This window comes from Phasianus colchicus, chromosome 1, assembly GCF_987193195.1.
Source record: "Phasianus colchicus chromosome 1, bPhaCol1.hap1.1, whole genome shotgun sequence".
Taxonomy (NCBI): domain Eukaryota; kingdom Metazoa; phylum Chordata; class Aves; order Galliformes; family Phasianidae; genus Phasianus; species Phasianus colchicus.
In genome coordinates, this window is record NC_143436.1 from 38,735,808 (window position 1) to 38,879,986 (window position 144,179).

The following is a 144,179-nucleotide window of genomic DNA, read 5'->3' on the forward strand; positions in this document are numbered from 1 at the left end:
TCCCTGCAATTTGAGGAGGAAGCAACTATCTTGCCTTCACATGCTTAAATATCTTTGCCTCCAGGGTACTGGCAGTGCCTGTTGGATGATTCTTAAATTCGGTTCTTAAATTGCTTTCAGGAAGTACATAGGTAGAGTTCAAATTGCAGAACGAAGTGTTTGCTTTGTAATGCAAATACTCAGATTAGAACAGACAGAAGCAAGAAGATACTTGGAAGCTTCTTTACACCTTTGTACATGCTTCATTGGAGACTGTGAGGGTTAACCTGATGTGAGGCTGCCAGGCAGGAGAAGACAAACGGGCCCCAGAAACACGCTGTTCTTCTCTTTCACTGCTGAGTCTCATTTCCTTGTGCCAGTTTCTCCTTGTCAGCAGCTAACTTCTCTTCCAGATTCTTCTAATGTTTCTCTAGCAAGAGAACCACCGGCTCCTGACAGAGGTCACTGGAAAGCTCACTGCAAGTGCAGCCTCCTATCCTTTCCATGCAGAAACTTAACTGGGTGTGGATCTACTCCCTTCAGCTAACAGTGGTGTTTTGTAAAGCTGTATAAAATATCTCAGTGTGAGGCACAGGATGCCATCCAGAGAGAACTAGACAGGCTTGAGCAGCAAGACCATGAGAATCTCATGAGGTTCAACAAATCCAAGTGTAAAGTATTGCACTTGTGTTATGACAACGCCTACTATTGCTACAAGCTGAGGGATGTAAGGATAGAGCACAGCTCTGCTGAAATGGACTTGGGGGTACTGGTGGATGGGAATCTAGACATGAGCCTGCAATGTGCCCTCACAGCCCAGAAAGCCAGCTGTATCCTGGGCTGCATCAAAAGCAGCGTGGCCAGCAGGTTGAGGGAGGTGACCCTGTCCCTCTGCTCTGTGCTGGTGAGACCTCACCTGGAGCACTGTGTCCAGATGTGGAGTCCTTGGTACAGGAGGGATGTGGACCTGTTGGAGTGCCTCCAGAGAAAGGCCACAAAAATGATGATGAAAAGGGGTGGAAGATCTCTCTACAAGGACAGGCTGAGAGAGCTGGGTCTGCTCAATCTGGAGAAGAGAAGGCTCTGGGAGACCTGAGAGCAGCCTTTCAGTATCTAAAGAGGGGCTATAAGAGAGAGGGGTACAGACCCTTTATCAGGGTCTGTTGTGATTGGACAAGGGGAAATAGTTTCAAACAAAAGGAGTGGAGATGTAGACAGCATATAAGGAAAAAGGTTTTTATGATAAGGGTGGTGAGGCACTGGAACAGGTCACGCAGAGAAGTGGTGGGTGCCCCTTGGAGACACTGAACAACTTGATCTAGCTGTAGGTGTCCCTGTTCATTGCAGGGAAGTTGGAATAGGCATTTAAGGGGCCCTTCCATCTCAAACAATTCTATGATTGTGTGATGCTTTTAGCTAAGTGCCATGGGCTGTGCTAGTTCCTCTGCAGCACTGCCTCCGCTGCAGGGCAGGGGTCAGCCATGCAGGTGTGTCTGGACAGGCATCCTGCAACATGCTGCTGGGGTTAGCAATGATACTCTTGGACCAAAAAATAAGTACAGTGGAAAGGCAGAGATTGATGCAATTACCCTGCCCCGCAGCACATCTAGGTGAGTAAGAAGAGCACAAAAAGCTGACCAGTAACATGGACTTTTTCCAAAAGACAAAGGCCCCTTTCTTTAATGCAGTATTCCAAGTTGTCACTCACTTTTTTCAGCCAGCCAAACACAATAGCAGATGGAGTCCCTGTTTCTTCTCTCAGTATGTTCACAGCTGGAATGTGCAAATCCTTCATCTCTATTTACAACGTTAGTAAATGTGTTTACATTCAGTGATGCAATGGAGTCTGAATGGTAAGTAATAATGATCTCAATATATTAAGGTTGTTGACACAGTGTTAGTAATCTGGGTTCCAGTACCTTTCTGTAATGCTGTAATGGAGGAAGATTTCTTTAGGAAAATACCTGTTTGGTGCATTAATAACTATGACAAAATATAGAATTTTACCAGTATCATCCTGCTATACAATCCTGAGTTCTTTTAAACAAGAACAGTTCATGACATGATCCTTTCAGCATCACAGGGTATGATTTGCCAGTGGCCATTTAAAGACTTTTAACAATTTAATGATATTTAAGAATACTTTTAAAGTCAGTTTGGAATGGGGAAGGAACAACAACAACAAATTAAAAAAACCCAAAACACAAAAACCAACCTCAACTTTGTCATACATTTTATTGCACTGGATTTAGAGAAAGCATCTATTATGGGAGCACCCCAGCATGGTACATGAACATGCCTACTAGGTGTGGTGCTGACCCAAACACTGAGGGTTTGGTGGTTCAGAGAGAGATCAGGAGTGATGGGATGAACTGGAGGATGGAAGCAGCAGGGACCAACCCACATGCAGCAGCCAAACCCACGTTGAATACGTGCTGACAGTGTGATCCCTCCACTGGTACCATGGGTGGTATTTCAGGAAGGGGCAGGGAAATGTGAGACAGTCACCAGGTACCATAATTAGCTTGGAGAAGAAAAGGCTCCAGGGAGACCTCATTGTGGCCTTCCAGTACTTGAAGGGAGCATATAAGCAGGAGGGGGAGTGGCTGTTTATGAGGGTGGATAGTGATAGGACAAGGGGGAATGGTTTTAAACTGAGACAGGAGAGGTTTAGGTTAGATATTAGGAGGAAGTTTTTCACACAGAGGGTGGTGACACACCAGAACAGGTTGCCCAAGGAGGCTGTGGATGCCCCATCCCTGGAGGCATTCAAGGCCAGGCTGGATGTGGCTCTGGGCAGCCTGGTCTGGTGGTTGGTGACCCTGCACATAGCAGGGGGTTGGAACTAGGTGATCATTGTGGTCCTTTTCAACCCAGGCCATTCTATGATTCTTTGATAATTGCTCAATACAAGCAGTTATGAATATAATAAATATTGCAGATTATCAGTATGTCAAGGTTGAATGTTGCCTTTGGAGTGTTGCTCCTGGCATGGCCACCACCACAGTGGAGCACTGAGGTCAAAGCTTCACCTATTCCCATCCAGACTATGCCTCACATGCCCTCACAGACAGCCATGCACCATCACAGCCTGTCCCCACTAGTGGAAAGGAGCAGGTATTCCAAGAGCTGCAGTCCATCTGATCCATTTCAGCCATCTGCTCTGGGAGGAGACACAGCATGACCTGGAAGTGCCTGTTTCACACCAGCACCAGCCAGCCACATCTGCTGGGGCGGCTCCCAGCCTGCAGCCCCCAGCTCAGCCGTGTAAATGTCACTCTGCTGACTGCAGGAAGATTTTGCTCAACAAGCACATTCCTCTGCATGGATAACAGTTGGTATTCAATATAAAGAAGTATTTCAAAAATTCTATTTACTCTTTTGGGAGGGAGGTATTATTTGCTTAGTTATATTTTTGTTCAGTGTTCCTTAGTAGGTTTGAAGGGTGGATTTACAATGATTGAATCTTTGAACTGCAAGTATCAATTGAAATGCTTCCCCATTTAAACATTTTGCAGGAAAATATTTGGGAACTGCATTTCTTTCAAAACAAACAAACAAAACTAGAGCAACGTTTTTCATTGTTTGGTCAGTTTTTACACTTGTTTATAGAAAACTGAGAGTTAATAATAATAATAATAATAATAATAATAATAATAATAATAATAATAATAATAATAGATATTTCTAGCTTTGACCCAAGTTAGCAAGCTGGATTGAAGTTTATGAGAATCTCAGACTCAGATTTTGGATCTCACTGGATTGAAAAGGACCACAATGATCACCTAAGCCTCCCCTGTCTCAGTTTAAAACCATTCCCCCTTGTCCTATCACTATCCACCCTCGTAAATAGCCATTCCCCTTCCTATTTATATGTTCCCTTCAAGTACTGGAAGGCCACAATAAGGTCTCCTTGGACCCTTCTCTTCTCCAAGCTAAACAAGCCCCGTTCCGTCAACCTCTCTTCATAGAAGAGGTGCTCCAGCCAGATCATCTTAGTGGCCCTCCTCTGGACCTGTTCCAAGAGCTCTCTGTCTTTCTTGGCTGACATACCCTCTCTGTCAGTATGGGCAAGACTGGAGAAAAGACAGATTTTTATATCAGGATTGGATTTACATCAGTCTAGGATCTACACGACCTACAGAAAATCCAGTTGCTGTTTCACCTGTCTCATGAGGGATGAAAATTCTGATTTTGACAGAAGCTGATGTGCAGTCCTGAAGTGATTTTCCCCCGTCAGTGCACTGGAAGCCAGGTTCTCACCTACAGATAAATTCCCCACAGTAAGCAAATTTGGGAATGTCCAGCCAGCCTACTGGAGACCAGATACAGATTGAAGATGTGCCTGTACTAGTTTTTATTGGAAAACAGAAGAGTGTGTTTGTGGCAGATTCCACATTTCTGGCTGTGAGCACGCCCCTTCATCTATCTGGGCTGAAATGCCAGTTTTGTCTCAAAATTAGCAAGGCAGTGCTGAAGCATCATGGTTTGTACATCAGCTTTGACTCCCAGGAGGCTGTTTCTCCTGGAGACTTGCCATTGCTTTGAGGTTTCACCACTGTTTCAGTTATACTCTCACTTGATGCAAACGGGTGTTCAGGCACGGCCTCTGTGGGCAAAACAGACCTGGTACCTCCTGTGGCTGCAGACACCACATGGGCTGGTGGCGGTGCCCTCCTTTCTCTCCCCATTACAGAGCAGGTAAGTCCCCTTTGGGCACAGGTAGTCACCAGGTGCTGAAGAAGTCCTGCTGACATGCATGGGTGTGAGTTTGTGCAATTGGGCCGATCGCTCTGGAAAATTTTGTTATCAAAAGAAAGGCAGCTCTCTGGATTCTTGTTTTTCTTATTCATGAAAGACAGCAGAGCTGCAGAAGAATGAAAGTAAACACCATGCATAATTTAACAAATATTCACTGCAGAAATATTTCTAAGATTACCTGAAGTAGTCCCAGAAAAACATAAATAATGAATGTCACGAAGTGTGAAAACCAATGGAGCCCCTCACAACGTTTTTTTTTTTGTGCTGCCTGCCCAACAGCCCTGTTCTCATATCACTACAGTGGACACGGCTACAGTGGTGATCTCAGTGCGATCGCAGTGATCTCAGTGTGATTATGGTGACCAGGCTCACCAGCTGGCCTGCAGCAGAATTTCCACGGGCAGCCAGGTATCTACCTTCCTGTCCTGAAGCCCAGCTGATGTTTATTGACAGCCAAGTTGAAGCTGGGTTATGTGGGGTCTGCCTCAGTATTATCACTGGGAAGCCGCTGCACAGCACAAATGGGATAGGATAGAATGGGATGGGGTGGGATGGATCTTTCTATGGTTTGAGACTTGTGGTGAAGGATGGATGGAAAAAGAGACCAAAAGACCTAGTGAGAAAAAGCATCTACCATACATGCTTGCTTTGTCATAAAAAGGAAGTTATCAGAATGCAGAATATAAAGCACCAAATAGTAGCAGGAAGCAGAGAATTAGTGACAGTTGTCGGAACTGCTATTCCCTCAGAAGCAGTGTCCTCTCTCTAGGCCAGCTGCTTCTAATAAAGCACAAGGAACCTTGCTGCTGTTACTGGGAGGGAGCTTCCTCCAAGTAAAGCTTCTCCCATTTCTGTGTTAAATGAAGGGGCACCCTGGGAAATGAGGGTCTACACCTAACTCGAAACTCATGTTTTTTAATGTTTAGCAATTAATTGCTTCCAACAAGATGAACAGAATTAGGAATCTTTTCACAGACAGACACCAGGATGCTGGCATTTCAGTCTGGGTATGTCACTCATTTGATGCTCCTAGACTTTCAGGTTGGTGAAAACACTTGCTTGTTGTGAAATGAAGGCAAAGAAAAGCACGAAAACCAGGATTTAACAGTGGGAGCACCTCTCCATGCTGCAAGGGGAAGCTGTGCTGGGTGGCCATGGCAAGGCTGGGGAGCACAGGGCAGGCCTGGGGCCTGCTCCCCTCCTGCAGCCCTGAACCACCTCAGTGCGGTGGGAAGATGTCAGAAGATGGAGCTGAACTGGTTATGCTGGGAAGAGTCATTGAGCCACAGCAAATAAAAGGTCACTGTCTTTCTGACAGGATTGAAGAACGTCCCTCTGATGACACGGGTGGTGAAAGAACAGAGCTGCTGTACTCCTGGAGAGGTGCAGCGGTCCTGGGGTGATTCTCTCTTCCAAGAGACATTAGAAAAATTGGTTGCATTTCTTACATGCTGGGGAGACCAGGCTTTTCTGTTTGCTTTATTGAAGCACAGGCAGTCCAGTTGTTAGAAGAATGTGGAAGTCGCCCTGAGATTTGCAGGAAATTTGATCTTACAAGGCACCTCTTTCAGTAATGCTGATGGCAAATCCTCCTGAGCACCTTTAATGAAATTATCATAGCCATGAATTATTTTTCACTGGATGCCAGATGCATTTAAAAGAGAGATGCCGAATCGTGAGTGCTCCACAAAACGGTGAATGAAAACTCCCTGATTACTTGAAAATTGCTTTGAGTTACACAGATGCAATTAAAACTTCATTTTAGTTAAAAAAAAAAAAAAAAATCGTTCTTCATTTACAAAGAGCTATTTTGCTATTTTTTAATTAGAAAATCCAGTTTCTGTTTAACACATTTAAGATCTGGGCTGAGTAGAATGAAGCGTGACAGATTCTGAACATGAAATCTCTCCCTCTGGTGTTTCCTGGCTGTGTGGGCTCTGGATACAGAAGATAATGCCACACCTCCATGCACCTTCCTTCCGGGAGCTTGCAAGCCCTTTGCAGATGCAACTTGTTATCTGGGAGCAAGATCCTCAGGTACTGTTAGTGCTGCTGGCTTGCAAGTAGCACAGAGGACATAGGGGTTAAGGGTTGAGTCCCACACCCCCTCTATGCTGTGCATCAGGGTGAGATGAGCACCAGCAGCACATCTTGCTCAGCCAAAGACAGTAGTTAGCCCCTCTTTCTTGTCCAGAGCCTGGGTATGGGAACCAGGACTATGGCAAGGGCTGGGCAGTGACAAAAGCTATGAACCAGATGCCCCACAGCTAAGTGCACAGCCACGGTCACCCCAGCCACAAAGTGCACAGCCCTTTTTTGTCTCATTGAGGGACACAGCTGGGTGAGAAAACCTTTTCACACAGAAAAAAGGCCTTTTTTTTTTCAAAGCATGTCAGTTTTTGTGGTTGAGTGCAGCACAGACTAGTGGTTCAGGCCACATTAAGCTCAAATGTCTTCTCTGTGCCCTTGAGGGGGCTTCAGGTCACCATTTCCCCCTGCAGTGAAGGTATTCCCTCTGCAATACATCCCAGGTGTATTATCAGGCTAAGGGCACAGATACCCAGCAGCCAGCCAAAACACAGGCCATTACCCTCTCAAATCAGAATGGCAAAGTAGGACTCTCCCTCCTAAAAATCTTCTGCTATGAAGAAGTTATTCCTGCTGCAAGTTTCTGCTGGGGAGATACACCTGAGCTCCCCATGGTGATGAGCAGAGCCCCTCTGGGAAAAGATATTTTCTGTAATTCCCACATCATCCTTGTTTTTCTTCCAGCCTCTATTCACAGTTAATTATTGTTTCAGGCTCTACCCAGCTCTCCTGTCTTTTTCCCCAAGCAATTGCTGCAAGGCACTTGAAGGTTAATGGGCTGTGTGCTTATTTTTAGCTCCGCATCTCTTTAACACAGGAGAACCTGGTTGTTGGCAAAATAAGTTTCTCTAGCCAACAAGAGCAATTTCTGCCCCCAGTGCCCTTCTAGATATTATTTCATGATTTTTTTTCATTGAAGTGATGGCAAATACCCAGTGACCTGCTGCAGGAGGCAAAACATATGGGCTCTTGCATGTCTCTGGCAGGAACTTCCAGGTACAGACTTCCTGTGAGGGCAGAGGTGCTTCCAGCAGATCCTGGTGCTCTGGGTTTGCCCCTGCTGCAGGTATGCAGAAACAGAGGAAACGGGGGTTTCTCAAGGGAAAAATATTCCAAAAAAGAAACTATTCCACTGTAGAAACTGATTCATATTTAATCTATTGCTCTTCTGCCCACAGTGGGCTCTCTCATAAAGAGAAAGCAGCTCTAGTTAAGCTATCAAGAAAAATACATGGAGTAGAGAGAGAGAGAGAGAGAGAGGGCTGGGAGAGCAAGGATGGCAGAGATGCCACATATGGGGAGCTGTGCCTTGGTTGGTGCAGGGAGAGACCCTGTTGTGCTGTACAACTGAACTTCAACCATGGATCAAAACATGCCTTTTGCAAATTCTTTGAGTGGCTTTTAAATATCCTGTGATATCAAGAGAAAAAGCAGCCTCCCAATACTCCAGCTGGGGAGACAGGGCACTTTGAGAAGGCTACATCAGAGCCAAAGTACCCCAGAAGTGTAAAACTGCACACAGGGTTTAACTGTACTTCATGAAGAAGGGTCACAGGATGGCCAGGAGCAGCTTTTCTGAAGCAGCTTCCAAGCTTCCATGTTACACTCTATTTGATTTCTCAGAACGTCCTTGTAGCACAAAATTGTGGGGAATCCTGCATTTTATGTTAAGGTGAAAGAAAAAATTATTTAAACAAACACTGCAAAAAGAAGGCCAGCAAGCTCTGGTGAGACAACAAGTGATGATGGAGGCTGTGACACTGTTGTTTTCTTTATAGAATTTGCCAGACAGGCAAACCAGGGGTGAAAATCATCTGAAGCAGTGCAGATCTTCTTAGGGTATGATTCATCTCTCCCCAGAGGGGATGCCAACATTCCATCAAGGGAATTGCACTTCAGGAGGGCCTACATATGAAGGACCAGCCCTTCTGGGAGGTGCAAGCTGCCAGGTCTGCTCTGCTGCGTCACATAACCCCAGGGCCAGATGTGTCCTATCCCAAATGGCTCATGAGGGTGCCTGTGCCATGTATGACCTAAAGGTTTAAAGCAGGCAGAGAAAACATCCAGCCATGAGGACAAAATCATAGAATGGCTTGGGTTGGAAGGGACCCTGAGAACCATCAAGTTTCAACCCCCCTACCACAGGCAGGGCCACCAACCTTCAAATGTCCCCGAGAGTTCATGGACTTCAGCACCTCCCTCCTCCAGAGGCACAGGCTGTGAGGGTACATGCTTTAGTGTCACTGGGGACGGTAGGAAAAGGAGATAAAATGTGTTGCTGAAGGGTATCTTTTCACTTCCAGAAGAACAGCAGTCTTGTGTGGATGGCTCACTGCACATCTCTGTGTATGGACAGCTTTGCCATGGGAGACAACATTTCTCCAAATTGACTTTTATGTTGTGTTCAGCAGCCAATAAACTATTTTTATGCTTTAATTTTTATATGATGCATGACTGTTTGAGGGCAGTTATGATAATGTTGGCAGCATTTTGAAAAGGGGAGCACAATTAGGGGCTGCATGCTGATAGAGAGATCTGGTGGGCTGCAGTAATGCCAGGAATGTAATGTTGTATGATGAGACATGGGTCTGCAAAAAACTGTTGCAGCGGTTACCAGTGAGTGGCTGAGATGGCACATTCCTTCTCCTGCTGTGTATGGAAAGCTGTCAGTGCTAAACAGGACGTTTTTTGGAGGTATTTAGTTGTTTGTTCAAAGGGGCTACAAGAAAATAAGTTACAGAGGTTGAATCCGTGCCTTTCCATTAAACACGTGTTGTGGGAAAGGCTGCACCAGCTGCTTGTTTTCCCTCAGCTGATAAAGGCAAGGTGTTTTGGCTGGGGCCACGATGGGGATGCCGCAGCCATGTTCTACACCTGTCCCTTCTGCTGGGGAGGGCTCCTGGCCACTCGCTTCAGTGTGAGCTGGCCAATGCCAGCTGGATGGCTCCTTCACTGTGGCTGGATTTCCAGCCCTGGCACCTTGCTGACAGCAGGGGTGAAGCCTGGAGGCAGGAGCAGTTGCTGCACACCCCTCTGTAGCTGTGAGACTGTGGCTCTCTGTGGCTGGACATGGCGCAGAGATGGATGCTCTGGGTTGCTCAGGCAGCAGGTCTCAACTTGTGCTCTGTAGTCCTGAGCACTGGCCACAAGAAAAGGACTTTCTGGTGAGCTGCCACTTTGCTCAGCTGCTCCACAGCCTTATCTTCTGTTTTGAAGGACTCTGACAAAGGAAAAACACCATCTGTGGCTGCAGTAGTGCTGGCTCCCTGTTAGACTCCCTCAGTCTCAGCCAGACATCAGAGGCAGAGAAGGCAACGACTGCCTCCCCTCTTTGATACGTGTCAGTAATGAGGCAGAGAGGATCAGGAGGCAGAGGATGGAGTCCAGGACAAACTTCTCTGATCTCCAGAGGGCCCTTCCAACCTCAGCCGTAGTGTGATCCTGTGATAAGAGAATGAACCCAGCCTTGCTGGAACTGGTTTTGTTCACAACAAGGGAGCTGCTTGGGCTTTGCCCAGTGCTAGATCATGCTCCGTGTGCCCTTCTCACTTCACGTTTTGTCATGTGGCTGTGCAGGTTCTCTCTGTGCAGGAATAAGCAGGACAGGCAGCATGGGTTTGTGCCATCATGGGTTCAGGCTTAGGCTCAGCTGGCACCTCTGGAGCCAGGTGGGTGGGAGGAACCAGGGCAGAGTGCTAGGAACTTAGGTTGGGGTAGAGCTGCTGAGATGCACAAATGTGGAGATGCCGAGATGTGTGGTGTTGTTGATATGCAGTGATACAGAGATGCAGAGATGTGAAGATGAAGAGGTCCTGCCCTGGAGCTGAAAGAGGAGATGTGAACAAGTCCCATCCATTTTGTTCCTTCAGATTTGGGGTTTTAATAATGTATGATGCAGGAGAGTGCTGCAATGCATACAGTTATTACTCATAAACTCTGTCCAACTCACGGGCAAATGAAGACCTAAATATTAAGTTTGCCCTTAGCCCTTAATAAGGAGCGAGTTAAGTCCCATTTGGATCAATGATTTCAAGTGAAAATTCAATAACAAAATGCTTTTGACATATTTGCCAGCTCTGTTATCTCAGCAGAAGTTATCTGCTGCCACTGCATTTTCAGTTTATCTTCTGACTCCAAGGGCAGAGTTGACAGGCGTGATCTCCAGGAGGGGACATCTCAGGAGGGGCAGCTGGCCATTGAGGCAGGCCTCTGGGATGGCCCGGTCACACGCCAGCCCCAGAAAACCCAGGGACTTGCAGGAGAGGGCAGGGATTCATCCACTCCTGTCAGCTCCACTCCATTTTGCCTTTCAGGCTAGGAGACCTGAGTGTTAAGACTGCAGCTACACTGAGAGAATGTGAGGTTGAATACAAAGCCTTTCTCTGCTGGGGGAGATATTTCACAGAACTAGAAGGCTTTTGATCACAATTTGGTCCATATATCCCCTTTAGCTTGTGAGTCCTGAGCCCTTTATAAGCTGGAAGCTCTTTCCTGGTGGAGCCCAGTTCACTCTATGAAAGCTGCTTTGCAAATTTTCCAGTGTTTTATTTCTTTTTGCATTTTTTTGAAGCAGGAGAGCTCCGCCACAGATGCTCCCCCATTTTATTGTTTCCTTTCCCTGCTGCTGACAGTGATTCAGGTCAACTGAGGTCAGAAAAACCACACGAGAATGTAGATTTTGAAACGTCATGCTTGGTAATTAAATAAAAGTTGAATGGATATTAGACAATTTCCTGTGATTAATACTGCACTATAAGCTTTATTCATGAGCATTTTAACCAAGGAATGTATTTCCTAAATCTCCCTGCTTTTAGTCCCTTGTTCTGTCCCCATCTGTGCATGTAAAAAGTCAGACTCCCTCCTCTGTATAAGCTTCCTTTAAGCACTGGAAGGCCGCAGTGAGGTCATCCCAGAGCCTTCTACTTTCCAGACTGAACAGTCTATCCCCCCACTGGCCTTTCTTCCTTTTTTCTCCTCCTTTTCCAAGGAAGCTGATTTTGCTGGTATTTTCACTTCATGAATAGAGAGAAATGGAAAATGAGGAATAAGTGCCTGACAAGAGGAGTCTCATGGAGATTTCTGCTGGGGCAGGCTGGCTGAAGGCAACCAGGTACAGCGCAGCCTCAGAAGCAAGGGAAGTGAAGGAGGATGCTCATGGCTGAGGGATTGCCAGGGATGTCAGCAAGCCCAGGGCTCTCCCACGAGGGCCATAAGGTGGGTTGTTCCTGGGAGACGTCATCCTGCAGTGGCAGCAGCACTGGGAGGGATGTGCCTGTGGAGATGGATGGTGCTGAGCAGGAGCAGCATGGCGGGGGACAGCGTGAGCCTTCCCCACAGCCACCTTTCTGGTGGAAACAAGTGTTACTTAAGCAGTCCGGAGGTGCTATAAGGTAATTCCCACAAAGCTAGGAGGCAGATGCTGAACAGCACTTACTGATGAATAAATGATGTGACAAAAAGGAGCAGAGTGCGTGTGCTGGCGCTTCCCCATCTCACATGCACGGCACGCTTGCCTGCACAGCACAGCTTTTCCATGCCAGCTCCTCACAGCCTCGTTCTTCTTTACCCATTCTACTTTACGCTCATGCAATCCTCACAGCTACCCCTTCTGTTCTCCTACAGCCCTTTACCAAAACACGTTGTGCAGGCTAACTCACCTTCCAGACAATTCTTCGAGTGCTGGTCTTAGCACAAATTGCTCAGTGCCTGCTTTTCCACCGCTGCCGCAACAGGAGGGGCCCAGCACTGCTCTGACAGCCCTCAGACACGCAACTAATCCTGCTGCCTTTGTGTAAGTGAAAGCGGCAGGAGCAGGCTTTTAAGGGCTAGAAAGTATTCCACTCAGGGTAACATTTATTCATTCTCATTTGGCAGCTGAGCTTGCCTGCTGAGAAATAACTGCTGAGGAAGAGCATAGGGGGAGCAGAGCATTCTGCCTATGTCAGTGTCAGTGTCAGTGTGCAGACACTTTGAGAAAACAGCCATGTGGACATCTCCGTCCCCATCTGATTTTCCTGCTCAGCTCGCAGACTGCTTGGGGTCATTGCCTGAACACACCTCTGTTATGGGCCTGGAGATAGCCCAGTAACAACCAGAGATGTTCGCTGTCATCAAAGCTTGTTGCTGGATGCTCACTCCCTGGGTGAATCATTGCTCATGGTCTCAGTTTGGCTTTTTTTACAGCAGTCCTTCTTAAGTTCAGTCATACTTTTTTTTTTTTTTTTTTTTTTTTTTTGAGACAATTTGTAGAGAAAGAATAGCTGAATGAACGTGTCACCCACTTGTCACTTTCCCATTTCTCTCCCTGTCTTTGCCCTTCCTTTAATAGTCTGAACCAATTTTAGAAGAGTCTCTGATGCCCCTGATGATACATCGCCTTGGAGTCCCAGAAGCAGCCCACGTGGGCACGCTGCTCACTGCAGGCACTGCCGATGGAAGACTGGTGCCAGCACGGGCAGCACCAGCGAGGGGCTGGGTCTGTGTTGTACAGCTGGTCAAGAAATCCCACGCTTAGCCCTTTTATCTTTAACCAAAATAAACTGACACCCTGATGACAGATCCCACGCCTTTAAAAAGACATTTCAGGCTACACTAAATGCAGTTCCCATGTACAGAAGTGTGGAACACACGATGGAAGAAGGAGGGTGCATTTCTTCGAATCCCCAGTGCTTGGAAGGAGAGCTGTGGGAAGTCCTCACCCAACCCCTGCTGTGGCAGTATCAGTGCTGATGGGAGGTCAGGTCAGTACTTCCATCAGCTTCCATGAGAGCACGGGAACACAAGGGCAAATCTGCAAAATCCCAGGATTCAGTTTTCTGTGGATTACAGCCACAGAGAAGTCAAGAGAAAAAAGCAGTACATTAAATTTAACAAGGACTGAAAGCTTGACACAAGCCCACAGTGTGTTATTGCAGCCCAGAAAGCCAACTGTGTCCTGAGATGCATCAAAATAGGAGAGGCCAGCAGGAGGTGGAGGGAATTGTCCCCATCTGCTCTGCCCTCTGAGGCCCCATCTGGAGTACTGTGTCCAGACCTGGGACCCCCAGCACAGGTAGGGCACGGAGCTGTTGGAAGGGATCTAGAGGAGGGGCATAACCATGATCTAGAGGGTTGGAGCACCTCTCCTGTGCTGACAGGCCAAGGGAGCTGGGCTTGTTCAGCCTGCAGGGCTCCAGGGAGAATTCTTTGCGGCCCTCCAGTACCCAAAGAGAGCTAAAGGAAAGATGATGATGGACTTTGCCAGAGGGTGTAGTGATAGGGGAAGGAGTAATGGCTTTAAACTAAAAGAAGATGGGTTTAGATTAGATATTATAAAGAAAATCTTTACTGTGAGTGTGGTGAGGCACTGGAACAGGCTGCCCAGATGAGCTGTGAATGCCCTATCTCTGGAGGTGTTCAAGACCAGGTTTGATGACACTTTGGGAATCTGATCTGCTAAGAGCAGGTCCTGGAATTGGATGGTATTTATGGTCCCTTCCAACCCAAACCATTCCATGATTCTCTGATTCCTCCCCGTTGCAAAACCATAACCACGGCAGGAGAGAGGCTTCACTTGGCTGCAGGCTGCTTTAGCACCACGCTGAACACTATCTGCTGTAAGCAGCTCATTTTCAAGACACACACTGAGAGGTGTTTCTCGGGCCTCATTGCTGCAGGCTGCTATCAGGCTGCAGCAGGAGAACCATGCAATGCAAACCTTGCAGTAATCTCACACCCTTTCTGGGGCATTTCCACTAGAGCACCCACACACAGCAACTCTGGCACATGGGGCATGAGCCACTACTAGTGAAACTTTATTTTTATATAAGAGGTAAAATAGATTGGCAGTGGCTAATAGACAACACTGAGAAAATAGAGAGATGCTGTCAGGAGCTTGCTCCCCTTCTGGCCCCCATTTCCTACCCTTGTGCATCCCCAGCACTGCTGCTCAACACCAGCACGTGGTGCTGAGGTACTGTGACAGCTCGTGCCAGCCAAAATTGTCCTGCTGTTACCAGACACTGCATGCCCCATGCACAGGGAAACAGCAGCACCGTGCTCTGGCACCTGTCAGCTGGTGACAGCTCTGCAGTGCTTTAATTGGAGGTTTGCTAATGCAGCTTCTGCAGCTTCTGCTGCTTGGTCTTTGCTCAGTGTGTTTTCTGAATGTCACATCAGTGATGTTCCTGCTGGTTTGTCAGGTCATTGATCCTCTGTATAACACTTCTGCTTAGCACTTGCTTGTTGTGTCAGGACAAAACACTGCAAACCAAGCACTTCTGCTGGAGGTTAGTGTGATCTGAACATGATCAAACCCACCTTGTATAAGTATTTTAAGAGAATAGCCCCAACGTTGTGCAAAAATGATGTAGAGAGACTTCTGGCAGCCATCAAGCTCTGTGAAATAAATCTTAATTTATTCCATTTGGGGAATTTCACTGGCAGGATGACACAGCCCGATGCACTTCGTTCAAGTGTCCTTGAAAATGCATTCTTTTTGCATCTCTTTCATGTCAGCAAAATGCTGAGAGCGCTGCTGGAACAATTCCAGCATTCAACCTGCTTTCCAGCGAGCGTACAGGAGTGCGGCAGAAGCTTTGATTGTTGTTTTAGTATTTGCATACAGATCCTCATTGGAAACCCTTAAAGACATGCTCAGACACACCAGTGAGATCTGCAAGGGCTGTGGCCAGCCAGCAATTGTACAAACATTTCTTGGTGCAAAAAGATTCAGAGTGAGCCATGTCCCAGCCTGGCTCAGGATTTGATATTAGCAGTGTTTTCCTACAGAAACATGCATCTCACGGCAGCTTGCAAACACAACACTGTACCTCCAAGCAACAACAGCGTCTGCCGGGCATGGGGTGACTGTGGGTCTGTGCTGGTCCAAGAGAACAAAACAGGCTTGGATGGGGATGCCCCCGTTGTTCAAACTTAACACTGCTCATTTCAGAGCAGGAACAGAGCCACTATCAGGGACAAAAATAAACACCAGTTGTTGTTCAAAGCCTTCAAAACAAGAACAGGAGCAGAGCACAGTGAATGCCCTTCCCTTTTGATTGCCATCTCTACCAAGAAGCAGGGGGAAGGCACAGGCATATGGGGTTTTATTCTTCTTTAATTTCTTACAGTGGCATTCCCCTGTCCCAGCCAGTCCTCTCCAGTGGGTGTTTGCCCACATTTTTGCTTCTCACTACAATTTCTGTGATGCAATGCCAAGTACAGATTTGCTGCCGCCAGTCTAGGGACATGGATGTGTAGTCTATAGGAGAGCTCATCTCTTTTATTAGACTAAATGATGAACTTGGAAAGAACAGAGAAGCTTTGGTGCCCCAGAACTTGCCTGCCTGTTTCCCCATGCCCAGGGCTCCACTGCAGGGACCTTCCCCTGCAGCCCTGGGCCGCTTCCTGCCTTCTCAGTGGGCACAGCATGGGGTTCCCAGGGGTGGGAGGGGGAAGGGAGCTTTGAGCTCAGGTGCACTGAGCTAACTGCTTGTCCAAATGCCTCCTAGATGACTTCACACCAGCTCCAGAGCGCTGCCAGAGGTCCCTGTGCTGCACACCCAGCCCCACGACAGACAGAATGGCTGCTGCTTCTGCTCAGCTGTGGCTGTCCCAGGCAGCCTCTGAGCCCAGACAAACCCAGTGGAGGCTGCAGGTCTCAGCTGCCAAGGCCGACAAGCCCTGCTCAGAGGACAACCTGGCAGCAGAAAGTGGAGACTGAAAGCCCATGGGACAAGGAGGCTGGGAGGCTGCCCATAGGCCATCATGGACACATTGGCAATGCACGAGAGGCAGCACTGGTGTTCAGGGAAAAGTGGTGTTTCCCTGAATCATCCTCCCAGATGGGTGGTGAGCTGCCCAGGTACAGAGCTGTCCAGAGGTTCACTCACATCTGTTCTGTGATTGCTCAGGGCCAGCTGAAGTCCATCTTGGAGTCCAAGCTGCTGGTGAACAGCTTCTGGGCTGCAGGCAGCTAGGCTGAATCTCTGCTGAGGTTTCACATCTAAAGTGGTGCAGCAACATCCTCAGCTAGCAAGGCAAGAAAGGAGTTAGGAAACCTGACGCCACCCTCCTTGCATACCTGTGTCTCTATCACCCAAAGAGGATGCAGGATGACAGCTCCCCACACAGAACACCTTGCCCTGCCAGTCTGCAGCACCCACCTGCCCAGCACTAAAGCCACAAGACTGTCAGTCTCTCTGTGACCGTGCAGCCCTCCTCCCAGCGCTTAGCTCCTCAGCTTTGTTTCCTGCCTGAAACAAGCCTTTGCACTAACACAGGCCTCACACTGCTTGTGTGCCTCATGAAGAACACCTTTCCCTGGTGACCTTCCATGCTTACATCTCCTCTGTGCCACCAGGGACCAGACTTCTCCCAGACCCTGGCCCTGTGGCTGCTCATCAGACCAAGGACACAGAGTGCAGGAGCCCATCAGCCAGCTGTCACACACAGGTAGGTGTGTTTGCACACCACGCCCTTGTGTCACTGCTGTTGTACCAGTGAGAAATGGCTGCTGTGAGGCCATTCCTAGGGGATTTGGAGCAGGTGGTCCTGCTGGCTCTGCTCTCCCACAGCTTTATTCCAGATTCACTTTCATAAGATGAAAAAATCATTATTGTGGATGAGTTCCCAGAGCATAACATCTGCTCGTCATCCAAGGCCAAGAGAGATAAGGAGAAGAAAAGAGAGAAAAGGAGAGCCATGCATACACAAGGCAGAAAATAAAAGGAAAAGAGGAGAAAAAGCAAAAAACTAAAAACAATGAAGCCAACACAGCTCTTCTTCCCCAGCTGCCTCTGCCCACCCGGTGCTCCCGCAGGACCCACTGGGCAATGCAGTCAGGCCCCTGAGCAGCACTGCCCAGGGCTGCCTTGCTGCCAGCCTCAGGGTAATCCTGTGCGACACGGCCCACAGCCACCCCACGGCACACAGAGCAGCCCAAATTGATCCCTCTGACCCCACAAAGAGATCCCAGTCCCTCGACCTGTTATGGGGAAAGGCTGCCTGCATACAGGTGGGTACCCACAGCCTGCAGCAGGGGGAAGCCACACATGTGGGATAGCTTCCTAAAGTTGCTTCAGCCAGAAATGGGTCGTAAAATCCACACATCTCACTTTCTTTTCTTACTTTCTTTTTATTCAAGTTGCTCATCCTAAAATATTTCTTAAAGATGAGGGGAAAAAGGCATGACAGTGATTCATTCACACAGAGCCAGTTTTACCCGGAAGTCTCCATTTATTTGCCACAAAAATAATTAATTTAAAATCAAATGGGAACCACTCAAAACAAAGAAAAAAATCTCCAGAGCTTTTCCCCTCCCTCGGATCAAGACAACTGCCCATCCTTTCAGATTGCTGCTCCGCTCTAATGGCTGCAGCAGATTCATGCCTGTGTAAGGGAGCTATTAATTAGCCTCAAAGATTTATTTTTCCCTGGAAGAAGCCACTGTCTGGCCCTGCTCCAAAGGGACAATCCTCCTTGCTGGTAACCAGAGGCTAATTCCTGAGGGGTGAAATCAAGTGCTGCCTGGAGGAGGGGCAGGCCTGGGACACCATGCTTTTACATCAGGGTTTTGTAAGGCTTCCTTACTGCAGCAAAGTAAATGAGCCAGCCCAGGAGTGTGCGACAGTCAGGAAGAAACCAGTGTTAGAGAAAAGGAGAAAAGGGTTTTGCATGAGAAAGATTAGGCTCTCCTGCCAGGGAATGAGAATTCAGGGTCTACAAAATCCCTGAAGGATAGAGGGTACAGTGAGGGGCCTGGCAATGGAGTGAAGATGAAATGGAGGAGCTGTGCCTTGACTCAGCTGATGACTTGTTACCTCAGGGAACTGTGGAGGTGCAGAAGGAAAACGGATCAGAAGCCACGTGGACAGATTGATCCAGTATAAGGCCAGGATAAAGCCAGTGATAGTGATTAAAAAATAATTAATGAAAGATAAACCCTTCTTTAGACATGGTGAGAGAGTGGCTGTACAGATATCTTTAATTAAAAGTTGGGGAAGAGAAGAAGTGGCTGAAAATACCTGCTCAAGACAAGACAGTTAGGAGTTGACTAAAAGCCTGGAATAAATGAGTAACTGTGGTTTAAAAAATAAGAGTTTGATTACTAACAAGAAGCTCTCTGCCATGTGCTGGGTTACAGAGCCATGGCAGAGAAACGGGAGCCTGCGGGGCTAGCAGAGACTCCAGCAAAAGAGCTTGATGAGGAAGGGCATCAGCACTCACCTCCATCTGTTAAATGGCTCCAATACATGGCAAGCATATGGAGCCTGCTGTGCTGCAGGCTCCATGGGTGCTGCCCCAGGCTCAAATCTAGCTCCCCCTGTACTCAGCCCTGGTGAGGCCACACCTGAAGTACTGAGTTCAGTTTTGGATTCCTCACTACAAGAAAGACATGGAGGCCCTGGAGTGTACCCAGGGAAGGGCAATGAATTTGGTGAAGGGTGTGGAGCACAGATCTTATGGGGTGTGGCTGAGGGAACTGGGATTATTCATTCTGGAGGAGGCACTCAGAGGAGACCTTGTTGCCTGAGGTTGTGGCGAGGTGTGGGTTGGCCTCCTCTCCTGGGTAACAATGATAGGATGAGAGGGAATGGCCTCAAGTTGCACCAAGGGAGGTTCAGGTTGAATATTAGAAATAATTTCTTCTCAGAAAGAGTGGTAATGCATTGGAAGAGGCTGCCAAGGGAGGTGGAAGAGTCACCATCCCTGGAGGTGTTTACGGAAAGAGTAGATGTGGTACTTAGGGACATGGTTTATGGGTTCTTTTCCAACCTTAATGAATCTATGGTTCTATGAACAAAAAGATTCTTCCCAAATAGCTGGAAAAGAAAGGATGGGTTTTGGTTTTTCCAAAGTTTATGCTTCTGTGCTTGAAACACAGACTGCTCTAGTACAGCTGCCTTTTTAATTTACCTTAACATTGCAAGATACAACAGATTAAAATGCTACAATCAACAAGGCAAATATACTGTACTACATTTGTGGTTTGGATGGCTAACTGCTATTAAGAACATCTCTCCTTTTGCAGTGAAGAAAAAACCAGAGAGAGAAATACTTCCAGCCAGAAGTGGCTGCGTGTGACTCAGCGAACTGAAGAAGAGCCCGATGTATGCCCTGCTGCTCAGTACCAGCTCGCTCTGAGCACACAGCAGAGAGGGCTACTTACCGTACTGCTGCCAAATCCTGCGCCTGCAGTTCGTACCTGGGGTCTGGGAATGCAGCAGGCAGCAAATGGCTGCTGTGGCTGATGTATACCTGGAGCAAAGCAGAGGCACGCAACAAAGCTTGCAGCCACTGTTGCAAATCTGCGCCAGCAGTGAGTGGGGTTTCTTCTGTGAGAGAACAGAAAGCAGCAAATGCCTCCTACTCACAGCTATGGAGCGCACAGCCAGAGCAGCTTTGCCTTTCCCGGAGCATTAGAAAAAGGCTAGAATGAACAAATGCACAGAGGCAGGCTTACATATCAGGCTGGGCTCTAAGAGATGAAGAGAACAAAAAGAGGCTACAATTAACAGAAGGGCCACTTTCTCCTTTCCAATTAAAGATATAACAGGCAATATTTTAAGACCATGAGTAGGAGTCCTTTTCTTGGTTAATTCACAGGGACTGCTCATTACCTCTGCTGGAAAGCACAGCAAGTCTTAGGCAAGCAACTGAGTTACGGTAGGACAACACAGAAAAAAAAACCAAACCAAACCAAACCAAACAACAACAACAAAAAAATCACAAAAAAACAACAACAAAAGCCAGGCTTGTGATGTGCATCTCACGAATTGGAACTACATCCGTCATCTGAAGCTTACTCGATAATGTGGGGACATTTGAAGCTCGCCATTCCTTTGCTGGTGCTGCAGGAGGGCTGCACGGACAGCACTGCACAGAGCTGCAGCATGGTCACCTCACTCAGGGCACTGCTCTGCTCCCCTGCACACCCCTTTCAGGGGCCCAGCTTATAGCACAGGGGCATCCCTCCCTTTGGGAGATCAAGCACTGAGGTCTATCTCACCTAAAAGAGAAGGGTGTGAAAACAATCAGCTATTGATAAATAACGCAGACTCAAAGCACTTGCTCATGGTGACCACCTATTACCTCTACTACCTCTCAAAAAGGGACTAAAAACACAGCAATCAGAAACAACCATGGGTTTGGGTTTTCTTCTTTCATCAGACGACAACTTTTATTACGTAATACAAATTCATTTAGAGCCCCAACTTCTAATACTTTGGAGCTTTTATTCATTACCCTTTTGCCTTTTAAAATTCACTTTACAGCTTAATTCTTAGCCATTATTCACTATTTTTATCAGTGTTAACTAAACGGGGGGAGCATTTGCGGTTCTAGCCCAGATTAAGCCTTTATTCCTCATTGTTTTAAATGCATGAAAGTCAACGGAGTTGTTTTGTTTGATCCTCTCCATGCCACAATGAGCTCTGTGCTGTTAAGGCTGTAAATGGGCCACATCACTCATGAATTACTAATCCCCATCACTCACATTTTCTGGGGAGTGTACACTATATTTAGTCCTTAGACTTGGAAAAACAAAGCTGAAGAACTTTGAGGCTCTTTTTTCTCATGAAGAGTCTTTAAAATATTCCCTAAAAACTGGCAAGATAATTTAGCCACCATGTATAAGTGCAATTCATTAACCATGGTGGAAATTAGACCCTTGAATTGAGAGGCTAATTAAGACATTTAGATATAGAGCCTGAAAGGAAACTATGCAGACATTTCTTAAAATCTCATTTACAGCTCTGTAAATCTGGCCCAACTCCACTGTCATTTTTTGGATTTATACCCAAGTAATTGAAATCACTACTGAGCTCTTCTAAGCTCTCCATGTCAGCAAAAGGCATTGAAGTAAAACAATTAGCGGATAGGTTGTGCTTTTCACTGTTGCTTCTAGAGGAACTCAGTAGCACAATGCTGAGACTTCAGGGGTAATTTGCCATTCTGATGGATTGTTTGTCTAAAAAAAAAAGCGTGATGAATTTAGTGGGCCACCATCAATACAAGGAGCTGCCAACTCTACAGCATTAGCAAATGAAGAGAGCTGGAAAGCTTTAGCTTCTACTAGTGTCCCTTCCAGGATGACCATTACTTTTAATTAGTGGCCTCTGCCACCTTTTTTTCCACCACCAGCTGCACCAGGACTCCAGCTTGGAGCAAGTAAAAACACTGAATGAAAGCTCTATACAACCCATGCAGAGAAGCAGACAAGTTCAGATGGGGAGACACAGCATATTTACACACTATGGATTACAGCAGTGTGCCTCTTCTGCACTGCTGGCTGCTGTGCAGTCCCCAGTGCATGGAGCCTCTCCTCGCTTGTGCTCTGCAGGGAGAAGTGGGCAGATCTCTGTGCGTGAGCTGCTCCCTCATCCCACCCCATCCCATCCCATCCCATCCCATCCCATCCCATCCCATCCCATCCCATCCCATCCCATCCCATCCACTCTCAGCCTAGCTCATGCTTTGGAGCTGGTTCTTCTATGAACGAACAGAAACAGCAGATGCCAAAACCTGAAGGAACCCAGAACAGCCTGGGAGGGACCAGCTTCTTTGCTGAGTACTGCTGGCAACAGGGCTATGAAAAATATCAACAACCACAGAGGAAGGGGATAAAAAGAAGGAACCTGAGCAGTAGGACAGTTGGCTCAATCCTGAGTGCTCTTCAGCCTGTTGGTTTGTGCCCCAGGCCAGTGCCTGCAAAACCTTTGGGAACTGGATATGGTGCTGCCCACTGCAAGCTGCCTCTGGGATCCTGCCAGCTCTGGCTGCCACAGCCCCAGCAGTACAGCAGAACTGGGCCTCACTGCCTGCATCACCAGAGAGCACCCTGCCCTTTGTGGGATAAGACTGACGCCAATGGCCCCCTGTCAGCCCCATCCCACCTCCCATAGCTCATCTCTGACTGTTGAGTCAATGCGGCATTTGGTCAGCTCTAACAAGTCTAGGAGCAGCCCTTTCCAATTGCAAATAAATAAACAGAACGTGAAAACTAAAAGAGGTCTCCTTTTCACAAAATGCACATGGGAGCTTAGGCTCCAGGACTGTAATCTCTTCCACTTGAGCTCTGGTGTTTGATTTCTATCTGTGAGGATGATCCAGTGAGTGACCCCTTTCAGCACAGTAAGGCCAGACAGCTTTCCATCCACACACTGCCAGGGCAGGAGACCTCTCTGTCCCTCCTGGGCCTGGCAAAGCAACCAATCCCTTCCGTTTCCTTCCCTCCCAGTTCTATCAGCACTCTGACACTGAATGTCACCTGCTGACATACTGGTGTGGTCATGTTTCTCCAGGAAACCTCCTTTGCAACAGCAGACTTTTAAACACAATCTGTTGATTGCTCTACGAGCAGTAATGTACATCAGCCTTTTTTAATAGAACACTGGGGTTTTGATTGCTAATGGCAGATGATTCAGTTCCTTCTGACTTTCCCACATTACCTTTGGGGTAACTAGTCAGCTTTTCAATTCAGTCATAGCTCTCTGTCCTTTCACTTGCTGTGAGGATGCTCTGGCAAAACACCTACAGAAATCAAAGTTCAAAGTCAGAGCATCATGGCAGTACAACTGCATCTAAAATATTCCTTCCCATGAGTGGATAGACTGGATATAGGGAAGAAGATTTTTACAGTAAGGGTGGTGAAGCCCTGGAACAGGTCACCCAGAGAGGTGGTGGAAGCCCTGTCGCTGGAGACACTCAAGGTCAGGCTGGAGGGGCTCTACGCAACCTGATCTAGCTGTAAGCGTCCTTGTTCACTGCAGGGGAGTTGGACTAGATGGCCTTTAAGTGTTCCTTGCAACTAAAATGATTCTATGGTGCTATGACTCTGTGATTCTATGAGTCTATGAATGAGCACACAGGATTGCTATTGAAGTGGCAGTGTGTGAAGTAGGGATCAGTCAACACTAATCATCTTTGATACAAAAAAAACTCCAAACCAGCAAAACAAAACAATCCTGAATATTGAACCTGAAGGTTGATTTTGGCCCAGTGGAACAAAATCTGAATAAAATTGCTTCTTTCTCTTGTATATGTTAGTACTAATGCATTGAAATTGAAAAACTGCAGATGACAATCCCAGATAAGTATCTGGTATTACTCTGAACCAGAGGTATGGGTCAGACCTGTTGTCAGTAAAAACAGTTTCTTGTTTTCTCAATAAATAAGATCTCCAAGAGGAGATTAAAAGAAAGAAGCAGAATTCCATCGATAAATGAGAAATCTGTAGATGTTAGACTCATTCTGATGGCAGCTACATTCTCCAAAATGTAGGCTGCTTCATGAGGATTATCAAAGTCTCAAAGTGTTTTTACATTTGTCGATGATTAACACGAGCAGATCTAGGAATTACATGGCACGTACAATACAATAGAAGGTTCCTGACTCTGAGTGCTCAGTTCCCACAGCCGTGTTGCACAGACACAGCTGAACATGCAGTGCCCTCTGACAGGCCCAGAGACACACACACAGTGACAGCCAAACCTGCTCAGTATGGCAGTCTGGGCCCAGAGTGGCTCTCCCTGCAGGCATAGCGCAGTGCCAGCTGCCAGCCATCAGACGGGCTCCTGGAGCAGTGTGATAGGAATGTGCTGAGTGGCTCAGGCCCTCCCTGCAGCTGGCAGGGACACCTTTTTGTGAGCCCAGCTGATGAGGAACAGAAGACAAATAATTCAGCAGAGACAGGAACCCACAAACCACATCTGGAGCCATAAAAATAGGCCTACAGATATGCTTCCTGACAGTCCCAGGCACCGAGGTGTGGGTGCCAAGGCAGAGCTCTGGGTGCTGAAGCCCCTCTGTCCAGCTATGAAGCGCCTGCTGGGCCCAGTGGGAGCTGGGCCTGGTGCTGTGGCACAGGGGTGACCATGTAATGCCAGGAGGGTGCCAGCATCCCTGCCCAGGGCTGTGCCTCGCACCTGCCCCATGACCCCATCAGGCTGGGACCTGAAACAGAGAACAAGGAGATGAGTTGAGAGTCCAGTGTGGCTCTGTTTGCATTTCCTCGCTGAATGCAGCAGATGGGAGCATTCCTCCCCAAGGCGTGTTTGTGCCAGATACTGCGGTCACAGTGTGTTCCCAGTTGCTTGCGGTTCCAGCCACACTGGATGGCTCAGGGCTGCAGCAAGTGGAAGGGCCAGGCTTGTCAAAACCATGGCATTGTAAACGCATCCCCAGGCTGTGTGCTGAAACCCTTCCTCTGTGAGCGAGTTTCTCCTGTATTAGAAAGAAAAGGCACAGAAGAAATTGTCTGCTTCCTTATTAGCATCTGAATTTTACCACAGTAGTCAGAAGTAAAAATCAGAATGAAATATAACATCTTTCAGACCCTGCTCCAGACAGCCATTCTGGAAATTTCTGCTAAATAAAATTCAAGCTATTATTAAGACAAAGCTATTAATTCTGTGCAGCTCATTATGGTGAAAAGTTTGAAAACTCCTCAGCACTTGCCACCTTTAAATGAAATATTCAGACCTGCTCTTCTCTATTGAATCATTCAATGAGTCTTGTATTAAAATAATTTTTGAACAGGGAAATTAAAATACACGTGAACAGATCAGCAATAAGTCAAGAGATATTCTGGCATCAAAGAGTTTAACAAAACATGACAACACTCAACCTTGGGGAAAAAAATGGATATAACCAAGGAGTGGTGTCACGTGGCACTACAAAACAGTGCCACAAAGGAGAGCCGGGTAGGGAAAACTGTCACAATATGGAAACTGAGGAAAGGCGAATACATACATACATGTCTTCCTACAGATGTGGGTGTTTCTGTGAGCGGAATGAATTTATTGGAAGCTGAAAAGAAGAGCATTTGGAAAGCTCATGATGACAAGTGCGGTAACACTGGGAGCTGTAGAGGCAGCATTTCAAAGCAGCAACATTTATTCTGTCTTCTAATGGTAACACCCACTCGTTCTGACAACAGCAATCCAGAGGGTATGGCGATGAGAAATGTATTTCTCTGCATTTCCACACAGGTTCAGACTTTGGTACAGAGCAGTACCAAAATGTAAAGGTAGAACTGTCGAAAAGCTCTACAGCTGCCAAGATACTGAACACAGCATGCAGATGCTGCTGCTCTGCAACCCAATTCTGACCTTGGGCATACATTGCTATAGGGCTCCAGAATACAAAATTCACTGTTTTCCCCAGTGGTTCCTGGTAACAGATTCCCAAGATATTCGGAGGTGTTTCTCACATCTTTATTGCAATTTGATCTTTGCAGCTGAAATGATACAGTCAAAGACAGCAGTTCTGAATCAAAACACAGTGTTAAATGTGAGATATTAGTCATGTTTGTAATACCCCGCAGTTGCCAGAGGGCGAGAGGTTAGAACATAGATAAGTTTAATATAAGAAAACATGTTATGATCCTGTTAATAATTTTTTAATCACTTTTCATTTTAATGTGAAAAACAATGTCAATTATTAATCAGAAACAGATTGTACAAATATATAATATAATAACAATACTGGGCAGCTTGATCTAGTGGTTAGCATCCCTGCCCGTGGCAGCAGCATCCCGGCCCAAAGCAGAGGATCTTTGAGGTCCCTTCTAACCCAAGCCAATCTGTGATTCTATGATTCTATGACAATAATAACATAGATAATAAAAAAGTATACTGGTGTGCTGTCTGTAAGTTTGGTATATTTGGCTTGAAGTCACTTGAATACATTTGGATTAGAGGTTAGTGTCTGAATACGCAGGGGTAGAACTCTTCTGTTCTCAGTGGGGATGAACCATTGGACCTCTTTTCATGATCCCGAGTGCCAATTATTAAATAAACACTGGCAATAAGAGGAATTGATTTATGAGTTCACAGAAAACGATGATTTTCACAATAATTTTTTTTTTCTCAAAACGTTTCACTCAAATTAGAACTCCAAAAGTTGTAAGAAAGCTGATTTACATCCTATAATTCTATAAGGAGACTAAAAGTACTGAGCTCCTGTTATATTTCACTATGTACAATGTCCTAGGTGTGCTTTCTATGCTTAACACAAGGAAATTTAGATTAATTATATGAGTGCCAAATTTATTAGATGATTTATGACTACAATAAGAGTTTGTAAAATTATTTCCAAAGCAATAAATCTAGCAGCTTCCACGCCTTCCCATGGCATCCCTGTGCTACTTGCTGCACTTCACACAACATGAGCCTACCCAGTGCTCCCAGCCAAGCACAGACACATGAGCTCAGGCCAGGAACCCCTGCCACTGAGGCCAGGGAGCAGAACTACTGCTACCAATGGCCTCAGTGTGTATCTGTAAGTGCCTAAGGATCAAAAACCACCCCAGTGAGGACAGGCTGTTCTATCTCAACAAATCTAACACACACCCAGTCCTTTCAGCACCCACCCTGTGACTCCTTCAGCTTCAGTATCAGACCTCTGAATTGTTCTCTCAGGCTGTCACAAGTTTATGGCCCAGATTGGCAGTGTATGTGCGGACAGGCTGTCTGCAGGGCTCCTCCCAAGGCTTTCCAAAGCAGCTATTTGCATACTCCAGCACAGAAGAAAATTAATTTCAGGGATTTTTTTTTTTCCTATTTGCCACTCTTCCAAGTGTCTTCCCCTTCCTACTACATACCAAGGCAAGGCGGTATGGAAGCTGTGGCTGCTTTCTCCTGTTTATGTACACCAGACTCTATATTCTTCCTTCCAAATGACAGTTCATTCATCACTCACTTTTTCATCTTTCCTTCTCCCTTCCCTTTGAACTGGGTGTTACTATCTTCTGCTTTCTTTCATTCTGGTTCCTCCCTCTCCCCACCCACACATCCATGCAATTACCATTGTATTTCAATGTCTCATCACTTCTATAGTCAATCAGAGAGTAGAAGCAACCACCCAGTGATACAAGAGGAGAAAAGTTTCCCCTTCCTGCTTGTTTACTGACTGGCTCCTTTTCATACATTCAAGCCAGATATCTTCTGCAGCACTTAGGACAGCAGCTAAGGTGGCAAACTTCTGAAATAGAATGGAGTCCTAAGACATAGAGATGCTGACAGCACTTCCTATTAACCATCAAGGCTTAGAAAGTGCCTTTAATTTTACAGGGTGATAAAAATGCCTCAGATTACAGGGAATGCACCACAAATTCTGATTTCCAACACTTGCTGTATTATTACAAGCACCAGTAATTTCCAAACCTCCCCACTTACCCACATGCCAGCATGCAAGATGGCCAAACTCATTCATAGAGATAAGCACTGCAGCAAACTGCACGATGTTGCACGTGACTTTGGCACAGTAGGACCCTACCTGGATACGACTGAGCAGCTTTTGTATTTTTCAGCCCCAAATAAATCAAGAGAGGAAACAGCACAGCAGCACCTGATATCAGACCCAGGACAAAAAGATTTGGGTTCAGAATGTTTTTGCTACCTGGCTCATATCTCTTTCCAGCTCTCCCAGCAGAGAAGAAACAGGAGAACTGTCTTCCCAGCAAGGGGACGGAAGAGAAGCTCAAATAAAGGACCAGACAAAATGAAAGCAAAGCAAAGTACTTTTCTAACTCCTTTTCCAAAAGAACTGAAACGCTCGGCCAAAATTCTCCATGTGTCAGCAGGAAGCAGTCACTCCTTGTACAGCATGGGGAAATTTCAGCCAAAAGGGTTATTCAGGCTGAATTACAAATGCTGAAAATTGGCTTTCATTATGGCAAGTACCGGTACTTCTTACCAAGAATTGACCTTAAAGTATCACAGTTCTAAACCGTTCTTTTGAGATGTGTAAGTTATGAAGAAAGGTTTCACATGTACAAAGTCATCAATCAAGAAACTGAATAGGCTGCCCTCCGCTGTGTTCTGGGAGCTATAAATGCGCTGGTCACAGGGCAGCTACAGGCTTTGTGGAGCCAGCTGCACCAGAAAAGTGTTTCATCGAGGCCACAGCCATACAGAGCTGCCTCCAGCACACCAGGGAGGGCAGAGGCATCCTGCAGCGGGGGCCCACAGCTCCCCGCTAATTGAAAACTAACAACAAGGGCCAGCGCTGATAACACACTGTATTTTCTGCAGCACTATGTAAGTATTCTGTATGTTTATTCCTGTACTATACCGGTAATAAGAGTCTCAGAGTATTCCTAGTTTTAGGAAATGGCTCTGTGTGGTTTATTTGCCTCACAAACACAATCCAGCTGTTTCTACTATGGCTTTCATTGCTTCAAAAGCCTAAATTTAATTCTCACACACACTGCCAGGCATGTATCAATTCCGAAGGTGAAATCTCAGCAGACATAACTCTCATTTGGAGCTGTCTTTTCCTGCATACCCAGAGAAATCCCTGCCAGGTGTTCACTCTGCATTTACATTTCACGGTAGGATTTGATCAGATGCTTGCTCTGGAAAATGGAGACACCCACTGAAAGTAGGTCATAATAGTTCCGAAAAGGAAGATCGCAGTGCTAAATTGTTTTACTGGAAATCCAAAACACGACCAGGTGAGAAATTCTGTTCTGTAAAACAACGCATTCTGCAAATACTTTAAGTGGAAATATTATCCCTTACAGTGAGTTCTGCTGTTGGTGGCTTAGAACGCAGCCGCACAGGAAGCAGTATTTCTGACGTGCCCTTAATCCCGCACTGAATCAAAGCTTCAGCGTAACAGTGCTTTTATCTGTTCATGATAAATAAACTGTCTGCTGAACCAGCGGTTTCTGTAGGAAAACTATTTGCTGCTCTTTTTGCCAAAAGTGTTTTTAAACAGAGGGCAGCGCTTACCTCCTGCCTTCCTGTCTATTGCAGGCATAAGCACTGCTTCTGAAGTCTCATCCTTCCCTGAATCACATCATAAAGAAGAAGCTGTTATGCATTAACTGTATTACATACTTACTTTTATCATTTTTGGGTTGGGAATGCAAACATTACAATTCTTATTCCTGAAAGCAATTATTGGTTTGATGTTCCCACAGGGAAGCAATCTGTATCATCTCAGATCCAAGCGGCTATTTCTAGCTTCATTCACAGGATACAAATGCTGCCTCACAAAACGCTACCGCAAAAATTTAATTGTGTTAATTGCAGCCAACACATTTCCAAAGCTGCTGTTTACAAATTTTGACGTTAGTGCTTGATTTGTTCAGTCTTAATAGTAATAGTGATATAAATGACATAGTAAGCAAAGTTCATGCTTGATACCCATTCTTAATGGTGGCAGAAATATTTACCTATTCCTTCGACATAAAGAAATTAAACTGCAAACATCTCTTTGCTTTAATAGTTTCTAGCTTGAGATGTAAAAGAACCCTGAAGAAAAAAGAGATATGAGGAGACACATTAACCTAAATACTAATAGAAATTTACCAATTAAAAAAAAAAATAGGAAGTTTCTATGGTTAATAGCAGATCTGCTATACGACAAAAAGCAAATCTAGTAGGGTGAAGTGAATACAGTTCTATCTCAGTCACAGAGATGCATGCGTGTGAAGAATATAATCTTCCTTAATCTCCTCATGTGGTACCATTAATCACCCACCTGTGGGCTCTGGAAGACTGTTACAAAGATAACAACAGAAACAATAGCAAGTTAGCACAATACAATAAATGCCACATTGACATTTGGTACTGTTTTAAGTTAACCTCAGAGCTTTCGGCTTAAAGGCAACAAAAAATACACCTTTGTAGCTAACCTATTTAGGCATATTCAACATGTTAAAACATAGGAACAGATGAATGCAGCTGATGGCTTATGACATCACTAAGCCACCCAAATGGGAACTTTCACTGGGGTTCCTCAGTGGGAGCAGGGATGGAGGAATGCTGCTGGAATGCAGGTGGTCATGGTGCAGTCCCACAAGCCTGTCTCTGTCAGAAGCACAGGAACTGCCACCCGCAGAAGTGTGCTGAGACTCCACCACCGCCCAGAGCACCAAATGATGGATGGCATCATCAGGTGAACTGCTTGCCTCCATTCTCAAGAGCTACTGCTGTGTGGATCTGGTGTTACTGTGCATTATTTCTCTCTGTGCTTGCTTGTATTTCAAGACCTTCCAGTTTGTGTGGAGACAAATCCACACTCAAGAACAAACAAAAAAACTCTCTGGGACATACTACCAGAGATAAAACCCACAAGGTTGATAGACCTTAGTGCACTTCTGGACATACTGCTTCTTGTGGCTTTGAAACACCAATTTCCCAACCCACAGAATCACAGAATGGCCAGAGTTGGAAGGGACCTCAAGGATCATGAATCTCCAACTCCCCTGCCACATGCAGGCCTCCAACCTCCACATTGAATACTAGGCCAGGCTGCCCAGGGCCCCATCCAGTCTGGTCTTGAACACCTCCAGGGATGGGGCATCCACAACCTCTCTGGGGACCCAGGGGCCCCTTGGGTCTTGACATTTGTCCTTGCCACAGCATCAAGAAATCAGTCTTAAAATCATCTCCAAGTCAGCTGTCAAAGACTGAATTACGTTTACAGAAAGCTCTGAAATTTGGGATAGTTACATGAAGAATTGCAGTGAAGGAGGAGGTACCAAGAAGCAGTGAGAGGTGCCAAGGCTGAGCAGGCTGCCTTGGGAAAGGGTTGGCTCCAGGAGGGATCCCGCTCTTCTGCTTTTCCCCCTGGAGCATCTCTCACACCGGGCTCAGACCCCAAGGCTGGAAACCAAACAGCCACGTGCCAAACATGTACCCACCACAGCAAAGACACGATTCCTGACATTCTCTGAGGAAAAAGAATGCCATTTTGGGAACTCTCTAGAAAAACTGGGGAAACTGTGGTTCAAAAGTAGGAATGGATCATTCACAAAGTAGAAAACAGCAGGGAAGTCAATGAAATACAGCACTCAACTCAAAGAGCCGTCAGACTCGAGAGCTGGGTCAGGTGCCAGATGAAAGAATTGTTAAAAAAAAAAAAAAAGTTTTATGTAATTTTCACTTTCAAGTTCTTCTTTGTATTTCTGATATTAAAAAAAGAAAATTGTATCTCATCAAATTTATGAAGTTTCTGATTCTCAGTTACAAGGCTGACACAGTTTAAATATATGACAACAATCATATACTGAAATACTTCTGCCTCAACCTTGTTCAAGAAATTGCAGTAAAGGTGGAACTGTGCAGATGTACTAATGGTATAAAATAATGCCAGCAAGCAGCTCTCAACACTAGGCCTGTCTGAGCAGGGAGCTCTGTGGGCTCAGCTGGTGGGTAGGTTTAGTCCACCCACTCTTCTGCACATATCAGAAATGATTCTACTAGAACAAATTACTGTCCCCTGTTCTTCCTTAAATAAATCTCTTTAGTGAACGTGGAGGTGCTCCCTCAGCAGGATGGGGTAGAAATTGGGAACACCATGGGGCGATAGGGAGGGAGCCTGCTCATTAATTACTGCCACGTACAAAACAGACTTGGCTTGAGGAAGATTAATTTAATTTATTGCCAATTAATAACAAAGTAGGACAGTGAAAACAATAACAACAAAAAACCAACAAACTGATGACACCTTCAGCCCACTTTCCATTTTCACTCAGCTTCAGCCTCAGTTCTACTGTTTCCTCCCTGCAAGCAGTGCAGGGGATCAGGGAAGCAGGGCTGCAGTCAGTCCAGGCCACTCCCAGGCTGCAGCTCTCCAAGCTCTGCTCCAGCACAGCCCCTAATGCAGGGCCCACCCTTCAGGAGCACACTGTTCCAGCACACGTCCCCATGAGTGGCAGCTCCCCCAGCCCTCCTGTCCCACCATGGGCCCCTCTCCACAGGCTGCAGCCGGCCCAGGGTGCTTCCGCAGGGATGTATCCACAGGCTGTGCCTCCTTCAGGCCTCATCCTGCTGCACTGCAGGGAGGTAGATCTACCCAGATCCCAACTGTCAGCCTCTTTCTTCCTCTACTTCTAAGAAGCACCTTAGGTCTGTGGATCTAAAAAGAGATCTTTCAGCCTCCAGCACTGAAATTTGAAACCACTTGAAAAGAAGATGCAGGGAAACGCATTATCAAAAACATTTTTATTTACAATTTCAGAAATCATCATCCGAATCATTATCCTCAATTTTCTGCAGTGGCCGCTTAACACCAATGATTAAATCAATATTGAGAAGCTCTGTAACACAATGAAGTACTGAAGTTACCAGCTGGTATTTGCAATAAACTGACTCCAAGCCTTTCTCATTCACAGGCAGGGGCTGATTCTTCCTGAGTGCTTCTGTAGTTTCAAGATAAAACTTGGTAAAGCCGTTCCGTTCCGTTCCATATAAGGCCTTTGGAATACTTAACAAAGCATCAGCAACTACATTAGATATGACAGTAACAGCTGACTGCTGAACCTGCTTTGCATACTGCCGAATATAATAATGTAACAGGATTTCAAAGTAACCTCCTACAGGCAGAACTGATCCTGCTTCTAGGATGGAGCAGGGACAACTCTGTGTAACACCACAGCCAGCCTTCTCTGGGCCTTTATCGACACCTAGGTGCTCACACAGGGTAGCGGTGCTGACTAAAGCAGTGCTGTAATTCCTGTGACTGCACACTGCTGGGTGCTTTCGGTGGCTTTCGTTTATCCCATCTGCACGCTCACACACTTTGTGTGTCCCTGCCGAGTCAGTCCCATCGGTGCAGACGTTCAGCTCCTTGCTTTGTGGGCCAGGAGCTGAGGCCGGTGACATACAATCAGGATGTTCGCTTTCCTGCAAAGCAAGATCTGAACTTTGTGCTCTTGTTTCATCCCTGCAGCCTCCCAACTGATGCTCAGAAACCTGACTGCTGCCACAAGCAATACTTTCTGTCACGACCTGCGTTTCAGTAGCTGGAGAATACCTGCTCACAACACCTGAGGCACCATTCTGGCTCTCAGCTCTGCACTCCTGACCCACCTCTCTGAAGAGCTGCAGCAGCATGGTGAAGGCCCCGTGCAGAGCGGCAGCATGCTGCTCGTTAACGGCATCGACGGGAGCGCACAGAACCAGGCAGTGGGGCTGGAAGGCGCCCGCGCTGCTGAAGCCAATGTGCGCGTAGCGCTGGGAGCCCAGCAGCAGGGGCTGGCAGAAGGTCACCACTGCAGCCTCTGCGATCTCCCTCTGCACGCTATCACCGGCAGGGTCATAGGGCGAGATTCCTGTGATTTCAGAGATAAGGGCCACTTCTTCCGACGACAAACACTCCACCACGGACACGCCGTGTAATTTCGCGTAGTAGATAACCTCCTCGTGCTGCTTCACGCCGGACAGCAGCAGCCTCACGCCGCTGCTCCGCAGGCGCTCCATCACGGCCTCCGTTCTCCCGCCGCACCAGCGCAGCGCGGCCCGGTGCTGCCGCTCGGAGAGCACCGCGCACTCCACGCCGGGCGCCGCGAGCACGGGCCGCAGGCAGCGGGTGACCAGCACGGCGCGCAGCCGGCCGCCGGCCGGACAGTAGGCGGCGAAGTCCCTGCGGAGCAGGACGCCGGGCAGGACCCTGGAGCGGGCGAGGGGCAGCCCGGCGGCGGCGGCGTGCAGCTGCGCGAAGCGGTCGCAGAGGAGGCGCAGGGCGGGCGGGCGGCGGGCCCCGCAGCGGGCGCACAGCTCGCAGCCCAGCAGCGCCACGGCGCGCCGCTCGCCCGGCCCCAGCCTGCCCCGCAGATAAGCCTCCAGCAGCGCCTCCAGCGCCGCCGCCTCCAGCTCCGCCCCCGGCCCGCCCGCGGGGAAGGCGCTGCGGAGGTGCGGCCGCAGGCCCCGCGCCACGGCGCGCTCCAGCACCCGCCGCTCGAAGGCCGGCAGCGCCCGCGCCGCCCGCCGCGAGGGGCCGTCGCGCATCGCGCCCAGCACGGCGGCCAGCAGCAGCACGAACGTCTTGGCGCCGTCCCCCGTCGCGCTTCGGTGGCGGCAGGCGCAGGCCGCCATCGTCCTGCGGGCACACGGAGCGTTAGGCGCCGCCCCGCCCGCCCGGCCCCCCCCACCGCACCTCGGCCCGGCCCTCCCGCCGCCGTACCTGGCCGTGGGCGGCTGCAGGCTGAGCGCCTCCAGCATGCGCAGCCCGTCCCGCGTCAGCAGCGCCCGGCCGTCGGGCCGCACCAGCAGCGCCCGCCCGCCCCGCGGCCCCAGCGCGCCGCGCACCGCGCCCGCCAGCGCCGCCGCCTCCTGCTGCAGCCCGGGCCGCGCCGCCATGGCAACCGCCCGCTGAGGGGAGAGGGCGCGTGCGTCGTGAGGCGAGGCCGAGCGGCGAGAGCCCGCCTCCCTGCCCGCCCTCCCCCAAGAAATGCTGTCAAGGCTGTATTTTCCGTTTTTTATTTGTAACCGGAGGGTCGGACGCAGCAGGGGAGCTAGTTTCAAACACGCAAGCCTTCAGGAAAGGGCGGGTGTTACATATGGCACAAACTTGACGAACCGTGTCTGGGAACAGCAAGAAACCCCTCGGGAAGGCACTGTTTACAAAGCTTCCATCCGCTCAGTTTTCAGCGACTGGAGGGTACCCTTAAAAACCAATAAAACTTACAGATGTACAGAAGAACCCCTGTTATCCGTTATTTACATATACAGCGGTGAAGTAACAGCCTCTTAAGAAAACACACTACACATCGAACCCAGAGTCTGCTCCATAAACACCAGTCTGGCAAAAAAAAAAAAAAAAATTAAAAAACCCATAAAAAATAAAGGAAATCCCAAAGGCACAGGAGGGTGGCAAACAAAGAGGAAAGAAAGAGAAAACACCATTTGGAAGGAAGACCTATAAGACAATTTCTTGACAAGGTTAAACTGGGGGGGAAAGCAGGCTTTGCCCTCAGCAAGCAATGCCTTGTCTTTAAAAGACATCCACCTGTGAAATGCACGACATCTGCTGCTGAAACAGTGCCCTGTGACATCTCACATTTGCTCTTTTAACCTAGGTCACGGGCACCTAGCTAGGCAATCTGTACCTAATGGCAAATTAAAGGCTTAGAGTGCATTTGAAAACAAAACAATAAAACCACGTGGCAACAATTTCTGACGGTATTTCCTGTACAAGAAAAAACAACCACCCCCTCGAGATCTTTAAAACAAATGTGAAAACAAAGAAGTGCTGTTTAATCATAAAAACTGGGAAGCTGCAGCTCTCACACATCTGCAAGCTGTACAGCCCGTTCCGTAACTCACACAGAGCTCAGCATTACATACTTCATATTCAAGATCAGCCACACGTCGTGGGTAAGCAGACAATTGTGATGCGCCACGGAAAAGCCCTCACACACCAGGCCCCGGGCAGCTGTACTGCAAGTATCAAGCAAGAAACGATGCCGTCCTGTTCGCACTGGGGAACATCATCCAGCAAAATGCTGGACTCTGATGTACTTTCTAGAAATTTAAGAAATCCAGTCGTTCTATCAAGCAGAATCTGCAGTTTTACTTTTTAAAAGTTTCATCACATATCCTTTACTTTCCTGGACCACGACTAAGACCACTTTTACAACAGAAGTAACCTCTAAAAATAAGTTGAAAAGAAACATAAGCATAGGCATTTTGGCTCACTCCATTCAACTCTGACTTGCCTTGAGCTGAACCTGAATTTCAGATATGGAACATTTGTTTAGTCTGATGTTGCCCGACACTGTGCTGCCAGCCAGATAGCTGGGTCAAATCCATGAACAGTGAATGTAAAAATACATCCAGTCTGTGTTAGTGACTGATCTTAAATAGAAGGATTAAAATCAAAATAAAAGAGCAGAAGGACATTTCCATTTACAAGGCAGATAAAAAGCTTGTAACTGTCAGTCAAGAGTTTTCAGCACCACAAATTTAGCAGAGCTATTTTAGGGGATTAAAGTTATTGCTCAAATTCTGATTTTATTTTTACCTCACTCACTTCCTTTTATATTACTCCCACACATGGAGTATGCATAGGAACCTGTAATGGATCGTTATGACAGATGAAGCTTTGACATTTGAGCACTGTAACAAATGGCCCAATTCCATGCCGAGTAGATTAAATTAATACTATAGTATTCTGCTTTTTTTAAGTCATTTTATATATGGCAAACAACTTCAGTTTCTGTTACAGACTTAACTTAGGGACGCAAAACCTAATGGTAAGGAACTTCCTATATTCTCAAATTCCTCCTCATCAGTTGTAGACAAATAGAGTCCACATTCCAAAAACTGATTCCAGAACAAGCTATGCTAGTACAAAGCTGTAAGAAATAAGCTGAAGTGACTGCTTAAGCAATGAACTTTCACACAGCTGAGATCCAAAGAAGGGGTAAGATGAAATAGAAAGTGAAGTGCTGTGAAGATGTCAGCCACGGGAACAAATGAACTTGACTAAGTAAATAGAATTTTCACCAAATGCTGAACAAGACTGATGCAGAACAAAATGTGAGATCACTTGAAGAGTTATTGAGGCTGCCCAAGGCCATGGCAGCTCTAAACTTTCCATTTGATTTCTGAGAGGACCCACTGAAAACAAACTTGGCTATACTTTGTGTCTCCCGTCTTCCTGCTGTCTTATCTGGGTTGCTGAAAGTAGCTTTACAACACTACGGCTACTTTTTGACTTGATACATGTACATGGAAAGGCTTGATTGCCAGAAGGAATTCACCAGATAAACATTGGTACCACTTTTTCAGCTGAAATTCTGTATGTTCTGTACATGCATGCTGTTCTTCCAACAAAATGCTACAAACCTGGTTTTAACTTGAAATTTAAAGTTCACATAAATTGGTATGGCTGCAGATAATGAATAGGTGCACTGAATATTCAGTTAGGTAGTATATATACACCATGAATGTAACAAACAGCATTTCACTATCGTTTGTTCTTATTTTTGTTTTGATAGCCATCCCACCATTTTTGAAGCCATTTCCCTTGTAAACACGCATTCTCATTTGCAGATGATCTGCTGACTGGCCAAATTATGTTCCACACAGTTTCTCCTTTGGAAAGCTCAACTCATGCTATATACTAAGTGTAACTTTTTCATCTTCACATTTTGTTTCTGAAATAAGAAAGAGTCCTGGCATCGGTAGTCTGCCTTCTTACTGAGACGCAGTCATACTCCAATATAAATTCAGGACTTTCAGATTTATCAAGACTTAAAAAACAAACCCTAAAACCTCAGCATTTGCAGTTCATGAGTGTGAGTGTACAAACACAGTACTTTTCCAGGTGCTGCGCTATTAAAAACGTGCTCTGTACAGTAGATGCAGGAATGTTTTTGTGAAAAACCTCAAGTTTTAAAACTATAAAATAATTTTTTTTAAAAAAAAAGATTGGCTTATAAGCCACTGCAGTAATTCAGGACAAAAACTGTCACACCTCCAAAACAAATCAGGGACATAAATTGCAGAATTCCCAGAGACTTCAGCTTTGTACTTGCCAGTTCCTAACAGTCATGACCTTTGTATAATAATGTATTAATTTGACCTTAAATAAAAGTTCACATCCAAACACCCAACACCATTTAAAAAAAAACAAAAAACAAAAAACAAAAATAAACAAAAACAAAAACAAAAACAAATTGGTAAGCCTGGTTGCTTTAAAAGTTACTTTGTTACAAAAATTGTAAGTTTAAATGTAACAAAGTCTGCTTGTTTATTACACTACCAAAACAGGAATCAGGTTCAACCTACAGTGCCTGACCTCTGAATTTCGAATTTATCTATTCTGTGGTGAAGATTCATCAGTACAGCGTGTGACGTAATATAAAACACAAGGCTGATGCTGTATGTCTGAGACAGAGGCACACACCAGGAGCAAGAGTGTACTGGCACTTACACGATTCTTACTTCAACTGGGTAGACGGGAGGATGATTCTGAACCACGGACTCTGAGGCAAAAAATTCTGCAAGTTGTTGCTACAAGGCTCTTTTAGATAATATTGCATCATTTAAAGTCCAACTTAAAATATGGTCCCCGGTAAGAGTTTGATCATTCCAGTTCAGAAAGGCTCTTGTTCACACTTCCTATTTGAACAAGAAATTGATAATAAGCTGTAGCAGAACCAAGAGTAAAATGAAGATATAGTGCTTCAGCTGCAAAAACTGGTTGTCCACAGGTGGGGAATTAGAAGTGACTCGATTTCGTAGAGCCATTATGTCCCTGTAAGACACAGAATAATCTCTCATAAATCACCATTCAGACAATCTGACATTTCTAGTTTGTTGGGGCTCCCCACAGAACACAAGCTTTGAGGAAAATTATGTAATATTGATAAGTAATTAACACTTAGAAGGATAGTTGACCTAATTTTCCCAGTTCTTCAAAGACATCATGGCATTAAAAGGAGAAAGATATACACAAGCCTCCAAAACAGCCAGGCAATCAGTATTCTCTTAGTCATTTTAGACCATTTTATATTTAGTACTACCTCTTAATGTCTTCTTGTGTTTCCTTTATAGATTCAATGGCACTCTGCAGTTCACCAAGGTCTGCCCCCTTTTTCCTTATTCTTGTATTATGCTTCATAAGTTGCGCTACAAAAATAGAAAAGATGGGTGTAATTCACAGAAGGAAGTCCCTAATCCAAAATGGAACAAAGTAGTAAAGACAAGCTTGCAAAACCAAGGAGGAAGTTTTCTAAGTGAGTTTCTATTGAAAACTAAAGTTTTACTACAAAGTTACTGCAGCACAGAAGGAAAGCAAGTTAAGCTTTAAGAGTATCTTAAAATTCTCAAGGTATTGTTTAATTTTTGCAGACAGTCTCAACAACAAAAATCTGTTTCCACATACTCAATAGAGACACCAGAACATGCTTCATACTGAAGTGCTATCTAAAATATGTCTTACTTTGTAATGAAAACATTTTGAAATTTTGAAAGAATTCTGCTTAAGTAAATTTCTTAGGTTTGAATGTAAACATATCTTCTCCTACCTTCACTTCCAGAGGAATCCTGATTATCAGGCTCAGGGGATGAGAAACCACACTCCCCTTTTTTCTGGCTGGTTGTTTTTCGCTTGATTTTTGGAACGCTAACCTACAATTGAAAACCATATGAATTACTTCCACAGCACCAGAACTGTAGCAAAGCAGCACATACTGTCAGTAACAGTTAAAAGCATAATATCTCACAGAATTCCAAATCAAGATTTTTGACATAAAAGCAATCCAAAGTTTGTGCACCTTCCCATTTAAGGGAGAACTGTGTTAAACTGCTGAACTCAAGTTGGCATTATTTTATATTCTCAGTCAATTAAGTCATCTCTACCGCCCAGGATGCATCACAGAAGTGAAAGACCATGGACTGGGTAATCTACATTTTCACAAGGTACCAATGGTATTCTTTAACCCTCCCCATGCTTTGAGGACCTTCATACACATAACACAATAAACATGAATCCCTGCAGCTTGCTGCACCTTTAAACAAAACTAGAACATACCATTGGTGTCCGATGCCGAACTTTTGTTTGGATTGTGCCATCTTTTTCAAACTGAATCATATCATTCAAAGGGTCCCATGGCCTGGTACTAAACAAAATGAACACAAATGATTAATATCATAGAATTTAAATAACATTTTATTGCTCAGAAACTATTCCGTATGTACAGGCTAACAATCTTTCTCCCTGTGTAGAAGTCAGACACTGAAAAAGTGATCCAAATGTCCACCTGTAGCCTGAAAAGCCGTGAGATCCAGTTGCCTCAGAACTACTTTCATTCCAAAGTGGCTGATGGTAACCTGCAATGGTTTCAAGAGGCAGTAATGAGCAACATACAAATTGCTTGTTCAGATTTTTGAGTGTTTTTCCAAATACAAATTGACATAAAATGAAAAATATCAAGCAAAAGACATAGCTCATTAGAGAATGGTAAGTTGCCAAAGGTAAAGACAGACATTCCCATGAAGCACAGCCTATCCATGACAGAAATCTCAAGTCAGTTGCATGAAGATCATTATTAATCATTAATTAAAGATCATTAAAGCACAGCTTTAATGAGTGCAGATTAAGCATGGATTTTCTTTCATTCTTCTTGTGTCTTTTTAAAAACATTTGCAGCTGTTTTGGATGTTGTGAACATAAACCTGCATTTACATCTGAGCTTAACGTGGCTTGATTTAAATGCTATCTAAGGCAACTGGATAAGAACAAGTCTTCCCTTTCCCAAAGGTCTCTCAAAACTACAATCCAGGTATCTAATTTAGACACCTTAACAAATGCTGCAGTTCACTGAATGCATTTTTCACAGTAGCATAAAATATTCTGCTCTTCATGCAGACCACGTGGTGAGGTGGCCTCACATTCATAAAAAGAATCAATAATTCCTTCCAATGACAACTGACACCACAGACTGCTTTCTAACATACAGTAACACTTCTGTGGCACACACTCAAATCATAAAACTTCATGGACACAAAATACAATGCATTCCAATCTGTGGAAGCTATAACCAGAAATAGGAAAAAAAAAAAAAACAAAGTCCATTGAAATAAGTCCTTGAAACATAGTTACCTGCTGTAGTAATCCCTGCCTTTTTAAAATTACATATAGTCACCTGCTATACCAATTCAGCTACAAAATTACACATTTTGGTTAAAACACATGAATTGGAGTATCAAGTAGCATTGCAAACTTCACCAGTTTGAACTCAGCTTTTGCTCTCGAAAGCACAGCAGGAGGCTCAGAGCCACTTCAACAAGCATTTTCGTTATAAGCATTCCAGCACTCACTCGGCGTATCTGTAGTGCCATTCTCCCGTGACTGAATCCTGATCGAACAGCTTGCACGTCCACTCTTCACCCTTAAGTTTCCTCTCTTTGGCACTCTTTCTCTGAGCTTCCTCCAGAACATATTTCTCTTGAGTAGCTTCTGTTTGGTCTTTATTATTTATTGCTTTAGTCACTTGTTGCCAAAGCCTGACAAACAAGCAATATCAAGAGTTAACAATCTGGTTACAAAAATAATTGAGAACATTTCTCTAATTATAGGCTTAGTAGAGGTCGTAAGGCTTCTAAGTAGTGAGCCTGTATTGAACAGCACTACTTTCTTGCTATACAGGTCAGTATCAGCAAACACAGGAAGTAACAAAACCATCAGCTACTGGCTGGCTAATATCGTAATTTGAAGAAGATAACAAGTTCTATTTTGTCAGAATAATTATACGTGCTTCTAAAGAGCACTTACTTCTCTGACTCAAAGTCATCTTGCTCTTCAAACTTCACAGTGTATCTAGGTAATCTACGCTGCTTGATATCAGAAGTTGGGTTCCAGAACGTCTCCGAAACATCGGTCTTCTTGTCCCTAATAGTAACTTCACTGTCCTGTAACATACATAATTTAGTGATCCTAACTGTAATAACCACACAGAGTGCAAAAAATAATGCGAACTGAAAGAGTACTATTTTTATAAAAAAAAATATTTCAGATTTGCAGACAAGAGTAATTGCATATACTAATTTCAAAATTCAATTTCTGCATTCTGTGCTGGTTCTAACTCAGAGTAGAGAGGAAATGGGACCATTGCTGTCAAACAACGGTGCCAGCATCATCAGAACTCAAACAAATGTAAGTGTTTCATCCTGGTGCCTCAACAATTCCTCCAAGTATTAATATGTATAGTAGAACATTTTACAAAGCTAACAGTATTCTTATCAGGAACTACTCAAACATACTCAACAGTAACAGTACGTTGACTCTAAAGTTATTCTTGAGGACTGTTTAACTACAAAAGGACACTTCACCAAAGGTGGCATTCACTCAACTCATGTTCTTTATGAGCCTTTTTTGTAACTAGGTGCTATTTCCATCTCTTTTAACTCAGAATTTACTCAATACTCATTACTTACCCAGTGGCCCTCCAAAATAGCCAGAACTTCTTTGCCAAGCTTAATTTTCCCTGATATTTGATTAACACTGTCATTGTTACCTAAAAATGGCTGCAAAATAAAAAGAAATGCTTTCATATTTATTTTAATAACAAAAAATATTTGCACATATGTTGAGTGTTATGAAATAAAATGCATTTATGAAATTCAATGTAAACAGCCCTGAATGCTTTCAATATTACAACTTCTGCCTAATAATGCCATAACTAAATTGTTCTCTGTATTTTCTCAAAAGCTTTGCTGATCAAAATTATTAGGATTGGCTAAGAAATCTGACGAGGGCAAATAACGTAAAAACATGATGATATGCAAGTTATATGACGATATCTTGACAGAAATTGCCATTCGCTATTACTAATCTCACCACTTTGCCAAGGACTCTGTTAATAGAGATTAACTCTTGCAAAAACAACAAGAAAAATGACAGCAAGAAATTTTCTTCAGCCTTTTTGATAGTCTACACATGTATCCCATGAGTTGAAGAGGCGAAAGTTCAATTGATATAGCTTCCTAACTTTTAATTTCCCCCTACAATCTTAGTTTCTCTCCACATGCACGCTTTTCCCTAATGACTGTTTAGCTTTAAATCAGTTTGTCTCAAAAACAGCAGGAACATTTTCAGAAGAGCCAGCCAATTATACATAATTGAGAAACCTTTGTTTAGTCTTTACATCTGGTGAGTGTTTCTATAGCAAAGACAGCTGCAAAAGATAGTACACATAACTGCTCATAATGCTGGACATTAAACTGATCTGAATGTTAGCTAAAAGCCTTCTGTTACCTTTGTTTGACGTGCCATGAACAACTTAATTTTCATGCAGGATAGAAGAGGGGAGCCTGAGTTTGAGTTCTTCTTCAAGAAGTTTAAAAAGACACTCAAAAGTTTTCAGAGAATGAAAAATCTCCATGGGATATATATACTCTCAGCAAGATAGAAAATACTTGAGTTGCTGATTAGATCACTAATCCCTGTTCTTGCACACTTTCTCAAACACATACAGATGCCACTGTTGGAAATGAGACAGATTGTTGCTTCCTCTTGTTACCTCTCCAGCTAAGTTGTTTGTAAGATTCACACAACTGGCAATATGCAAGCACTACAATGGAAGCATCCTTATAAGCAGAGATTAAGACAGAGCTGTAAGTTTTGGTCAAGAATTTTGGACCCAGAAGAAAACATTAAATAAAAAAGGAATTGTATTGTCCCATGTTTCTTTCCTCTTCCTTTTTTTTTTTTTTTCCCTCTCATCACCAATTGCTAGATTGTATCTATGGTATGATAATATACACATTTTAATATTAGAATGCTCATTCTCATGTCCACTCATAGCATTTACTAACCTTTAGTTTGAATTCAATGGTTGCACTGTAGCCAGTTTTTTCACAGGTAATGTTGACCGTTCCCCCAAGCTCTAAGGTCATTGTGCCATAAAGAATTCCTGCAAGGAAGAGCCAACATGAGAATTTATAACTGGACTAGACAAAAAAACCCTCTTTTGTCCCCGTTCCCGGAGTAAACATATCTGTGCCAGAGAACAAAAAGAAAGCAATAGCTCTGCTTATTTTCCTTTCACATGACCTTTCCTAACCATGAGTGTGATCTTTCTGCCCAATAAGATAACCCAAACAGAAAGAAAAACATCCAAATGAATTACTTAAGCAGGAAATATGATCTATCAATAGGAAAACAACTTCACTCAAACAGATACAGTAGGCACAGTAAAGACAATTGTACAACCAATACATGACAACACTGATCACCTCTCCAAAGATTTTTGGAACAAAAAGGTTGGCAACTTGTAATATATTTCCCACAATCAGTCTTTCCCCTGCAATCCAGCATTTGAAACACTGTGTATTTTACACATAATGGATGTCTGTGGAAATATGTTTTCCAGCATGTACATTTTCCTTCCCTGCATATTCTTCCTCCTTTCTCTCACTGTATCAGTATCACTAGTCATTCCAGCTCTTGTTCCTGTTTGTTTTGTATGTATGTATACATGTTAGGTACTTATTACTTGTTAAGCATTATTTCTGTCACCAAAGTCATATAAAGGTAACATAAAATCTGACAATATTAAAAATATCCACCCACCGAAAAAAAGGAAAGAAGAGCCTACCAAACTCATGTCAAGTTATATAATTCTGCTAACTCATCTACTATGCATCTGTGTCTTACACTTGTTGACTACAAGAGTTCTGAAATAGAATTTTGGCAGAAAATATGGAGGCAAAAATCCCAGCAATGCTGCAATGTATTTTGTAAAACTACCAGCCCTTCAGAAAGGAACTACTGACTATTTTCCCTGTAGTGAAACTAAAGAAAAAAAGTCATGATTTACACCCAAACTACATGAGATGCAGAGACTACACTATTATATTTCCAATAGGAAAATACTGGAGATGCTCCAAAGTATTCTCCAGAAAGGAAAGCAACTCAAACAATAAATTACCGTCATGTAATGATAGATAGCTGTATAAACACTTTTAATATTTATGAAAAAAAAAATCTTCTGCTGTGCCAAAGCCAGATGATTACTTAAATAATACTTCTTATCTTGGTAAAGTATATGGGAGCCTAGAACCTCCAATGCTGCCTGCGTTCAAAGAAATTTACTCAGATGACAAACTTAAATTCAACAACAGTATATTTAGAATAATGAACTCTACCTTTACAGTGAGCATATGGCATAGTCATTACATAATCTTCTCCTCTATTTAGGAATGTTAGCCGTCCTTCTCCATCTAGTATGGCAGATAATGAATTCCCTGAAATTCAAACACAGAGAAACACACTTCACACCCTGCAAGACAACAGTCAGTGTTTCCAAATAACCAAAAAACAGAATTAAGATTATCATATTTGGCACTGAAATCTATCCTGCCTAGTGAAGCCACTATAATCACAGCATCTCCAAACAAAAATTAAAGTGTACTGTAAAAGAGAAATTAAAATGTGAAGACCAGCAGTAAAAACTTTGTCAGGCAAGTATAATATAATGATCCAAACCCTGATTCTTCTAAAAGCCTTTTTTCATCATCAAAACACAGCCCACTTGCACTGATTTTACACTCCTCAATAAAAGCACAGCCAAAAAAATACCCAACCCCCTCTTAGCTCCCAAAATATTACTTACCATAGAATTTTGATTTGGCCAGAATGCTACCACTAAGGCAAAAACCGTCCTTGCGGTTGCTAACATAGAAGGCAGATATTGGGGGATGATGGGATACCTATTGAAAAAACATGCAACGTATTACAAACCTTGATCTAATAAAGACAATGCAAAACTCATGTTACACAGAACAGAATACAATTAATATATGAGATCATAGAATCATAGAATATCCCTTGTTAGAAGGAACCCGCTGAGATCTAGTCCAGCTCCTGGCTCCACAAAGGACCACCCAAAATTCAAACTATGTCTGACAGCCTTGTCCAAACACAACCTTAATCTTCAGAGATAAAGATCAAGCAAACATTTTCACTGAATTACAAGAGTTAAGAAAACAAGTTTATCTGACTTTTACTAGAGGAAGACAGAACAAAAACACTGAAACACCTTTGTCTTTCTAAGAATATATCTAAGTTAGAGTTTTTAGAATACTACACATACATACAAATACATTTTCTAGCGTTGCCATATTGTTTAACTAGCACACACAAAAAAACCCAGCACATTTATTTTTCTTAAAAATATTCATGCTGGTTATGGCAGCTACCTGTTCTGCAATGTAAAAAGTCTTGCTGTTCGTCCTTGGATGGATCCACATGCAGCGGAAAGTCTCACCAAGTATAGGATTGTACGGCTTTTTTAGTCCCTGAATAGAAACAAAACAGACAGTAACCATGTAGTGCATGTAGAGAACTCACAGAATATTTTATCAGTCTGTCACTGAAAGACAGAGAAAGAAAAAAGAAGAAAGCAAGCATAACGCATATGCTAAAGCACAGTGCCTTGATTTCATCATTTCAATATTATGCTCAAGAAGCAGTAAATAGTGTCATCTTTAAACATTATTTCCCATCAAGCTGTTTATAAAGAATATTGAGTTTAAAGCAAATTGAAGTAGTGGAAATTTTACTCCTCCAAATACATAATGCTATCACTGAAGAACAGTAAACAAAGTTATTGCTCAACTTTGTGTAAAAACGTTTAATTACATTTCTCCTTCAAGGGGAAAAAGTAGTTGTGCATAATATACTTTAAGCATGGATAGGGACCAAAAAGATCTATGATAAATTTATATAAATAGTGAAAACTTAACCTTCTTTAGAAAAAAATGCATAACAATATAATGAAACAAAAACTCCAGCACATTCCTGAGCTCTCAAACTAGACACAACTTCCAAAATAAAGACAAAATAATGAGTAAAAGGACACCTTTGGCTTTTTGTAGAATCCAGACAAATACCACTTTACTACTTTTTTCATGCGATTGTAAGCATTCTCTTCAAGAGCAGCTCTGTGAAACAAACAGAAAGCACAGACTGAATGTCAGTATTGTTTCAATTATAAGATGCTACCAATTGTTATATATCTTCTATCTAGAAGCTGACTTAAACAGAAGTTTTGTGATTCTCAGTATTGTAAAACTTTCAGCCTGACTGCAAGAAATTAAGCTTTCAGAATCCTCTGAACATGGAAATGAAACAAAACGAAAATCAGAAATGCTTATTCCAAAATTGAGTCTGGACTTTGAAACACTAAATCCTGCTAAACACACTCCCCCCCTCCCAGATTCCTTCTGTTTAGGAAAGAGATTGCTTTAGAGAACTGGCATACTCATGCACAGCTGAATAATATCTCAATGTAAAGGTTTTAATTCATTAGCTTTCTTTGAGCAGGTAAATTAAATCTAAATCAAAACAGTATTTAATGATTTCTTAAAAAGGCTAACTCTTGCTATTCTACCATTATAAATATGCATCCAAAAGAAGAAAAAGGAAAAAACAAACTAATCTTGTTAAATCTTTTAACCATTTCCTAAAATCCGCAACAGAAATGTTTGCAACACAATTGCTATTAAAGTATTAAGAGGGGACAGACATTGAGACATACCAGTGGAGCTCTTAGGCTGATAATTTTCAGAAAGCAAGAATATTTGACAACTGATATACTGTCAGACAAACATTCAGACTATGTATTCTATGATGCTGTTCACGTGAACCAGACCAAACAACGATTTCAGTATCTTACTGGTTTCTTATTTTAGCTTAAAAAATATAACGAAAGAAAACCAGTGATAGGTTTGACTCACTCGGATAGGAAGTCTGCATGGTAGTAGTAATCAGATAGCTTGTCAAGGAAAGAACGAGGTTCCAAGATAAACGTAGGCAGTACAACCTTGGATAAGTCCATTCCTGGACGGACTTGCTTCAGAAGTGTCCAGATCAAACTTTTGTTTTCTTCAGACACTACTTCTGTCTGAGCAGCCTCCCCTGCCTAAGATAAATAAAAAACTGCTTACAGAAAGGATAAAGAAAATAAATGTTGAATTGTTTCAACACATTCTGATGATGCCATAACAACAGAAAATGTATACACAAAATGGAACACTCTGAGGAAGAGAAAGAAAATTTCTCTAAATATACTTAGAATACATATTTAATATATGACACTATATTTACTATTCAGCATTAAAAACTGCATTTCTTTTTATCAATCCTAAAACAGAAAACACCCCAATGTGCTCCTTTTGGTCAAAGAAAAGTGGAGATATTCTTCCTTACAGTTCCTGAAATGAAAAACAAGGTCTGAGAAATACCCCAAATAATCTTTCACAAAGAGATCATTCTCTTTAAATAAACTTGTCTCTTAGAAGTACAGAAGCGGAGCAGAGCACTGTACAGAAGCACTGTAGCAGAGCAGAACATGGATGGACACAATTTTTTTTCCTCAAGATTACTGAACACATGAAAGTCAATCCTGTAAAGCAGCTGTCAAATAAAGCACTTCCTCTAAAATATCAGCATTACATTCAGCAAAGCGACCCGTCCACTGCATGAAAAGTACTTTTACCTCTCCAAGTTCTTCATGACTTTGTTCTAAGTAAGTTGTTTCTTTGATATCAATTGGCTCTGGATCAACATAAGAGTCATCCTGTCGCTCTGATGTGTCGCTATCACTTTCTTCACTTTTCCCCAATCCATCGTTATCAGACTCATCATGTTCATGATCATTTTCCTTATCAGATTTATCAGAGTACATATCTTGGTCTTTAAAGTGATGCCTTTCGATTTCACTGTCATTTAATCTACAAAAGATAAAAGCTAAATGAATCTTCAGCTTCACACTATGATTTCATGCTTCCAAACCAAAATCCTCGCAAAAAACCCCCACCATAATCCTTTGAATTAGGTGCCAGTAAGAACCCTGGTCTAGCAGCAAAGTTGAACTTGCTTCAGTGGAAATACATAGGATGCAGTGTTGTCACTGAACTGTAAAATGCACCAAATTTACTTTGCATTTATGTTTAACTAGTATATTCTCTAACTAAGGCTAGTGAGCTGAGGAAGAGACTACATACCAAGGATGAAGAACAATAAAGCGAATTCCATAACTGAAGTGATACTTCACACAAGGCAATAATTTGTAGGTATAGAACACTATTTCCTCTCCCACGTTAAGGCAGTGTAAATAAATACTGATTCTAAACTCCTTATTAACTCCCCAACACGCTTCCTTCTCAAGGTTACACAGTTGTACACGTTCCCAGAGGGACCAAGGCATCCTCTGCTGTGACTTCACTGAGAAATGTAAAGGCTAGCTCGCAGCTGGAGTTAAAACTGCTTTCATGTTCTCTCTCACTCCTGCCAACCCCTTTAAAACTATGTCTGTAGTTTTTGTTCTTAAACACACTGAATACTCTTACAATACTCTACATCCAAAGATCTACTTAATTAAACTATTACTCTTAATTAGACTTAACGGTTGTAGCTAATTGCTGTGACTGTAACCTCGGTCAGGTGATGATATTAAATTGTTATTCATGACTACAGATCTCCAGTTGAACTGTACACAGCAGTTTCACTGTTTCCTTAAGATTGCGGAAGGAGCAAAACTGTACCTGGACAAAATATTGTTTGGTCATCTGGATAGTGCCCTCAATCTGGACTGGAGGCAATAGTCTGCTTTTTCTCAGTGTTTCAGACTATCTAAGTCAGCAAGAAATGCATTTCTTCCTGCACAGGCCTGTACTTTTATCTCAACTACAGCAGTATAGAAGTCCCACCCACCCAGAACAGACATGGGCAGCTGCACTCGTGTGTGTGAGGGATTATTCAAAGACATTTATGTCAGTCTATAGGTATACTCAACTGGTGGAAGACAAGTGAGAAAAACTACGCAAAGCCCAAGCTTCAGACCAAATTATTTCAAACAAAGGACTAAATCTTTTATATCTTTCTAATGCACTCTGATGCCACAACTGGAAGTGTTGGAAAGCACATTCATTCACAATGCTAGTTTAATAATATATATTCAGGAAAGACCACGCTGACAAAAATTTGGATGAGAGCAGTTACTGAAATGAACAGAGTGACTCAAGGGCCCTCCAACATTTGACACCTGTTAGTAACAGGTGATTTCAATTTTTGTACTGTTGAATTTCATAGGCTGACGAAAGCACTATTGATTAATTTGATTATTCAAACCTGAGGCAAATTAAAACCATTTAAATAGCTTTGGTGTTATTTATACTTTGATCAAAGAAAAGCAACTTATATTCACATCTGCCTACTTTTGTAACATGAACTAAACTTTTCAAGTGAAACAAACAAGACCTACCTCATGATACAAAAAAAACCTTAAACTGTAACAGTTTAACTGAGTGCTTAAACTTACTGGTGTAATACTCAACTTTGAGTTCCTTGGGCCAAGCTGCCCTCTGTATCTGCTTTGCTCAAAAAATAAAGAATACATGTTTTTCATTTTATCCATGTATAAAAACACAGGGCAATTAAGTCTTTTAGAGAGAATTTGGAAGCGAATAGAACCGCAAAGAGAGATCCTCTCTTCAAAGAACTCCAATAAGTTTGGATAAGTTATTACTACACAGTTCTGCCAGAAAAGCAATCAAGTTTAGTAATTAATTTACTTACGGTAAGTTCTCTCCACTGTTTAAGTTGTTAGCACGAAGCAGGCCATAGAGAGAGACATGAGCACTGTCACTTGAAGAATTCAAGTCATGTTCTTTACCTTCTCTAATCATTGTACGTTTAAGTAGACTTGAACATTTCAAAGCCAGCTCCAAAGCATCCATCCAACACCTGCCTAAAGACAAGTTTATTATTAGACTAGAGATGCTGCTGGGTAGGGTGAGCAAGGTGAACGATTCATTTAGAGCATATTCCAGCATTTCTCCCTTAATGCCAATATGGCTCCACCAAGGCTCTACCTACTGAATTCCTCTAAAGGTGCTTGCAGACATACTCCACTTTTGAAGACTATGTAATTGCATCACTTGGCAGAATTTGCACATGTTATACAATTACAATATAGAAATTACAATATAAAAATCAGTTCAATATTAGACATTCCAATGCAGTTTTTCTAAAATTATGTGCTCTTTTCACTCCTCACTTATTCATTTTCCTGTATTTAATTCATTTTCCAATCTAATAGTTTTTCATAAGCAATAAAAAAAAGCATTTAAAACATAACAATAAAGATAGTACAAATTTATATTTAAGGGTGATTAAATAACCCAAAAATGTGACTTTTATTTCTCTTCTATACACTACATTCAAAAATAACTGCATAATTATTTGAAGGAAAATAAGAGTCTTAATTTTAAGGACTTCAAGGGTATGCTTAATTAATCCGTAGAAGGAAAGCAGCTACTAAGAAGGTTAAAGAGTGGTCTTAAATTTTGTTTTCGTTTTCTAACCTTCCAAGATGGTTGCATCAATATTAATTCCTATCTCGTCTAAGTGATGGCATTAAAAATGTGTATTTCGAGGGAATTTCTACTACAAGAACTCTGCAAAACTGCTGAATTTTATAATACACTAATACTTTCATTAGAAAGAGTCTACATTAGCATTTAACTAGTTGCAAAGAGCTCAATAACAATTTCTTCAACATTCTCCTTGAATAAACATGAAAAACTGTTAGTACCAACACAACTGAATGTCCTTAACTGAAGTTAAGGAAGAGCCTTTACAAGCATGGAACTGCAAACACAGGGCTGTAATAGACAGTAAGACAAGTTAACCAATCTCTTTCTAATGACAGACTGCTCTCTTGGTGAAAAAATATTGAAGTGCCTATTTACCATCTGATTCTGAAGCGGCTCGGATGATCAAGTAACTGCTGGGTAGTGGCTGAGTTATAGAACCAACTGCTTCACCTTTTGGACCCTTGAAATACACAAAACAAGCATCATGTATTTTAATTCAGTTTTAGAGTTTACCATTCATGTAACAAGCAGACACACTGCTGGCTATTTACTGTCACTCAGCAACATCTAATGAAGATATGAATGGAAAGATGGACAGCCCTCTTTTACTGGATTTCTTCTTCAAAGACATCATTCTAAGCATAGCTCCCAATTCAACCCTCTTTTTTTTTTTTTTTTAAGAGAACAGTCTTTGGGTTTCAAACAATTTTTGGTGCTTTTATTTTGTTTTGGCTTTAGGGATTTTTTTGTTTGTTTGCTTTTGGTAAATCAGATTTGGTATAATACCTTAGAAATGCTCTGCTGATGCCACTTAAAGCAAAAAGACAAAAGCATCAAAATGAATGCTAGGAGGTGTGTCACCCTCACCTTTTAAGGGACTGCAGATGGACACAGAGAGATCAGAAGGGATGAGTTATTTCTCTTCAAGTCTGCATTTCAGATGAATAGGTAAGTTTGAAACAAAATATATGCGTGGGGGGTATTTTAAGAGGGTTGATTTACAACAAAAGCTGTCTATCTCCACAGACAGTTGAAGACTCCACATTTGTAAACAACTAACCCTTCCCCTCTGGTCCTCATCCCCTCTTGAGAGTAGATTCCTCTCAATTTCTAAGAAGATGCTATGGTTCAGAAACCCCAGAAATACAGAAGAGCAAGCCAAACCCCTGGAGAGAGCAAGAGGCTCTCCTCAGTGATCCACTTCATGTTTTTTTTATGCAAGAACATGTTTGTTATTTCAACTGCATCCTACACTCCACAACTGCATGGCATCTGCTGTCTTCAGAAGACATGAGTCAATCAATATCTAAACAAAATTGAGGTAACTGTACCCATTTGAACACTAGGTCTTGCAATAGGAACCCACTCTTCCTTTCTCCCTCCTTCTCTCTTCAACCTCTCTATCACCCAATAGTCAGTAAATCCCCCCCCAAAATTTTGGTGCCTAACTGCATTTAGATGCCTACCTGTAGACTTGGTACTTAAAAAAATATATAAAATTATAAGAATGATAGTGAAGTCCATAAAAGACATTCAGATGCTTAAGTCATTCTACAAAGAGAATCAGCAGGACACCAAGAATTGAGTTCAACCAAAAGAAACATACAGGACATTAAATGCCAAAGTTTAACCTCCATTATGAAGTTTTTTTTCTCACATTTGGAATTTAAAACAAAACAAATCCAAAAGACTCTTCCATTTCTGACAAGCTTTGCTTTGGAATAAAATACTAAGCAATCATTTTAATGTCCCTTCAAAAACATTTACCCATGGGAACATTAAAGTAACTTATAGGCAAAGAGGGCTGTATTAAACACACTTGAAGCTACTGTTGAAAGCTGGGTTAAGCCTGTGTAATTCATGAGTTATCACAGTTTGGTCTTGACTAATTTCCCCATAGAAGCCTAATGAAAACAAGTATAAGGCTTGGAAGAGGGAATTTGAAAGCCAGCAGAAGTTTTGAACAAAAGCAGATCATGGCAGATATTTTAGAAGCAAGCGTATGAAACAGCCAGAACATTTCTGAGGGTGAGAGGCAGGTAACAAGGAGTCTTGGTGGTGCTTAGATACCCATACACACGAGCTAGTGCTGAAAAACAGTGTTCAGAAACTTCTGAATAGATACAGAGTGGAAGTCACTTGGGTGTTAAAATTAAGATTCTATGTTACAGTCTCCTCCAGTGACTGGAGAGGCTCATCTATGCAAGGTGTTTGCTGAGGTGACACGTGAGGATTGGAACTTAGAAGACCCGTGAGAGACATTATGCAGAGCACTCCTGGTTTTGAGGGTGGGTCACTAAGGGCCTGGCACACTGAGGGATGTAAGGGAGAATTCACTGCACCCCTGGGGGGAGAGATTACTGGGGCTGCACAAGGGAGATGGTACTGTGCTGTGGCACCATGGGCACACGTGTACCAAGCAAGTGCTTCCACTATCCCAAGTCCTCAAAATTGCCAGATTACAGGATATAAAGGGCAGCACTCCTCTAATGAGAACTTTAAGGTTATGCTGTGGGCATACAAGATGCATCACTTTGTACCAAACAGATGTAATAAAGAAATGAAGGTTTGCATTTTAGTGTGTATGAGAAAGCTATACTTCCATGGGTAGCTGCACAGTGTACTGGCTAACACAGAGTTAATCATTTGACTGAACATCTAAGTAGGTCGATTTATTTTGAAATATTTGCTTGTGCATTTTTAATTGATTATTGTTCTGAAAGCACTTGACATTTTCCATTGTTATCAGCCATTATGACTTCAAAATCAATTTTCAGTGTATTAGTGTCCAAGACAGATGTTAGTTAGTTTTCACTTGTTAGACAACTGCATTTAAACTGATTGCACAACTACTGGAACATGAGGTAATTGGCAAATTAAAAATTCCACTAGATTAAAAAACTCTGAAGTTTACTTTCAACAGAATATTCATGCCAACTAAACTGAGATGGCATTAGGATTGGGCACTTGGGGAAGAAAGAAGGTTCAGTGCATCGAGTACCTTAAAGTGCAGAAGGAACATCACAGACCACAACAATAGGCTTAAGGGAGCACAGTAAGTGACTGACAGCAAACTACTGTCAATGAGAATTTACAAGCTGCCAGAAGGACACACTAAAGAAGGTGCATGCAAGCAAGAAAATGTCCTGCAGTACTTATCTCTGTGTAAACATTTCTTGCACTGTCATCTTCCTACACTGATGGCAAACCAACTCATTTTGTCTTGTTCTGAATTATCTACTCTGTAAATCAGTCAATTGCCATTTATGTTCATAAAAATTTACCTTACAGTAATAAATTCATTACTAGAAAGTTATAATTGACTAGGAACAGAAGGCAGAAAATAGTTTCAAACTTCAAGGCCTCTCATCTAATTATGTCCAGTAATTCTCAATTGCAAATAGCCATACCAAAATGAACAAATGCCACTCCAGCTCTCAGCACATTTAAAATGGACAATATCAACTTGTTCAGGTTCAAAATATGACCTACCTTAAAAAAGTAAAAATCTGGAGGGGCATGTCCTCTAAATTCTAAATATCTAGTTAAAAAAACAAACAAATCCATTTCTCATTGCCAAACAATAAAGAAATATAAGATTGATTTGTGATCTTCTGCAGACAGGCCACCACTTTGCAATGTACACATACAAGTTCATAAGTAATTAAATCACATTAACACCAAACTCTGTTGTTTTTGAAAAAGAATATGACGTTTGTGTTCTGCTAATGTGAGATCACAATTAATTAGTGAAAAGTCCTCCTAAGCAATACTGAAATAAAATCACTCAAAAGGTAGGACAAATGATTTGATCTAAGTTTGGTAGATTCAGATAATACTGATAATGACAGTTATCCAGCAAGAGCAGCACAAATATCAAGGATAATACTCCTGACTTACTTCCCACTCTGAGATAAGGAAGAAACAAAAACATTGCAGCATATTCTCCAGATGTGACAGCACCACATTGGTATTAACATCTCATACAATACAATCTCACAATTAGTACTTGTATGGAGATGTTGCAGAGAACACAATTAATTAATGACAAGGATTCTGACACTGTATCACAATTTCATCTAAAGTAATTCAGGAGGTAAACATGTTCACTTGTGCTGTGCTTCCACGCCCGCTCTCCATATGTAAACACAGAACAAGGACTACAGTAGTTAGTTTAGTAAACAATGACTAATAGCGAACATTAAAATAAAAATTACAAAAATCTGAAATAACCCTTTGCTGTGCAGAACACACCATGACTATTAACACTAACAATATTATGCCATGTATGACAAAGAAAGTAGTCATCAGAACTGAAGAGAAACATTTATCTTTGTAAAATTTCAGCCAAATCCAAAGATGACAATTAGCAATACATGCTATTACTGTACAAGGAAGCTATCTGAATTTCTACTGTCACAAGCAAATTGAACTAGGCTGACATTACATGAATATAGAGTTGGAAGCCAAGATATGTTTATAATGTATTGAATACTTTCATCTTTTTCAATCAGTTTCCTCCTTAATTTCCTAGATTAGACTGATGTAGAATACAATATTATATACTCATTTCTTCTACTTACATAACTACCAGTGATGGCATTATCCTCTTCATGGCATACTTCTGCACACTGTAAGTTATTTTAGTATATATAGCAGAAAAAAAGCAAATATTTTTTTGCAATGAAGAAAACTACATGCTCAAGTTTTACATTCAGAATAAACAAATCACTGAACGTTATAACAGACAACGCCGTTCAACGTTCTATTATGGCTGTCTTAACTCATAGTTGGCTAATACTGGTTATCCTTAAGAACCACACATGCTACCACTAACCTTTATAGCCCATATGGACTGCTCCAAAGGATGAAAAAGTTTGAAACAAAAGCCATCTTTTTTAGAAGGTCTCTCAATGAGTTCACAAGCATTCAGGAGCACTGTTCCCACCCACTGGCCATTCTTGGGTGTTTTGTAAACAAGCAACACTCCTGGTTTCAGTACACACCACAGTTTGGTCCAGCTTTTCAAGGTACCCCGAATCTAGAAGACAAACAGTTACAGTTACATTCCAGTGAACTCAGTACAAAAATCATCCCCTTCAACAAAACAGAAATCAAAATTAGAAATATTTATTAGTGGTTTTTTTATTCCAATAAAACAAAAAGTCTATTCAAGTTCATCCATGTTTATCAAATATAGTAAAAAAGCATAGTTTAAGTGTTCATTCTTTTACTCTGTCTTGACAAGTACTTATTTTACAGAAGAATATACACACATCAAGATATGTGAAATGTGGATAGTCATCTGAAACTTCATGAATCGTTTTATTTGGAATACATTTTATCACTATTATGTAGGCAGGATAATCTTAGGAAACACAGTTCTTCTGAAAACAGGACAGACATCTGATGAGAAAAATAGGATATTCACAAAATAAATTATTTAAATTTGATCTAAATTTCTCACGAGGAGCTGCTAATTTCAACCCATATGTGCAATATAAGACCCTTTCAAGTCCCTGAATTCTGCACATCTGATTAAACTGCCTGCGTCATTTAATCAAATCTGGATTTGGGTTCTTCTGTCCGTAGGACTAAATGCCAAAACAACATGTAAGCAATGTTTTAACCTGTTTACATTGATTTTGCAAAACACTGAGAAACTTCTCCTAGACAAGCTATTGTTTGGAGCTAAATATAAAAACAGGATTTCCAAGTAGTATATTACATGTTCAAGGCATTATGATGCTGACTGTCATCTTTAATAAATTCATTTCTCACTTTCTGTACAGGTATTAGTGTACAGTTAGTCCTTCAGAAAGGAAAGGAAAATTACCAGAAAGAAACACAAACAAATATATTCATATACCTAATATGACCAAACTACTTTCACAGCTGGTAACAAACATAACAGAGATTCAATTCAAAGTGCAAAATAAAAAGGACAAGATCGGAATAATAAAGCCAACTCATGTGAAGCTAACAGCTGCAGATACAAGATGCATGTGACCAGGTGAGTGCAATAAGTGGGAGCTAGGTTCCTCCATTATTCCCCTAGGAAGCGAGCTCAAAGTCACAATTAGTATCTGCTGTTTGTAGAAAAACATTAACAGCAACTTCAGTTGCTGAGTCTTTTCTATTCTGGTCAGAAAGCAGTCAGCAGCGGCTAAATCTTCAACTTAGATCTCACATTTAGATTCTGACCTTCAGCCAATCAGCCATAACAATAACTGATGGGTCTGTGATTGTGCTGAGCAATTCTTTCGTAGCTCTCTTCTTTTCCTCTCTGTAATTTTTCTTTTGAACCTGTAAATAATAATAAAAATATTTATAATGCCAAAGGAAAAAGCAAGTAATCACAGCACAAAAAGCCATCTACTAATACAAACTGAGGTAAAACCTGCTAAATTTAATTTGCAAGAAAGATGGAGATAAGCAGTTTTAAAAAAGTATTTGAATCCAAAGTCTAAACAACCATTCCATATAGTTTCAAAAGCTGCTACCAACATAACAACTTCACACTCTTCTGCAATTTGTTTTTAATACTGAGAACTGTGAAACTCCTCTTAGAATCATGGAGTGAGATGAGATGGAATGAACCAAAACAAACAAAAATACTCTTCCTTTACAGATGTATGGTACAAAATCAAATTTAGGGCTAGATTCGGATTTTTATTGGCACTTTACGTGATCAATTTTTATCCGTCTCTCACTTTCCCTCCCAGCAAAAATTCAAAGTAATATATATTTTTCTTTTAGTGGCAAATAATGTTTTGTTTCCCCTGACATGGTATTTAACAAACAGAGGAAGTTTAGTCTTGTTACAATGGAGAGGTAAGAAGTCAGTAAATAAAAGAACACTGGTAAAGCATGCAAACCATAGCTTTGCTATTTCACTTTGTCTTTTCATCACAGGTGTACGTCCTGAGGTCCTTGCCAAGTTGAATTATCCTATAAGCTTCTCAGTTATCCTATAATCTTATGTATTCTCAAAGACTACATTATGAAAGCCCATTCTTTGTAACAGTACAGTAAGACTTGAAAACCCAAAAGAACCAGCAATATTAATTCTCACAGAACTCAGATATTCCACAGAAGTCTCCTCACTGATTGGCATTTCTCTCCTTATCAGAAGAACGTGATAAAACTCTGTGCATGTTTATAGTCCATGAGAAGTTTTTAGACAGTAATTCACCTTGAGAGATTCCTTTTTGGTAAGTTTGCTTGAAGATAAAGAGATGTCTTTCTCAGAGCCATTGAAAAGCTTGGATTCAGACTGAAATTAACAAAACACAGAATAAATACACGATAATAGATATGAGGCCATATTACTGTTTCAGTGTTTGAAGTGTACAGCTGTGTATCCAAACTCCCCATTCCCATTCTTTTTTCTGCTGTTTATCCCACTTAGTAAAACAAGGCTTGTAACAGTAACATCCATCACTTATGGAGTCTTTTCTTCATAAGGCTTTTGTGAGGAACAAGTCTGAGATTCCTCCAGAAGTTGGAGTAAATACAGTAAATATTTAGGCTATGTATTCTGTTGGTTCAGATGTCAGTCTCGACTAGGTAGGCATTAATTCAGCAGAGAAAGAAGGTTTCAGGAGAATCCTGGTATTTAAACTCAAGAGTCATTCCTGTGTCTGACATGTGAATCTCAACGTCTTCCTAACTTTGCAGTTCCTCCAAATGGATTGCTATAGAGGCACTTACCCCATGACCCATGAAGGAAAACAGAGCCTCTTCAACCTAGAATTCAATGCTCTGCAAGTTACCAGAGTACTATTGACCACTGCTGGCACTTGTTCTTCTGCTTCCTCCCTAATGCCACGCTCTCGTTACTCTGCAAATAATCTCAGAGAAGCTCACCATGGCAATAGGCAAGAGACAACTCAGGTTTGTTTATAAAACCCAAGTCCTCATTCATGGCAGGACAATATGCTGCCTCAGCACCACGTGATTTCTGTCACTCCCCCCACCTCCCGTGAGGTTCAAAGTTTACTTCTTGGCATCTATTGCCTACTAATTGTAAGGGAACTAGAACCACCAAAGATTCACCCTGGGTTACAGAGCTCTTTTTGTAAAACAGGAAGAGTACACTGAGTTATCACACACCATTCCTATTCTAACTCAAGAGAACACTGTATGGGCACCCCACTGTATAAAAATATCAGATAAATTACATAGTTGTATTTCTTTGTGCAAGGAAATATAAACTGGACTGCCAAAAACACATGTGCAACAAATGGCAAAAAAGTAATTTTAAAACAAAATCATTTCAGCGGTCAGTAAGCGTTCCTTAACTTTCATGTACATCTCGCAGAAAGGAAAGTTATCTTTTCATTTTGTATTAAAGCTATGTCCTTAACACTGAAAATATAAGACAAGCATGCATCCTGAAATTTAATTCCAGCCTAGGAATAAAATGAAAGATGGTACTTTAAAGGTAATAACAAGAGAAAGGAAAAATGCTTATCACTGTCACATAAGAGGTAATGAACTCATTATGCAAGGTATAATGGAGTAATGCAAGTAAAACATTCATAAATATTCCAGTTGCTCACTAGCAGAAAGCTAATGCAATCTAAAGTCCACACATAATAAAGCCCAAACCAGTAAATATCCCAGGTTACAAAGACTCATTTTCTCAGTTATAAAGTTCACCAACATGACACCGAGTGAAAGTCCGTATTTGCCTATCCAACAGATTATGGATAGATCAGTGACAAGGATATTTTTAATTTAATGATCTTCTCATCTGCATGTGGGGGGATAGGATCAAAATTTACAAGAAAAAACCTTTTTAGTTAGAAACGAGGAGTGCTACTTCACCTCCATAGCTGGGACAGCCAGTAACCATGTTCTGCTAGCCTGAAGCTTATTGGTGGGGTATAAAGGAACTACTGGTCTTAACAAGCTCCATTGCAAAAATAAGGGTAAAAAACTATATATATTAAGAGAAGTAGGAATATCTGTCTCCTCTTTAATAGCAAAATATCACAAAAGGAACTTATGATTCTGGAAATAAAAAAGAACCCGCGCCCCCCCCCAAAAAGTAGAAGGAAGAGAAAAAACAAATTGGTTAGTCAGAGATAAATTATTAATAGAGTCAGAAATTCATCTGGGTTAAAACAGACAGTGCTAACTTATTTCCAAGACAAAAAACAGTTAGAGGTTTCTGGACCAATAAAAAATACTTTGACCAGAAATAAGCCAGATGACTAAGTATGCTTCCTTGATCTCCCTCATCAGGATATGTTAAAGCTTACAGACATAGTTCTCTGACTTCAGATTAGGTGGAAGACAGTGACTCCAGGGGTTGCTCAGCTGTGACATCATGGAATTGTACCAGTCACAGAAACTGACCTGCTCTTCCAGAATGCAACTCTGAACACACCATTTAAGTAGGGGATGTTACCATAATCTTTACATCAGTTTGATTTTGTTCAGCACCTGTTTGATGTTTCTCTTGAAGACTCAGACATATGAAACACTGCAGAAAAACTTCTATGAAGGCCTGGAGGGCACTCCCCCTCTCCTCTGGCCGAGGCTGCCTGTGCCTGGGGCAGCCTGGGGAACCTTGGATCAGAATGCTGAGAGGAGAGCTGTGTAGGAGCTGTTCCTCACCTCACCAGGAGATAGATGTACAGGAGCTTGGTTCCCAGCCCTGGTTCCAGCCCAAACCAGCTTACAGCTGTGCCTAGTTGTACACCTAACAGACCCAGCAGCCGACTCATGCATTTCAGCCCCCAACTTGGCTTTGAATCTACCTGTTCCCACAGATTGGTGCTGTAAGCTGAGCCTGGTCTGCACTACCAGCCTCACTCTCCTCATCCTGTCTGTTTGTGGTAGCACCGAGCTCCTGGCCGCTGCCCTCCTCATAAAGCCACGTAATGGGATCATTTAAAGATTTGAAATCTAGCTAGTGGTGATGCTTACATAAGAAAAGCAATTTAACATAGCTACTCAATTCAGCAATCAAACCATACAGAACTTTCTCCTCCACAAAATGGCATCTTTCTGCTCTTTAAAGTTTTGATGAGAAAAAGACATCTGTTTTATAAGACACCCAATTAAAATTATTTTTCTGGAATTCCACATTCTGAGTATATATAGACCACTAGATGAAAATGTAGTGCTTTGACAAGTCAGGCACTCTAAGAGTTACAATAACACAATTTTTAAAGAAAGTAGCATCAGAACAGCCTATACAATGTCTTAAAATGTAAAGCTTCTCTAACTGTTATAGACAGATTTAAAAGGACTTAAGAAAGGAATAAATAAGGAAGATTTTTCTCTGCATTACTATGACTTTTTACAAATGGTTCATACTACATCAGGACCAACAGAAAAGAGCATTTTATTCTGAATGCTAATGCTACTGCAAAGCGTTCATGTAGATAAACTTGATTAGAACAAAACAAAACTCTGCAAAGAAGAAAAAATGGGATCACTACACAACAACAGACTTTCTGATTGCTGAAGCAGTTCAAGTTTTCTTCTTCTTTAAACTTCAGCCATCTCAATATTCCATATTTTTGGTGACTGCTGTCTCTCAACTCGGTGAATTCTCATTTTTCACTGCATCTCAGTGAACCTTTTTCACAGAGACAAAAAAGGTTCTACCATCAGTGTAGTACGATGATTATGAATTTGAATGAAAGTCTAATACATTTGTTAAAGCAGGGACTCAACTCCTTTGCATGCTGGCATTTTTAAGCCAGGCAGAGACAACTTTCCTTACCTTGCTTTTGGACATAGAATGTGCTGTATCCTCTTTGCTTTGTGAGGCATCATCCTTCCCTTTGTCAAAACCTTAAAGAAAAGACAGCATTGTTGCACATGATTTGAATGCACTAACTTTAACACAAGCTAGTCTTTGAAATAAACTTGCAAATAGTATTTACCATTGAAAAGTGCAAGCAAACCAGATTTTCAAACAGCTCATATATATTAGTTCATCATGTAAGTTGAAAATCAGTTACCACAGCATAGTCTGATTTAATACCTGCTAAGAAGTGAGAACAGTCCACTGTATTTGGATGGTGCTGCACCAATTCAGAGATCTAACCAACTGAAAACATGATCAGCAAATTTTCATCCTTTTATGTCCTCAGCCTCCCCTGTCTGCATACACAGGCATGAACACAGCAGAACACTAAGAAAAGCTGGGACTGGTTTGTTCATTTCTTTAGCCAGAAATAATGGTTAAAATCCATACAATTGAAAGCACATAGATAATGGGTTAAGATTGCCAGTCAATTACTTACAAGTACATGAAAAGATGGCCCACATTTGCCTTGAATTTATACGTTGGACTTCACATTGCACAGATGTAACTACATGGCTTTATATTAAGTCACCAAAATTCTATATTTATCTTCTGTGAATGATGCATAATGTGAACTCCACATTTTCACAGTATCCAAAGAGCAAAGTGAGCCAACATCTCAGTGATTTGCTTTCTTTGAAGAAGTTGACTCTAGTATAGGCACTTATAAATGCGAATAAAATCAATACCTCAATGCATTTATTTTAGTTATAATGCCATCACTGACATGCCCTCCAGACATAAGGGCATAAGTGAATATCAGGAAAAAAGAAAACACCAAAAAACAATGGCAAAAAGCGTGTTCAGGAAACATTTATATGCTGTACTTAGGGACATGGTTTAGTGGTCAAATACTGGTGGTGGGTAGATGGTTGGACTGGATGATCTTGGAGGTCCTTTCCAACCTTTGTGATTCTATGGTTCTATGACATTGCCTTGCCACCCGGCCCACCAGAGGGCACCAGATCCACGGAGAAACGGCAGATGGACGGACAGACAGATGCTACTTTGAGCCCCTGCTACAATTCAGCCCAGTGTTCTGCCACAGAAATGGGTACTCATGCCCCTGACATGACATCGTTGATCAAAGAAACAGTGTGACTTCAAGTTCTTCAGTGAGTGTGTGCAATGTGTGTGTAGGCTTTGTAAGGTTTAAAAGAACTTTTATCAAGTCTCTGCAGCTGTGTTTTTTGTTTAATGTGGGATTTTATTTTTTCTTTTTAAGAGTAGTATCTTCACCTTTCTACAACTTACGCTAAACCCAGAAGTTTAAAACAGCACTGATTCATCTATCACAAAAACACATCTTGGGAAGTTTCTCTGAGTTATGAGACATTAGGACAATCTTCAGGCTCTGCGAGGAATCCAAGATTCCTGCTTTACTTCAGTAGCCCTATTTTTTTCCTTCTTGTTTTCTACTTTATTACCTTTTGTAGGGATTCACTTTGAAGATCAGATTTTAAAAAAATACGCACTGCAATGCATTTCATTTTGTGTCTACCCAAATAAAACTTCACACATCTTTACAGAAGCCTTTCTGCAGACAGTTCATTAAACCCTTCCTTATGAAATTCTCCTAACACATCTGTGAGGGATTTGTTCAGTTAAAAAAAAAGACATAATGACATAATGCAGCAGGCTGTTTGACCTCAGAGAAGAAGCACCTGGACATGCAGAAGATTTGTAGTTCTAAGCAATGCGGCAAAAAAAAAAAAAAAAAAAAAAAAAAAATCACCACCAATAGACTGATCAGAATCCAGAAGTTGGAAGCCACAGTGCTGGAAGAAAACAAAGGTGACCTCAAGTCTTAGAGGACAGACTTAAGTTCAGTGAGAAGTTATTAAACTTGATGCCAGTCTTAGACAGTCAAACAGCGCTACAATCACAGTAACGATGTCTCTTCCTCATCCCACAGGCAAAAGCAGTCACCAGTTAGGAACTAAGTTCTGCTGAAAAGGTAATGCAGGGATATTTTAATCACTTTCTGTGTTTCATTTATCTATTTAAACACAGACATAAAAGTGATGGGAATTACCAAGGAAGTGCTACATCAGGGTTGGGATTACAGAAGAGAAGCTCTCTTTCTAAAGCACAACAGCTTTAAGGACTTTCAGGACTTTGCACATCCTTATCTAACATGCACATTTTTATTTTCATATACAAGCTTTGCATCGGTATCACCAAGCACAAATAAAGCAAGAAGGAGTTCTCTATACCCAGAGTGTCAGACAAAGATCAAAGCTGTCTTTCTTAATTGCACCTTCTCGCTTCCAGAGCTTCCTGCCCGAGAGGTGCATACGTTTGCTGCTTTACAATATGTCACTGCACTCCCTCTCTTAGTCACACAAACAGCAAAATGATGGCTGGAGGGCTTGCTAGTGAATCCAGCTGCTGAAATCACAGCACTGCAGGCTCTAGGTCACTTTACAGTACATTGTCTTAGTTTATGACAAAAAGCCAAGCAGTCAGATCCATACCCTGTGCTATCCTTGTTGCTCCCCTCTCAGTGGAACGAATGAGCCAACACAGACTAGACAGAAGGCCCTTCTGCCATAAGACAACACGAATGACTTAAAAAAAAAAAAAAAAAAGAGCATTATTCAGGTGCTACCCCAGACACAGCCTTCCTCAGTGCATCTTTATTAAGATGAGGGGAATGCATGTACAGTCATTATCCTGGAATGATTTGACTTGGAAGGGAACTTAAAGGCCATCCAGTTCCACGCCCTTGCCATGGGCAGCATTGCCAGCCAGTGGATCAGCCTCCCCAGGGCCCCATCCAACTTGGCCTTGAGTGCCTCCAGGGATAGGACATCCACAGCTTCTCTAGGCAGCCTGTGCCACTGCCTTACCACCCTAACAGCCAAGAATTTCTTCCCTATATCTAGTCCCAATCTGCCCTCTTTTAGTTTAAAACCATTACCTCTTGTCCCATTCCTACATGACCTTGCAAATGTCCCATCCCAGCTTTCCTGTAGGCCCTTTCTTTATTTAGGTCCTGAAAGGCTGCAATAAGGTCTCCCCAGAGCCTTCTCCTCTCCAGGCTGAACAAGCCCAGCTGCCTCAGACTGGAGAGGTGTTCCAGGCCCTGAGTAGTCCTGATTCTTCTGACATTAGTGTGAGACTAATACCTTAGGGGAGATTTGTACTGAAACATCACCAAAAGCTACGTATGAGTCCTAACTGAGGACAATATACACTCTGCCACAGAAATATTTGGTCATCACCATCAAAACAATTATATGCATAGAATCAGAAATAAGATACAGTTTTCTCCCCTCCTGATAGCATTTATGAGCTACAAGTTTCTCTACGGATTCCTATTTAAACTCCTGAGAGCAATCTTCAGGTAAAACTGCCAGGGGAAAGCAAGCAAATGTAGTCTGAATCAGCCTTCAAAGCTGCAGACTGAGCACCCAATATTTTTCAAGGCACTTGCAGTTGTATTTCTTTTAATCTTAAGTTTCTCTGCTGTAGCCTCTAAAGCAGTTTTGGATAGTAGAAACCATATCCAGAGCAACACCATCTTAACAAATTTCTCCAATTGCAAGCTTTGTTTTGTTTACATCACAGGCCCCATACTCTGAAAGTTGATCCAAAACCAAGCAAGCTACAGTTCATGATCTGATCTTAGACTCCAAGGGAAACTTTCCAGGACTACATTCCTATTGAGGGCACATGTCAAGTCCAGATGAAAACTCACACTGAACTTTCAGAAAGACCTACCTACACACAGAGTTTGAACAACCAGAACTTCATACATGTAAGCTGTCCTCACAACAAAACTGATCAGTAATTGGCAGGGGGGCTGGAACTAGGTAATCTTTAAGGTTCCTGCTTATCTGAACCGTTCTATGATTCTGGAACTCTTCAGAGACTGAGCTAGAGCACAGTGTCAACTCTAAAAGAAAAAAAAATCTTCCAAAATATCATCCTTGACAAAAATTAACGAGTCGGAATAATGTGAGATTAGTGTTCAAGAATCTTTAGTATGAAGCCTGTAGTAGGGTACAATTAAAACAAACGTGTTTGTTTAAGATACTTCAGTTTTGAAGCACAGCATGTGTTGGTTGTTTGAAGTCACACCTACAATCTGTCCCTCAATCAATCTTGAGCGAAGAAGCAGCAGAACAACCATGCAACATCTTCTGCATTTCAAGTACTGGTATTGTGTCTCTCAACAATTATCGTCTACAATTAAGATACTTTAGTGAGAAAGAAAAAAAAAATGTTACTTTTTAATACTATTTTATTCAAAATCTAAGAAAAAATAACTACTGACTGAAGGGTTGTTTGTTTGATGTTTATTTTTGTTCCCAACAGCCCAAAGAACAAGCAAAAAGAAGTAACAGAATGCATAAAAAGATCATGAACAGCAAGCCAAGCAACAATATTACTGACTTGCAAATGAAAAGCAAAAAACAGACTGATTTGATTACTGGCATGAATGTGCAGTTCTGAAAAAAGTTACTGAGCTGAAAATGGATATGCTTCTACAAGGACAAAGAGAGTTATAATCTGTGGGAGACAGAAGTACTAGCATTACTTAACGAACAAGGCAGAAAAAAAGGCAAGAGTCTTTTAAGATTCAAACATCAGAGACAACACCGTTTTTGACTGAGTGATTTTCAGCTTGTTGACAAACACTTTTAAGAATACTATTCCATATTATCTAATTCATTTTGAAGGTAGGGAGGTTCTGCCTATCTGCTAACTCCATGCTCTCCAGGTTTGACATCTGAGCAGCTTTAACAAGGTTCCTGTTAGAAGACTGCCCACTTCCTGATGCAGATGGAAAGGATATTTTCTATGGTAAAACAGGAGGGCTACCAGGAGGGCTAACAGAACATGGTGTTCTGAGGAAGCACCCAGCTGCCAGCAGCTGAGCATGCCGCTCCAGCAATTCTGCAAGCCATTGTGAGCCAGTGGTGCGGAGAGCTCAGAAATCAGCAACCCACAGCCTCCCGCATGCTCTGCACCCTGACTCTTTTTCATTGCTTCAGAGGCAAAGCTTAAAAATTGAGCGAGTTGTTCTTTAGAAGGTACACAGTAAGAAGAGAAAAGTACTTTTTTTTCCCCCAACATTCCAGCCCTACAACACACTGTGCATTTGCGCAGGCTCAAGACAAATCACACGTGCAGAATAATTCCAGTAAGAATGTACAATTTTTACAGCATTGCTTTTCAGAAATAGGTGACCTTGCATTTCCAAGGATCAAAGTTTCATGAAGTAAACTATTGAAATTCAAGTACCTACATCAGCAGGACACATGATAGATGACAAAGCTCTAGAAATTTACTTCAGTATTCCATTACTGATTTTCAGGAGACAACAAATCTGAGGAAAAAGAGATTCAAGCCCTTTTGGATGCTGAATTTCTTAAAAGAAGTCTTGCAGTACAGACTTCAGCGAGGCTATGTTTTAGCCTTACCTCATTCTATCTTGTCACTACATACACTACAAGAAAGGCATTTATAAATCACAGTACAGAACTTCAGTCATAAAAGCTCAACCAACCAAACCAAAATACTCCATGAAGTATCAAGTAACAAATTACTTTTAAACAGATATCTGCTGTAGGATAAACTACCTTGCTTGCCTGTGTACAACAGCTCTTGCTACTCCAAAGAGCTGTCACTTCAATGCATGCAACCAGTATTCTTTCTGATTTCTGTTAACAGTTTCTACCAGTATCTCAGTAGACTACTTTCATTCAAGATGAAAAATCTGAATTGGAAATTATATTATCTTCTGTACATTTTAAGAACAACAAACCTGGTGAAGCAGGTGAGAGTTCATTATATCCTCCAAAGGAAGCATTCCGGACAAGTTTTCGGCCATCGGCTCTTGCAGAAAACACAGATGAAATCCCAGCACATGAGGAAAACCTACGTCGCAGTGCACCCTCTTCCTTCATGAGTTAAGATGTTTGTATAAGGATTATGTTCTCTGTGAAAGCTGGTTAGCATTAGCTGGCTGGAACAAGAGTGTTGCAGTAACAGCCTTCTACCTCATATTCTGATGAGTAAGATACAAAAGGAAAAAAACAAACGAAGGGCATACATGAAAAATGCAGCGAAGAGACAGAGGCTGCCAAATCAGCAGCAAGCCAAGCAATATTATACTGTTCTCATCAAATCCATTAGAACATTTAAAGGTGAACAGCTGCATTTCAGCTCTTCTTCTCCACATATACAGAACACCTCATTTTTTTACATCTCAGCTTTGGTCCTATTCATCTCTGCTTTCTAAGAGCACTAAAACAACCATCATTTAGGTTTTAAGGGTTCATTAAATCAAATCTTCTTCATGTTAGTCTTCCAAGTCCCAAACTTAAATTGCACTTAGGAGCTAATGTGGCTTCCCTATTTGATATTTCAGTATGCAATGGGAACCTAAAAAGGAAGCCAATGCTTGCTTTATGCAGCCATGCTGAACTCCCCTGTTCAGGCACTTACCTAGCTAATTTTCAGCAGCTGATTATTACAGCTTCTACATCTCCATCTCTTACTTTTATTTAAAAGGTGAGGTGATAGCATATTCTTCTCTAACACACTGCCACATTTATTTATGCAATCTGTCTGACTGCTGGAAGAGCTGCACAAAATAAGTTCCACAATTATTTTCAATAGCCCAAGTATTTTGTGCAACGAATACAACACTTAAACTAATCGTCCTAAATTTTAAACACACAAAAAAATCCCAGTAAATTATGCTTCAAGACTAGGGATGAGATGATCCAAATTGTTCATTGCTGGTAGCAGAATGAAACTAGATAAGTTCTCCCTAATCTCCTTCATGCACCCCACATTTCACTGGCTGTTTCTCTGCCCTGTTCCATATGCTTCCACTCATTCCATTCTTCCATCACCTGGATCTGAGAGACTCACACCATATTTCTGACAAACTACAGTTTGAAACCCGATTTGTTAGCTGGAAAGGAGAAAAATAAAACACTAAAAATAGCCTTGAAATAAAGTCTCGTGTGCTCCCTTACTTGGTACAGAAGGATTTCTCTTCTCACAAAGTGAAACGCATACCCTAAATCAAAGTAGTGGTAATTGAATTTCACTAATTCTTAAATAATCCTGTGTAATCCAGCTGTTTGTGTAAAGAAATGTAGTATTTGCAGATAAGCAATTTCAGTTTGCACTGGCTTAAAGATAATACAGTAGACTGAAATATTCTTTAACTCCATGACAGGTTTAAACTGTGCAGAATGTTCGTGTGTTCGCATCTATGAATACATATGCTAAAATACATACAGAAATCACTGAAAATTAACTTTTCTGATTATGAAGCATAGCAGCTTCCAGGATGTTATGAACTGCTAGAATTTCCTCTTATCAGAAAAACGTTCCAATATATTTCAAGTAATGTAAGGAAAACAAAGCATGACATGTAACCTTCACTTATTTTGTATGAGAAATGAAAAACTTATGGGCATGGTGAATGGAGAAATTAGACATTATATTAATTTTACTGAGAAGTGGCTAGATATCCAGGGAGGAACAACAAAATCTTGAAGATTTATCCCTCATTTCCAGCCACATTGTCTCAGGTCCCTTGGCACTGTTTCATGTTGCCACGTTGCACCAGAGCACAGTCTAAAACCTTTCTCCATATGCCTTTTCCTCCGTTTAGAAGGAAAACTAAAATCTTTGGCTAGCGTTCCAATTGTGATAATGTTACAGCTGCATCTCTCCTCTCTGAAGTTACCTCCCAGCTAAGGAAGCTGCTAATAAGCACCACTTCCTTTAATCCAACAGCAGCACAGGAGCAGCAGGCTCTGAGCCATTTGTCAAAAGATGACCATGTCACCACTACAATGGAGAGGGGAAAAAGCAGCTCATCTCCCTCTCACCCAATCATCCTCATATCTCACTTCCACATGCAGTGGTAGAACAATTCATATCAGGCTTTGGCTATAAAAATTCCACCTCTGGAACAGTTGTGATTTCTCACGGCTTCTAACACTTGCACATGTATGGTCAATTACTTTAAAGCAGAAGCAGATAACTGACACATAACAAAAGGCTGTTAGACCAAAAGAAATCTATAACTTTTGATAAAAAATGAGCATTCTTCTTTATAGTGTGACTGTAAATGAAAGTTTATAATCACTCTTGGGAATCAGCCTGCAGTATTAAAAAGGTTTCTGTTCCTCAGACACTCAGCACTCTAAATTTCCAGAAACCCTCTTCATTCTCTCCAACATATTTTATTCCTGAAACAGCCTGAAAAGATGTTTCAATTAGCTTGGAAGCACTCTTATCTGCACATTCTGTATACAGCAATGGCAAGGTGCACTTCATAAGCCACCATATATTAAACAAAATCCTTTTTCCTCCTGTTTCCAACCTAAACATAAACTAATACAAAATGAGCCAATCTATTGATAAAAACAGAATTAGCATCTTTCATTAAACTAACATCCCAGGAAGTCTTCTATTCTTTTGATATATTCAGTGCAAAGTGCCTTAATAAATGGTCCACTTAGAAAATGTACTAACATACAAAGCTTGAAAGTTTACAGAGTTTCCAAATATTCCCAAATAGAACTACAATCAAGTCCAGTGGCAGACAGTAGATAACTGTCAATGTCTATGGAAACAGGAAAATAGCCACACTCTGGTCTAAATGTATTCAGGTGCACACCACAGTGCAAAAGTTAAGTATTTCATAAAAGCAGACTTGAAGGGAGAAAACATCTTCAGTTTTCCGTTTCATGTAATAGCTCCATCAGCAGAAAGAAGATACTGGAATGGAATATTTCACTGATCTATCTCAAGGGAAAAACAAACAAAACAAACAATCCATTCCTAATCATAAACTATTGAACATCTTTTCAGAGAAGGAAAACTTATGCATTGTTCATATTTTCTCAAGGACAGAACATATTTCTCATATCAGCTACTCAATCAGAGTTTCTTTACTAGTAAATGCTGGCTGAAAACTACATTGCAGTCCTGTGCTTAAGGCATTCTTTCAGGATATTGCCTTAAATCTTAGCACACAAACTCTAAAAAGCAAGTAAGCAATGCATGCAGTTCCAATAACACATGAGCACTTTTGATAAAGCATGGTTATAGTTTTAAAATATTTATCCAAAAAATAAATATTCAGTGTTGAAAGAAAGCACAGACTTATAAAAAAAAAAACTTTGGAGTTGTATAGGTAGGAATTGCCAACCTCGAAAACTGAATTCTAAAAATCAAACCATATTCTAAACTATTCTACTGAGGAATTGTAAACAATTATTTCTACACAGATGGTAGTAACTTAAAATGATGAGGATTTTAAACAAATTCATACTGCTGTAATAATACAACTGTGAGTACATCTACTGATGCAAAGTAAAAAATGTTTTCTCTTAGAGTTGTGCAAGCGAAGCCTAAAAATCTTCTTAAAACCAAACTCTGTAAAAGCTGAAGGAGGAGAAAGAGAAAGGAAAACTGACAGCATAGCAGAGAAGCTGGAAGCTTTTTACACTCACTCTTCAAGTCTGACAATAATGTGCTCTGACAGCTCAACAACATGACGTTTCCAGCAGGCTTCTCCTCCCAGTCCAGCAAATGAAAACATCGTAAATAATTTTCTACATGTAGTATATGCACATTCTGTACAGTATGCAGAAAACAGTAAAAGCAAACTGCTAGGCTACCATACCTACAAACAAATTTTATCCAACACACAATTTCTGCATGTGGATTTTAAGCAAAAGCGTTTTTCTTCTATTTAAGAAAAAAAAAGAAGTAAAGATGTACTTGCCTTCAGATACCAATATTTGATTAACAAAAATGCCATCTGAACCATGAGGCTACACGTTGTGGTGGCAGTTTTCAGTGGCAAATGTCTTTCGCTAAATCTTCTTTTGTTCTCTACTGTTTCCAGGTCAAGTGCAGTCTAGCTGAGGAGTAATTCCAGAGGCATGCCTAAGAATGGTTTATGAAATAACACCAAGACTCCCAGCGCCTTGCTGGCAACTGTACTTGCCTCCACCTCATTGCTTGCTAAGGCTCCTGCTCAGCTCCTCCCACCCAAAGCAAATAGCTTGCTCACTCGCTGCTCAGGTTTCAGCACTTTTCATCTCAGCACTTACAAAATTCAAGGTCACAGTTCAGGTTCAAGTACACCAGCTTTCCTGAGATTTACATGGAGAAAAAGAACTCGCTTGAGAAGTTTCGCAGTGATCAGCCCTACTGTGCCCTTCAAACCCAGCACCATTCTTTCACAAAGCTGTAACTCACAGAGAAAGGAGCACACATAATTTACCCAAGCCACAAATGCAGGGTGGAGCAGCACTTCAGAAATGGCAAGTTTTAATAAATACACAATGACTTGCAGAGGAATGTGCCAGAGCGTGCATTACAGTAAGAATGCAGGACATCAAGATAGTACATTCAGAAGACTAATCACACACACCTAAACATATTCACCTTCAGTTTGGCAACATAAACTGAAAACAAATTACATATGGTCAAACTCCTTCCCCCTCTTTACTGGGAAGAGAACCATATTAACATTCTCTTTGACAGAAGTATTGGTGAAGCTACTCCAAGTAAGAGGCACAATTTTGCAGAGGCTTCACCTGCGTGATGCTATGCACAAAGCTGAAAAATGACCACTCATGTCACTGAGGCCAGTTACCTGTGCCTCCCTGCAGCAATATACAGATATGAATCCAGAACTACCTGAAGAACCACCAGTCCATGTGGTTTCTACACATTCCAGATTACAAAACACTTCTTCAGCATCAAAGGACAAAGTAAGACAAACTACAGCAAGGGAAACCAAGACAAAGTACTAAGGGTTGCAAGATTTTAGACAGAAATACCACTTGGCAAAAGAAACATTTCTAAGATGTTAGCTATACTTATACAAAAGAGAAGGTGCTTGGCTTCAGAAGTACCATTTCATTTGTTGTTAATATGAAATTGCTAAAACAAATTAAAAACAAAACAAAACAAAACGAGTCTCACCAAACCTCTAGCAGTTTCCTTGTTAGTGCTGAGTCAGTTTTAAGTGAGGATGAACTAATTTTAAAAACAAACAAAAAACCTCACATGACATGCTTGGTAATAAGTTGCTCATAGTATAATCAATTATTTAGTCATTCTTCAGTTTCTCTGTTCAAAGGATAGATACAGCAGAGTGAAACAGGAGACTGCATGAAGTTATTTGCATGATTAAGTGTGTCTGGATATACAGCAGAAAAGTCAAAGGAAACATTAGAAGAAAACCAGAAATAATTATCAACCATTCGATATAACCCAACTGCCCAGAAAACAATTTGATTTGGAACCAGACAGATGGGGAAGATCTATCATCTGCAAGCATCATATTCAAAAAGCAATATTAACACTTTGAAAGTGCTAGCTGAAAAAAAAGCAGAAGCTGTCATATAATCAGAGATCAGAATTTAGAGTCCTGGAATGACAGAGGTTGGAAGGGGACCTGTGGAGGTTATCCGGTCCAATCCCTGTATTCTGATAACACCTTATGCCTGGAGATACGGGCCCAGAGGACTTTTCTCTCCAACTCCAGCACAGACCACCTTTGCTTCTGCTTCAACTCTGTGCGCTCCCATGAACAGGCTCTCACCAACCTTCCCAAAGGTCCAAAACAAAGCATCCATCTCAGAAATAGCTGCTAGTGAATCAAAAAGGCTCACTTCAAATAACACAGGACTGAGCCTTTCCTTCCATTGAATCACAATAACCCACATGCTACATTTCAAGAGCCACTTGATGCTACCTGCCAGTGGGTCACAACAGTCACCTCTGTGGGATCCGGAGTGCCATGTATTTTTTGTCATGTAATCAAGCTGTCAGCTGAGCCAACCCACCTGAAAACAAATGGTTTTAAAAGCTGCAAGTTGTATGGATTTACAGTGAACCACCTTTAACTTGTCAGCTGCTCAGGTAGACAGCAATTTGTGCAAGTCTTACATTTTCTTGGTCAGTATAGCTGCAAAGGCATCTCATCCCTCCAGGAGTTAGCAACTGTTCTTCAGCAGCTAATGCTTGAAAACATTTAATTTTCACTCACTATCTCTCATATAAAAAATAGTGAAATCTGTATTTTCTCTCCAAATTTTTCTCCAAAGCTTCTTACAGATTAAAATCCTACCACGTCCTTTAGATATTTACTAGAGAGCAAGCAGTTATTTTAGCCCAAGTTCTGCACAGCCAAAAATGCTCTTACTCTCCCACAAAAGGAGCATCAACTTCTCCTTTCTATTCATCTGACCATCATCATTACTCGCAGCACAAATGTTCTGTTTCCACCATCAACCCATCTCCCTGCACCTAAGCCACTCTGTTTCTCAGTTACAGACAATACACATTCATCCTTGTGCAAAATGAATCAACAGCTACTACTACTCTACTAGAAAGGAGGAGCAGATTCTGCTTCTTAGCCCAGATCAAGCTCCTTCTGGACACCTTCGTCCAGGGCTTATCCTTATGTGACAAGCATTCACTTAGTCATACAGTAAGTCAGTTTAACACATTAAAACAACCAAGCCCTTAAAATCCAACACAAAAGAGCTCTCTCTTTCTCCCCTCACTCCTAATCAACAAACTGAAACAACTTCTTTGTAAACTACATGCTCCAGGAAATAATGTGGGAGGCAGCAGACTTCAAAAAAAAAAAAAAAAAGAGCAGGAAGTTGTTTATCTAGAACAAAGATTTACATTATTGTAAAATATCTCCTCCTTAATCTTTATAATGGTGACATACTTTTCCTAGATACTACTCACATTTTCACTCATAGATGCCTCCTATAAAAATAGAAACACTGAGTGTTGATGCAATTAAATTGAGCCAGGAAGGTTGTCTGCACAGGTCACTGTTGACACAGGAAATAAAGAAATCAGAGCTCCAAAATCCTAATGTATCATCTGCTGAGTTGACAGCCTTAAAGTATAAGTTAGAATACTGTCAACACAAGCACCACTGGTATTTGCTCTTGTTCAGGTCAGGATGATGCTCCCATAATTGCAACCTGCAAGTTGTTCCAAGTTGTTTAACCTGCACGAGTTCAAATTCCCTAAAATCTAGAATGGTAAAATTTCCCAAAAATGGATGCAGTGAATTTTGCATTCCTCTTCGTGGATTTTCACTTCCTCACACTCTTAAAAACTAAACTCAGAGACTACTTCCTGAGTAAATAAACACACATGAATGCTATCAGCATGATCAAAACCAAAAAACCATTTCTTTTCACCGTCTATGCTATGTAACATATGCTCAGTGGTACACAAAAAACAACAGCACAGCTCTCATTAAATCAAGCCATAGAGAGACAATACAAATTCCTTAAAAAAAGTCTGACATTTTCAAACATCTTATTATGCAATGCTTAATGTTGCTACCTTAATTAAATTTCTCTCTTTATCACAAGAACAACTTATCAGTTCAGCTGTACATATTTTATTTTCAAAAGAAGTTTGAAATGTTTTAACTGCATATTTACAAGTCGGAAGGTGTCCCCTTCCTGAGGAGGCTTCTGATTTTTTCATATAGAAATACTGATCTCTTAAAATATATCATCCCCTTTATCAAGCAGAAATAAAGGAGCATGTTGATGTCAGTCTGAGTTAACAAGATTTACAAGAATCCAATTTAGCAGGGATAATTTGTGTAACAACATAAACAGCTTACATCAGCGAGCGCATTTCTGATTTACAGTTTTTGAAAATGCAGTCCCAGACTCAGTATTTTTGATGCTTGTTTTTAACTGTAATAACATAGTTTTGTCAAAGATTCCTTTCTATTGCACTGATATTCTGGTTAAAAAAAGCAAAAACCCCAAAGTTTCCATATACAGCACTGACAAGTCACAGACAGGGCCAATGTGGCAGGTATTAGGGAAGGACGAGTACAAACACAGACTTCAAAAGTCACAGTTAAAGATTGTGTAAGGAAAAAAAGATCTGCTTTAAAAAATTTGTTGTGCATATTATTACCAAATCCTTATCTCTCTTTGATCACTTCCCATCTTGATTTAAGAAGCAAAGTAGCCTTACTGAGTGAGCTGCTGAATGAAAGAATCTAGAAATGGCTGTTTAAACATATACAACAAAAAGTGGGGGGTGGGGAGGGTGGAAATCAGTAAATGTCTTCAATACCAACTCAACACAGAGCTGGTCAAGCCCACTCTCACAAGTGGTTCCTGAGTCATGATGCTGAGAATGTCTGTAATCAGTGCAACTGAACTTAGAGCTCCCACAAAAAGTTGTATTGCTGGCTTTCCAGAATTAAACCATTTCTTGCATGCTATGGAGGCAACAGGCTAGTTTCTGTATTTGTTTTCATGTCACCTGAACCTCAGCATATGAGTGTCTCAGTTTTTATACTAGATAGCACTCGGCTTTTGTGTACTATGCAACTTAAAGCCATGACATTTGGAGGTGCAATACTTCCAAAACAAAATATAATTGCAGCCAATCAAGACTGGCTCATTCTGACACTCTAGATAACAAGATGGGCATGGCAGAAAGAAACTGAATATTAATTAAAATTACAAGTCAACCTTAGGACCAAGGCTATATAGAGCTGACTTAAACTTTCAGCACTGAAACTCTAAGTTTCTGTTTAAACTGATGAGATCATGCAGGCATAACTCCCAAGATCAGCTTAGCAAAACAGATCTGCACTGGGAAGGAATGAGGAAGGACGAAGTATTTCACACTAAGAAGTCAAGTGTAGGAAAAAAGACACTTTCTGAAATCAAGAACTACATTCATGTAAGTTAAAACCCAGTATTTATACATGAGAGTACTTGAAATTATGAAATATACACCACTTAAAACTTCACAATGGTGTGTTACATTGCTCACTCTTTGTTCCAAATAGGAGGCCAACCGTTGCTGGTTGGCCAAAGAATTTGATACACATCGTGTTCGTCAACCTGTTCCTCTTTGCCCACTAACACCAGCATGTCCACTAGCTGCTTCAACTCATTCATTTTTAGCCACAAGTTTTATAAAAAACTGGATTTGCCATGAAAATTACTTTATTCAGGCAGTAGGAGTTATAACTTAGGTAATGGTGGATAAACCATCCAGCAGCAGAAGCCAAAATACTCATGTCATAGCTTCCCTTTACATATATCCAACCAGATCACACTTTTTTCAGTTCCGATTCTTTTTTGTGCTGTGCCTATTAAGCTTTTCAGACTGTTTGTTTAGATTACCCATCTCCTAAGGGTGCATTCAAGTACCAGTGACTAGACATGTCTCCATTTAGTTTGTAAGAAATGCCTGTAAAAACTGTATCTAAACATTTCCTATATTACTGCATATCCTCATCACACATGGGTGTATTATACAGTAAAAGAAAGCACTTACCATAATATTTAAATAAACTTAAATAACTGCATCACTTTTCAAGTAAGGGATCTGACACAGAACACAGAATAACACAACATTTATTTGAACAATAAATGTTACAAAGAAGTTACATATACATATGCTAAAGAAAACATTTCCAGACTAAACACAGTGTAAGCCAGAAAACATCAAGCACTGTTCCAGTGAGATAACAGCAGCTTTTAGAAAATATATCAGAGCTAGCTATGCGTATCACTGAAAATATTGCTGTAATTCTTAAAATAGAATAAAAGACTACTAGATTCAACATACTAACAACTATATTTGATGTCGAAGTACTTCCCCTGTTATGTCAGTGACATGGAATGGGAAAACAGCAAAGTGATTCAAAGATGCCTCAGAATCTGGCTTTATTACTATGACTAACATCATTACTTGGACAAATCACATTAGAGGAGTGTGGAAGGCTTGTACAAAGTCAACTCAGAAACACTATTCATGTTGAGAATTGGAGTAATCATAGCTGATTAGCACAGCTGACAAGATCAAAAAAGAGTATCAATTAAAAAAAAAAGACAGTACACATCACCACAAACATTTATAATTATATTCTAGCCAATAAGACAAACAGATTCAAATTCAAATAAGTACAAGGAGAGCAACTGCAGCTTTTTTTTATTTTTGCTTTTAAACAACCTATCAGCACATCAGGACTACTGGTATGTTTCACTGTGGATCTAATCAGTTCACACAGATTTACTGAGAGTTTGTTTTTAACAGGTTTAGCAAAGCAGAGAATGGGCTGAAGACTGGCAGGCAGAGCTGAGATTTTTACCTTTCAAATGGAGAAGGATCTTAGAGAAGTAATTAATGAACAAGGGCTCCAGGCTTAGGCAATATATCGTAACACTTCTGCATACCAGAGACATTAATGTGACCATCAATTACAGGGTTATACACAGATAATGATTTTCCATCATGTGGGCTGTTCTCTCACAAGTCACAGCATACTTCATTAAAGTACTGCACCATGTGGTAATTTTTTTCTGTTTCAGATTAACATGTAAGGACAAAAGAAATGACCTGCAATACTTTAATACACTTTCTTCCTTACTTCTTTATTGTGGAGGGAAGTGTTTTTGAACTAATATTTGAAATAGGTAATGTCAGCATTTAAGTTCTTCAAAACCTCTGTAAAATAAAAAAGCTTTGTCTTACCATGGCTGTGAGCAGTTGCTGGGCTGAGAGATGGCTGGAGTAACTCTTTGGTTGGAGTAAAAAAAGCTTCTTTCCCCTGGCGCTGGCTCATTTTTCCTGGAGTTAAAAGCTGCGATTCATCGCTGTTTGTTACCACTGCTGAAATACAAAATGGATGCTCAATCTTGTGTGCTTGTGTATAGATTTATATCATCTTCAATGCTTTTCATGAAACAGGGATTAAATGCCGTCTTGTGAAATACTTCTTTCTATAAAATGAAGATTTCAAACCAGAGATTTGCTTGGGAGGGGATGGCAGAAAGGAGCCAGAAAGACTGGTCTAAGATATGAGTCAGAAGATGAAAACAAAAACTAGTAGATGTACAAAAGCTGCAGGCTACTACTGAATACAGACACAGCACTGAGTTGTTACTTAAGTTCTGAAATTAGGATTTCTTTGCTACCTTTTTTTACTTGGCTTAACTAGTCACAAGAGAGTTGACCCAGGAAACAACTTGCTAAGTCAAGCTATACTAGCATCCCAGAAAGCTAAGATGAATGAATCTTAAACATCAAAGAAATGCATCTTATTAATAAAGATCATGTAGACAATATATCAAGGGAAGTGGAACAGTTCCTCTCCTTGAACCTTATCAGTCTGAAAAGGATGTTTGATCTCTCCTAGTTATTCGTAGCTAGACAGCCATCCTGTTTATGCTGTTCGTACTTATCCTTAAGCTGCAAGTAACAGAACTGTAAGTTTTTTGATAGGGGAAGAATGGCTGACTCAGTAACATCTCTCCTTTAGAACTAGATGTATGGGCAAAAGGAGATTAAAAGAAAAACAGAAGATGCTTAGTAAGCAACATTCTGCCTAAAAGATTCTAACTTACAATGCTGCTCACTTTAAAGAATCCCCCAGCTTTCCTCAAAATAGTTTTAAAAGTTCAGAAGAATATGTAGTCAAAATAAAAAGTTCAATTTTCTAGATAGAACGTGCAGGTATAGAGGCTGTCTTCTTAGCTTTATTACTACTATTATTACAGTAGCTCAAATATGCTTTTTGAGCAAAGCCTAAAAAAACCACAAGGCATTAAGATAAATGTAAGGATGCTAAGATACCCATCCAAGATAAACCATCTAGAACTCTTCTCCAGATAAATTATACCATGACTGCTGCTCAAGAAAAGTGAGCAGATAGAAAAGGAAGCAAAAAGCTCATTTTCCTAGCTCAGGGCTCAAATGTGTCCCTTTTTAATCTTTTACAAAGATTCTTACAAAGATTTGGTTGGTTGGTTTTTTAACTATCAAGATGCAATGATTTTTCAGATGATATTTGCCCGTAATTTAGTAGGCAAGCAAGCTCTGCACTCAAGTTCTAGAAAAGCATGAACTAAATTCCATGATATTAACTCAGCAACACCCATAGCAAGCTTCAAACTCCCCATTTAAACTCATACTCCTCTGTTAGCCTGCAGACTCGGTCTGAGTCTTGAAAAGACTGCTAGCACTGCCAGAAACACTCCTTCCCCATGAAAGAAAGGTTATGTATCACTTTACATATAACATCTTGTACACATGCCTACTGCTTTAGGCTGAAATTCTTAAATCAAGTGGGCTTTTCAGAAGTTCAATCTGTAAAGTTGGCAAACCTGTTACCTGAAGGATGAAACAGTGAATAAGATTACTAAGAAGATTTCATCATTTTTATATAAAGGATCAACTAATGACCTAATTTTTTAAGATGCTTGCCCTGTGTGGAGACAAGAGATGGACTCAAAGATCCTCGTGGGTCCCTTCCAACTCAGGGTATTCTATAATTCTATGCTTGGCAACCTATATAAATATAAACCTTAAGCGTCTTATGGCAGGAGCTCTGGAATCTTAGACAGAGACAAAGAAAACTATTTCAAAGGAAAGGAAAAAGTATTTGGAGATGAGAGAGGAGGAGAAGTTATGCATGTAATGAACATCAGTCTTTAAGATGTCACCAAATCAAACACCTAGCACTTGGAAGTAGACCTTTTAAGAGGAAATAATTATTACAAATTAATAGAAAGCTCAGCAATTTGGAGAGGCTCTTTGGCTGCCATTTATAGTTTCTGATGGATTGATTTTTTTGAACGCTAACAAAATTTGTGGTACATACTTAAATTATCCATTTACTGACTATGCTTGATGGTCCCAATGGCTAATTTCTAACTTATTTGAAGTCAGAAATGATTTTATCCTGGAATTTCAGTAAATTCACAAAATAAAGTAGGTTTATCTCTCAGAAAAAGAGCAATGGTCATTCACTCTAGTGTCTTGCTTACTGGTGAAAGTTTAAGATGAATGAATGATGTTCCTAGTCAAACGTGTTACTTCTCATTTGCCCAAAATACCAAACTGAAGCTTCTAGTTTTAAACTTAGGTGTCCACACATACCTGCAGTAAAATCTTGGCAAACTAACAAAAGCTGTAAGTCTCAAAAAACCCACACTCATACGCAGACTAATCTTCAAAGCACTCACTTTCTAGAGAGTAAGGCTTTAGCATCTTAATCAGGTCTTTATGGCATGGACATCCAAAATCTGATTTTTCTAATGTCACTTAATTCTTAGGTTTCATATGTCATCTTTGCAACCTGAGAAATGGATTTAGTAGATACATACTCAGCATGCACATCAAGTAAGGTACAACAGCATTGCCAACCATTTCTTCCACTCAATGGCCTCTCAGTGGTTATGTATTTTAAGACTTCAGCTCAGGCTTCAGAGCACTCATTCAAAAGAGAGAAGATCTTAGTTCATCCTATCCTTTACCTGAACGGGTTTAAACTCATATAGTCTATCTCCTTGAAACTAAGCAGAATGCTATTTTAGAAAAGAAACATCAAGTAGTAAACATCAAAGTCTCTTTGTGAATCTTTGGAGGGCACATTTGAATACCAACAGAACTGTTAGAGATGATAATTCCTACTTCATTCTATTTCTCACTACTAGCAATCAAATTACTAATTATAGATTGTCAGTAAGATTTATGTATCAGAAGAAATACAAATTGAGGTCTTTACAGCCAATTTATTTCATCAGATGAAGTTATGAAGAAAAAAAAACTGAAGTGGTAGATTGCCAATTCTTCTGCTCCATAATGAGCATATCATATCAAAGTGCCTACACACTTAAAAACAATACAAGGACGTGAGATATAGGAAAAGGTTTATACAAATTCAGTTCTGCATTAGTTTTTACTAAGAAGCAACAGCAGCTCCACTTACAGAAAATCCAGAAAATTATAAGCTGGTAAATCAGAAGTGTTATTTAGGTAGTTATTTTAGCAGTAAGATTTTAAATACTCTGTTCAGGAATTTTCTAGCACCTAGCATGGTTACTTCTTTCATTGAAAAAAAAAATTAAAAAATAACTTCAAAATGTGGGATAAAGAGGCTTCAGGAACTCTATGCATGCACTTGAGTACACTCTAGTAAATGTAAGCTTTTCTGATCAAACATTTATATAGCACAGCTGTCTCATATTTTTTTCAAAGAATCACAGAGTAGTTAAGGTTGGAAGGGATCTCTGGAGCTCATCTGTTCTACCCCTTTGCTCAAGCAGGTACGCTTAGAGAAAGTTGCCCATTTTTACATTCGACTGTGAGGTTTTTTGCAATCAAAGTCTGGAAGAGTATTTGTACCTCCTATCTGCAGCATACAAGAAGCTATATATAAGATATATTAAGCTATATATAAGGTGTATTAAGCTATATATAAGATATATTAACTATATATCGTAAATTCAGACAAGAGGCCAGCAGCTGCAAGACAGAGATAAATACCTCAAATAAGTTTATTTTGTACATCTATTATTACAGAAAGTAGCAGCATGTATTAATTTGAAAAATGAACAGTCGGATGCTAAAGGAACTCTTTCCATTGTCAAAAAGATAAATATTTCAATGATTAAATATCATTTTAATATTAAGAATGTGCCTCGCCAAAATGTACTCTTCATAAAGAGAAAACCTCTACCTGGTATGGGATACATGGACAGCCCACAATAACTGATTAAAATCATAGCTTCTGCACAGATTTCTTACAAAGGAGAAAGTTCATGCCCACACCTGTCCCTCCCTCACAAGCACAGACTCTAAATCCCAGGCAAAGTTACTCTGCCAACATATGATCACACTGATGCACATGAAGCAGTGGCACTGGTTGATCTTTGCACGCTCATGAACACACAGAAGTTTTCTCTGTTAAAACAGCAGAGTCAATCTTTGAGTATTACAGTTCATGCACCAGTTGATTTCTGATGACTTACTGAAATAACTTAATGAAATTAAACAAACCATACAGCACCATAAACATAAAACTGCAAAAATGAATTTATTTCTGAACCACTATTTCCTTGTCTTTATTATCTACACTACAGAAGCTTCTGAAGGATTTTTTTTTTTCAAAACAGTAAATTTTCCACTGTATCTCTGCTTCTGGATTTGAAGACAGAAGAAAATAAATTATTTAGCCTAGGTGCTCACGTACAAAGAAAGGGACTACCTATTATGCACATATGTCCAAAATATCATATAAAGGTGTGTTTACTTACTTGATGGTCCATGAGAGTCTCTGTTATCACCATGATGCTGTGTACACATACAATTGAAGAACGAAGAACAGCAAACAAAAAGATCCAGGCCAGGAAGAAGCAAGTGCACAAAAGCAGCAGCAGCGGGAAAGAAGAAGGACAATGAAAACAGAGTTAGTTCGTGGCTAAAATACAACATGCACATCAGAATCAAAGGCAAGACCTCAAGAGAATTAGCAGCTTAGAAAAGTCAAAGCAACAAAACTGACACATATACTAATAAAGCAGCCATTAGAAGCCGTCACTGTGTAGTTAGTGTACATGATGAGCAACTGCCCAAGCTGCTAATTCTGAGCAGTGGGAATCTCCCACTGCTACTATGACTTGATATATAACGTACACTAAGAAATTTCCAGCTGAAATGTTTTCAGAAGGCTAAAGCTCAAACGAAAGTTGAAATAACATTTATTTCCAAAACTGGACCACTTTCAGACAGGTGTTTCAGAAATAAAAAAACTCTGAAATGATCTTAGTGTGCAAACAAGCACAAAAGCACTAAAGCCATATCCAAGCCAGTGGCTTCAGTAGGCCTAGAAGCCTTCATTTTGTATCAAAATATTCCCAAAGAATAACTTGCATTAAAACATTATCTTCCTCCCATTGAGATACATGAAATGCGGCTACTGCAGGAGAACAATCACACACTAACAATCTGGACACCTTTCTGACATTGGAATTGGAATCACTTAAAAGTCACTAGTACCCAAAGCCACAATGGGCTTAAGATCCCACTGTGCTTAGCAGTATATAGACAAGGTAAGTTCCACCCGTCTCAAAAGGTTTACTACTTTTGAGACACATGCAAAAAACAGAAGAGGTGAAAGCCAGCACACAGCATGAAATGCCATTTTCTTTCTAACACCAAAATAAATCCAAAAAAGCTGTACCTGCTATACCTCAGACAAAAACCTTCTGCTCTATTTCCATGTAGAAAGGAAATCTTTGTCCTGCTTTGTAAAGCATTCAGTTTTACCTCTCTGTTATCAGGACTAATTAACAGCAAACTTGAAAAAAGTAAAAATCTTTGCAAGCAGGAGACTCATCAGTCCCCATCTTAAAACATAGACTTCTATTCCTCACAGATGATAAGAGGCATAAAATCATCACTGCTACATGCAGTGACAAGCAAACCTAAAATACTGAAACAAGAATTCTGAACCTGCAGGACAAATCATTGGAAAGATGAGGGAACACTTCTTTCATAATGTTGCACTTCATGGAAATAAAGTGTGCTTGGTAAACAGCCTTCTGCCCCCTGTCAGACACTTTAGGTCAGAGGGAAACACTCCTAAAGGAGCCCATGAACTTACCAGACAAGTTTAAGTACCAGCATATGAAATGCATACAAGAACTCAACAGTTTTCAAGGTACAGCTTTTTAGCAACGTACAGCAGACTAGGAGAAAACTTCTGTTTGGGCTGTAACTGTGCTACCCTAGGCTGTTTACAGACTGAAGAGAATTACTGACAAGAGAGCAAGGAAAGAGCCTGCAGTAGCAGATCCAGCAGCTGATGGAAGGACTTGAAGCACCAATACTCAGTGCTGGTCTGCTTTATTTCACACTGCAAGTCGGAAAGCAAGAGAATAGAACTGGAAAAATAAATTACTAACAGGCACACAGGTCAGAAGTTTTTGATGCACGGTTGCTAACAGCACATACTTACGCGTTGAAGAAACACAGAGAAAAAGCACAGCAGAGGGTTCTGTCTCACAGCTGCTTCTCAAGCAGTTTGATCAAGATACAACATGACACCACAGAGCAGGGCAACCGGTCACCCGAGACGATGCAGGGACTTTTGCGTAAATATTTTAGCATTGCCTGGTTAATCCTATGCACCGGTACAAACAGCTCCCATGCCAGGGACTGAAACACAAGCCTGGCCTAACTCTGTCCCTGATCTTCCCCTATAAACATTCTGTTTACACATCAAACCACGTTCCTTGCTGGTCAGCGTCCCCTTCATTAGAAAGAGCTGAGCCTGTGCATTTACCTAAAACCAGATGAATATTCTGAACATGATGTGAGACATTAAAATACTGAAATGAGATTATCTCAGTCAAGAAGACCTCTCTATTTTCCAATAGCCTATTGCACCTCAACGATTTGTAATTCCTATCCCTGCAGATCAGCAATTCAAACCCTTCAGGAAACAAAAAATTATCATTTTACTACCTCGGTGACTGCTTTGAAAAGAATGCCCCCTTGGGGCATTCCTGTTCCTCATCTCCCATGATTTTTATTTTAAATACAAAGAATTAAGATAAATCAATATACACTTATTTCCAGAGACACAGCCCACTGTATTTTCACATTTATTTAATTGATGACAAGCTTCAGTTACCGAGTAAATCTTCTGCTGAGGCATATTCAATTAAAAGTGTTTCTACCAAACCATACAAAGCTCAGCACTACTCCCAGTAACATTTCAGCTATTCAGTACCAGGGAAAGAAGAACATCGACACAGACCACCTCATGCAACAGCAGCCAGAATACTGTTTTCATACAAAAACTGCTCTGTGCTTCAGAAAAGCATTATATTTAGACTTCATTTCTCAGGGATAAAGCTTATAATAACTGCCACAGAGCCTAAAATTACATCTGCCAACTTGTCTTATAAAACAAAATCCTTCTCCTGTTGAATATTAGGCAAAAGCAAAAGTGAATGTCATGCTAGCGTGTCCCAACCTCACACTATACGAAATCAATTTATTAAAAATATTTACTAGACTTACAATCTAAACCTACAACTAAATTCTTAATAGAGTTTGAATACATATTTTAAAGCCAAATTAGAATTTTTAGACTGATGAAGAGAGATATTTTCAGGAAGCCATCTTTATTACACATGAATCACTAATATTAGTCATGTTTCAATTAAATTCAGGACCAGTAACCCAGCCTGCAGAGCTGATCAGTAAAAAGGACCAATAAAATATAATTTGAGGGGGGGAAAAAAAATTACTTTGCCACCTGCTGATGCATTTAAATAAAAGTACATATTCCCAATTTCAGATGTAACCTGTTAGCTTCCAATGCAGCAAACAGTTTTGCTTCCTATAGAAATGCTCTAGAACAAAAATTTACCACTGATTTGAACTACTTACTGATTGAACTCAGGCTTAATGCTTAATGGAAAGTGCGATATAAGATGATCACTTTTATCCTAGTTTGTGCTGGATCTGCCCAACTTCAGATTTCTATGTAGTAAAACGTACACAGCCTTGCTTCAGGACACCTCTTTAAAAAAACATGCTTTTGTGAAGGCCTGTCACAAAAACAGAAGTAGGAAATTTCAATTACCTTCAACATTACAGTGAACTTTTTTTTTTAGGTTAAGGAGCACAGCAATTGAACTGATGGTATTTTTTTTTTTTTTAATAAAATATCCTATTAGAGAGTTGACAGATGATACTCAAAAGTGCATTGTGCATGGGATGTATACATATTTGTCCTGCACAATCCAGGGAAATTTTAGCTATAGGGAAAAAAAACCCACAATTTTTTAAGTGCATTGTAAAACAATCTCAAAATGATTTCTCAAAAGTATTTTATTACTGCCTTTATCTTTTCAAATAAATAACTTCATGCGGTAGTTGAACCATCACCAAAAAAAGTTTGTTTCTAATTGTTAAACTTCCTATTACCTCAATTTACAGAATTCAATTTTGCCTTTTGGAGGCAGCACTTTGTATCAGAAAACAGTTTTGGAAGGAAAAAATCATTTCCTACTTCAGTTATTAGAGTGCTTTCACATAACGTAGCTTGTGGAAAAAAATAAGTTCTTAAATAATTCTGACAGCCTGATGATGACTAAGTGTCACAGCACCCTCTGTGCTCTTCCTGTTTTTAACTTGTGCTTAGAAAGAGAGCTGGGAGATTCACTACTTCAGGAAATATAATCTGCACAGATTACCAACTGTTGTACCTGAAATGAAAATACATAATTAGCTCTCTTCCTTTCTTTTCTCCCCCTCATTCCACTGAGAAATATTTTTCTTTTTGTCCATAGTAAATAACTGATAAAGTTAACAAGTGAGACTGACAGGAATATTTTTCTTTTGGGATTCAGATGCATGAAGTATCAAATCCAAGAACCAGGCATTTCTTGACATCCAGCCCTCTTGCCATTAGAGTCTACCAAATTATGGTTGATAGGACATAATGTACCAAGTACATCTACCAGAAAAGTATTGACTCCAACAGAAACAATTCAAGCTGTTTGGCTCTTCTCCTAGGAGAAACATCTTTGTTTTCATTTGAATACATGAAGCCACATTTAAGTTACTCACTGAAGTTTTGTCAAGTTCCCCATCAGCCAGAACAGTCTCCATGCTGAAAGAGTGTGTTGTGTCTCTCCTTCAGCTACAGTTCTTCCATCCTGCCACTCAATGTCCTGCAGAGAAAACAACAACAAAAAAAAGTAATGCCCAGTGTCTGAAATCCATTAAAAATCTCTCATAGAACAAACAAAGAACACAGAGTCTTCTACTGTATGCACTCTGTATTATGGTTCCTTGCAAAATGCACACACTACCTATAAAACTCAGCCTTTTAGGACTGAAGGGAGAGGCCAGCTTCTGAAAAAATGGTCAAAACAAAAGCTATTCCACACATATTCAAAAAGGCAAGCCTTTACATTTAGTCACACTTGTAACAAATGAGGAAGAGCTGCAAAAACATAAGAAGGAAAAAAAATAGCTAGATAGAGGGAAATCCTTCATTTTTCCCTTGTATTTTTCCTTCATTCCAGATGTCAGCAGCAGCACACTGCTCCAGTCCTGCAGACACAAGCACACAGATAGGCCGTTTGAATATATAGAAGCTGTTCTGGAATAGCAGAGACAAAGAGCTTCTCAGATTAACTTTGGAAACAGCCATGTTTGACTTTGTGGAACCACAACAGAGAAATTAAATTATTCAAGTCAGCCAGCCCATCTGTGGCACGCCTGGGCATTCAGCTCATGGTCACTGCCCTGGAATTTGGCAAACAATACCTCATTCTCTTGATACTTCCTATTTACTTCTCTGATAGAGAACAAAAGCTATAAAAAAACATAACCAACTCAGTACTACACCACATGTGAAGCCAACAGTGAGACAAGAAAAGGGTTTGGAAACAGAACTCAGTGGGAAGGCTTAATCATGTGCTTAGTGGGTTAGAGGGAAGCAGATGAAGATGGGATGAGCGCAGAGATGCCCACCTCCACCTACAGCTCTGCCCCTCTTTCCATGGCCTCAGAGAAGAGACAGAAGCAGAAGTGAGGGCTGCAAGCCAGCCCATACAGAACGGAGGAAGGCAGCATCCCACCAGCTGTCCCAGCAGCCTCAAAGCACATTCACACTGCCTGCCCTCTTGCCAGTCAGCAGAGTATTAGCCCAAGGACACTTTCTTCTTCCTTTCTAAGAAGGGCTGGGCAGGAAGAAGTTGAGTCAGAAGCCAGATGCTGAACATTTGGGCAAGAAGAGGAGCATGAAGACTAGAATGGAATTTTTTTTAAGCTACAGTATTAGCATATTGTGGTTGGGGTACACATGAAGCTGTAGCTTCAGCTCAAGCAATAGCAGAATGAGCAACTGAGCAGAGAGAAAGGTGGTCCCACAGCCTTCTGGGAGCTGGAGGCTGCAGGAGGACGGGGAGAGAGATGGGAAAAGAGGAGTGGGAGAGCACACCAACCAGGCTGTGCAGCTCCAAGCCTGCCTTGGGAAATACACACTCATGGAAGAAAACCTCGCATTTGTTCAACTGTTCCATTATTACCATAGTTTTTGTTCTTGTATTACATAAAGCACATTAGAATTAAAACTCCCTTAGGCAGAACAAATAGAATTAACACACTGTAGCAAATTGAAATACTAAATTACCATAACATACGCCACTGAAACACAAAAGAAAGTGATAACTTTTTTAAACGAAGTCATACTCTGCCATTTTGCTTAAGAAATTGCAAGGGTTATTGTTCTCCATGACTCAGTTCAAGAACCAAGGAAGACCTTATTCATGCACCTCAGCAAGTACTGAGATGACATGTAACCGGGAAGTGTAGCCTGGATGTTCTCATTTAAATTAAAAACACTATCCGTTGGAAAGGAGATTATTATAAGGGATTAATTGCTATTACTGAGGTGAAAGATAACATTACCACGGGCAGAACTTATCCCCACAGCTTTACTTCCAGGAGCAGCAGGCACAGCAGTGCTGCCTCCCCAAGGGCAGCCGGGGTGCAGACCACCGAGGCACCACCGCTTCATGCTCCTGCAGGCCGCTCCTTTTCATCTCTTCACCCCACACCCGTTTGGGGCTCTATTATTAATAGGCTATTCAACAGCACCAGGATGGCTGCACACACATTCAATTTACGGAAACACTAAGCACTCTCAAACAGGATGAAAAAGGAGTGACACTACAAACAGATGTACACGCTGATACCTAAAGCAGTTAGTCAGCTGTCGGAGTTGCATGAACTCGCTGCCACACTCAGTTATGCAAACAAACAGATCTTTCCTGACACTGGAACATTCACCCTAAAGCTGTTTTAAACAGATCTCTATTTTTACCTTATTTTTATCTTTGAGTTATTATTTTTATTGGTAACACTCCTGGTGCATTCTCGTTCTGTCTGTCCACAAAACTGCAGCCCCTTCTTCATCTTCCCTCCTTTCAGTCCCAAAGGTGGTACCCATGACTCCTACCCTAATATCCACTTCTTGGCATTTGCTGCCTTTTGTGGTGGCCAGGCAGCAGACAATCCAGCACAGCCCAGTGCACCACAGAGGAGTTACAGGGGAGGGAAGGCTTTGCCTGCCCACGTTGGAACAGTCGCAAGAATAGAGCAGATGTAGAACTGGTAGGGGACTGCATTCCCCCACGTTGTTTCACAGATCAGCAGACAGTGGGCTACACTTATTTCTCTTGGCAAAACAGAGGATGAAAGTGTACAACATTGGTTCTGAATGTGCCAAAATAAATACCAAAGCAGGAAAAGGGATCTCTATATTGCCAAAAAGGAAAATAAGTCCTAGCACTGAGAGGAAATTTATTTTGAAAATTACAGATTCTAGGACGAGGGAGATGTATTTTTCAGCTGCAGCCAGGTCACTGCATGGGTGCTTCCAAGAGTGAGTGAAGTCTTTTCTACTTCAAAAAGCCCAAACATTAGGTTTGAAAATACAACCCCAATCTTAAATCACCACCTTCTTAGCTTTTGGGAGGCCTTTATGATGTGCTTTTGCTGTTCTCACCATGTACACCAACACTGACAATCTCTCTGTCCGGTTGGTCGGCTTGGGTTTTTTAATTTACAGATGTTCTCATTCTATAATCACACCTCTTAAGAGATTAAACATTCAGAAGAGCTCACAAACTGAAATTATTTCAAGATAAATATATGATGATAGCCCAGCTAATCCCGTTTCTTTTATAAACAACAGATACAAACAGACATTTAGAAAAGCATTGCACATTTTAAAGCAGCTGTAACAATTAGACAAATCATGCTATAAAACAAGCTATTTCTCTCCAACTGTGAAAATAATCTAGGGTGATTAGCTCAGAAGCATACATTTCAAGCAAAAAGGAAGATCCAACTTAGCACACAACCAGCAACCTGTCACGCTAACACCTCTGTTTATTTCCATTGCTGTTTCATCAATGTACCAAGTTATTTGAATCTTTGTAGACTACATGATTTAGGTAGGTTTTAGCTTTGTCCTTAAGTACTGTCACCTGCGGTCATTAGATATCCCATTTGCACTGTGCTGCTTCCACATCTGCTGTAGTATCACGGTTTACACTGCAACACAGTAACTCGTAGACAAGTGCACAGCCCCGACTGTGACCCGCTAATGGGCCCCAGAGAGTGCTTGCTGAAATGGATACCCAGCACTGCTCTGGCCTGCCCAAGGGGGAAGTATTCTCCAGGGCTCTGACCTTAAAACAGACCTGCTAATCTGTTGGACACCTGCCTTCTTTCTTTAAGGTCTGGAATAAGTTACTGCACTTCAAACACCCAAGATGGTTATCAGCTAACAGCATACTCTAAATTTTGTTATGATGACACGGGTGTAATTACTTGACTTCAAAGATCAGCAACAAACACAGGCACACAAGCAAAAATAAAACCTAGCTGTTTGCATTGGCATCAGGAAGGGTAAGAATTGACCTAAGTCCTTTCTGCAGTCACAACAGCACCTGAGAAACACTCCACAGGGAATCACTGAATCATTTAGGTTGGCAGTGCCCCTCATTTAGGTTGGCAGAGTCCATCTGCTCCAACCTCTGCTCAGCAGGGACACTCAGAGCAGGGTGTCCGGGACCATGTCCACGTACATTCTGAAGATCTGCAAGGAGGAGACTCCACAGCCTCTCTGAGCAGCTTCTGCCATTGCTCTGTTTCTTGGTGCTCAAAAGGAATCTCCCGTGTTCCTGTTTGTGCCCATTGGCTCTTGTCCTGGCACTGGGCACCCTGGAAAAAGCCTGGCTCCATCCTCTTTGAATCCTGCCTTCAGGATCACTAAGAGAAGAGGTCTTTTTCTGGCTAAACTGTTCCAGCTCTTCCAGCTTTTTTCTCCTCTGAGGCCCTTCGCTGATCTCCAGTATGTCTATGCCTCTTTTGTACCGGGAAGCCCAGAACTGGACACAGCACTTCAAGTATGGCCTCAATGCTGAGTTGTAGGGAATGATCACCTCTCTCAACCAGTACTCTATTGCAGCCCAGAGCGTCATTGTCCTCCTCTGCAACAAGGGCACATTGCTCCCTCACAGTAAATTTGGTGTCCACCAGGATCACCAGGTAGTTCCACATAAGCAGTTCTCAGCTGTGGTTATCAGTGGGTTCAGTTCAGTAAAGCCTGTATGAAAGCTTAAAATAGTACCCTTGAGAACAGTATAGGTGCTTAAAAAAAATGATAAGTTTCTTAAAAACTAAGAGCTTATGGGAACAGGATAAGTTTTAAGAAATTCAAGAAGTCTAAATCCTAAATCTAACTAGGATAATCAAACGAAGGCTCTCAAATAATTCAAGTATCTTTCAGCAGCCATATGTCAGGGACAAGGCATTTTCGCTCTGGTCCATGCAGTGGGAGACATTCAGGGACACTGAACTCTGAAGAAGATACACATCTCCCATCTGAGGCTGTCTGAATTCAGTGCACCAGAAGAAATACAGCACCCTGGAAGCAGCGTAAGACCACACACTGGCTCTTTCAGTTCATGAGTACACACTGAGTGTGCTCTATTAACAAGCTACAGATCAGGCCAGCTTCTTGCACATAACACAATGTCACCACATGCCAAGGACCGCATGTTTGTTGAGAGCAGTTCCGAGAAAGCAGAAACTGAAGCTGAGTTACTGGTAAAAATGGCATCTGTCCAGAAAGGTCAAAAGCGAGATGATGATCTTGTTAAAAAAAAAAAAAAATCACATTTTCTTCAGCTACCAAAGTAAACATATAATGCATGCTAACAAGAATTTGTAAGAACTAGGGAGAGGTTTTACTCTGCAATTCTGTAAAAGAGAAATCTGAGAGCTGAATAAACCTTCCAGTTCCATGTCTCTTACAGTAAAGTCAGGCCAAATACAAATGCTTGACAAAACTAGTGATAATCTAGGGGAAGCTGTATACGAGTAACTGCATGGTTAGCTCTGAACCACAACATTTAAATCCTCAAAGTTTAAACACCAAATTCAACAAATGCCTCACATGTGCCCCCCCCCCCACATATATTGTGGTCATGTAATGTTTTAAGTCAACAAATACACTCTTTTGAAATGCTTCCTTCCACTGTCAATTTCATCACCTGCCTTCTCATTTCCTGAATAAACAGCTCACATGCAAAGAAAGCTCTTTCCTCTGTTTCTCTATTGCTGTTTTCAGAAGGAAGAAAACAGGAAGGGTGAAACACTTAAGAAAGACTTGAAAAAATTTTCACCTAGAAAAAACTTGGAAAGTAGATGCATACATCTGATAGTTCAGCTATACTTTGTTAATGGTAGATGGCTATGAATGCCAAGAAAAGGATACCAGGCTTCTGAACAGCCACTGCAACTTTAATGAATTACAACCTTAAACAGGCACCCCACGGGCAAACTTATTTCGGTAGAACAATGCTAACATCCTCTCAGAGCTTATGTCAGGTATTCTGGAACCCTTTTGCCATTCATGTACACTTCAAAGCTCCCCAGCCTGTCCCAGTTTTCATGCACATTTTGCATGACTGCTCCCAAGATTCAAAGGAATTGTTGGTCTTAGTGGTAAAAATGGCTGAAAGCAGAATTTCTTTGCATAAGGCTGACTAGTTATTGGAGCATTAGTCCCATTGCCTCCACAAGGCAGTTTTATCAAGGGCTAAATCTAGTTTTTGAACATAAGAATGAGAGGCAATATTATTAGTATTTTTGCATTTACTAAAATTGAAACAGAGACGATCTATGAAGCTTCATAAAATATTCAAAGGACTTGTCCTGCTTTGTTGTGATGATGTAGGGAAAGAAGACTGAATCACAACTGTCATTGGCAAATCTAGTACTTTATTTTTTTATCCTGGGATGCTGCAGTACCAACCAGCAAAATAACCAAGTGGACGCCATACCGACCTTACAGCAGATACAGTTCTATCACTACTAGCATTGTTTATAAGAGATTGTGTTGCTCAAGGACAGCCTTTGTTTGAAGAAAAAAAGATGCACTCTGACAATGTGGTTAGACACCTTTCAAGCTGTTTACCTTTCAGAACCCCACTCTGGGGCACATTGGTCTTGTGTTTCTCCTGCCCAAAGATGTCAAGTTAGAAAATGTTTTAGGAGAGTGACAAGTTCAATCATTTTAATTTTAGGGAATCCTGCCTTTCTTCTAACAGTGTTAGAAATTCTCATTCCCAACTGTAAAGTTACTCCTAGTGCCACACACACACTAGCTACCCAACTCATGCTCATCTCCTTAGAGGCTTGGAGTAGAAGCCAAGACACTCCCAGTAATACACCCTGCGCTGTGCTGAGGCCGACTGGTACTTTCCATGTCTGCATATCTCTCATTTTGACACCTGTATGAGGCTGCAGCAGGAGAGCCCCTGTGGTCACAGCTGAACAAGTCTCCAAGCTAACTCACCCTCCACACTGGGCTGGTCTGGTGGCTGCTTCCGGAGTGGCCTGCAAATACAGGATGTGCTCCCAGCCCACCCCAGCCACATTATGACACGCTGCTTTAAACAGACAGAGGCAGATAACTTCAGCAGGGCTAGGGCAAGTGACTTTTTACATGCCTCTCTGCTTCTACATCCAGCATGGCAGCAGCACAGAGCTTCAGCCTCTGCCACACCGCGTTGTGAAGACGTGGGCTATGCTTACAGCTATGGACCTGCCCAACGCTGGCTGGAAACCAATAAGGAAACAAAAAGAGTCAAGCCACTGGAAAATAAAAAGTAGTGTTTTTGTGAAAGGTTTTTCTGAAATGAAAAAGAAGGTAAGTCAGCAGAGATGTTTCCATTGACAAGATGGATAGGGGACAGAACATTTCCTTCCGTTTCTGATGCCAAAGTGGAATCAGTCACCATTCTGATAAACTGAGACAGACCTGAGTTTCCTTTGCATGGAACTTTCCAAAACAAAATCCAACCTTGTTTCTCCTAAAAGGATTTTGTTTTTGTTTTTGTTTTTCCCTTGACAGATATAACTGTCAGGTACAGAGCCAAAAATTAAAAAGACGGACACCTACTATTCCAAACCTATGAAAATTACTTTAATCATATTAAGTATAAGACTTGAAAAAGCCTCAACAAGGGGATGCTGAAAGTCTATTTTAATACTTCAAAAGAAGCAGAATACTATTTTAGTGATAAAACCCTCTAAACATCTCAGTTACAATACAGTCATAGATACAGAACTATTTTACATGTCATGTGAAAGTCAAAAATACCATCAACTTCATAAGGAATAAAGCTTCAAAGAAAACTATTTTGAGATTACATGCAGTTAATTGCAAGAAATCACATTATTGCAGAACAGTGAATTGCCAATTGCATGACGAACAGTGACTAGGTGAGGGCTGTTTACCTAGCAGAAATGAAGTAAAACATGACAGTTTAAACTGAAATTTCAGTCCTTCTGAAGTGGAAGTGATTTTGCTTGGACAAACAGTTATCATCAGGACCATAACAAAAGCTATCACAGCTGAATTCCAGTGTCATTTCTCTCTGAGCTGACTCAAGCAAACACAAGCAGGATTCCAGTTTGTATCAATTTCAGAAAGCATAACTAGTCAAACCGTTGTGCAACATATTTTGCTTTCTAAGAGTTAATTTACGGTTTTAACACAAACACCAAGCAACTATCTCAGACATTAGAACACCTATTGTTTACACTGTGATACGATTTATGTTTTAAAAAATCTGTAACTGCTGGACTATGGTCAAGAACATGTTTCCAAGTCTGCACCCAAGTTGTTACACAATCCTCTACTTAAGGAGAATCATCCTCTTTTCTCACCCACAGCCTCTCATGCATCTTTACAGGAGTTTCAGATACCTCAAATATAGGACAGCAGTTTCCCTCAAAAGAAAACAAAGCCAATCAAATCTGACTCAGTACAGTCTTGACAATGGAGAAGGACCCAAAGCAACAAAAGCAAATGCAGATTATTACCACAGCCAGGAGTATCACCCAGCTATAAAGGCCAAAGCTCAGAATATGCTAAACATACTCAAAAACTAACAAAAAAAAAAAACAAAAAACAACCCAAACATACACACATGCCTCCCAAAGAGCATAAATGTGGAAGGAATCAACTAGAAATGAATTACAGTATCATATGTTAAGTTGTACACAAGGTCCTTCTCAGTAACTGGAGTAACTAACCAAAAAAAGATACCAATCTTTACTCCTCTTACTGCATCTCTTAACTAATAGTTGTCAGTGTTTGACTGTAGGCTCCTTAGAGCACAAACTATTTCTTTGTTCTGCATCTGTATGCTACTAAATTCAATTTGAACCAAACGCAACAAGACTTCTCAAGTTCAAAGCAATATAAATGATAATTGTTGAGTAACAAGAAAGGTAAGGGAAAATAATCATCTTAATGCACATTACAGCAAAAAGAAGAAAATGAAATTCATAAAATGAATAATATTCCTCCAAAACTGAGTCAGTGTAAAGTTTTAATCCTTCCTCTGCACTGGTATTTTGCCACTTCTCAGAACTGAAAAGGATGACAAATCCATTTTAACACTTTTAAAAATAGATTTCTGTCCCTGTTAAAAGGGAACGAAGTTTTACAAAAAGGAGGTGAAAGGGTGGGTGGGTAATTCCATGTAATGAAAAAACCTTTATGCTTAGCTGACTCACTGACACGTGCGCAGTGTGCTGCCATTTTACTACATTCATTTAGAAATACCACTGGACTACAGGCTTCCAAAAGTCCAACAGTGGTAAAGCTTTTTGAAAAAATTATTTTTATTCCCCCTTATTAGTAAGCACTGTTAAGGAATAGCTTTAATATAAAGAGAATAAAACAGACCATCCATCTTTTCTTACCCAGAGCTACCCAACCTACCAGTACAGAACCACCTTTCTACACCTAAGGACTTAGTTAAACCACTTCTCTGGATGCTGCTTTTAAGAACCATAAACTTCCAAGGGATTCCATTAAGATCAGCTATGATCCTAATTTCAGATCTAAAGTGAGACACACATAACAGAAAATCAGTGAAAGATGTAAACTCTCTTTCACGCTTTTAGCCTCAACGCAAATCTCAGCTGGGCTGTGCATAGCTGCAATACACTTACATTGTGTCCAGGAGGTTTTCATGAGATGGATGATCTGCAGTATTAAACATGGTGATTATTTCAAACAGGAACCTAATGTTCTCTGGTACAATTTAGTTTTCCATATCTTAGCAGCCGTGTCTCTTCTTGACATTAAAATAGAGTCAGTGACATAAGAGACGGCCTTCCTTTGGGTTTCTTTAAGCCAGTGCTAGAAGGTAGTTCCTACAATAGAACTTAAGAGCAAAAGGTCAGAGAAGTGCACAGCAAAAGGAAAAGCCCTAGAAATTGTAACTTAAAGTAGCAGCAGTTCAAGCAAGCACTGATAGCATCTCGCTTACACATCATGGTTTATTAAAAAGATTTAGAAAGTCTAATTTAGATTTCCGTTGTTTATGCCAAGTTTTTTTTTCTTTGCTTAATTAAAATAAGTTGATGCACATAACTTCTGGGTCTTTATGTGTCAGTGCTATTCTGCCTGTTTGCGGTTTGGGATCTGGCATAGAGTTCTTCAGTTTTATTTTCTGTTATGGGGTTTCTCTTTATTATTATTTTTTAAGTCATGAACAAGTATTTCAAATAGCCTGTGCACAGGTTTAGCAAGGACTAATGCTTTTAGTGCCAAAAATTCAAGTTTGTCTTTCTGAAGCAACTGAGCCACTTTCATTTGGAAGTGCTTCATGAATGTCATGCATCCTTTAGTGACAACATGAACTAACAGCACTTAAACAGTATAAGCTGGCTTTGTGGTTTAAGCCAGCAGGCATCTCAGTACCACACAGCTGTTCACTGTGGGATGGGGAAGTCAGAAAAAGGCAAAACTCATGGGCTGGGATAAAGACAGTTCTACAGGAAGAAATGGAAGAGTAAGCAACAATGCTAACAATAATTATAGCATATACAAAATAAGTGATGCAGCTGCTTACCACACTGTGGCATTCCAGACCTTGTCAAGTTACCCAGCTCTTGCTTCTTGGACAGACCTCCGCTTCCCTATCCATTTCTAACCATTAAATTGCCCGTTTCCCATCTAATTTCTTTAGTGATGAGAAGTACTGAATCTTCCATGAAAGCAGTAATGGAAGAGATACAAGCATAATCAAGTGACAACATACCTGCAATTTACAGTCCTCAGAAATCAACTTGGTATTTACCATCATCATCATAGAAACATCATAGAATGGCCTAGGTTGAAAAGGACCTCAGAGATCACCTAGTTTCAACCCCCCTGCAGGGTCACCAACCACCAGACCAGGCTGCCCAGAGCCACATCCAGCCTGGCCTTGAACACCTCCAGGGATGGGGCATCCACAACCTCCTTGGGCAACCTGTTCCGGTGTGTCACCACCCTCTGTGTGAAAAACTTCCTCCTAATATCTAACCTAAACCTCCCTTGTCTCAGTTTAAGACCACTCTCCCATGTCCTGACACTATCCACCCTCATAAACAGCCACTTCCCCTCCTGTTTATATGCTCCCTTCAAGTACTGGAAGGCCACAACAAGGTCTCCCTGGAGCCTTCTCTTCTGCAAGCTAAACAAGCCCGGTTCCCTCAACTTTTCCTCAGAGGAGAGGTGAATCCCTTTTTAATGCAAGTGAGGCAACTGCTCATATTGTTTACAACAAATAAGTACATAAAAAGAGCTTTTGCCAGTGGTGAAGATAGAATTGAAGTCTTTCAGAGCTTACAGCCAATCCTTGAGCACGGAAGTTAAATAGCAACAAGTAGCAACAACTTCACAGCATTATCAGAATGCATTTGATGTCCTCATTGAGGGGCTTATGCAGAAGATATTAAATACATTCAAGCAGAAAAGAAAGTATGGTTGGGATAATAGGGTTCTGACCCTTTAAAACCTGAGTGTGGTTGCAAGGTTGCTTTGTCCTGCACAACCAGGAAAATGAAGCCTTGAGACTTCCTTGGAAGTTCTTTGAGATGCTCCAGAGAACAAAACAAATAAAGAAAAGGAAGCATTTACTCAATTAAAGGCACAAGGAATCTTGAATGGACAAGGAATCTTCCTCCTCTCTTCCCTCTAGTCTACTCACATAGTAGGAATTTGTGCTGCTGGATTAACAGAGTCATCATTAATTAATTAGCTAGATAAGTAAAATAAGAACAGCGTGGTGCGGGTTTTGAAAAGATATCTTTCTGTTTGGGAGGCCAGGGACAGACTGAAGGCAAACACAAACACCCAGACAGAAGGCTGCAATGCTTGTGAGCTTGAGTAAAATCTGTTTTCATCAGTTCTTAATCAGTTTCTAATAGCAGATCATTGTTTAGTTTTATATAGAAAATTGCACCCACAACTGAGATAACATTAGCTTAACTACCAAGATAATATTAGCTTAAAGCAATTTGATACCTGTATCTCTGCCACAGCAGTTAACTACACCTGGAAGTGTCACATTACACTTCATATTTCCTCGAAGGGCACTCACACATGTATTTTGAAGTCTAGCACCCAGGAGAAGAATAAAACATTAATTTCCATTCTTCATGATGCAAATTAATCTAGGTAGCAACAGCTAAAGTGTCGGAGACATAACAAGAAACACGTGTCCTGAATTAGGCAGAGCCAAACTTCCATTTCCTTGGGTGTATACAATGTCTGACATTTATTTTCAAACACAGCACTGAGATGTCAGAAGAAGGAAAACTGAATGTATCAGTTTAGATTGCCTGCATAGGTAGCTATCTATCTGGAACTACACGTTTCCAATCACAAACTGTGCTAAAAGGTTAACTAGAAAATTGTAGCAGCCTGCATTCTCACTCATTTACTGAGAGCCCAGACTGAGTATTCAAAATAAGTGGTCAGAAATACAAACCTGTCGAGTTCAGCAGATGCACTGTACTCTGATCTCTCTAAGATGTCTCATAATGAACATTTTTTCCCCCAAGTAGTCATGAAAAAGTACCTGTAATATTCATTTTAATGAAAGTAGCAAGCATGCAGAGCCCTTTATTCTCAAAACCACCTTGGCATGTGTAACTTTTCCTATGAGAGTATTTCCTTCCTTCATTTTGCAGCCCTCAGCAGAACTCAGAAAGAGATGAACTGTCCTCTCCTCCTATTGATCACGACTTGGGGAAAAAAAATAAACCAAGATAAATCCGTAGCTCTTGATGCAATGTCATGTTTTACTTTCCCACAATAGCTTTCAGAAATTTTCTGATATTCACAGATTAAGCTTTTATTTCTCATGTCCAGATTACCTGCTACACACATGCAGTATGGAATTATGATCTGGTAACTCCAGGAATGCTATTAACTTCATAAATTCCAGACTGTAAGTGAATGGCCATTTGGACATTTCAATGTTGTTTAAAAGCACCAACTGTAAAATAACCAAGATGTTTACCCACCCAAACTACCTAACCAAGATAAACACACGACTATTCAGTAATAAAAGCCACTTGCCATCCCCCACACTATGAGTTCTTTGCCAATATGTCATAAATAATGAGACTGACTGCTTGCAAACGCTGATAAGTATAATTAACCTTCATAACCCCATCTTTGGCCTTGAATATTGAAGCCGAATTCATCTTGAAAACCAATTAAAATGCTAAGTAGTCTATACACTTTGGGACTAGAAAATGGCATACTGCATTCAATAAAAATATGAAAAGTACAATTGTCTCCTTAGCATCAAGGATTGTTGGTTATTTAAGCAAAAGTTTAAAAGCACATCATGCTTTTAAATAATTGAAGAACTCTTCAGATCTCCTTTAAAACCCTGAAACATTTAAGATTTATGCAGGGATACAGATCTCCCATCTCAACAAAACCGAAGGTTTAAGAAAAAATAGGCAAAGAAACAAAGGAAAGAGTTAAGTGTGTCACAAGGTTTGATGCTGCCTTTTTATGCTTATCTGTAGTGACAGACATCAGCTGTATCAATAAGGGCCAAGGGCTCATTCTCAGCTCACACAGCACGCTCTGCATTTCATTTAGCCTTTAACTTCACTCTCCCCCAGTAGGGTGCCCTTACTCATTGTGCCCTCTAGATCGAATATTGACAAGGAAAGATACTTAAGATTTATGTTGCTGAAATGACCTTTCTAGAGCTGACAGTTTTAAATGAGCAGAACAGCATGGCAGGCAAATGGATCTGGAATTTTCATTTTTCTGATGCTTCTTTCTTGAATGAAAAGCATTGAAAATGTTGGGCTACAATGCTTAACTGCAAGGTAAGGCTTCAGACAGACCTCACCAGTCAGTTAAAAGCTGCGTACATATTGAGAGCTTTTTGGAAATATATTAAAAAACAACATTTCAGAATGCTGGAGTCTCCTTGGAGATCAATTCTGTAATCCACCTAGCTTTAAGATAACAGAAACATCCCAAACCACATGCAGTCATCCATTTTCAAGATTATTTCTGAATGTGGCAGCATTCCAGTTTAGACAGTGCTCTAAGCTGATTAAAAATGGTTCTGAAGTTTTAAAACATTCTATTAAATTATGGTAGGATTTTTTAAATCTTATTGAGATAAAAATGTCTTTAGGATCTTTACAGTAAATGTCATATTTCCTCTAACAACATAAAACAAACATGTTGTCTTGCCATTAAATTTGGATGCTTGTGCACTTCCAGCTGTAGCTTCAGGTTTTTTTTCCAGCCCCTTAGTTTTGTCAAAGTTGGAGCAACTTGCATGTTATTCTATTACCACATCCCCAAATAATGAAGGGAATCAAAGACTATAGTCATATCCCTAAACAATTAAGCAAACAAAAGCTTATAACAGACTGCTGCCCATACACTTACAAGAGCATTTCAGAGTCTACAGATTTGACCAAGTGTTACTTTGCATGTCAAAATACACTGTCTCAGATGGAGAGCAAAAGTACTCTGTAGCTTTGCTTATAAAACAAATCATTATCATTTCCTGCTTTCCACCCTTCATGATCTGAGCTCAAAATTCATATTATAAGATTTTAAGCCAGGTATGAAGTTCTGCTCATTTAGCAACATCACAACCTTTTCCATGCTATTCTGTATAGAAGGCTGCCACATTATGAACACAGAGGTAAAATCTGTATATCTTTATATTTATATTACATATATATATATATATATATATATATATGTATTATATTTATGATTATTACATCTATTCCTTCACATTAATCATCACTGTTATTCACCCTGGTACTAATTAAATTCATGGTGGTTGTTGTTTTTCCAGTTAAAACAGTAGGTAGAGACATAACTTTCTTGACAGAAGGAAAAGTAGGTAAGGTGATTTCTAATTCTGCAATGAACCTGAGCTGCTTATCACCATTTAAAAGTTACTACTCTGTTCTACCATCAGAATATTGTTTCCACTGGTCTAAGTGTATATCTAAGTAGTCCTCAATGCTGTCAAGTTATCCTTGACATCTAATGTATGTAGCTGCACTGTAGATAGCAGCATTTCATACAGCTCACCTCTTTACCTTCAGTTAAATAGTGCAATATAAAGGATATACTGCAAGGTTGTTGCAGGAATCTTCAATTTAAGCATTTGCAGAACTTACTGTCCATAGTAAGTATACAAGATGTATCAATTTGAAAAGCAAAACCTTGGTTCCTTCTCCACGGAGGAAGGACCTGCACCTTGGTGCTGATCAACCACAGAAATTTAAGTTACTACAGCTGAGGTAACATCCTTCAAAAGAGAGACCCACAAACTGTTCCTGTGTATGTGATCTGAGCATCCTCAGACATCTCACTTCAGCCGACCAAAGCCAAAATGAGCTTACTGTGATGATCCAAACCCTCCAGGTCTGCAGTATGCCTGGAATCCTGGCACACACTTCCCAGAAAGCAGTGGCCTTCTCAGCAAACTCTAAAGTGCTGCAATGAACTCTCCAGCACCTTAAGTTGACTCTGGCCCATCGGCCACCAGCTTGCTATGCAAAACCTCTTGGGAGCAGTCACTTTCTCCAAAAGGTGACTTCACACACCTCACAACACATACAGCACGAGCTTCGCAGAAGTAAACTGTCACTGGAAGCAAAGAGCACTTCAGTCCAAAAATCAAAACAAAAGCCCAACATAACAAAAAGAAACAAGCAAACAAAAAAAACAAGTCACACTTCCTTCCCTCCCTCCAAGACTTCACAGATAAAGAAATAAATTCAACAGTCACCTCAATGAAGACTCTGAACTATATTCAGAAATTCATGTTATGAGTGAAGAGTTGCTTCTACAACACATCCCCCAACATCTTTAAGAATTATGAATCACAACAGATGCTACTCATCCTTGGAGAGACAACCTAAGTATCTCAAGTCTGAATTTAAGACAGAAATACCCGCTAAGGCAACAGTTTACATTTCATTCACCCACAAGAATCTGTTTGTTTTTTTTGTTGTTTTTTTTTGTTTTTTTTAAATCTCATTATGTTGACTGTTACTGCTGGAATTGTAAGCATTACTTTTGAAACCCTCAGAAATGTCTACAATGAATAACAGTTCGGATTTGCGTGCCATGTCTCAGATGTTTCAGCTATCACTTCTGGACACTGTACATTGGGAGTAACATCAATTCTCTGTCACTCGAGCTTCCTTTTCCTCTGCCGTGACTACCAGCACCAATGCTTTTGTACATGCTGTTTCTGCAAAAGGTCAGCTGCCAGACAACATTCCACATTCAGATTTAAAAATAAAAAAATAAAAAACTCAGTATGCAATCCGTAGTTCAAGAATAACAATCGAGTTAACTTTTATACTATTAACCTAAGATGCGGCAAAGCCTTCCTGAAGTTTAAAAGCAAAACTGAAAGACTCAAACTTTCAAGAGCCTTAAGCCTCCCATTCCTACTCAGCAGTACCCAACGATCATGTTGCTGACAAGTTACTGGTCTTCTTCCAAAAACAGAATAAGCCATTGAGAAGTTTAATTTTTGAGCTGGATCTTCAGTAACCTGATGAACAAATCACTGTTGCAAACTCTGCTGAAGAACTTGCAATATAATTAAGTATTCACAGCATGAGAATTGCCAAGATGGTATGAAGTTCAGAGATCTAAAGAATTCTGTGCACATACTAAGAGAAAGGAAGATTCCACAATTTATTATACAGAATAATTAAGGAACAGAGTTAAAAAGATATGCCAAAACCTGAAAAAAATACTAAACTTGAATTCGTCAAAAACATGCTTCTTAAATGTGAAGCAGCACAATTTGTAACCTGCGAGCTGAAAGGCTGGCAGTGCCCAAATGAGAGGTCCTCTATAAATGAAGAACAAACCAACCAACCTCACGCACCACAAGCCTCACTGCCTTACACTTCCTTCTGTACATAAAATAAAAGCATGCGTACCTGTTCCAAGCTGAGAACCAGATGGAGTTGATGACAGGTGTGTCTGTGCACTCAGATTTATTTTCATCAGATTTTCTCTAATTTTATAGGGCATCTTATTGCTTTTCATTCTGTTTTAACATTGCTTGGCAAGCATGAGCTTGCTATGTGGAGCTCTTTTACTTCAGTGAGGCTCTCTTTTTTAATGATAGGAGAATCTATTTTAAAGAAAAACATTATTTCTGGTTGATGATTTCAAAGATCGGTCTAAACCTCTTACACAGTAGCTTTGTGAGTTATTCAAATAAATAGAATTTGCACTTTGCTTTTAAATATCACATGCCTGAAGCTCATTTATTCTCCTGAAGAGTTTCTTCTACTGGCATTGTAACGTAGCTGTTTGCACTGAGATTTATCCACTCTTGTCACAGCAGCACAGTCAGGACAGTTCCATATAAATCCAATCTTGAATCACAGTACTATCTTGACAAATGCCAAGCAGCACATCCTCATAGGAAGGTATGCTTGGAGTCTTTAATTTAACTTACAAAGCATGCTTCATGTGATATTGGCTTCTCTCCACAAGCACAAAGACTGCATTTTTATTCCTAATGAGCTATTCATCTGATCACAAAAGAAATATCACAAAAATTCTAATTCCTGTGCAGGAGAAATGCAGTGCTACATGAGTCTTCCAGCCTCTAACAGACCAAAATGGTCAATCTAGTAACATTACAGCATAAATTTTGAAGCCAGTATTACTGGCTTAGAATTGCAACTTCGTGCATATTGTGCAAACTCAATTTAGATTTTTAAAGAGACACAAATCAAAGCAAAGAGTTATCTCCAAAGTCTTCAATTTGCATCACAGAGGTTATACAAATTTGCTTTGCTTACCCACACAAAAGCCTCATTTTTCCAAAGGAAGCTGCAAAGAATATGAAGGACTTCAGGTGCAGCCTACCCCTACTGCTGTGCTTATTTGAAGGACAGCTCTGAACAGATGACTGTCAGTTCACAGAAAAGAATCTTTTTCTGATTTATTACTAGCACTGCTCCTTTACATATATAAATATATACACTCCTACATGCAGACTATGTTCTACAGGTTTAGCAAGTCCTCGCAGTTAGGCAGATGCTTCACAGGCATTGTCTGTTTGACAGGCAGATAGCACACAGCACTGTCTCTATGTCACCTGCAAGTATACCACCTTTGAAAAAACAAAAACACAACAGAATCCACCCTCATCCCAAACCAGTAGCCCTCCACAGTGTCCGAGCTACCCAGAGGGAATACAAGGTTATGATTGTTCCCTCTTCTAAAGCTACATCCTTCTGAAAATAGCTAAGGCCACGATTAGTCATATGGTGCCCAGAGATGCAAGAAATGAGACGGAAATCTCCCTGCAGCCATTTAACCACAATCTGTGTAGGAGACCAAGGCCGAAGAAAGATGAGAAGTAATCAAGGAAATCAGAGCAGGCAGTTTAGATGGAACTACAGGAGACAGTAGACAGGACATACACCACAGGAATAAGCAGCAATCCCAGATGTCCTTTCCTAAATAAAACTAAGATGCAGAAGGCACTCAGCATCGTGCTCAAGCAGCAGGAGAGGAGAAGCAAAACAGCCATCTCAACTCAGGCAGAGAATTGTCCACCAGGTGTGTGTGCAGCCACTGTATCAAGTGCAACTCTGCACTGACAAATGGTATTCCTCCATTTGTGACATGTATCCACCACAAGTATTAAACGTATCAGCCACAAGCAGCACGGTCAGGAAGGCAGTCACACTGCCTTAACCAACACACTGCCTTGGGTAAGGCTTTTACAGCTCTCCTCTATCCTCCTCCTGCCCCCACCTCTGTCACTTACCTTCTACAACAGCTTCAAACAGAAAAGAAAAGAAAGGTAACGTGCCAGAAAGAAGGACAGAGCATTGTAATTTCTCACAATAAGCAAACAGCATGTCTTAGAGACTGGTATCTAGAGAACTGGAGGACTGAAATCTGAACAGCAGCACTGATCCTGAAATTTCTTCTTGCTCACCTCATACAAGACTTCTACAACTTCTGATGCACAGAGCTCTCTCTTTCCCAAAGGTCTTTTGTATTAGCTTCTGATGATGCATGCTGTTACTCAATCATGCAACCCATAATAACAAGACGTAACATGTTTTTGTGTTGAGGGACATGGTTTAGTGAGTACTATTGGTGATAGGTGGATGGTTGGACTGGATGATCTTGAAGGTCTTTTCCAACCTTGGTGATTCTGTGATTCTGTTTTCAAAATTGGGAAAGAACGTGGTCTACTATACTCAGAATAACCACATATTGGCTGTATAGCACATGTTACAATCCCAGGCATACTGGTCAAAGTCAAATTACCACTGCATTTGCTCCAGGTTTTAGCAGTGCAGCCAATAAACAGTGCCCTGCTATGTCAATGTCAGCTGGAAAGAGACCAATCTGTTAGAAATAACAAATTCTCACCCAGTCCATGCCTGTTCCTGACTGGCACCCACAGAACTTCTCCTTTGCAATTTTTCTTCCCAATCCTACTATCTATTACTTGAGTCTTCAGAAATTCTTTTTTGGTTTAAGCTTTATCTTAATTCTGCTTCACATCATGCACAAATTTTGTTTCATCTAGACTGAACCAAACACTTAATAAGTACTCAAAGATTAGTGACAATTATGTGCTGAAAGGAGTAACAGCTGTGTCCCTTTTTCAGTTCTTGATCCATTTTATCACACTAATATTTCATCTTGGGACCACTCCCAGATTTTTAAGACCAATATACTAGAAAAAGATAAAACTTTCCTTACTTACCACACTCCACATACCATCATAACATCTCTGGATATTGTACTCTTTATTTCCACTTGGATTACACCTTAATTTAAAAAATGAAGTGTCTTCCAAGTATATATGTATTCTTAGTCTTCCAGATGATACTACAATAATAACAAATCTGCAGTGTTCAATAACCACTCAAAGAGCAGAACAGTAGCTTTTAAGGCTTGTAGAAAAGCAGGCTCACAGTGGCATTAGTCTTATACCCCCAAACATCTCAACTAACAGATTCTGAAAAAATGTTTTGTGCAAGAAGGATAGATGGCATCCCTACCTTTCCTATTACAAGGCATTTATAAGCTAATTTATTTTTCATCAGCTTGTGAAAAACTGAGGCAGAGCAACTCTACTCTTCGTACAAGCCACGAGCCTTCTCACAGCAAAAGATGGCAGGTACCAGACTATCCCATTGTAAGGCAGTACATAAAGCATAAACCCTTTATTCTGAAGTAGCACCTGGGTGTCTATGTCCACTATTTAGTGTGGACCGTGCTACACCAGTTTTGCTGCAGTTACATATGCCATATACTGAAATTAGTAACACCAACAGGCCTCCACAACATAAAGTTCACAGTTATCTTTTTGTGTTCTATGTGAGTAGTGATCTAGCACGAAGTTTTCTTAACTTTTTATTTAAAAAGATGACGAAGACTACATACTTTACAAATTTTATTCATCTTGACTGGAAAGACTTCCTGATACTTTGTTTCCACCAAGGAACCTAAGCAAAATGAATTACAACAACTCTTTTGGCCAGACTCCAAAAATGGACTTAATTATGTTTTATTTGCTTGAGTGGGGTTTGTTTTTCCCCCACAGAATCACAGACATGTGGAGGTGGAAGGGATCTCTGGAGATCATCTAGTTAAACCCCCTGCTATGGCAGGCTGCCTACAGTAGGTTAGACATGAAGATGTCCAGGCAGGCTTTGAGTATCTCCAGAGAAGGCAGCACCACAACCTCTCTGGCCAGCTTGCTCCAGTGCTCTGCCACCCTCACAGTAAAGATTTTTCTCAAGCTGTGATGGAACTTCTGTGCTCCAGGATGTTAGGACCTTTCCTGTTGCTGAGCACCACTGAAAAGAGCCTGGCCCTGTTCACTTAGCATCCACTCTGGATATTTGCAACTGTTGATAATCCCCCCTTCATCCCTCCCCTCCCCCCAGTCTTCTATTATGCAGGTTGAACAGCCCCACATCCCTCAGCCTTTCCTCATAAGGGAGATGCTCCTGGCCGCTCATCATCTCTGATGCCCTCCACTGGACTCTCTCCAGCAGTTCCCTGTCTTTCTTGAACTGGGCACAGCACTCCAGATGTGGCCTCACCAGGGCTGAGCATTAGGGAAGATAGCTTCCCTTAACCTACAGATCATGCTCTTTTTAATGTACCAAGGATACCATTGACCTTATCGGCTCCAAGGGCACACAGTGCTGGCTCACAGCCAACCTGTTGTCCACTAGGACACCCAGCTCCTTCTCTGCAAAGCCCTTTTCCAGCAGGTCAGCCCCTAATCTGTACTGATGCATGCAACTGCTTTTCCCCAGGTGTAGGACTCTACATTTTGCCTTTGTTGAACCTCGATCAGCTTCCTCTCCAGCCTGTCCAGGTCTCCTGAATGGCAGCACAGCCTTACCAGTCAGTCACTGTTCTCAGTTTTCTCTCATGAGTGGTTTCTTTAGTTAGTTTGGGGTGGTTTTTTTTTTTTTTGCTGTTGTTTTAATTACACAAGCTGTAATCAAGTGCAGTTGACAGAACTGACTACCTGAGATACTAGAATCTGTAAGAATGTCTATGACCAATTGGATTCATTTTAGATAATAAACTACACTGAAATTATTTGCATATGTATTTTTAGTTCATTCACTACTATAAGATTCTTTAAGCAACATATGGCAATTTTATAAAGCATACTGTGGGGTCGGGAAAAAAGAACAATAGTGACACGATTTCTAAAACATGTAAGTACTGAGTAACCAAATTCCAACAGCAGCAAAGTTGGCACTGAAGACAAAGAGATTCATAGCATTATGCGAAAATCATCAAAGCAGCAGCACTCACAAACTCGTAAATACACCAACATAGGTATATGAGTGCTTTCACAAGCTAATTTCTTCTCCCTTGTCACAGCCTTCCCTTTTTTCTGAGCACTTCAGAAGACAGTAGTTCTAACGATTTTACATCTAATGTATAACTTTCAAACATGCACAAGCAGTAAAAAAAACAGCGCTGGAAATGCGTTCAGAAAATATCCTGTATTTGGATCGCGTTACATGCAGTACATCCGTCCAAAATACAGAATGCTTTGTAAAAAGATAACACAGAGTTGAATCTGATGTTTTCTACAATACCTCCAAAAGCTGTCTCTGCTGCTTACAATAATGACCATCGCACAGTTTTCTAAAGAAGTTCATATACTAACAGGAAATATCATGCAGTTACATCTTGCACAGCTTCTTCAGACATTACAACCCTGGGCAAGTGCATGGCAGAGTGGAAGCAATGCTGGCGCAGCCTTTATTTGCACAGAAGTCCTGTGGCTCTGTAAGAACTTCACCATGTGAAAGTAAGATTTAAAATTTAGAGCACAGAGCAAGTGACTTCTTCCAAAAAAAGTGAAATTGTATACACACTACACTTAGAGGAGAAGTAGTCCATTTTCAGCATGCCTGGCTGGCTCCATCGGCTCCCTTCTGTTGGGCAGGACTGAAGCACAACAGAGCTTCCACTGCCCGTCAATCTGTAGGACCAGAGATACCATTTTCTCAGCAACCATTTGCAAAGCAGGGCAGGGGGTGCTGAACAAAGCCTTTGCAGAAGTGCTGCATCCTTCCAGTAATGGATGGCAATGCAGATAGGAAGCAGACAGCACTACCATCCTCCTTTGCTGGGAGTCCCTTCTACAAGCCTGGAAGCACACTGCTACACTCTCTAAAAGGGACAAAAGGACAAAGTGAAACCAGTAAGTAAAAGGGTTGCCTTTATTCCATGATACATGTGAGAGTGGGAATGAGTGGAAAGTAAAAGTTAAAAGATTAGCAATCAGAGGCAGACCCCAGTACATACATTACATGATAGTCATGGCATGATAATGTATTTATTTCAACAAATATATTTTCTCTGTATTATTAGTAAGCATTCTCAGTAGTTGCTTACACTACTCCAAACATTTATCTAAACCATCTCAGCTCTCAGCAGGACACAGATAAACCGACTCTTATGATGGCTTCCCACTGGAAAAACACAGAGAAACATCACAAGAGCTCTTGACAATGCAAAAAGAAACTTACATTGAAGGCCTTACAATGGAGCTCTTATCGGACAAAGGTACTGTCACGTGAGGAGGGAGACTGGTGATCTTCTAGGCCACATTAAATATTTGCCTTTAGGCCGCACGCACTCTGAACAGTCCTTCAACAACAAACAATGGTAAACCCATTCCCCTGGTACAATACAGCACTGCAGTTTTGACCCCCACAGCTACAAAACAAAGACCTGTAGTTTATCTGGCCCAAACGTTTCCATGTCTACACAATATCCTAGCTATGCTTCCCATGCTTAAGAACACTGTTTGCTTTACAAAGGGTAAAGGTTTGCAGGCCACACTGAAAGAAGAGCCACACTGCTCTGCTCTCCTCAGAACAGGCCTCCTGCCCAGCTGCTTCCCACACAGCAGCCCCTCACGGCTCCAGCAGTGTGATGTGCCTCAGTCCCCTGGCTCAGCTTACAGAGACCAGTCCTACAGCACTGATATCACTGCAGACGTGCACCACGCAGAGCTCTCTAATTGCTGCTTGTGCCAAAGAGAATGGAGAGCTGCAAACAGCTATTTCCATTGGTCAGCTTAACATGCAGAAATAACGGGGGGAAAAAAAATTGCTATTTAGCACTGCAAATGTCTTCTATCCATCACTGAATCCCCATACTGAGTGATCTCCCTCATTACTTCACAGCTGGAAGAGGGAAGCTAAGCTCTCAAGTAAACGTATGTTTCTTAATTCAGCACCACTTGACAAGTATCTAATCACACATTTATGGTATCACATACTTCTGTAAACTTGCAAAGACTGCAAGAATGCATAATCTGAGCATGTTAACCAAAAAAAGCAAGAAAGAATCTTCAGTGCACTGCCTGAACAAACGCTGCCTGTGCTTTGCCGAGGAAAGTGCTCACCTGGCCTGCAGAACTATCCTTTTTTACTACATGTTGAAACAGTAATCAGAAAAAAATTCCACAGAACATATCATGCAAAGGAACCTAGTGTATACCTGTCAAAAAGTGTTCATGTCTCTTAAAATGAATCATATTTCTCCTTCAGGATGCTGCCAACAACCTTCAGTAATTCACGATTTAGACAGCAACTGAACTAGCATTCACTGCCCAAATTTCATATTAAGAATGACACCCCTGTTACTTAATATATCTAGTTTTAAGTAACGTGCTGTTTGCCTTAACTCTCCAGATCATCTATAAACACATATGTAAAGAACATCTTCCTGAGGAAAATAAGCCAGCTGCTGAGATGAGCCACTCCATACGCATTCATAAAATAGCCTATTGTACTAGGAAAATCCCAGTGTTGGAATGATGGTTCTGCCATTTGTCATTTGAGGAGTCAAGTAAATATAATATACAATATACAAATACAACTATGAGTACTGTTACTTTTTCAGGGTGGAAGAGGGTAAAAATGTTACAGAACTTACTAAAGCTACTCCTAAGGAAAGGCAAATAAAGACCAACACCTGTCAAGTATCCTCTTCAGTATACTGGGCACCAGCTTAGTATTAGCTTCAAACCAACGAGCATTAAAACCATTATCTTCTGATGCATGGTTCCTTTAATAAACACACTTCCTTAAGTTGTGTAACAATACTTTCATTAAAAAAAAAAAAAATTCATGTGTTTAAATTAGGCGTAATATGCTGCCCTCTGAATTCCAAGCCTTTAAAAAACCAACCAGCTGGTCTTCAGAATAACACAGCTTCTGTTTGCAGGCATGGTAAAGATAACAGAAAGAAACAAGCTGCTTTCCCTTGCCCCAACTGAACAGCCATATCAACATCTTCTGCATTGCTTCAATACAAATGCTGGGTGACAAGATTACAGCACCAGAAAATACATGAATGTACAGATAGTGCATGAATTTATTCAAGCCTAGATGCTATGAGAACATGAAATGAGATACGGCGCAGGGAAACGGTTGAATTAGAAAAAAAGAAGGGAGGAGGTCAGATACACATACTTCAGTTCTGTGTCAAAGTCAGTGCAAACTCAGGAGCTTGCAAAGAGACAGATGTAACATTTTTACTGGACGACCAATACTGCACGTTGAGGGAAAAGGCAAACTAAGCTCAAACTCACATCTACTGCTAACAGCATGAAGAAAACGAGGCTTATTTCTTCATCTTGTACCAGAAGTCCACATTACTTCCTCAAAATGAAAATCTCACTTTCCAAATGCCTCTTACCATCTGTCAAACACTTCTAGTTGCTCTCAAAAGGCTTTTTTTATGCTACCATATACGTTACATCTGCAACAGATTTTCCTGTTGTAGAGTCCAGATGGAATAAAACATTGTTTTATAACAAACATACCAAAATACTGTGTAGAATTCAAACTGTGTACAATCCAGAACCAGCTACTCTGAACAGAACACTTCATACTAACATACCTGCTGTTAAACAGCACCTGATTACAAGAACTGTTTCCTAAACATCCCTCTGTTTATAACGTTCAGTGCTGCATATATACCTTCCTCTTGGAGGCGAAGGTCAGTCCTTGAAACACCAGCTCCTTCAAGTCTACAGTACAAAATGACAAAAAATGAATTAACTGAGACAAACTACTGGAAAAGTCTGCAACTTGCTATTACCGTGAGTTGGCTAAGTATGTCCTTCAGATAAAGCCACAAGCAGCAGCTTCTACTGAGTTTAAATTGATCAACCTTTTAGGTAGAGAAACCATTTCCTTGATCAGAAATTTATTTATAAAAAACATCTCCAAAATGATGCAGATTGTTTAAGTCTGGGCTCAAAGCAAGTGCACAAAGTAACAACGTATTTTTCCTTTAATTCCAAAGATCATGAAAGTGAATACTATTTTTTCAAAGGAAATAACTTTTTTTTTTTTTTTTTTTTAAGTATACTTTCTGGTACAATTAGACTTTCTGACATCTGAAAAACTTGTAAAAGCCACACTAGCCTCAATATCTGCTCGTACCTTCTCAAGGGAAGCAAGAGGCCCTTCAAGTGGCTCCAGCTGTAAGCCCTTCACTCGGCATTAGCGGAAGAGCTGTAGCAGCAGAGGGAAGGAAGCAAACTACTGGCAGTAAACAGAGAGGTTATCAACTTTATCCACAGCACAACAGCAAAATAAATCATTCAAGCAAAATCCAAAAGCAGCCCTCTAAAAGGAAACAAAGCCTTCAGGAAAAATCTTTCTCACCCCTAAGACTGTGCATCTCTCAAAGACAGACTGCTGAAACATATAACTATTAATTATGTGTTAACTATTACTACTATTAACTATTGCCTCATAATAAAAGTTCACTAGAAAGGCAGTCTAATTCAATCAGTATGAGCATAGAATAAGAAAGAGGGGGGTGGGGGGAGAAACGATGGGTCACTCAGTACAGCACCATTTGACATTTAGCAGCAGGATTTTTTACTTCCTCACCAATTCACTGAATCCCCCCAGGTGAAGAGCTGCACTGCTTGGTTTCATGTAACAGCAGGGGCTGTGTAAGGATCCATCTCAAAAAGCTTTCAGCTTCCCATCTCCTTACAAGCACTCTGCCATGGAAGCAAGATCTGGCCAAGATTTACACAGTACCATTTTGGGAACACAATCATCACCCTCTGTACTGCTTGCATTACATTGAATGCAACTTCAGAAAAATCCCCACTTTTAGGCAACTTACTGCCTAGTCTTAACTACTTTGATTCCTAGAAAACAGCTCACTCTGTTTCTTCACTGAAGGACTTCTCCTGTTTTCCTTTATTAACATCTTGTCTGCTGTGCATTAGAAGCTGTTCTGCTTTTAATCAGAAATCTGAGTACCTCAGGGCTTGATATAAGCTCAAAAAGAAAAGCCAATTGGCCCATTTGGAATAGTTAACTATATGATGTCACATGTTTTCTGTATCAAATTTATTTTCTGCTCCAAAACAAAAGCCCACGAGACTAACATGAGATATTGCTTGGCGGATAGCCTAACATGACAGAGACTTCATAGCACATGGGGGAGAAGGGAGAAACCCCCTCAGAAAATTACCCAAGAGGTGTCAGAGAACAGTTGTGTGAAATGCAATAGGGAGGCAGGTGGTGGGACAGCCACCAGAGAAGAGAGGAGAGCCAAATCAGCAGCACAGTTGATTAAATGCTGGCAAAGTGCTCCACACAAAGATTTACCAGAGGGAGAGGGAGCTGGAGCACAACTCCATAGGGCACAAGCATGCATAGGTTCTTGTACTATGTGGCTGCTGAGCATTTCCTTGAAAGCATGACAACAGACCAAAAAAAAAAAAAAAAAAGTGGGATGCTTACATACACAGCATACCCTAATGCAGTATATGTAATTCCCTGGCCCTTCTTGACCAGTTCAACAGAATATTTATCGCCTCCAAAATACAGCAACCCTAAACTTCAATTTTCTACTAATTCCAGCACTTCAGCTCCCTCAGGAGTAAACCCCTGAAGCAATACTGTAAGATCTAATAAAAAACCACGAGGATACCAGCCTGCCTTTCATGCTGGTTCAGTTCCCAGTAAGAAGCACATAAGCCCAACAGTTTTTTCCTCAGGAAATTCTTCCTTACATAGTAAAAGTTAACAAGTTTAAACAAACAGTGATGACAATTCAAGCACAGAACATGAAGTACCCCCAGAAGTTCACTGCTGTGTGTGGACACGAGAGCTGCATGGTCATTTTCTGAGAAGTTCATTTTACAATAACTTGACAGGAAAGCATGTTTAAACAGAGCCCTTTCCTTTAACCACGTTTGACCAAGGAAAAGAAAAACATATATTGCTTGTTGTACTCTATTTGTCTCAGCAACTCACTCTACTTACAGCACCTAAGCAACTGCCCAACAAGACAAAAATTAAGGCAGCACCCCCAAGCGAGCAGATTAGTGCTTCAGTTTTGAAACACACTGCGTTAAGTCAGAGCTCAGAAAGGAGCTCTAGAAAGTTGTTTGCTCAGGAAACAAACTGCTTCAAAGCTCAGGAGTCGCGATGCAAAACCAAGACGAGACCAAAGCAGCAAACACCCTCAGAAGCTGTCAGGGAACTCTGAGGCGAAGCAGCACGCAGAATTTCTTCAGTGCCTTTGGAAGGTGCCAGGTGTCAGCCTCACCGAGCCGTTCTCCTCCCGCACTCAGAGCAGCGCTGCAGCAGCGCCGGACTCACCGCAGGGCAGACGTGACGGGAGCTGCACTCTGTGCCCAGTTCTCCTACACTGACGTTGGCTGAGAGCTTCAACTCAGTACCCACGGCTGTCTCCCTCAAATTTTGAACGCTAGGTTAATATCGAACAAGCACCAACGGCGACTCAACTGCGTAACGGCGACCAAGCAGATCTACATTTTCCGTACTTCAGTTTAGAGGACTGAAGTTAGGAAAACTTCCAGATCCGAGCAGAGGCCTCCCGCCCTCCGCCCCGAGAGCTCGCTTCGCTCGGACCGCTGTCCGCGAGCGGCACAGCCCGCGTCAGGAGCTGGCTGTCGCCGGGTGCCGGTCACCGCCGAGCCGTCAGCGGCCCGCCGTGCGCAGAGCCCCACGCAGACCGCACAGCGCGGGGCCGCGGTTCCGCCCGCCCGGCACGCAGCACGCCCGGCGCAGCCGACCCCCGCGGGACCCCCGCTGCGCCCAACAGCCCGCCCGCCCCGCAGCCCGGCAGCCGCCACCCCCGGCCGAGCGGGCGGCACCGCGGAGCCGCGCGGACGGCCCCTCCGCCCCGCGAGCCCGGCGGGGCGCTGGCTCACCTGTCCCCGCGGCCGGGTCCGGGCGGGAGACGCGGCTCGGCCCAGCCGGTGCGCCCGGCAGCGGGAGCGGCGCAGGGACCCCTCCCCGCCCCCGCGCCGTCCCCGCCCCTCTCGCTCCGCTGCAGCCCCGCCCGCCGCGCGCACGCGCCCGGTCGCCGGTTGATCCGCTCATCCGCCGCCGCCGCCGCCATAACCCGAGCGCAGGCGCGCGCCGCCCTGTCACGCGGGTGCTGTTGATGGCTGAGGGGGGGCGCGGGGAGGCGGTGGGAGCTGCACGTGCCCACGGCGACGCGGGGGAAATGGCTGCTAACGGGGAGCGCGAGATCACCGAGTCCTAGCCTTGCTGAAGTGGGTTCCACGCAGACGCACAGATAGCCGTCTAGGCGAGGCCTGATTATCTCCATGGAAGGAAACTCCACTGCCTCTCTGGGCAGCCTGCTCCTGTGCTCCGTCACCCTCACAGCGAAGGAGTTCTTCATGTTTGTATGGAACTGAGTTCAGTGTCCTCTCATAGCAGTTTTAGCTGTGTATGTGTTGGTAATACAAACCCACGGCACTTGGGTTTAAATATGGCACTTGTTGCCATATTTAAAACAAAACAAATGCGTACCTTGGGTTTTCATCGCCTGCCAGTTGCTATAACTGGGAGCAGCTGCGAACTGCTGAGTAACTTTGGAAATGCTGAGCATCCTCTTTCCACTTATGTCAAGAGGGATTGCTGTCAGTACAGACAGAAGACGTTTGGTGCCTCCAGTGCTGCCCAGCTAACTAGTGGCACAGAAATTGCCAAAGGATGAATGCTTCCAACCCTGAAAGTACAACTTCAGCTCCATCTGTTTTTCAGTGTTATCTCATTATGTGTCAGTGTCACTGGGAGTCTATCATCTCTGGCCAATGTTCCACTCACAGTCTTTTTGTCCTGTTCCTTAAATAGGCAGAGTTAATTGAAAGGCTGAGTATTCTTCCAGCAGCATTTCTTTTTCTTTCAAATACATCTGTAGAAATATACGCCTGTATCTCCGGCTGCAGAACACTGCTTTTCCCCTCAGCTGTTAGGTACAGAATGCTGAAGAATGCAGCAAACAATTGTTTTCATTCTCAGAAATAACTTGGAGTTTTTCTGCACAAAGCTTTCTATAATTCAGCACTACTTCTTGCCAAAGGAGGCACCGGGATGGGATAATTCTGATGAGACATACACACGTTCAGCTTTAACTCACGAGGCTGTGGCCTAGCTAAGGGGCTGAGCCTGGCTGCGGGAGGCGGTTGTGTGCAATTTGTGACTCACTCACCTCTGGCCTTGTGGCAGAGGGCAGTTCTTTTAAAGCTGCTTTCAGAATCACCATGTTTGCCCTGTCACGTTAAGAGAGCTGCAGAAAAAAAAAAAAACAACAGAGCGCCTGAAGTCCCACAGGACAACCATGGGCAGGTCACGGTGTCGGATGTGTGAGGAACATGACACCAGGCAGTCGGGCAGCTAGGAACTGGTCTGTGTAGAGAGCATACCAGCTGAATCCATGCCACATTCTTTGCTTCTCCTGGAGGTCACCAGTAAACTCCTCTTACTCATCTCTTAGAGTGCTCTCTTAGCATTACAGTTCTTGTATTTCAGTCTGCAGTAGGAGGGGGGGCTGCCAGCATGCCAAGACAGCAATCCTTTATGGAGAAGCCCAGTTCTCCGATCACATGATGTCAACTGAACTAAATAAATGCTTACATAGGTTTCATTAGGTTGTGCAAACCTGGATTACATCACAGAAATTGTGTTAATTGGCCTCATATAGCAAGGGGATAATGTACACGCACTATTATATCTTATTATATCTTCATGTTTGAGGACCTAGGATGCTGGTGGATAATAGGAGTTTGTATCTCAGTCATTAGGACTTCAAGTGGAAGAAATACATGACTAGCACCACTGATATGTTGGGTGGTGAAAGCATTTGCCCACACTGCACGTGCCTGTAAAAGATCTTCTGGGAAGCATGAATGGCAGTAGGAAAAGAAAGGACCAATTTTCCTATAGGAAGGCTGCAGCTACCAACCCTCTTAGCAAGAGGCAGAAGAAAGAAGGGATGGAAACTGCTGTGTAAAATTGGACAAGCTCTGTTCCATCTTTGATACCAGGCTTTGATTAGGGCATGTTTTCCTTTGAAATTGCAAGGATGCAGAGAATTTAAGGGTGGACCTAGAGTTTGAAATAGTCAGAGAACAGTACAAGCAGGTTGCTCCCCAAGAAAATGTGAGTTGGGAGCCCAAGGGAATAACACGGTTGGCAGGGTAGGAGCTTTGCCAGCCAGGGCTCAGTTTCATAGAATAAAATTTGGGGGCAGAAGCAGCTCCCAACTGAGGGTGGGAGCTTAGGACAACGCTGCCACCACATAGCTCTGTCCTAGGCTTGTGTATCCTCCACTGTTGCTCAGAAAACAAGATAAAGTACTTTACAGTGTAAGGGGAACAGTAGGAGGGCAGAGTGCTTTGTTTTGTGGTTGGGCTATGATTAGGAATGGTAGATGGCACAGGAAAACAAACAGGTTTTGTAAAGAAAAGAAGATAAGAAAATTTGCATTATTCTCAGATAACAGACGCTCAGAGTCACCAGAGGATAATTCATTGTAATCCTTTTAAGGGTTATCACATTATCTAGTGGTAACACGTACCACATGGGGCTTCACTGGTAAAGTAAAACAGAGGAAGTCTAAAAGCTGTAGCAGAGTAAAGCAAGTTTTTTGCCATCTTAACAAGGGAGCTTTTGGCACCCTGACTTCTTTTTACTTTCTCAGGAATACGACAGCTTCCTGACACATCCGCAGGGGTGGGCATCTTCAGAATTAGAAGGAAAAAAATCCCACTGATAAATGAACTAAAAATCTTGTATTAAGAACCATTAATATGAAGGAAAGAATGGTTTTGTGTTTTCAGGGAAGCTATTTCTTCCTTGTTCTCCCTAGAAATTCCAGCTTCCCAACACTTTCAAAGAGAATGGACGCGTTTTTTTCAGCTTGAAAAGGTTTTTACATCGAAGGTTGATATAACTGATTATAATTATAGACAAGCTTGGCTATAACTAAAAAGCAGCTGGAGTTGGACAGGGACAGAATAGCAAAAGACTTTAACTTGATGTTCACCGAAAACGTTTTTAGCCTCCGGGTTACGAGGACTCTCAGAGAGCCTCCGTTGCCCTCTAGGGGAGAGCCTCAGCATCGCTTACAGAGCTCAGTTCTGCTGCCTCTCAGCACTTCTCGCCCCACTGCATTTCCCTTTGTGCTCTTTTGGAGAAGTTAAAAGCATTGTGGCATCATCAACATTTGAATTAAAAATTTGAAAGAGTTATTATATGTTTCCGAGAAGACAACATTAATAGTATCTTTTTTTATCACACTATTTGGTAATGCTTGGGCATTTCTGAATAAATACTTTGAAATTTTAAAATTATTTAGATTACTAACAATGGTTTGGTTTTCTGATTGCATGGTCAGAAAGTCCAGTCAGCGTGGTTGTACTAATTGAAATTAGAAATGAGACAGCAGAAAAAGAGCTTAATTGCAAATATCAGAGATATTTCTGTTTTGCATTATGGCAATTCTTGTTTTTAATTGGTTTATAGTTACGCCTGCTATCCTTATGAAACAAATTTTGTCCACAGTAATCCATAAATTTCCCCACTTACTCACAATATAACAGTCCATTTTTATTTTTTCCACTGTTGGATCACTTTTTCCTTTTATAAGCTTCCTTTCTGCTCATTCTGTCGCACGCATTGGCACTCCATAATGCCATTGCATATGTTCTTCCTTCCTTTTGATCTAAGCTTGTCTCTATGAAATATGTCAGTACTGCTCTTCTGTTTTATATTTAGTTATTGAGGACATGATGTTATAGCATTTTTTTTTTTTTAATTCAACTCAGGCACTTTGTCAAGTAGCAGAATATTTATTTTTGTTCTTTTGCATCCCCAGTGTTCAAGTATTCTTAACCCTGGTCTAGTTTGTCTTTTTTTCTTTTTTTTTTTTTTTTTCCTTTTCAGTTTTCAGTATGCTCTTGTCTGACAAGTCCTCTTTAAACATCTGCTGTATCAGCTCCTCTGCTATCTTGGAAAAGCTCCTTCTGTCCACACATCTCTGTGGCTTCCATTTTCTTGCTGAGTGTTGTTATCTTTTTAGCCTCCAACTTCCATGTTGAGAACCTCTCATTTCTCACGCACACTGAACTGAGCTTGATAAGATTATATTTATCTGTATGAGTAGGATTCAAATCCAGTAATCCTGCTGAGAAGTTTTTGTCAGCAAGGAGACCTAAAGTACATTTTACCTCCTATGTAATTTGCATGCCTTTGTACTCAGCCTCCTCAAAACCCTTTGTGTTAATGTCTGTTACTGTGAAAAAAATATTAAAAGGATGCAAGATGTAAAGGTACTTTTCCTGCAGAAAGTCAGCTCTTTCCTGGATTTGAAATAATCCTTTCCAGTAATGACCTTCTCAAGTCTTCTATAAGACTCTCTGTAAACATCAGATGCATCAGACCTAAGTGGCACTGTCAGGCTAGCTGCTCCCCAGCTTTGAAACTTTTTGTTTGTTTGTTTTGGAAACTCCATATTGAGGAGATTCTTGAAGAAAAGAAGAACAAAGAGGGAGAAGGTGAAAAGAACCAATGCAATTACCAATTACAGTACAGCTGTATCTGGCTGTTGGCAGCACTACTGACCTGTTCTGGCTGAAGGTATGCAGTTGTTAATGAAGTGATTAATAAATCCAGATCAGAACTTTGTAGTTGGAGAGTGTAGGGCTTGTTCTGCACCATCACATATCATTGTCAGTTGTTCGTAGGTGGAATTCTTCCTCTGCCTAAAAGTAGCTACATGATTAATATAATCCTCCCAGGCAATAAAGCTGGTAGTCAGAACCAGACCTGGGTGGCTGTGCAGTCCTCATCTGCACAGCATATCCCTGTCATCCAGGTGTTCCATCCATCTCAGGTGGTTACTCCTGGCAAGAAGTCCTAATATTTGTTCTTTCCAAGCTTATCACATAGACCCTCTCTTTCTCATCACATCCTGAGTCTAAATCTTTGGAGTGCTAGATGGGAGGAATGTAAATCCAGTACTTGCTGCATACTTGAATGTTTTGTCAAGAGTATGTAGCAGCAATTCCTACACAGATCAGTAGGGTTACTGGACTTGCATTGACATAATTCCTCCATCTCATGCCAGTTTTGCAGGAAAGAAGAAAGATGCACACACGTTTTAATAAATGTGCCTTTTTTTCAAGAACTTCTCCCTTTTGTTTTCTTCTTCAGTGTAAAAGCTTGTACAGAATATTGAGAAGACATACTCAAAGTCATGAATCTGTCTTCCGAAAGGAAATTATCTACTTAAAGGGAAAGGGAGGGACCTCCAGAGCTGTGAGAATTTTCTGGTTTCTCATTGAGTCATCAGGCAATATCTGCTTTTCTCTCATTAACAGGATTTTTACCAAGGCTTTTGGTGTCCTTGTGTGATTTTTTTTCCTGGGTTGTCTTCTTTTCCCTGTTTTTCCAACAGATTCCATCCAGATATACTGGAATACCATCTGCGGCTTGTTCAGTACAGAACAGAGTGCTTGTAACTTGGAGTGAGTCAAGGCCCTCCTTGCTTTTAAACCTGTTGGCAATAAGCAATCCCATTCAGCTAGATGATGACGGCTACAAATATAGTCCCTTTGTGACTGGCTGCTCAGATTGATGCTTTAGGTGATGAAGCAACTTCAATCGATCCTTAGCATATTGCGTATGAAACCTTCTATCTTGCTACAAGCCTCCCTCCTAAACTTTGATTGTTAACTGAATTCACACCCATAATGTATGTACTATTTATGTCTTTATCCTTATTTCCTTAATACATAATCCTCAAAGCATATTTCCAGTCCTCATCCTAATCTTATGGATTGCTGGCACATCTCAGCTCCTTTATCTTCTTGGTAGATAGCTAAGTTCACTTATCTTGTAAATACTTGGTCTCTAGCACATCATTACTAAAAACTGAGAATATCTCAACGGTTCAGGGTAGTTATCTAGCCAGTGCTTGGGGGATTTGGTCAAAAAAGGCCTACTGTCACATTTGATTTTTCTTTCACAGTCAAGAATTCATTAATCCAGAGCAAAACATCGGTATCTGTGATGATCCATTCTATGATTCTATTATCTTTCACAGTCGTGTTAAGAATGTTATTTAGCAGGGCAATTGAATAAAGACTTCATCCACCTGTGCAAATGTGTGCTATGATTATGTGGTCTCTAGACTGTCAGAAACATTTTCTAATCAGGGAAAGGCAACTCAAGCAATGTTTCTCTTTTTTAGTTCTTGTACCACACAGCTCCTCCATTATCTGACACTTTATTTCTATCTTAAGAAAGCCTGATATATAGAAATCTATGCCGAAGCAAATCATCCCATCTGTTTCTAGGTCCTTTCCATGTTATACAATACTACTTTTCATTGTTCACCATATTTTTATTACTTTCTTATATATTAAAGGCCAGTGTCTCACATCTGGACCTTGACAGGCTGACTCTGGTAAGCTAAGAGTTATATCCTCCATTTTGGCATGTATTTTATAGCTATAAACAAATGAAATACAATGTGTGAAGCTCATCATTGGCCCAGCTACTGGAAACATCTTGTCATTCCTCTCTGATAAAACCCTGTGATCTATGAATTTCTCTGGAAGTTTCCTTGTTGGTTCTGCATTTCCATCTCACAAAATATCTGAATATCTGAACTGTCATTTCCTTTTAGTTGTTATATATGTTACAGTTGTCATGAACCTTGACAATGAAGCACATTCCAGAAGTCTTGATCCCTTTTTTTTTTTTTTTTCCAGAAGAAAATAGAGTAAGTAATAGTAACTCAGATCTCCCCAAACATCCCCAAGTTGTGTCATATCTTCCCCATATGGATCTTTGTGAGGGAGAGAATAAACCAGCCTTCCTATCAACAACAGTGTGTGCATAGTTATAACAGCATTGCTGGAGCTAGTATTTAGTGCATCATCAAGGATAAAGGAAATTCTGGAGGCTTGGAAAGTGGAAGTCACAGTTCCCATTTTTGAAAGAAGTGTGAGAAGAATTGACCAAAGGAATTACATTTTGTGCCCTTTCTGTTTCTAGAGATAGGTAAGAATAAATTATCTACTTGTAAGCACTAAAAGACAATAGGGTAATGAGCAATAGCTGACATAAATCAGAACAAATCACATTAAATTAATTTCCTCTGTGCAGGGAACATTTTGAATAGGAAAGCAGTGTGTAAGATCTTAAATTTAGTAATGCCTTAGAAAGTATGAAAATACAGTCTGAATAAAGCTTCATAAGGAAGGGATAGATATAATGCTACCTCTAAACCTAGAAAAAATATTAGTGGTTCCTGTGGGATCAAGAAAAGGAGACATGACAATGCCATTGACTCAATTTTTTTTATTTTTTTATTTTTTTTATTTTTTTGAAAGAAATCTGTAAATTCTCTGGCAATAACAGTTATTCTGGCTTTAATTTTCCTCCATCATTAAATTTAAACTATGGAAAATAACAACCGAAATTGATATTAAATCAGTTTTCCACTGGGCAGGTGTTGCTGTGAAAGACACTTTTGAACAAATTAGAGTCCAGGAGTAGACTCTGAATTGAAGTCATTGTTTATCTCAAACAAAGAGTCTTTCCAAGACTGTAATTAAAAAAAAAGAAAAAAAACAAAAAAAAACCCAAAACATCAGAAAACACTTCTGGAAGTTTCAAAAAAATCTAGTGAAGCTTGTAAATGTTCTAGATGCTCAAGTGGTCCAGGAAGCTTTTTGACAGGGCAAAATATCCTGTTCCTCTCTAAAAGATACTTCAGGAATATCTCAGTACATACATGACTGAAGATAAACAGGCTATATCTGGAAATCAGGCATTCAGGAATATGATGGGTGTTTCATGCCTCATTTATGGTTCCAAAATGACTTTTTCTAGCTGTTATTGTTATTCACTACATTAATCAGGATGAGCTTTTGGTAACAGATTTGCCTATATGGGTAGTACTTCTTTTCAAAAACATGAAAGCTAGAATCTACGTATTTTTACTCTGGTTGAGATTACAGAGTAATACTTTTCAGTTTTCTTATGTGGTACAATGATCTCACAAATGCTTAATATAAAATTAGGGAGAGAATTACATGACCCTAATGCAAACAAATAAATATTATTAAGCGTTTATAACAGTTCAGAGTATTTAATAGTTTCTCCTGAACAAAGTCCAATCAGAAACAGAAAGACATACAGAAATCTACCAGTCTTTATTTAGCTCTATGAAACTGGGTTGGAAGAAGGCTGAAATCTTCTTAGATGTTTTGTTGCATTATGGTCTTTTGCTAATATAACAGAAGCCAATTTCTAATAATAAAAGGAATCAATGGAAAGAATGCAAAGGAAGACTAGGAATATATGCTGGGTAGGTGAAGCTATGAAATTCCACACAACATAGGCATACTATTCCTGCAGGCCAAGTTTTGAACAAACTTGACTATATTCGGTAAAAATGTTAAAAACATTCATTTCAACAAGTGCTAAAAAGACCCTCTTCTTCTGCAGAGGGACACTTTATTACATATTCTCCAGTGTGTGTTTCTAACCTGATTCCTTTCTGTATCCTCCAGTATCACAGAAATTGAACCACCTCTGCCAAGTGAGTTGCAAATGGGTACAAATTCTAGCTTACTGCATTCAGGAAATGCTGAAAACCAGAATTTCATGGTCTGGTTTTTTTTTTTTTTTTTTTTTTTTTCCATGAAGGTTTTAACTTAGCAAAAAGCTCAACTGAATAATGAAATTCATCACTAAAAAATGCTGATTCTGAGTCTACTTGATTATTTCCTGCAAACTGCAACCTGTGCATTCACTGAAATGTAACTGTGGGCAGAGTGAAAAAAGACCACTCCCTCCCCAGCACTTTTCTTCACTGGGAGAACGTGCTCTGCTCTGACAGCTCTGCAATAGTTCATACAAATGATATAGCTCTGAAGCACAGAATGAAAAGCAACAGCAGAGGGAAGCATACGAATAGGCACAGGACAAAATCTGCAGAAAGGAGACCTGAAAGCAAATGCAAGGAAAAGAGAAAGTCTGCCTGACAGAGGTTCAGAGAAGGGTAGGACTGCACAAGTGAAATGGATGATCTTCAAGGTCTTTTCCAACCTGAGCAATTCTATGATTCTGTGACGGAAAGGGACCACTCTTGTGAGTGTCAGTGAAATCCGTCCATTGCTGGGATTACCTGAAGGCAGGGCATAGAGCAACTTTCAACTTCCAGGAACTGCAGGAAGAAGTGAGGGAGTTAGGTTTGAAGATTTTTATTTGGGTTTCATTGCAGGTAAAACACTCCACTCAGGGGATTTTAACATTAACTTCTGCTCACTGATTTGGGTACTGGGAGAAAAAAAGTCATTACAAAGTCTTTGGGAAACATCTTTCCTTTGCTGAGGTGTGCTACGCTTCCCAGGGAACTTAAAATCTTCATTACTACTGACCTTACTACATTTCTGCTCATTGCCACTTGTGTATTTGGAATCCTCTTGCTGGTGTGAAGTCGAGATATAATGAAAAGACTGTAGGATCAGCGCATAAAGCTTGCAGATGGCTCCAATAAACACTCTCACTTATCTTCTGTTCCTGACTATGCATAAATCACTAGTTCCATCTGTCTGCTGTTTCTTTCTGCATCTTGGGCATTAGAACTCATTAGGAGGTAGCAGAAAAACTCATCCCAAGCTGCAACGGTTTTTGCCAAATAGCACATAGCACTGAACTCAACCTTCAGGAAAACACACGAGTCAGCATTTTGCTGATGATTCTCTTGCAGAAAGAAATGCCTGTTTTATTTTAAACTCCTGTCAAGGTAGAGAGCAGGCTATTTGAGAGCCTGAGGTATCAGACAAGAAATCCTCACTCCCTATTTTTCTGCACTTCACAGTGAGAGAGAATGATGGCAAGAACAGAAATCCTGACAGATTTCACCATCGTTCTGCTTGGCCAGGAGTCACTTACAGTCCCCAGTTTCCTGCTTACTATAAATAACATCCTGTCAGAAAGAAAAAAAAAAAAAGAAGAAGAAGAAGGAAAGAAAAGAAAGAAAAGAAAGAAAAGAATTTGCAGTTTCTTAGTTGCAGCAATAGGAAGGTATTTTCATGCTGTTTGTTAAGTATTTGAGGCTCTGCTTTAGATTTCTATAATAATGACTGTAATAAACACAGATTGGTTGTGGGCTTTGCAAGATATCAGGTGAAGGAAGCACTCAAACAGGCTCAGCTGCAGAAAGAGAGCAATACAGGCTGATGCAGTCTAAGAGAGAAAAGACTACAGGAAAAAAAAGTGAGAGTTAACCAGAAACCCTGAGGGTTTGGGAGGAAAGCTATATGGCCCTTGGCTTGCCAGCTGCCACATCAGTCTTGTCTCCTTTGTTTGATGGAGTGGCCCATGACAGGAAAAATCTCTCCACGAAGGACAAGATCAAGTTGCTTGGCCTCTCACAGTTGTTCGCTGAGATCAGATCACTGTTATTCATTAAAAATCTGCTTTTTTTATTTTTTTTTAACTCCTGGTCCTTCAGAGACCTGTGTTCTGATGGTAGAGCTTTTCTCACTGAAGAAGTGCCGTATGAACTTGTTCCTTGTCAGCAGTTTGCTGTGCCCTCACTCAGTGGGCAGACAGGCTAAACCCAGAATGAGGTGAAGCACATCACATGTACTGTTTGCTAGCCCAGCACAGGTTTCTTTGTGGTTTGTTTCTTGCTTCTCATCTCACATTAAACTTTCTTTGTAAAACTTTCTTTCTTTGTACCTTGTGGACAAAGTGGCCATGGGGGATACATTCTCACAGCTCACCACACTGCTGTCTGAAAAGATCCCAGCCCCGGGCCTCCAGGAGTTCAAGGAACATTTGGACAGCACTCTCAGATGTAGAATTTTGGGTCCTGTGTACAGCTGGGAGTTGGACTTGGTGATCCTTGTGGGTCCCTTCCAACTTGGGATATTCTGTGATTCTACGGTTTTTGAAATGAATGCAGCCTGTTCCCTCTCTCACTTCTGTATGGAACTCCTGTACTGGCAGTGAAGCATCACTGTGTTTACAGTCGTTTCACTCAGAGGTATGTGAGCACTGGCAGACAAATGCATTTTTCTCTAACTTGTTTCTAGAATGATGGAACTGATATAGATGCATTCATCAGAAGTATTTTTCCTATTCTGATCACTTACAGTCCAGTGAGATATTTTAAATCTTAACCATACACAGAATTTGATGACATTTTTAGAAGCAGTTTGAGAAGACCAGTGCAGGCCATTATGTAGAAATCCTTAAGTTGTTTCTTTGGACAAAAAATTTCAGAAAAAAATTGATAAAGAACAACTGATTAAATAATATGGGTGACTGTAGAGGAGTGTTACACTGGATTAATCATTTTACATTACAATTTAGCTGCATTAATAGGGATTTAGCAGGCAAGATTCTAGTGTGAATTTTCTATCCTTACTCAAACATCGTGAGAATTATGTGTTATAATTCTTCCAAGCTTTTTGTTTTGTTGTTTTTTTTTTTTTCCTGCATCTCTCACACATCCTCCTGCATATACAACAGCATCTCATAACTAGGTATATGCCATTTAAATTATTTACCACAACAATGCATTCTGACACTCCCTGAGAAAATCTATGATGCTACCTTTGCCTACCTTGCGCATACTGAGGGACTAATTTTGGTGCAAACAAATATTTTCTAGCACTTTTTTCATCCCTGTGTATGGCTTCACATCAAAAAAGCCCATTTCCACTAGAACGTTAAGCGTCACAGGATTCCAGCATTATAATCCTTTTTGGATGTATGAAGCAAAAAAATTATAATCTACAGCAGCAGGAACAAACTGATAACAAGAACATTTTGCCTAATGCTCAATACATTTCAGTCAGGCTGAAGTTTGTGGTAACTGCTGGATGGCTGCTGTGTGCCCCATAACCACTGCTCCAGGCTGCAGCCTCGTATAAAACCTCCCAGAGACCTCACTGTCTGGCAGCACATACTTCTTTTATTTAGAAAATACCCTGTGAAGTCAGCAATCTGCCAAACTATGCAGCCTTTGGACACACTGTAGAGCTGATCTTGTCCTTCATATTTCCCTGCCTATCCAGGAAGGAACAAGCTGCTGATGATTTTCACCTTTTCATAGTAAGGATTTGGGGTTTTTAGACATGGGCCCTTTTGCATGATTCAGTATTTTTATTGCAGTTATAAGATGCACAGAATCCAGAGCAAAGCCTCCTATTTTATTTTATGTACTCAAAGAGGTAAATAATATATAAGATCAAAGAAATTTTTGCTACCTTCCTGGCTTTTTGTTTTACTGTTTCATTATGCAGACAGCTACTTGTTAGGCTTTATATCATTCTGTTTCTTTTGATTGTGTTGCTGCCTATACCTAAAGCAGAATAACAGTATTCAAAATACAGGTCACTTTTCTTTTGTTTTCTTTACTTACACATGGTAGAATGAATAATGTTTTGTTTTGTTTTGTTTTTTAAACCTGTGACTTACAGAATTCTGGAAGAGTTGGGCTTTTATACAGTATATTGATTATAAATAGCATTTGAAAACCGTGAGTCTAAATAGATACGTGTCAGACTTTGGGATTATATATATTTTTTGAACAGGAAGAGGGTAGATTTAGACTAGATATTAGGAAGAAATTATTTACAGTGAGGGTGGTGAGACACTGAACAGGTTGCCCAATGAGACTGTGGATGCCCCCTCCCTGGAAGCATTCAAGGCCAGGCTGGATGGGGCTGTGAGCAACCTGGTCTAGAGGGAGGTGTCTCTGCCTATAGCAGGAGGTTAAACTAGATGATCTTAACGGTCTCTTCCAACCCAAACCATTCTACAATTCTATGATTCTATGTTATATTACATATTATTTCACTGAGTAGTGAAACTGAGGGGGAAAGCTTTTCTCCAGAATGTTGGTGATGGGTTTGTTACTGTAGCACAAAGGCTAAAGTTAGCTCTGTGTAAGAGGAAACACCAAGGAGGTTTACATGCATAAAAACCAGACGGAGCAGTTCTAAATGTCTGCAATACTGCACATCTCAGTTAGACTCCAGCAGCACCACCCATGCACTCCTGTTGTGCCCTTGCTGTTGGTCTTGGTGCAGAAGTGAGGATGATACTCCTGGAGAAGGGGGGGTCAGAATCGTTGATTTGGTTCCTACCAGTGCATCCATCAAAGCCCTGTCAGGAGCCATGATGCACATACAAGCTTGAAGGCATGTGTGTACACTTGCATGTGAGAATCATGCCCTATGTCTAATGTAGGATGTGACCACCACGCACTAAACCAGGCAAATATGCTGGCCTTCTGCTTTTTATAATCAGTTTCTGAAATTTGATATCCTAAGGTAGAAAGTGGGATTGCCATTATATGCTCTTTCTTCTCATCATATGAACTATGTTGAGGCACCAGGCTGGCAGGCCTGGCTTAGCATGGCCATCACCTGTTCCAGCCAGCATGAAAAGCCTGCTTTTCAGAAACACTCTGGATCAAGTCACCTTATATTTCAAGAAGTAATAAAAATACGATGAAGTCAGCTTTTTCTCCCCACGCAAAACTTCTAGTTAGTACGAATGAGATGAGGCTGTCTGCTTCACTGTGAAACAGCAGCGGGAGTTAAAGTGTAGAGTGAATATCTGTGACACTGACACAGAATGACACAGCCAAATTGCTGTGCACATATGATAATGAAACAAAGAAAAGGAAAACCAAAGCAAAAATGAGACAAGGGCACATGAGACTCAGGAAGATGAAATTACAGTTATGGAAACTGGAGCAGATTTTCTTTTCTCCAGCAGATGGTAGGATTTTCTCAGCTACAGTCAGGCAACAGCAAGAAAAATCACCCAAATCCTTATCTCTGAAAAGCTATCTCCAGCCTTTTTTGACTTGTAGATTCCTACAATTCTAGGGGAATTAGGATAATAAAATTATGCTGCTGGAAGAAATGTGCAAGGTACCTGACATGCCTGCTAGCACTAGTCTGTGCAGCTGAGGTTTAAGCTACATGTCTTATCTTTTCCAGAATATAAGTGAAAGCCTGTAGACAGCGTCTTCCCACCCAGCCTTAGCATGCAGTTTAGGGATATCAGGTAAGAAAATGTGCCTGATAGAAGGCTATTTCAGCTTTTGAGTCTGAGCTTTGCTGAAACTTCAATGAAAGGCAAAGCTGCTGTCTGTGCTCTCTCAATGCAAGCAGAATTTAAAACAGATGGAAATTCAAGAACGTTTTCCCACTCTTCAAGAAGGCAGTCAGAGAGGACTGAACAAGGCAGTGCGGTTTCTGCATGAGCACGTGCATTCTTTTCAAAATCAAGGTCAGTGGAGCAGAGATAAAGTCACTAAAAGTTGGCTCCCTCATTTTTCTCGTTTTTCTACTGAGCCGCATGTGGTGAGGGTAAGGAAGAACTAACTCATCTCTATGGATGTGGAGGTCTTATTCATGCTCTTTTGTTTCTGGGTGAGCCTTACTCTCTATCTTTTATACATGCCTAAAATTTGCAAATTAGGTTTTGCCATACTCTTCCCTATATTAACAACTTCTGAGTGGATTGATATTCAACCATCTGCCAAGGGTAATGTGTAGGAGGTGGCCAAGTCACTCTGTCAGCTCTAGAAAGGTAAAGAGGCCCAGAGTAATTTTCCTGCTGCTTTTACTGTAAACATTTGCAGCTATCTGCAATCCCTGGAGCATCACTCATCCTCAGAGCTTCTAAACCTATTTTCCATCTGTTGCCTCTGCACCTACAGCAGCAATAATGTGCCCCAGAAGATTTTGCTGCTTTCCCCAACAGCAAGAGCAACATTTGGATCCTTCTGTTGTGTGCTGGTGTTGATGGGAGCTGGCACACAGCAGGAGTTAACAGCTTCAGAGCCCTGCAAATAGGGTTGGATGCAGAGCTGACTGAAGCCCTATACTGACTGTGCTGGGAAGTATGAAGCTCACGTATGATCTGAAGGACACTGCTGTGCCCTGACACTTGCATGCCCAGAGCTGTTAATGTGATTGCCTCTACCTCTGCAAAGGGCAGAGCATTGGCTCCTCTTGGATCTCCTTTCTGGCCAGAGCAGCTAATCCAACAAATAAAAACCGATATACTGCTCTTCACCGGGAGGAGGAAGGGTGAAAGTGGATTTGCTGTGTCTTCTGGGCATAACCAACTGGTGGGATAACACACTGACCCCTCTGCTGCTGGGCCCAACAGCTGTGAGCACAACCATGCTCTACCAGAAGAGGGGGAATGAGGAACTGGGGGCATCTCCTTGTGTCTGGGGGCAGGAAGAAGGAAGGAGCTCCCGGAGCTATCAGAGAGAGTGATTTGGGAGGAATATCTCTAAAAAGAAATAATATCTATTGATTCTGTGACCTTTGCTCTGGCCTGATATACTGAATTGATTTCTCTTAGCCATGGATGCATTTTGGTAGTGTACAGTTTCCATCCAGGCACTCCTTCTCTCAGTGCTTCACCTCCCAAGGCCTATACCAGCCATGTGGTGGGGTGCTGGAGGAAGCTGCCATTCCTCTCTTTCAGATCTTCTCTGCCACAGCTGGATTCACAGATCCAGGTTTCACAGAAAAGTTGTTGGCCACACACAGAAAGAACAATTTGAGTGCTCACTTTTATTTTCCTAGGTACATCACTAAACCACCAACCAATTATTTCCTAATGATGAGATTTTATGTGACTGTGATGAGAAGATGGGAAGGCATCAGGGAGTCTGTTTCTGAAAAGGAGAGAGATTGAGTGAGAAGATGGTAAAGTCTACTAGTAGAAAGAAAAGAGGGATAAATGGAGGTGGAGATACCTCTGCCCTGTTTCAGGAACCAAAAAGGTTCCTTATATAACAGAGCAGAACTGAAACTGTGTGATGAAATTTGTGCTGTGGTGACTGTTGCCACCACCATTTGATTTCATGTCACTTGGAGAAATAACCCAGTCCTTCACTGTGATCTCAGGAGCCTCTCTTGGCAACACTAACACCCTGGTTAGCCTGTTCTCTACCTCCCTGAGCTCAGAATAGCAGCAACCGACAACAGTGAGGCCTGGAGGCTTCCATGCCACCCCTGCCAGGCAGACAGAAGCTCCCTTCCATCCTGGCAGCCTTGCTGAGTGCCGGTGCCAGTGCTGCTCTAGGCCTGCTGTTCTTCTGCCTCTCTGGTGACTGCAGTAGTACTCTCCACAATGCTGTGAAAGACAGGCTGAGGGCGAAGACAGCAGGGAGGTGCTGCAGGCTTGGAGAGCATCCTGTTGGAAAGGTGGACTCAGACAGATTCTTCATCTGTGCCTTTTGCATGTGTCCTACGAGTGCCTGCTGTGCACAGGATGAGGTTCCCAGAGAGGTCCTGCTGAGGTCTGCTGTCTCCTGGGCCTTGTCTCCATCATGCTTGCTGATATTCACAGGAACAGCTTACCGTTGTGCGCAGGGATACTTCCTCACTGGAGTCTCTCTGCTGTTTTAGGCCTTAGTGAAAGAAAAACTTGGATACTGCTGGTGTCATTGGGGACACTCTGACCCTGATGTAGCCTGATGACTACAAAACGTGACAGATACCATCCACAGCAATGCACAGCAAGCACTGCACATACTGAGAGCTCCAAAGGGGTCACTTGCTTCTTTCTGAGCATGGTTTCCGTGTCTACAAGCAGCTTGTAGCAGCTTACATTTGGTGGATTGACAAAGCCTCAAGAAACTAGTATAAGACAGCCAGGGATCTGCAATGCTGGCAGAGCACTTAGCGTGGCCAGATTGGAGCACAGAGACCAGTTCTATGCTGCCTAAAGATCTGGGGAGGTCATAAGTAGCCAGTTATATACCTCTGTTGTCAAAGCAGCACAAATATGTAAGCAATTTCAACGGTACTTTAGAAATCAGCAAGACGCATTTCTGAGAACAAGAATAATGGAAAATGTGGTTTTGGTCCATACTGAAAATAAAAAGTTCTCTGGTGCCTTCCTGCTTTAGAGATGGAAGTTGATATTTGGCAGGGGGATGACCTCATGTCAAAAATGTGCCATTTTCATGTCTCCTGACAATAGCCCGTTTTGAAAAGGTTATAAATCTCTGTGATAGCTCAGCTAATATGTGCTCCATAAAGACTTGTCAGAGCTTGGTACCCGTACTCCCAGGAAATGCGATCTGTGGCAAGCACATATGTTGCCCAAGCTGCAGCACGGAGACTAAGAGCCCTGCAGCAGCTGCTTGTGGTTGATGCAGGCTCTGTGGTACTTGACACCAGGGCCGAGAGCAACAAGACTGTCCCATAGGGATTTCCTGTGTTCCTTCTCCTGGAGCAATCCCAGCAGCAGGACAAGAACTGGAGAACAGCCAGGAGTTATGAGGAGGTGGCAGAGAGGAGTGAAAAAGGGCAACACTGAGAATGAAGACTGGAGCTGTGGGAAGAAGGCCAACACATTCTGAAGATGGAAAAAGATAAGGAATTTGGCTCTTTCAGGTGCTTTGAGAAGAGACTGGAATGCTGGAAAACAGATTTTCCTAAGGAAAGGTAACTGTAATTATGTAACAGTGAAAGACGAAAAAGCACTTTTAAAATGGGAAGGAAGCAAAATTCCTAATAATTTTAATGGAACAGTAATGGAAATTAAAAAGCAGGGGATATGAGAAACAGAAGTTAGAATAGCAAGAAATTAGAGCTCTAAAGATGTTGCTCAAGGCATCAGGATACTGAGAGGCAGAGCAGGGAACAGGGAATAAGAAAGTAATTTAAAATATAAGACCAGTCAGGGCTAGTAAAAATAAACACAAAGATGACAAGTGTTCTCATGAGCCCATAACAGACCTGCTGTACAACCAGAAACAGCAAACTCCTACACCTACATGAGTGTACTACATAAGTATCTTCTCTTGTACAACTGTTCTTTCTAGAAGAATTTGCCCTCCAGCTTCCCACATTAATTGTTGTAGTAGGACAGTTATGCCTGTGATTTCTTTTATTGTGTTAACAATGTAGAGGAACCGGTAATGTTCAGTCATCGATAAAATCATCAGATTTCTCCCTTCACTTCAGAGTGCTCCAGGCACAATGAACAAAGGAAGGGAGTTTAATTAACAGGATACTGGTAGTTTCATTACTCTTTTTGTGTAGAGCTCTTTGCAGAAAGGCTAAACAAAATTAACTGCTCAGATGGAGGGGGAAGTGGAGAATGAAAAGGGAAGAACAAAGAGAGAAGTGAAAATGGACTCTAGCATGTAACGATCTGATTTGGCAGTCTGTTGTACCCTGTGTGAGACCACAAGAAGATTCATCCTTGCTGCTAGCCCACTGGTTCGACTGGAGACAAAGTCTATCCAAAGCTGAATAGAGCCCCAGCATTCTCAAGTACATAGTCTCTTCACAGTGGGCATCTAAGCTAATTGTGCCTATGCGGAATATGTGGAAGAAAAATGAGGTTCTGCTACTGACTTGCCAAAACAGTACTGTTTATGTGGTTAACTTATATGTGAGATTGCCTTCTGCTCAGCCTTTTTTCCTTGTGCCAGGCTCAGCTATTTGTGCCTTTGGATGTAGGGAATCCAACATTGTCCCATACAGCAGAGAATAGGGATGGAGCAATACAGCCCAAGATCAAGAGTGGGGTTTCAAAAGCAGCAGCGTTCCTGCTGTGAAAGGGTATCAGAGCATGGCACCTTTTCCTGCAGCTGCTGTTTTGTTTGCTGCTGATAAAAGGCCTCTGTGAGAAACAGCAAATGGACCTGCAGATCCACCACACATTTCAGTGAAAGCAGAAGCCCAAAGTGGTCCTGCTTACTGCTGCTTTTGCACTAAACTTTTCCTTCATTCCTCCTGCCAGAGGAATACTGTCAGGTCTCACCCATGAGTGACATTGAGGCTCTTTGATTTCTGGAGGAAAGGCTTTACAATAACAACTATGAGGCTGCGATCTGATATTAATCTCTGGATGTTCAGTACAGATAGGACAAGAATTTGTATACATTTCAATTTAATAAAGAGCAACGTGGTGTTCTTGACAGATCCCTGAGTGACCTCTCCAGGCTTAAACAAACAATAGACCTAGATTTGTTAAGGTCTGACAGCACCATATTCTACTGATGTTTTCTCCTTGTCTGGAAACTCTGTTAGAGGAAGTTGTGTTTGTTTAATATTACCAGTTTTCTCCTGTCCAGCCCCCTACACCTTAATCAATATCTCAATTTCTTTTCTTTCCTTCTTTCTTTCCTTCTGTCATGGTTTTATGTTTTTTTGATTTTCAGTATTCCACATCAAAACATCATGTACTGGAAGTGTTAATGCTCTAATTCTACGAACCTATCCCTATACATTACGGAAGTCACGGGATCTGACCCTTCCGGGTGGGGCGGTCTCTTACTGCCTGGCAGTGGGTGCTGGAGGGTGCTTTCCTAGCTGTTCCAAGCTTTTCAGGTTTGACTCGGTCTCGGGAACTCTCTCTCATATCTTATTTGATTTATTAGTCTCAATTTCAATTAGATTGTATTATATTGCGTTATCTTGCATTCCGATATCATAGTTAGTAAAATAAGTTTACCTCCATAGATTGTTGCCGCTGTTTTTTTTCCCCCCTTTCCTTCCTTCCCATTTTGTGGGGCCAGGCGGGGGGTGAGGAGGGCAGGGGCCTACTGCCCCCTGTCATGGGCATAAATTGATCTAGTTCACTCTGTGACACCTTTCTCTCTCTCTTTCTTTCTCTCTTTCTTTCTCTCTTTATCTCTCTCTTTCTTTCTCTCTTTCTTTCTCTCTTTCTTTCTTTCTCTCTTTCTTTCTTTCTTTCTTTCTTTCTTTCTTTCTTTCTTTCTTTCTTTCTTTCTTTCTTTCTTTCTTTCTTTCTTTCTTTCTTTCTTTCTTTCTTTCTTTCTTTCTTTCTTTCTTTTTTCCTTGTTTGGGTTGTATTATGACCATACAATTTACTTGTCACTAAACATTTTGCATCAACCCAAAGCATCTACCATGTTCCATCTACCACAGACACCAGCTTAAATCATCAGTATCTTCTGGATGCAGTGGTTATTCTACTCTCTAAAGAGAGAATGTTAACAAATCTACAAGTGCATATTCAGTTATATGCCTACATAGGTTTCAAGGATTAAGAAAGATGTGATACCGTGGAAAGATAAACTAGAGGCACATATGCCTGAAAGGAACAATTATTGCTAAATTAGCAGCAAGTTTTTGCCAAGGCACAGTCAGTAAAGAAAAGCTGTATCTACCAAAAGGACGCTTCCCTGGAGCACATTTGGCTGACTGATAACCAGATCTATAAGCAAATGTGACACTGATGGATAGCTCAGTTACACTTCTGATGTAAGGAAAGGTATCATGTGTTCAAGTGCAGATACAAAACTAAAACCAATATGTCCAGAAGATTGTAGTATAAGTACAGAAAATCAATGAATGACTTAATGTGGTCTACAAGTTATCTTTTAACCCCTTCTGAATCTGGGGGTGTTTCTGTAGACAGATGAGGAAAGACTTAAAAAAGGAAAGTCAAGCTAGAAGACACTTCAAGTTGTAGTCTAACTAAAAGGTCTGTGCTTCTTAGTCTTTCTGTTGCCTCATATTTGAAATTAAGTCTTTATTTGGGGGTGTGGGGGAGGTTCTCATCTCCCATTCTCTCTTTGTTGTGTCAACTTTTTCAGTCCAGGGGCTAAAGCCTTCCTTCTCTACAGACAGAGGGCAGTGTCCATGCCATGTGTGCCTACCCTTCTCCAGAGCAGAGGAAGGGAAGCAAGTGCCTGGGTTGACTCCTGCATGTGACAGGGAGCAAGGATGACTTCATTACGTGGTGAAGGAAGTTGGGGAGTGATTAGGTGATGTGTTGGAGGTGTTTGACTCTTTGTGGGGAAGAGTGCATGACTGGGTCAGAATTGCTGGGGAGAGAGATATTCACAGGAGCTTTCTGTGAAGTCAGCAGGTAGTGGGATATTGTCTGTATCTGTGGCAAGTAAGAGAAAATTAGGGGAATATCTGTAATTGGCACCAGTGAAGTACTGTTGTTTGAAAGTATGGATAGTCACAGCAGCAACTGGAGCAGTTTCATGCTAATCATCTGACCCTCTCAGCTCATTAAAAAGCAAGACTCAAGGCAGAGAGCAGACAAGATGCTGAATAAGACTGCTCATTACTCAAGTCAGTGGAAACTGAGTGAGGAGCTAGAATGTATTCCAGAGAAGTGACAAAGAGAAGGCAATTTGCATGAGGGCAGATGCACTAGGCACTCACCTCTCTTATTAGGGGAAAATTCTTATCACTCAAAGAAAAAGGATTGCAGGAAATACAGTAGTCAGTCTGCAGTAGTCTGAGATGATCCACTATTCTCATGTGGGGAAGAGTTGCTTTCATCGGTTACATGTTATGAAAGCCTTTGTGCAGTGTTACGTATGGCAGGATGGCCAAAGAAGATGAAAGTTGCTTTTAATATCGCTCCTGATACTTTCATAAGTAAGTAGTCTGTCATTTTTATGTATTTCTTCTTGCTTCAAAGACCTTGGATCCACAAAACTCAATTATTGGAGGCAGATCTTCAAATCCATATCTGAAGTAAGGAACATGTGCCCTCAGAATGGGGAGCTGGAAATTCAGAAATGGAATAAGGAGAAGGCTGTGTGCTAAGAAGATGGGCTGAAGAAAAGACAGCCACCAGTTACACACTGCAGGGAGTGTTCCTGAAATCCCAGCTCTCTCCTACTGCCAGGACAGGTTCCCTTTACTCACAGGCACTTAACCTGACTTTTGGGTACCCTTCTCTTACCCATTAAGACGAGCACAGCATAGATGAAAATTCTCCTTTTCTCTGGGGACAGAGAAAAGGAGAGAAAGATGGGGTAGGAAGTGAGTTCTCGTCTTTGTACCATTCAAATCAAGTCCTCTTTTCACTGCGTACAGATTCATATTTTCTCTTGTTTTCCGGTTCCCTGCCTTGGGTTTCTTCATGCTTGCTGCATGCTTGCTGGTTCAGCTCTAAAAAGAAAATTGAGAGAATCTTTTTTATTATCTTTTCTATTTTTTTATTTTGCCGTCAGTGTCCACCAGGCAGATTTGTGAACATTTCTAGAGAAGAGTTTATTTACTTGGGGCAGCCCGTTCAGAAGAGAGACCTCAGTGCAGCTGCCTAAGTCCCACTCTGTCACGCCAGCAGCTCAACTGCAGAAACCACATTTCTAGAAGTGCTGCAGATATTTGAGAAGCTGACCTCACTCCAGCAAAACTTCTGCTGACTTCAGTGTGCCACCTTGTACCAAGATACAGCTCACACTTAAATGCGTTTTCTTTGAAGAGTACATCTGTCATTGAAAGTCAATGGAAAGTCACTGAAATGGCACCTAATGGGTGACACTGTTTGAATCACCACGCAGTGGTTCTATTGTTCTATTCTCTTCTTGGGAGGAACCATACTTTCTCTGTTTAGTTATTCATTCATTTTAGTGGGACCTCTAGCAATAAAATCAGCCATGTGTGGTGTTTCACAATGCTGTGATCAGAGTTTTCTGTCCTGGCTTTAGAAACTGAATTTCTGAAGTGGTAGCATAGAGAAGTGTCAGTGGAAGAATAAAGGGAACAACAGAAAGGAGAAATTAATCTATTTTTACTTTGAATCAAGTCCATCCTGTGATAAGGATTCCAAAGCCTAATTTTTCTTTGTTCTGACTGCACACAGCATTTCTCAGCATGACAAACAGACGCACACTTGAGCTTTTGATGATGCGCACATTAAACTGCAGGAGACCTACTTGGCCTCTTCTTCGGGAGATGTCTCAAACAGCAGATGCTGGGCTAGAGCAGGACAAGCTTTGATTAGAAGGAAGACTCTCTTTGGAACATGTAATAGTGCCATAATGATGTACAGACAGTAGCCACTGTGTTTATGCCAGTGGATGGCTGGTGAGTGCTGCTCCCATAGCCTCCATCTATCACAATGTCACTGCAGCAGGCTCACATTTGTTTCCCGCTGCAGCACTGATGCTGTTGGTTAGCTGGAGAGGCAGCTCAGCATGCACAAGCACACATAGCTTGAAGAGGAGCTCTGGAGGTCATTGGCTCACATTTCAGATTCCCTGGCAAGCTGCCTGACAGCAGTCTTTTGATTTCTTTGTGCAGGAAAGCACAGCAGCTTGGCTTTGCAACTCTGGGTTAAGGCAGACATGGCCTGGTGCAGGCAGTGCTCTGCTAACATGCTGGGCACCTCCACTGTGCTGCGGAGAGATTTCTGCACATCTCTGGACTGATGGACCCAGGATAATCAGTGGGAGAACTACTTCAGAGCACTTAGAGGGCTCAGCCTGACAAACGAGCACAGTTTGCTTACTGATAGGAAAGATTTGCTTGCTGCCTCCAGGGCAAGCTGCATCACTCTGCAAGAAATGTGGGCATACATCTGAGTTCTCCCATTTCCCCACCAGCTGAGAACATCCAGCTACAGTAAGGTCACCTCCAGTAAAGTTGATTTTCAGCACCACTTCTTCCATGGAGAGGAGATTTTTGATATCAGCAAAGGTGAAATATTTGTCTTCTGAAACAGAAGCACAGCGTATCTGTTACACATTCTACTGCAGATGAACTCAGCCCCATCCATGTCAGTACATCTGCATCCCTGCCTGCAGCCCAAGGACATACAAAGCAACAAGAGAAAGTACACCAGGCTTTCATGGTATTTCAGACCATTGTTTTCAGTTATGTGTGATTTAAAAGCAATGACCAATTCTCCATACTAGTCTGGACATAGAATGTTCATTTCCTACTGATCAAAGAAATACCAGCTAATTTTTGTTTTTCCTCCAGGTAATGTAACCAATTCCTCCTTCCTAGCAGGTGGAAAGCAGTTCTGGTCCTGCAGAAGAATTCTAGCAGAACTCACATGCCCAGAAATACCAGGTGAAAGCAACACAGAGGAGAGAGATTGTCCAGAAGACTCTTTTTAGGATCAAAAAATAAAGGAGAGATCCTTCCGTGTGACTGGCACATGGGGTTCTGTATCACCAAACCACTACCACAACGTAAATGTGGTAAACTGGCAGCTGTCCTACAGACTGGTAACATTTGTGCAGTAGCATTCATTGAAATATGTAATAAATAATATTTTAAAAATGCAATAAAATAAATAAACAAAAGAGGACAGTCCTTTGAGGGTGGCTTTAGTGCTCTTTCTTTTATACATACCTATACTAGGAAAGTATTTAGAAATATTTTATTAGAATATTTTATTAGAAATAATTTTTTTGGCAGAAGCTGTGTTTTTTGAGGACAGCCATTAAGCACCAGTTGCTCTCATTGCAGTAAGGCAGAGCTCCCCACCACGGGATGAGACTTTTCCCACGTGCAGCTCCCATAGTTGGTCTGCTTTCCATACTCCAGCACTTACTGTGTGTTCATCTTTTTGATAACTCTGATAAAAAATTGGCAAGTGACTTCAATGCCAGAGTTAAATAAAGTCACTCTTTTATATACAATTTTTTAAACTAGAACCCTTCACAGTGACTGTGGTCCAACAGAGTACTTATCTGAGGTTTGTTTCACTGGGAATCTCTTTCTGAAAGAAGAGACAGTCTTGAAATGACAGGTAAAGGCACACAAATGAGAGCAACAAACAGAGTACTCAGGGATATCCAAGCACATTTGATGTTGGCATCCGCTAACAAGACTGTCAAGTGCCTGTCGAAATTCAAATGTTTTTGTTGTGAGGTTTGGCAGTACCTATGAGCACTGCTGACAGTTTGTTAAAAATAACCCCAGAAATGCATCCTTTCTAGGTCAAAACTGACTATGAAGCTGAGTGCACTGTAATTACAGTGCACTAAATGAGTTACAGCTTGAGCTAATCACACCCCACTGCACTAAAAGCTGTAATTACACAGAGATAGTGTGAGCTTGGCAGTGTCTCCTACAGCAATCCATAGCTCTGAGTGAAGTCTGGCACTCAGGTTGCTGCCACTGCTGGCTGGGCCTCTGCTGGGCCAACTAATGGTTCAACAGGTGGAATGAGCTGATGTGCGTGCTCAACAGGGTAAAACACAGTCATATTTAACTAGCAAAGATGTATAAAGAAGAGCCAAATGGCAAACTTGTTTGAAAACATGCAGCTAATGAAGGACATTTCTCAACCAAAGCTGTGCTGGTTTTATGGCAGCAGAATGGTGCCAGGTGCTTTTGTCATTTATTGGTGTGACCACATAGAGAACTGGGGCCTCTGTTTTTTTAATGCACTTTTAATGCATTGCATATTCTCCTCTTACGTAGGATACCTCAAAGTAGGTATCTGGATGAGTTACTGAATTTAGGGTTTGACACTTCATTTTTGATTTCTTGGTTTTCTGAAATATTCACTTTTGCATTACCATGACCTTCTGGAAGGGTACAAAATACTATTTTTGGCTATTTAGCGTTGTGTCATCCAAGCTTTTGATCATTGATTAATAAATTACTTTGGGTTATTTGTGGTGCATCTTGGCTTTTGTTAGGAGTGAAGCATTTTGGCAGAATTGTAGAAATCCTGTGGAGAATGGTTCAAAAAAGTAACCATATTAATATTAAATAAAATTCCAGATCATAGAATCATAGAATGGCTTGGAAGGAACACAAGGATCAAGTTCCAGCTCCCCTGCCACAGGGAGGGTTGACAGACAGTAGATCAAGTGCTAGATCAGGTTGTTGAGGTCCCCATCCACCTTATTTGTTAAGAACCTCATTGTCACCCCTTCTTCACAGAGGAGTAAAGCAGTGATAAAGGTAAATACGATTGGAGGAGTTGAATTAATGTTAAACAAAGAGGAAAAGAAGACAGATTGGGAAAAAATATTAGACAGATAACCTTGCAGAGAAATGGTGTACTGTGTGTAGGTCTGGGCCCCCAATACAAGAGAGATATGAACATACTGGAGAGAGAGCAGTGGAAGGCCACCAAGATAGTCAACGGACTGGGGCACTGGCAAAAGCTGCCCAAAAAGGCTGCAATGACTCCTCCTTGGAGAATTTCAGACATCACATGGACATGGGAGTCCCTGCTGGGCAGGGGCTGGAGCAGATGGGCGCAGAGGTCTCTGCCAACCCCAGCTGTTCTGGGAGTCTATGAAATTACACTGCCTGAGGTGACTCCTAAGCTTCTGGCTGGAATGTTTCTAAAGACCTGGCAGACCGTGTTTTCAGCAATGACGGCTTTTAGTCTTCACCCACAGCTTTAGCTGAATTTGAGTTGAATTTAGACTTTGTATTCATTCAAGCAGTATCAAGCTCAAACTTCTACAACAGCAGCTACAGAAACAGCCTGATTACTACAAATATCATTGTTGCTGTTAAACACTATCTGATAACTCAGACAACTAAAAGCCAGTTGTAAGCATGGTGCCAGAAGGCACTTCTGTTCACTGGGAAATGCCTCTGTGTCACATTTCAGCTGCACCCTCCATGCCTTTGGTTGTTAGATCTGTGCAAGAAAGGTTGCTCTAATTTTCTGGAACACGTGACTCATCAGATGGTGGTGACCAGATGATCCCTTGTGCCAAGGAGCAGCAGATAGAGCAGGGACACTCTCCTGCAGGAGCAGCGGTGTGAAGAATGGAGATGGGAGAAGAGCAGTGGGGGCTTTGTGTCAGGAGAAGTTCTGGTGAGCTGGACCTGTTTTGTTGCTGTGAGCCCTTGTTCTCTTTCTTTCTTTTCTACGAAGGAGTAAGACAGAAGTGGCACATGGGGTTAGGAAGCCCTGCACACACTTGACAGGCAGTTCCAGGACATGGCAACACTTCCTTCCTCTGAGTACAGATACTTTTACGCTCAGAGGATATCTATGCTGAGCTTAAACCTGTGGCCTTGCCTCCTTTAGCAGTGCTTGTCTCCTGGACTTCTCTGAGAAAATATGCGTGAAAGCCTCAGAGAGCCTGACAAACACAACAAGTGATTTCTTGAACAAATTTGGACCAAGGAAGGAACGTGGGGAATGAGAACAAGGGATGGACATTTTTGCAATGATCCCCCAAGGAATGGAACAAGAGACCAACAATGAAATGACCTGCAGAATGCTTTTGCATCTCACAGTGTGGGAAATGCAAAGTAGGGGATGTGAACTATACTTCATTTTATCAGTAACCTGTAGATGCTGTAGCATCAATGGGAGAATTTCTGAGGTGAATAAAAGCCAGGAAGTGCATCCTGTAAGGAAAAGGTGAGAGTGGCTGCTGGCATTACCCATCACAGTGAGTGAGTGCCTGTACTGCTCCAGGGGGTGTGGGCTTGTGCCCAGGCAGTACAAGCCTGGGGACCAGGCTCTGCATGGGATCCATGCTTTAGGCTGCTGCCACCTTCTGAGGTGGAGACAGATAGGTGTGTGCTGGGTGCAGGCTGTCCTGAGGATGAGTGGAGTTCTTAATGCACAGGGATGAGTGTGGCGTTTACACCAATGCCATTCTCCAGATAGCAGTCAGAAGGCAGGCTGTTTTGTCAGTAGGAGGCTGTTAGGCAGGGGGAGGCTGGTGTCAGCTGTAAGGCCACAGTGCTCAGCAGCAAGGAACAACCAACAGAGAGCAGAGGGAACTATGTTCAGTTCCTTTGCCAGGAGTAAATTAATGCCCAGGGTCAGTGAATCATCTTGCCAAGACCTAGGCCCAGCAGGAGAAGGGCTGCTAAGTGCAATTATCAACACTCACCAGCTGCAAAATAGCAGTTTTGGAGTCATCAGGTTTGCTGCAGGTGCAGAAGTGGTGTCTCCAACAGCCTGATGTAGATCTGCTGCCCCTCTGCTCCTGGTGAAATGTATACCAGAAGGAAAGGATCCCACAG

General features: G+C 41.4%; 2 protein-coding genes across 15 annotated transcripts; both read right to left on the reverse strand.

Annotated features, from left to right (window-relative positions):
• Positions 1-31,726: 31,726 nt before the first annotated feature.
• On the reverse strand, positions 31,727-35,004 carry BBS10 (Bardet-Biedl syndrome 10). The gene is made up of 2 exons (XM_031589687.2): positions 34,729-35,004; positions 31,727-34,644 (listed from the first exon to the last, which is right to left on the reverse strand). The coding sequence occupies exons 1-2, from the start codon at positions 34,902-34,904 to the stop codon at positions 32,781-32,783; spliced, it is 2,040 nt and encodes a 679-aa protein (XP_031445547.2). The 5' UTR covers positions 34,905-35,004; the 3' UTR covers positions 31,727-32,780.
• A 4-nt stretch (positions 35,005-35,008) lies between these two features.
• Positions 35,009-116,426, reverse strand: OSBPL8 (oxysterol binding protein like 8). 14 transcript variants are annotated; one of them, XM_031589678.2, is made up of 24 exons: positions 116,319-116,426; positions 87,721-87,824; positions 83,391-83,427; positions 78,826-78,960; positions 62,182-62,252; positions 58,633-58,713; positions 57,642-57,743; positions 56,275-56,478; positions 51,813-51,897; positions 50,638-50,809; positions 48,557-48,791; positions 47,796-47,980; positions 46,919-47,000; positions 46,257-46,355; positions 45,671-45,767; positions 45,204-45,302; positions 43,872-43,969; positions 42,492-42,581; positions 41,830-41,966; positions 41,376-41,561; positions 40,087-40,174; positions 39,581-39,683; positions 39,077-39,182; positions 35,009-38,808 (listed from the first exon to the last, which is right to left on the reverse strand). In XM_031589678.2, the coding sequence occupies exons 2-24, from the start codon at positions 87,760-87,762 to the stop codon at positions 38,673-38,675; spliced, it is 2,670 nt and encodes an 889-aa protein (XP_031445538.1). In that variant the 5' UTR covers positions 87,763-87,824; positions 116,319-116,426; the 3' UTR covers positions 35,009-38,672. The 14 variants fall into 14 exon arrangements, with proteins under 14 accessions (XP_031445538.1, XP_031445536.1, XP_089995132.1 ...); XM_031589676.2 differs by having other exon boundaries at positions 78,826-78,963; XM_090139006.1 differs by lacking the exon at positions 116,319-116,426 and adding an exon at positions 115,744-115,868 and having other exon boundaries at positions 78,826-78,963.
• Positions 116,427-144,179: the final 27,753 nt, after the last annotated feature.

Excerpts from the sequence above, each read along its gene's own strand:
- OSBPL8 (XM_031589676.2), bottom strand. The coding sequence starts at position 87,762 with ATGGAGACTGTTCTGGCTGATGGGGAACTTGACAAAACTTCA. Across the intron at positions 46,356-46,918 it reads GATTCTACAAAAAGCCAAAG|GGACTAAAAAAGCCGTACAA; the intron begins GTGTCCTTTTAC and ends GTTTCTATTCAG. Across the intron at positions 39,684-40,086 it reads TTCGGCATCGGACACCAATG|GTTAGCGTTCCAAAAATCAA; the intron begins GTATGTTCTAGT and ends TTTCAATTGTAG.
- BBS10 (XM_031589687.2), bottom strand. The coding sequence starts at position 34,904 with ATGGCGGCGCGGCCCGGGCTGCAGCAGGAGGCGGCGGCGCTGGCGGGC. Across the intron at positions 34,645-34,728 it reads CTGCAGCCGCCCACGGCCAG|GACGATGGCGGCCTGCGCCT; the intron begins GTACGGCGGCGG and ends GTGTGCCCGCAG.